Source organism: Lethenteron reissneri, chromosome 61 (assembly GCF_015708825.2).
Source record: "Lethenteron reissneri isolate LAM-NWPU_2019-01 chromosome 61, ASM1570882v1, whole genome shotgun sequence".
Taxonomy (NCBI): domain Eukaryota; kingdom Metazoa; phylum Chordata; class Hyperoartia; order Petromyzontiformes; family Petromyzontidae; genus Lethenteron; species Lethenteron reissneri.
Window position 1 is genome coordinate 2283930 of NC_083839.1, and position 121896 is coordinate 2405825.

Here is a 121896-nt window from a genome sequence, read left to right on the forward strand (position 1 = left end):
TTTCGGAGGCAACGCAAGCTTCCGTCTTCAGGTGGTACCGTCACAGCCACGACAGCTGTATCAAGTAAATGAGAGATTGCAAGAGCTACCACTCCGTTTATATAATGGTTGGAGAAGGTGGTGGGGCAAGGGCCGCATACTTTTTATTAATATGGTGACTTTACCGAAAAAACCTAAGAATATAAACATCATACAATTTTGCATCACTAATTTATAGCCCTTCTAGAACATCATTAGAATTCTCATATTCTAGCCCTTATAGAATATGAAAATTCACATCAGTCGCTCAAATGGCCCACGACCGGCTCAGATAAATCGCTACCCCCCCGGCGTTGATGAGCGTGAGTGGGAATCGAACTTGGCCCGCCCCGGGGTTCGGAGCGCAGCGTGAGTGCTCGCCGGCGCTCAAAACGCAACGGTGGCAACCAACAACCCTGCCACAGAAACAGCGTGAACTCGATTCACCTGCTGCCTAGAGGATTTCACCGTCGTACGGAGGAGGGGAGGGAGGGAGGGAGGGAGGAAGGGAGGGGAGGGAGGGAGGGAGGGAGAAGAGGGGAGGGAGGGAGGGAGGGGAGGGGAGGGGAGGGAGGGAGGGAGGGGAGGGAGGGAGGGAGGGAGGGAGGGAGGGGAGGGGAGGGGAGGGAGGGAGGGAGGGAGGGAGGTAGGGAGGGAGGGAGGGAGGGGAGGGAGGGAGGGAGGGAGGGAGGGAGGGAGGGAGGGAGGGAGGGAGGGAGGGAGGGAGGGAGGGAGGGAGGGAGGGAGGGAGGGAGGAAGGGAGGGAGGTGCCTTCGCCGCTATGGTGCTGGTAGTGCAGCAGCAGGGGATCTGGTGATGGTTTTTTTGAGGGTGATTTGTGTTTCTTGTTGGGGGTCTATGAACACAGTAGCACACAATGGGACTAATGTTACACGGGAAACCCGCGTTATGTCTTTGAAAAAAAACAAACAAACGACATGATGAACGAAGTAAAGTGCCGAAAGACTGAGCATCTTTCTCGTCTGATCGTTTAAAAAAATTAACCCGTAAAAACAAAGTTTTTCACTATAAATCCTTTATATGCGTGGCATCGGTTTTATTTTATTATTCATTTCTGTTTTTCTTGAGTAAGAGTTTCATTTTTATCACATTGGTATTTTAAATTAAATATGAAAATTTTTTTCCTAAATAGTGTAAAATTTTGGGAATTTTTTTCACGAAAATAAATTGTCACGCACAACGAGTCTGTGCGCAAAATGTCAGCCCGATTGGATCACTGGAAGTGGGTTAAAAAAACGACCGAAAGATTTGCACGGTCGTAAGCGCGCGCAAGCAAGCACGCAAGTGAACTTAATATAAAGGATTTTTAAAAAGGATGGAGGGAGGGGAGGGGAGGGTAGGGGCGCAGTTTTGTCCCGTGTGCGTGTTTCCCCTGTGCTCCTCTTATCGCTGGACACGCGATCTCTGGCGAGCGCGGCCCTTCAACATTTCGCGGAGCGCATTCCGGAGTGGGCTCCACGCGAGTTCCGACACGCAGAGGCGACATCGAGGAGAGGGCGGCGTGGGGGGTGTGGGGGGTGTGGGGGGTGTGGGGCTGGGGGGGGTGCAGCCTGTTCCGTGCGGCGGCGGACTAAACAAAGATCGAGTCGAAGTTTACCGCGCCTCTCGTCGCACTCTCGATGACTCGGGCAACACACTCACAAAATTCCTGTGGCTTGACGCTTTAAAGGACAACACTCTCCATCGCTCCCTCCCACCGCCCTCCAAATCCCCCTCCATCCCCCACCCCCCGCTCTTCACGAGAGAAGAGAGTGGAGGAGAGAGTGCGTGAGAGAGAGAGAGTGAGTGAGTGTGAGAGTGAGTGAGAGAGAGAGAGAGAGTGAGAGTGAGTGTGAGAGAGAGTGTGAGAGTGAGTGAGAGAGTGTGAGAGAGTGTGAGAGTGAGTGAGAGTGAGTGAGAGAGTGTGAGAGTGAGTGAGAGAGAGTGAGAGTGAGTGAGAGTGAATGAGAGTGAGTGAGAGAGTGTGAGAGTGAGTGAGAGAGTATGCGTGAGAGAGTGAGTGAGAGTGAATGAGAGTGAGTGAGGGTGAGTGTGAGAGTGAGTGAGTGAGGGTGAGTGAGAGAGTGTGCGAGAGAGTGAGTGAGAGTGAATGAGAGTGAGTGAGAGTGAGTGAGAGAGTGTGAGAGTGAGTGAGAGAGTATGCGTGAGAGAGTGAGTGAGAGTGAATGAGAGTGAGTGAGGGTGAGTGTGAGAGTGAGTGAGTGAGGGTGAGTGAGAGAGTGTGCGAGAGAGTGAGTGAGAGTGAATGAGAGTGAGTGAGAGTGAGTGAGAGAGTGTGAGAGTGAGTGAGAGAGTATGAGTGAGAGAGTGAGTGAGAGTGAATGAGAATGAGTGAGGGTGAGTGAGTGAGAGTGTTTGAGAGAGAGTGAGAGAGTGAATGAGAGTGAGGGTGAGTGAGAGAGTGTGAGAGTGAGTGAGAGAGTGTGAGAGTGAGTGAGAGAGTGAGAGTGTGAGAGTGAGTGAGAGAGTGTGCGAGAGAGTGAGTGAGAGAGAGTGAGAGAGTATGAGAGTGAGAGAGAGTGAGAGTGAGTGAGAGTGAATGAGAGTGAGTGAGAGAGTGTGAGAGTGAGTTAGAGAGTATGAGAGAGAGTGAATGAGAGTGAGTGAGGGTGAGTGAGTGAGAGTGTTTGAGAGAGAGAGAGTGAAAGAGCCACACAAATATTAAAACGCAACTCCCTCTATATTTTTATTTCCCCTCTCCCCACACTCTCCCCACTCTCTCATTTTTTCCCCGGAATCTGCCACAAACTGATACCGTTCTGTGAAATGTCGTGCGGAATGCGGCGTCCCACACGAACCCGCAGGGGTGTGCGCATTGCAGTGGGTTGGTCGGTGCCATCGCCAATTCATCACGAACGTGTTCGGAGAGCGAAGAACGACTCCGTGCCGTGAAGATGAACGGCGGCGTGGGATGTGGCACGGAACGCAAGTAACTCCCAGGGACGTCAGATCACACGGTGATATCGAAGCGCGGGTCCCCCCCCCCCAACCCCCCAAAGCGCGGGGCCCGGGGCGATCCCCCCACACACACCCCCCACTCTCCGTGTTACGCCAGAGTGGGGCTGTGATCTTTCTGCTTCTGCGTAGAATGTCTTGGTTGTATGTTCCGCTAACATGGCTCATGTTTTTACGAGCGGTGTTCAGATAGAGAACGTTTGAGAGAGAGAGAGAGAGAAGTTGAATGCGTTTGGTCACCAGGCGGTGTGGGACGTGGTGGCTGGGAGTGGATCTGCGGAGGACGTGAGACAGAGATCCCCTCAATGAGAGGGGGAGGGAGATCAGAGCGGGGGTGGCCACACACGCAGGTCACGTGGTTTACAGGAGACTTGAGCTGGTTACAGAGAGACAGAGATTCCTCAATGAGAGGGGGACGGGGTTCAGAGCGGGGGTGGACACACACGCAGGTCACGTGGTTTACAGGAGGCTTGAACTGGTTACAATGGGGACACAAAGATCCCTTCGATGAGAGGGGAAGGGGACGGTAACCACCGAGCCACCTGTTCCCCCAGATTCGGCGGTCGGGGCGATGGAACACCCCAACCCTGCCACCTTGCAGGTGTCTCGGAACGGGTTTCAGGTGTGTGTGAATTGGACGTGCGGTGACCCCCACCTGACACCCCCCCCCCCCCCCCGGCGGATTCGAAAGGGCACCGACTCACTGACAGCCAAGACTCCGATGGAGAAGATGCCCACGACCTGCCAGAGCCGCATGCCCCAGAACACCACCGTCTCGGATGTCACGGGTTCCTTCTTCTTGGGCGCGATTGTTGAGAATCCCTGGGCGCGCACACAGAGAGAAAGAGGTGTCACCCCGCACCCCCCGTGTAGCCTCAACAGACTAAAAATTAACCCGTAAAAACAAAGTTTTTCACTATAAATCCTTTATATGCGTGGCATCGGTTTTATTTTATTATTCATTTCTGTTTTTCTTGAGTAAGAGTTTCATTTTTATCACCTTGGTATTTTAAATTAATATAAAAAAATGTTTCCTAAAATTTTCTATGCGTGGCATCGGTTTTATTTCGTTATTCATTTCTGTTTTTCTTGAGTAAGAGTTTCATTTTTATCACCTTGGTATTTTAAATTAATATGAAAAAAATTCCTAAAATTTTCCAAATTTTTTTTGTCACAAAATAAATTGTCACGCACAACGAGTCTGTGTGCAAAATGTCAGCTCGATTGGATCACGGGAAGTGGGTTAAAAAAAAGACCGAAATATTTTCACGGTCGTAAGCGCGCAAGCAAGCAAGCAAGTGAACTTAATATAAATGATTTAATAAAAATAGGTTCTAGATTTGAAGCTTTCGTGACTGCAATGATTCATACTCTTAGTTTTTTCGGTAATGTCACGTAGGTAAAAAAAACGAAATTAAAATTAATAAAAATAAAATAATAAAAATCACGACGTTTCGGAGGCAACACAAGTCTCCGTCATCAGGTGGGACCGTCACAGCCAGATTTGCTGTATCAAACTAACAGTATAATAATAGTTTTTTTTTTGCCTTTTTTTTGGCAACAAAACTGACACCTTTTTTACAAGGAGTCATGTTTGCATTGACTACAATACCTGCGGTCAGAATGCAAACAAAAAACACAACTCTGATAATAGTAATAAATCAACTTCAAGGACAGTGCATTATAATTATCATCATCAGAGTTGTTTCTTTTTGTTTGCATTTTGACTGCTTGTGTTGTGGTTATTGCAAACATGATGCCTTGTATAAAGGTGTCAGTTTTTATACCAGTTGAAAGGGTAAAAACCTATTACTATATTTTGCCACTGGTAAAGGAGGTCTCATAGTGTAAACTCTGATAATGTTTGCATTGTCATTGAAATTGATTGATCCACACCAGAGACAGTTTTTCTTAGAGCCCAGTCTCACATGGTGTTGGACCAGATGACGCCAAAAGGCGCACAGCTCAAAGACAACGCACCATCAGAGTATGAGGGCTCGGGGTAAGCATTTACATCACAAGGCAAGTGCTGTGAGCGAGTAGCACCTATGAAGGCTGCTATGGCTGCAAAGTTTGGTCGTACATGTTACGTGCGTATCGTTTATTGTTAGATTTGTATCACAGTTCCTATGATCACCGTTACATTGTTTTTATAGCTTTATTTTGATGATTTCGAAAACGTTTTGGTTGAGCCATGTTTGTCTGTTGTAGTACAGAGTTAGCCTGATAACTTTAATCTACATTGTCTTGTGGTTGTTATTGTTTGACTTGCATCCCACTGGGATTTTTTGCACACAGCGTTGAAATGCGGTGGTCTTTTTTTGGAAGACTTTGCTGTTTTTTCCAGGATTTTTTCTGTTTGCGCGTAAGTCACTTTCAGATGTTTCTTGTTCACGTTTTTGTTTTGTTGCGGTTGCAACCGAGTCAAGAGCCGCATGGCTCACAGGGTCATCTCCATACGTACATATAAAAAGCAAAGTTGTGACTATGTGCCTGTTCAAAATGTTTCGCGTACTTTCCGACATGCAACAAACTGGAAATTTACCATGTGTGTACTTTCCAGACTGTACACCATGCAACAATTATAAAAATACACTTTTGTATATTTTTTAGGGGGGGGGAGCTCAATAATGCATATATTTTTTGCACAGCAAGTGAGCTGTGACGTCAAATCTGTCATGTGACCCGCGCATGTGGAAGCGTCACGCATTGTAGTGTAGCGGGTAGCGCGCTGCGCTACGAACCCGGCCACCCGAGTTCGATTCCCGCTCACGGCCAACACCGGTGACGATTATTTTAACCGGTCCTGGGCCTCCCCTAGGTCGACTCAGACTCAAAACGAGTAACTGCTGTGGTGTGTGAACATCGCCACTGGGGAGACAAAGGCGGCCGGGCGTGGTGGATCCAAGTTCCGAGCGTAGCCGGACAGTACAGCTAGTACCTAATGAATGAAACTGAAATGAAGGCCGGCACAGCATGCGAAAGGGGGGTGAGTAGGCAGCGTCATGCGCGGCCGCCTTTCTCTCTCCCCCCCCCCCCCCCCCCCAGTGACGATGTTTACTACACACTGCCCCGGGTGACTCATTTGAGGCCGAGTCGACCTAGGAGAGGGCCCAGCACCGGTTCAGATAATCGTAACCAGTGTTGGTGGCCGCGAGCGGGAATCGAACTCGCACACACAAAGACAAAGATCCCCCGTGTAGCCTTCACAGACTGTTAGGGAAAGTTCTATTAACGAGGAGCACCTACGAAGGCCGGCACGGTATATGAGGGTGGCCGGCACCACGCCCGGCCGCCTTTGTCTTCTCAACAGCGTTGTTTTACCCACCGCACCAGGTACTCATTTGAGGTCGAGTCGACCTAGGGGAGGCCCAGGTTCAGATAATCCTCGCCGGTGTTGGTGCCCGTCAGCGGCAATCGAAACGGGGTCGTCCGGGTTCGTAGCGCTAACCGCTGCGCCACCGCTCCCCATACACGCACGCACACACACACATTTTCGCGGAAACCCTCACAAAGAGCACGACGAAAGAGGTCCGTGTGAGGACAAAGAGACGACACGAAGATTAACCCCCCCTACCCCCCCCTCCCGTATAAGCCTTCCAACGGAGGAGGTCCTTCCGGTAGCAGTGGAAAATAAGCGAGGAAATTGCAGGGCTGCGCCTCTAACCGCCGTTCAACATTCGCGAACACCCGCGATTGAATCACTTTTCGAGGGCCATCGATGCGCTCAGGGGCAAAGCCTCGCGGCGACGATCAGATTTGGGGAGGCGAAACGGAATAATATGCTTTGCCGCGATATTTACTCGCATGGAATCGGTATCATGATTCACTCAAAGACAAAGATCACCCCCTCCCCACCCACACCCCGTATGTAGCCATTACCCACATTTGGGGCAAGTGCTGTTAGCGAGCAGCAATCCGCCGTCGCATCTGTCTCCCCACGGTGGCGATGTCTGGCTACGCACCGCGCCAGGTGCTCGTTTTTGTGGCTGAGTCGACCTAGGGGGAGGTGCGTGTTACGTTGGGCTTCTTTCGCACCGTACGTAGCCAACCGTGCTAATCGGAGGTGCGTGGGGAATGGACAAGAAACTGCACACGCAACAAAGAGCAGTTCTAAATAAATTAGTTCTCAATGTAATATAGTGTAGTGTGTAGTAGTGTAGTGTATAGTGTAGTGTGTAGTAGTGTAGTGTATAGTGTAATGTGTAGTAGTGTATAGTAGTGTAGTGTATAGTAGTGTAGTGTGTAGTAGTGTAGTTTGTAGTGTATAGTAGTGTAGTGTGTAGTGTATAGTGGTGTAGTGTGTAGTGTATAGTGGTGTAGTGTGTAGTAGTGTAGTGTGTAGTAGTGTAGTGTATAGTTTATAGTAGTGTAGTGTGTAGTATGGGTCTCTGCGTGAGTCTATGACTATCTGTGTAAGTCTATGGGTCTCTGTGTGAGTCTATGAATCTCTGTGTGAGTTTGCTGTTGTTGGTGTCATCCTCTCCCCTGCTGGACAAAGGCCTTCCCCATCCTCTTCCATCCTTTCACTCCCTGAGCTGCTCCCCTCCAGTCGAGGCCTCCGAGCTAACGCACGCACGCTGAACTTCTTTCGCACCGTACGTAGCCAACCGTGCTAACGCGTGGCACGACCGTGGGATTTTTTTTGGTGGGGGGGTGGAGGTTGAATTTTTTTTCCATTTCCCAGCATTGTGGCCATTTGCGGCGCATTCCTTCTCTCCCCGAGGGGACATCATCAGCGGTTCCTGACATTGGCGCACACATCATCTTTTTGAGTCAATAATAATAATATCTCAGACCTCCTCGCAACTTTGCCGGGAGGTATCAAAATATCACACCGCGGCACGAATCATTCTCGAAAAGTAAATAATGCGGGAAGAGAAGGGAGGGAAAATGTCTCGGGGAGAACCTCCGAGGGCGCCGGGTTTCACGAACTCCGGTTTCACTCGATCGCCACCACCACCAGCACCACCAGCACCACCACCAGCACCACCACCAGCACCACCACGACCACCACCACCAGCACCACCACCAGCACCACCACCAGCACCACCACCAGCACCACCAGCACCACCACGACCACCACCACCAGCACCACCACGTGCGTACCAGCTCAATTCCTCCCCGCCCGAATACAAAATGAACTGGTTGCACGCTGATAATTGGTTTTTTACCCTTCTATCTGGCAACAAAACTGACACCTTTTTTTAAAGGAGTCATGTTTGCATAGACCACAATACCTGCAGTCATAATGCGCCTTTTGGCGTCATCTGGTCCAACCCATGTGAGACTAGGCTCTAAGGAAAGCTGTCTCGGGTGTGGACCAAACAACTTCAAGGACAGTGCACATTATCAGAGTTATGTTTTTTTTTTGCATTATGACTGCAGGTATTGTGGTCTATGCAAACATGACTCCTTGTAAAAACGGTGTCAGTTTTGTTGCCAGATAGAAGGGTAAAAAAACAATTATCATACTTTTAACTGGCAAATGAGGTTCCAATGGTGGTTGCACGCTGTACGCGCCCGATGATTGTTAAACACCGTGCGACGTCTCCCACCAACCCACCCCATTCACTCAGCCCTGCCGTGTCGATCTCGGGGCGTTTTTTGTTCACGGAATTTCTGCCCCCCCCCTCTCTCCTCCCAGACCACCCCTCCCCCCCCCCCCTTCTTGTTCTCTGCTCGGGTGCTCTTTACCGGACTCGCGTTGATTTGAAATGTTAAAAAAGCAATAATTAAATGTGCGACGTGGCGCGCTAAAGCGATGGACGCCGCTCGCGTCACGTGGGACACGCACCACGTGCTGTGCACGCTCGCACACACGGGTACACGAGCGCACACGCGCCGAGATCTCGAACCTTCAATTGAATCGGAGCTACTAACGCCGGTGGGATAGGGGTGAGGGTGCAACGCTCTATCCCGGGGATTGACAACCTGCAACCCCAGAGCCGCATGCCGTGGTGGGGGCTTCTTCACGGGCTGCTTCGTGACGCAGTGTGTGTACGTGTGTGCACGTGTGTGCACGCGTGTACGTGCGTGTACGTGCGAGTACTTGTGTGTACGTGTGTGTACGTGCGTGTACGTGCGTGTACATGTATGTACGTGTGTGCACGTGCGTGTACGTGCGTGCACGTGCGTGTACGTGTGTGTACGTGGGTGTGCGTGTACGTGCGTGTACTTGTGTGTACGTGCCTGTACTTGTGTGTACGTGCGTGTACGTGCGTATACGTGCGTGCACGTGCGTGTACGTGCGTGTACGTGTGTGTACGTGCGTGTACGTGCGTGTACTTGTGTGTACGTGCGTGCACGTGTGTGTACATACGTGTACGTGCGTGTACGTGCGTGTACATGTGTGTACGTGCGTGCACGTGCGTGTACGTGCGTGCACGTGCGTGCACGTGTGTACGTGCGTGCACGTTCGTGTACGTGCGTGTACTTGTGTGTACGTGCGTGCACGTGCGTGTACGTGTGTGTACATGTGTGTACGTGTGTGCACGTGCGTGTACGTGCGTGTACGTGCGTGTACATGTGTGTACGTGCGTGTACGTGCGTGTACATGTGTGTACGTGCGTGTACGTGCGTGTACGTGTGTACGCGTGCGTGTACGTGCGTGTACATGTGTGTACGTGCGTGTACGTGCGTGTTCACGTATGTACGTACGTTGAACTTCTTTCGCACCGTACGTAGCCAACCGCGCTAATCAGAGGTGCGGGGGAAGGACAACAAAATAAAAAAAACTAAAAGCAGTTCCAAAGAAATCCACTTGATACGGTAAATTTAGCTGTGACGGTCCCACCTGATGACGGAGACTTGTGTTGCCTTCGAAACGTCGTGATTTATTATTTTATTTCTATTATTTGTAATTATTTATTTTTACCTACGTGACTTTACCGAAAAACACCTAAGAGTATGGTCAACAAGCCTCCACGGCGACCGACACGGCGTGGTGAACGCGCGCGCACACGGCAACGGGGAGCCGACAAAGAGCTGCACCATATATGTTTTAAATAAATGCATTCTATTATGTTTTGTTTACTTACTTTGTCGAAAGACGTGTTTGCCTCGCGAACCAAAAAATAATATCACAGGAATATGAAACAGAAGCAAAGCTGAGAGCGCACGAGGGAAGTAATAATTTCACGGCAGAATTGTTCCGCCGGAATTGTTCGGGTGTCGAAACAAAAAAGGGGGGGCGGTGGGGCGGAAAGGGTTGGGGGTCAGGGGGCAGGGATCCGGGGGGGGGGGCCGGACCCCCCCCCCCCCCCCAGTGGATTGCAAGCGTCACGTGACCGAGTCAACACACGGCAAGCGGCAGCGGCGGTGATGGCAAAACATATTTTAATCATCGGATGACATCCTCAGCGAGGCCTCGGGGCACGGCACACTTTTTGACCTTTCATTAATTGATGCCCTCCCAAAGGTCCGAGCCGGTTCATATTAGCCGCGACCTCAGGAATCGAACAAATGGCGAAAGCAGCCCCCGCCGCCCCCCCCCTACCGTAACCCCAATATCGTTCGAGGGAATTCTACGTGACCTTATGAAGGGATATGGCGGGGAGATGAACCGTCACTTCATAAGCTCCACGCTTTCTTTCACCTCCTGTACCCCAAAGCATAATTTTAAAAAAACACAAGTCTTTCTAAAAGTAAGAAGACGCGATTAGAATTTAGATCGGCTTTTTTTTGTTGTTTTGCAATTCATTGTGAGCGCTAAGGTCCCATTGAAAATGTGGCCCGGGTGAAAGTGAAAAGTGAAAAAGAAGACTAAAAATTCAAAACTTTCCGCGAGGAAAGAGAGGTTCGCACGGGCACGGCCTGGTCAGCTCCATCAGGGGGCTTCTCTCTTGAATCAATAGGAAGGTTTATAGCCGCAGAGTGGCCCAGTGCCGTTCACATCAGAAACACTTAACGGTGAATATTAACGATGGTCAGCACACTGGACTCAGGGCTCGCGGTCCCGGACTATCAGTCCAGGACTCACAGTCCAGGACTCGTAATCTCGGTCTCGCGGTCCAGGTTACTCAGTCCAGGTCTCTCAGTCAAGCACTCTCAGTCCATTATTCGTAGTCTCGGTCTCGCAGTCCAGGACTCACAGTCCCCCAGGAGTCCGTGTACCCCGGTTGAGAACCGCCGTTCTAGCGAGTCCCCCAAAGAGGGTATCTTGCCAACTCTTCCACACTGGCTAGACTCTCAGTCCAGGACTCAAAACATCTCCTCGACGTTGACATAAAGGGAGTTTTTTTGCAACGTTTCAGAATCATAATCCGACTTTTTTTTTTACTCACACTGGAGGAATCCGATGAGCTATGAAGCTCTTTTCAACAAACGTCCATCATTTCACCGGTGTCCAGCAAACCGCTGCACCACCGCCCCCCCCCTCCCTCCCGCCCTCACTCCCACCCCCGCCCTGCCTATCTCAATCACAAACATCTCATCCCTCTTCAAAGTACCCCCCCCCCCCCTCTGGCATTTCTTGCCTCACCTTAATCCTCGTCTCTTCGAAAAATCACCCCGGACGGCCCTCGGACGATCGTCCAGCCGATCTCCGCTTGACGGGAGGCGCTCATTTCCTCGCTGCCTCCTCTAACATCGCGGAGATAAAAACCGCAAGCCTCTTAGACATTTCTGCACATCCCGCCCCCCTCCCCCACCTGAGTAAATGAGGGGGCTTAGAATATCACACTGGCGAAGTCCACTCCGGGTTACAGGTGAGGGGGGCGTAACGGTGCAGCCCTGCAATGGCTCGCTCGTGCCGCCACCAGCAGAAGGGCTTCCAACAGAGGGAGTTTCTAGAGCAGACGCTTCTCAACCTTTTTATGTGATGGTCGCGGCAGCAGCATGTTGAGCAGTGGTGGTCCAGACCTCCCTTTCCCTGGTGACGGACTCTAACTCTTCCTGGGGGAATTCCCAGGCATTCGCAGGCTAAGCCAAGCGACGTCGTCCCGCCAGCAGCGTGTCCCAGAGGTCGCAAACGGGTTTTGATTCCTTACCCCCTGTACCCGTACCCGGCCGCACCAGGGTTGCAAACGGCTACCCGTACCCATACCCGGCCGGGTACGGGTACCCGTTCCCTACCAATACCCGTACCCTACCCGAAATGAGTGACAAACGGTTACTCACCAGTGACTCACGGCCTACCCGTACCCGGCCGGGTATGGGTAGCCGGGTATTGGGTAGGGTACGGGTATCGGGTACCCGGTTGCAACCTCTGGTGTGTCCTGGGCTGGTCCTGGGGTCTTCTCCCAGTGGGACGTGCTGCCCGGCAGAGTTCCAGGGTGAGTTTACCGGGGGGCATCCTTACCGGGTGCCCGAACCACCTCAACTGGCTCCTCTCGATCCGAAGGAGCAGCGGCTCGACCCTGAGGATCACCCAGATTACCGAACTCCTCGCCCAATCACGGAAAGTTGGGCCTGGCAACCCTGCGGAGAAACCTCATATCGGCCCCTGCGATCTCTTGCTTTTGGTCATTACCTAAAGCTTATGATCATAGGTGAGGGCAGGAACGTAGGCCGACCTGTAAACCGAGAGCTTTGTTCGAAAACTCCCGCTTCACTATCACGGAATGGGACAGCGCCCGCATTACTCCAGACGCCGCACCGATCTGCCGGCCGATCTGCTGCCTCCTACTTACCATCACTCACGGAAGAGATTCCGAGGTACTTAAACTCCTCCACCTCCTCCACTAAGGGCAGCGGTTCCCCCTCACCTGGAGAGCACAATCCACTGTCTCCCGGCAGTGAACCACGACCTCAGATTTAGAAGTGCTGATTCTTATCCCAGCCGCTTCACACTCGGCATCAAACCGTCCAGGTGCCCGCTGGAGATCACAGACCGACGAAGCAAAGAGGACAACGTCGTCTGAAAAAAGCTGCGACGCCACCTCCATGCCCCCTTACCGGAAACTCTCCGTACCTCGGCTGCCCCTTGATATCCTGTCCATGAAAATCACAAACAGGAGTGGACACAAGACGCACCCTTGGCAGAGTCCAACACCCACAGTGAACGACTTTGACTTAACACCAAGAATACGGACACAGACATCACTCTGGGAATAGAGGGACCGGGTAGCGCACAAAAGCGGCACCGGTACATCGTCCTCCCACAGCACCTCCCACAAGGCATTGTGGGGAACACGGTCACGTGCCTTCTCCGAGTCTACAAAGCAGAGGTAGACTTGAGAAGCACTCCCATGAACCCTCAAATATCTGTGAGAGGGAAAAGAACTGGCCACGACCATGATGGAATCCACATTGTTCCTCCTGGGACGCTGAAGAGTGTGATATCTATGCAGTTAGAGCACACCCTCTGGTTCCCTTTCTTAAAAATGGGAAACCACGGCCCGAATTTGGCAATCTAGAGGTACTGTACCCGCCTTCCATACAACGTACAAAATGGGACCTTTTTGGCAGCGGTCGGGCGTGTGGTTAATGCGAACTTGATGCATTGCAATAGGTTTCTATTTGGTGTTGGAACATCTTAACACCTTCTGTTTTATTGCCAGATAAGATAAAACCAATTCTTATTCTTGGTTCTTTCGGTAAAGTCACGTAGAAGGGAAATAATAAAATAATAAAAATAAAACATAATAAAATACAATTCTCACGACGTTTCGGCCACAACACAATCAGCCGTCCTCAGGTGAAGAACAGGTCTGTCGCTGTCTTTCCGACAGACCTGTTCTTCACCTGAGGACGGCTGCTTGCGTTGTGGCCGAAACGTCATGAGAATTATTTTATTTTATTATATTTTATTTTTATTATTTTATTATTTCCCTTCTACGTGACTTTACCGAAAGAGCCAAGAAGATGAAAGGGTATCTTGCCACACTGGTCATACGTCTTGTTAGTGGTTGGAGTTCCCACGTTCTACCCCACCACACGTGACCTGACAATCGTGAACGAACTGTGGTGTGCCCATCTAGGCGCCGCGGTGGCGAGGAGATGTTAACTACCTCGCCCGGTGTACAGGAGGTCGTGGGTTCGATCTGGACCGTGACGCCTGCTGCTGCTGTATATTTGGAGTCTGCGTGTCTCTCTCTCTCTCATCATCATCACGGTAGCTAGGAGATGTTAACTACCTCGCTCGGTATACAGGAGGTCGTGGGTTCGATCTGGACCATGACGCCTGCTGCTGCTGTATATTTGGAGTCTGCGTGTCTCACTCTCATCATCATCACCACGGTGGCTAGGAGATGTTAACTACCTCGCCCGGTATACAGGAGGTCGTGGGTTCGATCTGGACCATGACGCCTGCTGCTGCTGTATATTTGGAGTCTGCGTGTCTCACTCTCATCATCATCACCACGGTGGCTAGGAGATGTTAACTACCTCGCCCGGTATACAGGAGGTCGTGCGTTCGATCTGGACCGTGACGCCTGCTGTATTGTATATTTGGAGTCTGCGTGTCTCTCTCTCTCATCATCATCACGGTGGCGAGGAGATGTTCACTACCTCGCCTGGTCTACAGGAGGTCGTGGGTTCGATCTGGACCCTGACGCCTGCTGCTGTATATTTGGAGTCTGCGTGTCTCTCTCTCTCTCATCATCATCACGGTTGCTAGGAGATGTTAACTACCTCGCCTGGTGTACAGGAGGTCGTGCGTTCGATCTGGACCCTGACGCCTGCTGCTGTATATTTGAAGTTTGCGTCTGTCTCTCTCATCGTCATCATCACGGTGGCTAGGAGATGTTAACTACCTCGCCTGGTCTACAGGAGGTCGTGGGTTCGATCTGGACCCTGACGCTTGCTGCTGTATATTTGAAGTCGGCGTGTCTCTCTCCCGATGGTCGCGTGGATTTTTTTCTCCGGGTCCTCCGGTTTTTTTTTTATCCACATTTAGTATCAATGTCACGCGTTTAGAGCATTTTGGCTGCTGTAAATGTCTACGTGATGATGATGAGCCCACTTCGTTGAGCTGTCATTTGTGAAAGCCAGGTCGCTTTTGAAAAAGATCTGCATAAATCAGTGGGCTTTACCTGGTCAAATAAAAATAGCCGAGTTTAGTTGGTACTTTTTTTTCGTGATTTGCTTACCTTTCCTATACTTTGCACTCCAATCGCGTTTTTTTGATATTGTTTGTTGTGTTGTCGGTATCGTTCTGACCCTGCTCATCGGATTCCTCCAGCATAAATAAATATCCCGATATTCTGACCAACGTCCACTCATCGTCACCGAAATCTCCGCAACGCTTGTCTGCAGCACGATCGGTTGTATCGCCTCCGCCGCAGCAACTCTGCTCTTATTATTTAGTAACGAACCAACAACGACAACGACAACAACAATGGCCCGATTGCACGCGTGACCTTTCTCGGTTAAAATGACATTGCAGTGCGGTGACGCACGGATGACTAATTTGGGTGACTTATCACAGCGTTGGTGTAAGTCGGGCTGCATTACACTCACGTCATTACTCGCTCGTGTCGAAGCGGCCCAAGGATTCTTCACCACGGGGTCACGACAACTCGTGAAATATCAATGGGCAGAGAAAGGCCTGGAAGATGTTGCTTGCAAAGTGATGGAATATTTTTTTTATATTTTTGCAGCTTGTTTGCGCGGATCCTTTTAAGCGCTGTCCTACCGCCGCGTGAAGCCAAAGGAAAGCATTGAATCGTCGACGATTGGCCAAACATCCCAAAAAATGTGTGACTCTACCCACCACCACCCACCACCACAACCCCCAACTCCACCCGCTCCCAAAAAAAGTGCCTTCAAAAACTACAGTGAGGGAAAAAAGTATTTGACCCCCTGCTGATTTTGTACGTTTGCCCACTGACAAAGAAATGATCAGTCTATAATTTTAATGGTAGGTTTATTTGAACAGTGAGAGACAGAATAATCAAAAATGCAGAAAAACGCATGTCAAAATTTGTATAAATTGGTTTGCATTTTAATGAGGGAAATAAGTATTTGACCCCCTCTCAATCAGAAAGATTTCTGGCTCCCAGGTGTCTTTTATACAGGTAACGAGCTGAGATTAGGAGCACACTCTTAAAGAGTTTATAACATTTTTGACATGCGTTTTTCTGGATTCTTTTGTTGTTATTCTGTCTCTCACTGTTCAAATAAACATACCATTAAAATTACAGACTGATCATTTCTTTGTCAGTGGGCAAACGTACAAAATCAGCAGGGGATCAAAGACTTTATTCCCTCACTGTAGGTGAGGCGTCGCTCTCGGAGCAAAAAAAAAAGAGAGGTCAAATAATAATAATAATCCGCGTGCATAATTCACGGGACCAGCAGCTGAGATTTGCCAACTTTTCGAACACATTCTAAAACTAGGTCACAGCGAGCATCAACAAACCACCGCTGTAATTTGGCTACGCTCAAAGCGGCACACGTGGATACTCACAGCACGCGTTCCCCCATTATATTCTACTTTGCATTTAAAAAGCGCCTTTCACCAAGGCGCTTAACAATGCCTGCTGACTACATAAATAAATTAGCCTCTTGATGAACAAAAATAAGAATAGATTTTACCCTTTCTGTATCAAGATGTTCAAACACCAAATGTATACCCATTTTGCAAAGGCATCGAGTCTGCATTAACTACACGTACTCGTGGCGAAACATGCTATCAAACATGATCTGATAATATGTATACGTACTCTTTGGTTCTTTCGGTAAAGTCACGTAGGTATTATAATACCGCAGGGGTGTCAGGGGAAGGATTCCCTCCAATAGGAGGGTTGGTGGGACGGTGACAGGAGAAGTGGGAGGGATAATCGAGGAGATATAAGGTAGAGGTCGCAAACGGGTTTTGATTCCTTACCCTTACCCGTACCTGGCCGCACCAGGGTCGCAAACGGGTACCCGTACCCGGCTGTACCCGTACCCTACCCGTACCCGTACCCTACCCGTACCCGGCCGGGTACGGGTAGGGTACGGGTATCGGGTACCTGATTGCGACTTCTGGGATGAAGCCATGTTGCAGGCGCGGGTGGGTTGATTCTAGGAACTTGAATTGTGAGAAGAGACAAGACGTTGGGAAATGAGTGACAAACAGTAGCCGGGTATCGGGTAGGATACGGGTATCGGGTACCCGATTGCGACCTCTGATGTAGGGGAGAACTGGCAGGAAGAGGGGAGTTTTGGCGAGAACGAGATTGAGACGGCTGGGGACAGGTGTGGATGGGAGAAGAGGAATACACGACGAACCCCCTGCAACCTTGTGTCGGCTCTCCTTTACAATACCCACGTGACTTTACCGAAAGAACCAAAGAGTATGGATTCCTGCAGTCACGAAAACTTCGAATCTAGATTAATATGTATACGCATTGTCTAAAAGGTCCCATAGATGTAACTGGTCGACCCGAGCTGGAAGTGTTCTGATATTGCGTTGACTTTGCGCCATTCGCCTTTTTGCCATTCTCTGGTCTAACGCCGGCAGTGAGACAAGGCCATAATGAAGCCTGTCTTTGGTGTAGGGCAATCGGCTTCAAACGCAATGCGTGGATTTTTTCCCAGAGCGTTGTGAATATTTGCTGGTTTATCCAGGATTCATATTCTTGGTTCTTTCAGTAAATATTCTTGGTTAATTCGGTAAAGTCACGTAGAAGGGAAATAATAAAATAATAAAAATAAAACAATAAAATACAATTCTCACGACGTTTCGGCCACAACGCAAGCAGCCGTCCTCAGGTGAAGAACCAAGCTGTCGGAAAGACAGCGTCCTAATGAACACCGCTAAGCTTGGCAGCGTATGTTTAAGCTGGGTGGGAGGAGGAGAGAGCCTTGACAAAGGACGACTGCTTGCATTGTGGCCGAAACGACGTGAGAATTTTATCTTATTATGTAATTTTATTATTATTTCATTATTTCCCTTCTACGTGACTTTACCGAAAGAACCACGAATATGAATCCATGCAGTCACGAAAGCTTTAAATAAACATTTATCCAGGATGTTTTGTTGCGTGTCGTCGCTTTAAAATGTTCTCCGTTCACATTTTGTTTGTTGCGGTTGCACCCGAGTCAAGAGCCGCATGGCTCTATACCAAATAAATGAAACTTGAAAACTTGAAATGAAACTTGTTCGTTCGCATGTTGTGCCCCAAGTACGCGTGCTTAATGCGGGACTTGATGCCTCTCAAAATGGGGGCATCTATTCGGCGTCTGAACATCGCAACACAACTCCCGTGTTATTGCCAGGAAGGGTAAAACACCCATTCATATTCTTCTCGGTTCTTTCGGTAAAGTCACGTAGAAGGGAAATAATAAAATAATAAAAATAAAACATAATAAAATACAATTCTCACGACGTTTCGGCCACAACGCAAGCAGCCGTCCTCAGGTGAAGAACAGGTCTGTCGGAAAGACAACCCATATTTATTGTTTTCATCTTTCCGATACTGGCAAACAAAAAAGCAGTTCTGTAAATATACCGTCGCCTGTAATCGGGGTACAGGGACGGGATGGTTCCCCGTGGCTTCCCACTCCCCCCGTACAATTACCGCACCAGCGGGAGGCGGCGGGGGGGCATTGCAGGCCTGCCGAGGTGACTCGGATTTCCTCTCGCGATTACCATAAATTTGTCGGTTTAATGGGCAACCTTCCGCAGTCGAGCCACGGCAGGGCTTCCATCAAAGCAGAGGGTCCGGAAATGACCGCCTGCCGCAATAGCAGGCGCTCGACACGGCAGCAAGATGTGATTAATTTGGTGCGCACATTTGCACATTTGCGCGATGATACGGCACTTAATGAGGTGTCGCGGTGGCTATGAGATGTTAACTACCTCGCCTGGTCTACAGGAGTTCCTGGGTGCGATCCTGACCCCGGTGCCTGCTGTATATTTGGAGTTTGCGTGTCTCTCTCATCATCACGGTGGCTATGAGATGGTAACTACCTCGCCTGGTATGCAGGAGTTTGTGGGTGCGATCCTGACCCCGGTGCCTGCTGCTGTCTATTTGGAGTTTGCGTGTCTCTCTCTCTCATCACCATCATCACGGTGGCTATGAGATGTTAACTACCTCGCCTGGTATACAGGAGTTCGTGGGTTCGATCCTGACCCTGACGCCTGTTGTATATTTGGAGTTTGCGTGTCTCTATCATCATCATCACGGTGGCTATGAGATGTTAACTACCTCGCCTGGTCTACAGGAGTTCGTGTGTGCGATCCTGACCTTGACGCCTGCTGTATGTTTGGAGTTTGCGTGTCTCTCTCATCATTATCACGGTGGCTATGAGATGTTAACTACCTCGCCTGGTCTACAGGAGTTCGTGTGTTCAATCCTGACCCTGATGCCTGCTGTATGTTTGGAGTTTGCGTGTTCTCCCTCTGGTCGCGTGGATTTTTCTCCGGGTCCTCCGGTTTTCCCCTCCACATTAATAATTAACGTCACGCGTTTCTGAGCATTTGGCTGCTCTGAATTTCCACGCGATCAGCCACTTCGTGTGGGCTATCATTTGTCACTTCTGAAAAAGAGTTACGTAGCTCCGTGAGACGATGGCCGATAGGCAAGGAAAATGAGAGAGCGCTAGCCACAAGCGATAGAACCAGTAGTGTAACTAGGGAGTGCCTTGGGGTCCCATTGGCAACCACCACGATATGTTTTCAACGACAGTGTAAAAGAACAACAACAACAACAACAACTGGAGCGCCCCTACAGCGTTAAATGTTCGAGACCGTAAACGTAACGACGATGCAATTAGGGAAAGAGGAGTCCGCGATTGCCTCTGGGTGCGAAACAAATCACAATATTGGGGCTCCACCAGATGGATTGCCGCACCCCCTGAGCTGATAATGTAGTTACTACACCACTGATAATGTAGTTACTATGCTACTGATAATGTAGTTACTACGCCACTGATAATGTAGTTACTACGCCATTGATAATGTAGTTACTACGCCACTGATAATGTAGTTACTACGCCACTGATAATGTAGTTACTACGCCACTGATAATGTAGTTACTACACCACTGATAATGTAGTTACTACACCACTGATAATGTTGTTACTACGCCACTGATAATGTAGTTACTACGCCACTGATAATGTAGTTACTACGCCACTGGAGAACGCTCACCGAGTCAATGGAGCGAGTGAAATCATCTTGTGGCGCAGCTAGCCGGGTGTATCGTTGCACCAGAGTGACCGTGGCAGATGGCAGCGGCTCGGAGCGGCCTTCATCTAGCGGTGGATTGAACATGGATAATGATATAACAACAACAACAACGACGACAACTATGACCATTTAAATGTGTCAAAGCGGCACACTTCATCCGATGATCCTAATGTGTGCCCTGAATGGGAATCAGGGAATTAACAGAAACCTGCAGGGCACGCGTCCACAAACGAATTGGGGGCACGAAGGTCGATTCAGGGTGACGATAGGGCTTCAGTCGAACGATCCCGCACTCCGGTCGCAGCAACAGCGGATTTTGACCGACGATCGAACCGAGGTGTCCGTGGTCGCGCTGTACGTCTCCCCCCCCCCCCCCATCCGTCTTTTCTTGGCTGTGCCGCGCCCACCTTTGGCCTACTCTTTCACGTCTTGGGAAGAAGTGGCAGCGCTCACGCTTTACCTCGCCCGGCCACGCCGGAACGGCCGATCGAGGGACTGTGGCGTGCGAATTTGCACCGCTGTATGGACAGGCGAGCGAGGCATTGAAGAAAACTGCCGTGCCCGGAGATCGAATCGAGTGGGCGAACCTCTGGGTTGCAAGGTCAGGACGGTCACCGCATCATTCGCGCTTTCAGATGCGCTTCTGCGGCCGTCTGGAACGCTCTCTTCCTTCCGATGTTAGGAAGAAGCCATGGGCGCTAAGCACCTTTAAATCATCATCTACATTATGAGACATCTCCTTTACCAGTGGCAAAATATAGTAGTAGGTTTTTACCCTTTCAACTGGTACAAAAACTGACACCTTTATACAAGGCATCATGTTTGCAATAACCACAACACAAGCAGTCAAAATGCAAACAAAAAGAAACAACTCTGATGATGGTAATGATATGCACTGTCCTTCATCAGAGTTGTTTCTTTTTGTTTGCATTTTGACTGCTTGTGTTGTGGTTATTGCAAACATGATGCCTTGTATAAAGGTGTCAGTTTTTGTACCAGTTGAAAGGGTAAAAACCTACTACTATCATCTACATTGACGAACTCGTTTCTTTTGAGCTGATTTTGTACTTCGTTTGCTGTCTTTCTCCCGCACCTCAAAATGTCACGGTTGGCTTACGTACGGTGCGAAAGAAGTTCAATATACAGACATATCTCTAACGACTCCGATTATATTTTAGTTTAAAGCTTTCGTGACTGCAGGGATTCATATTCTTGGTTCTTTCGGTAAGGTCACGTAGAAGGGAAACAATAAAATAATAAAAATATAAAACAATAAAATTCTCACGACGTTTCTTATTATTTTATTGCTTCCCTTCTACGTGACTTTACCGAAAGAACCAAAAATATGACTCCGATTATCGTATTACCAACGGTATATAGAGATATCGCATTTCAAATGATAAACCAATTTCCTATAATCGCGTTACTGCCTCTGTACCTGACAATTCCATGGTCATGACGGGGGGGGGGGTAGGGGGGGGTCCATATACTGTCAGGGAATGATCCATTGGCCGTGGGCTGTGTGTTAGAAACGAGGCCGATAAAACCCAGAAGTGATTGCGTAACGAAAATAAACTCGAGACGACGCGGATGTGAGCCCTGAGCCGGATTTCCAAACACCGTGAGCGACGTTCACGACCTCTCAGCAAGCAGCAGCAGCAGCTACAACAGCAGCTACAGCAGCAGCAGCTACAGCAGCAGCTACAGCAGCAGCTGCAGCAGCTACAACAGCAGCTACAGCAGCTACAGCAGCAGCAGCAGCAGCTACAGCAGCTACAGCAGCAGCAGCAGCTACAGCAGGAGGCAGCAGCAGCAGCTACAGCAGCAGCTACAACAGCAGCTGGCAGCAGCTAGCAAGCAGCAGCAGCTACAGCAGCAGCTACAGCAGCAGCTACAGCAGCAGCTGGCAGCAGCTAGCAAGCAGCAAGCAGCAGCAGCTCGCAGCAGCAGAGGAAACTAGTAGTAGCAAGCGGTAGCAGTAAGCAACAGCAGCTAGCAGCAGCTAACAACAGCAGCCACAGCAGTAGCAAGCAGTTAATAGCAACAGCAGCTCGCACCAGCAAGCAGCAGCTAGCAGTAGCAGCACTTAGCAGCAGCAGCAGCAGCAGCTAGCAGCTGCTACTAATGTAGCAGCAGCAGCGAGCGACAGCAGCAAGAAGCAGCAGCAAGCAGCTAGTAGCTGCAGCTACAGCAGCAGCTAGCAGCAGCTAAAAAGCAGCAGCAGCAAGCAGCAGCTAACAATCAGCAGCTAACAAGCAGCAGCAAGCAGCCACAGCAGCAGCCACAGTAGCAAGGAGCAGCAGCAAGCAATTAGCTGCAGCAGCAGCAAGCTAGCACCAGCAAGCAGCAGTTAGCAGCAGCAGCAGCAGCTATCAGTAGCAGCAGTTAGCAGCAGCAGCAGAAGCTCCTAAGCCCTCTTGGGGGGAGTGCGAGTGCGAGAGAAAGAGACTTTCATCACCCAATGTCTTGGCCATGTCAAGTGCCGTTTACACATCACGAACGAGCAGACACACGTCAGCGTGCACGCGCATAGACGGGGGGGGGAGGCCTTGGTCGTGGGGCTGAATTATGCGGCGGCCGCATTGAGGAGAAATGTCAAACGGTCAGGCGACGCGGCGTGTGGCAGCAAGCAGCAGCAGTTAACAGCAGCAGTTAGCAGCAGCAGCAGTTAACAGCAGCAGTTAGCAGCAGCAGCAGTTAGCAGCAGCAGTTAGCAGCAGCTACAGCAGCTAGCAGCAGTTAACAGCAGCAGTTAGCAGCAGCAGCAGCTGCAGCAGCAACAGTTAGCAGAAGCTGCAGCAGTTAGCAGCAGCAGTTAGCAGAAGCTACAGCAGCTAGCAGCAGTTAACATCAGCAGTTACCATCAGCAGTTAGCAGCAGCTACAGCAGCAGTTATCAGCAGCAGTTATCAGCAGCAGTTAATAGCAGCAGTTAGCAGCAGCAGCAGCTGCAGAAGTTAGCAGCAGTTAGCAGAAGCTACAGCAGCTAGCAGCAGTTAACAGCAGCAGTTACCATCAGCAGTTAACAGCAGCTACAGCAGTAGTTATCAACAGCAGTTATCAGCAGCAGTTAACATCAGCAGCAGCAGTTAGCAGCAGAAATTAGCAGCAGTAGTTATCAACAGCAGTTAGCAGCAGCAGTTAACATCAGCAGCAGCAGTTAGCAGCAGCAATTAACAGCTGCAGCAGTTAGCAGTAGCAGTTAACAGCAGCAGTTAGCAGCAGTAGCTGCAGCAGCAGTTAACAGTATCAGTTAACAGCAGCAGTTAACAGCAGTAGCTGCAGCAGCAGTTAACAGCAGCAGTTAACAGTAGCAGTTAACAGCAGCAGTTAGCAGCAGTAGCTGCAGCAGCAGTTAACAGCAGCAGTTAACAGCAGCAGTTAACAGCAGCAGTTAGCAGCAGCTACAGCAGCTGCAGCAGCAGTTAACAGCAGCAGTTAACAGCAGCAGTTAACAGCAGCAGTTAGCAGCAGCTACAGCAGCTGCGGCTGCAGCAGTTAGCAGCAGCAGTTAACAGCAGCAGTTAACAGCAGCAGTTAACAGCAGCAGTTATCAGCAGCTACAGCAACTGCAGCAGCAGTTAGCAGCAGTTATCAGCAGCAGTTATCAGCAGCAGTTAACAGCAGCAGTTAGCAGCAGCTAGAGCTGCAGCAGCAGCAGTTAGCAGCAGTTATCAGCAGCAGTTAACAGCAGCAGTTAACAGCAGCAGTTAACAGCAGCTAGAGCTGCAGCAGCAGCAGTTAGCAGCAGCTAGAGCTGCAGCTGCAGCAGTTAGCAGCAGCTAGAGCTGCAGCTGCAGCAGTTAGCAGCAGCTACAGCAGCTGCAGCAGCAGTTAGCAGCAGCTAGAGCTGCAGCTGCAGCAGTTAGCAGCAGCTACAGCAGCTACAGCTGCAGTTAGCAGCAGCTAGAGCTGCAGCTGCAGCAGTTAGCAGCAGCTAGAGCTGCAGCTGCAGCAGTTAGCAGCAGCTACAGCAGCTACAGCTGCAGTTAGCAGCAGCTAGAGCTGCAGCTGCAGCAGTTAGCAGCAGCTAGAGCTGCAGCTGCAGCAGTTAGCAGCAGCTACAGCAGCTACAGCTGCAGCAGTTAGCAGCAGCTAGAGCTGCAGCAGCAGCAGTTAGCAGCAGTTATCAGCAGCAGTTATCAGCAGCAGTTAACAGCAGCAGTTAGCAGCAGCTAGAGCTGCAGCAGCAGCAGTTATCAGCAGCAGTTAACAGCAGCAGTTAACAGCAGCTCCAGCAGCTGCTGCAGCAGTTAGCAGCAGTTATCAGCAGCAGTTAACAGCAGCAGTTAACAGCAGCTACAGCAGCTGCAGCTGCAGCAGTTAGCAGCAGCTAGCGAGAGTGACATCGAGTGAGAGTGTCATTACACGTCCGTTGGAGGACGCAGCTCTATGAGAAATGATTCCTGGAATCAATTCCGCACACCGTGGGGGTTGATGGTCAATCCTCATCAATCGTTCTATTTGTATTTAAATGCCACATCACCCCGTTGTCTATTGCAGCATCACGAGTCAATGCGGTGTTGCTGCTGGCTTCATGTTTACACCCCTTTGTGCTACTTGTTCGAAATTCCACATTCCCATGGCGAGAGGGCGAGCCCCATATGACAATCACTGTTGGCTTCACCACAAAGTGGTACTCGTTGTATCGGCCCCCAGAGGGATGATGGATTGAAACAATTCATTCTGACCCGTCCATGTTGGACATATGTGAAAGATATCTCCATAGTTCATCGGATTCTTCCAGTTTAAACAACGCTTCTGATGCATGGCACCCGTCAAGCATCATAATGCAGAACCCCTCCTTAAAACAAAAACGTCTGAAGACTCCAAGGATTTAATAGGTAACACAAATGTGGCATTGTAGTTGGGTTGTATTCAAATCAGCATTGACTTGCGTGTAGTGCCGCATTATCTTAGTAGCACAAGTAGCTACAAATGCTACAGGCCCCGCACTTTCAAGGGCCCCGCGCTAAATGCTTTCAAGCTATCAATTCCGGTTCAGTGATTCTGCACTTGCTTTATCACTATAGTACTATACCGACTTCAACTTTTATGAACGACTGGGTGTTTAAGGTGAGCGATTTGTTGTATTATCTGGCTGTATGACAAACGGAAAAATACAGTTTCTTTGCTATGCAAGTAAAAAAATGTGTGTTTTAATATTTACGTGTATTTTTTTCTATTTCGGGCTTCTTGATAACATCATATGCTACAGGCCCTGCAACTAGTTTAATCCGGCATTCGAGCGCATCGCTTGAGGGAGGCTGCGAGGCTACAGAGGAGCAGAGGTCACAACCGGGTACCCGATACTCGTATCCTACCCGATACCCGGCCGGGTACGGGTACGGGTAGCCGTTTGCGACCCTGGTGCGGCCGGGTACGGGTACGGGTAGGCCGTGAGTCACTGGTGAGTAACCGTTTGTCACTCATTTCGGGTAGGGTACGGGTACCCATTTGCGACCCTGGTGCGGCCGGGTACGGGTACGGGTAAGGAATAAAAACCCGTTTGCGACCTCTGCAGAGGAGGCTTTGTGTTAGCTAGATTCGTAGCTTTCGTGACTGCGGGAATGACCCTTTGGTTCTTTTACGCGACTGTGTGAGGGCCTCGTGCGGATTGCGTTGTCAGTACCCTGGACAGCGCCGTCACTTCCGGATCGCACGGCATTCGCTCGCAATCAGCAACACAAATCTTCTTGGTTCTTTCGGTAAAGTCACGTAGCAGGGAAATGAAAAAATAATAAAAATAAAACATAATAAAATAATATAATAATAAAATAAAACATAATAAAATAATATAATAAGATATTATCTAATATAATAATATATAATTGTATTATGTTTTATTTGTATTATTTTATTATTTCCCTTCTACGTCACTTTACCGAAAGAACCAAGAAGATGAATCCCTGCAGTCACGAAAGCTCTAAATCGAAATTCAACAACACAAATACAACTGGACGCTTTCGTCAACAGCTCCGTAAATTATTGTACAAGGACACGCGCGGTAGTTAATAGGCAACGCCTCAAAGAAGGGCCGTTGCCCGAAACGTTGTCTACTATCGTTTTTTTTTTCTTTATGTGAATACGGGCCGTCGCTTGAAAAGTCCCCTAAGGCAAATGTGTTGTGGTTTATTATTGCAGATTGTTTATTTGTGAAAGAGCTTAGGTTCATTATTAGATTGTTTAGTTGTGAAAGTGCTTAGGTTTAATTTTCGATTTAAAGCTTTCGTGACTGCAGGGATTCATCTTCTTGGTTCTTTCGGTAAAGTCATGTAGAAGGGAAATAATAAAATAATAAAAATAAAACAATAAAATAATTCTCACGACGTTTCGGCCACAACGCAAGCAGCCGTCCTCAGGTGGAGAACAGGTCTGTCGAGACCTGTTCTCCAACGTCGTGAGAATAATTTTATTATGTTTGATTTTTATTATTTTATTATTTCCATTCTACGTGACTTTACCGAAAAAACCAAGAAGGTGCTTAGGTTTCTTATTACATTGTTAATTTGTGAAAGAGCTTAGGTTTATTATTAGATTGTTAATTTGTGAAAGAGCTTAGGTTTATTATTAGATTGTTTATTTTTGAATGTGCCGAAGTGAATTGTTACATTGTTTATTTGTGAACGTGCTTAGAATTATTCTGACATTATTTGTGAATGTGCTGAGTTTATTTTTACATTGTTCAATTGTGAAAGTGCTTACGTTTATTATTAGATTGTTTAATTGTGAATGTGCTTCAGATTATTATTACATTGTTTATTTGTGATCGTGGACCAATGCTAACTCAGCGGAAGGCAGCATCAACAAAATAATGTGCTCATTATGCAATAGATGTTCATGAGTTTGTTCCATCAGATGTATGTATGTGTGCGATCGATGTCTGTTTGTATATATACCTGTGTATGTATTTGTGTGTATGTATTTGTGGGGAACGGTAGTGTAGCGGTTAGCGCGCTGCGCGACGATTATCTTGAACCGGTCCTGGGCCTCACCTAGGTCATCTCAGCCTCAAATGAGTACCTGGTGTGGTGTGTAAACACCGCCACTGGGGAGACAAAGGCGGTCGGGCGTGGTGCTGGCCACCCACCCACCCACTTGTGCACCGTTCAGGCCTTCATAGGTGCTCGCTAACAACACTTTCCTCAACAGTCTGTTCAGGCTATACGGGGGATCTTTGCGTGTATGTGTGGAGCGCCGGGCGGCTAAAATGCAGCAAGTTTAGCGCGCTTGACTGCGTACGGTGCGAAAGAAGTCCAGCATACATACAGTACACACGCATGCATCCCATGCACACACAGAGCACAGCAAGGCTTGACAATATGGAACGATACGAATACAAAATCATCCGGCGCGCGCGCGATAATAACAACACCACCACCAACACCACCACACATCCGCGTGGGAAGGGGTGGAGTGGTGGATTATACAGATAATGTAGTGGCTCACAAAGGAGGGGGGAGGGAGGGTTGGTTATGATCATCAGCTCGTCCCACGCGCACAACGACAACGAGGGTGGGTGGGTGGCTCACCTCGTCAGCGACTTGGCAGTCGGCGTTGTAAGCCACGCAAATGAGCAGCAAGCAACCGAGGCAGCGATGGGCAAGACAATGAACCGCCATCGCTGCTGCTGCTGTTGTTGCGGCTATTGTTACAGCAGCCGCTACGCTCAGCACACAGCCCCGGCTAGCAAGCTCGCTCTCTCTGTCTCTCTCACGCACACACGCAGCGTACGTACACAACCACACACACACAACCACACACACCACACACACGCAGCGTACGTACACACACACAACCACACACACACACACACAGTGTACGTACACAACCACACACACACAACCACACACACACAACCACACACACGCAGCGTACACACAACCACAAAGATAGACAAAGATCCCCCGTATAGCCTGAACAGACTGTAGGGGCAAGTGCTGTTAGCGAGCACCTATGAAGGCCGGAACGGTACACGAGGGGGTGGGTGGCCAGCACCACGCCCGACCGCCTTTGTCTCCCTAGTGGCGATGTTTACACACCGCACCAGGTACTCATTTAAGGCTGAGTCGACCTAGGGGAGGCCCAGGACCGGTTCAGATAATCGTCACTGGTGTTAGCCGTGAGCGGGAATCGAACCCGGGTCGCCAGGTTCATAGCGCAGCGCGCTAACCGCTACACCACCGCTCCCCACACAACCACACACACCACACACACGCAGCGTGCGTACACAACCAGACACACCACCACACACACAGTGTACGTACACAACTACACACACACACCGCACACACAGACAGCGTACGTACACACACACAGCGTACGTACACAACCACACACACCACACACACGCAGCGTGCGTACACAACCAGACACACACCACACACACACACGCGCACGCTCGCACGCACGGCTTATAACACGACGACGGCTGTTACACGTTGCGGCTTATTGTTGTTGTTATTGTTGTTGTTATTGTTGTTGTTATTGTTGTTGTTATTGTTGTTGTCAATTTGAAGGCGCTGGATTCTAGGCCGAGACGATTTGGAGCGCCGTACGTCGAGCCACCGTCAGCCACCACCACCACCACCAACCAGGAAAACCACCACCACCAACCACCAAAACCACCACCACCAACCAGGAAAACCACCACCACCAACCACCAAAACCACCACCACCAACCAGGAAAACCACCACCACCAACCACCAAAACCACCACCACCAACCAGGAAAACCACCACCACCAACCACCAAAACCACCACCACCAACCAGGAAAACCACCACCACCAACCACCAAAACCACCACCACCAAAACCACCACCACCACCAACCACCAAAACCACCACCACCACCGCCGCTCGTGTTACAGAACGCGTATTTAACGAGCAGCGTAAGCAGCGTGGGGTGGTGGGGGGTGGTGGGGGGTGGTGGGAGCCCCCCCCCACCACCCCCCCCCGTGACGATCAGTGTCGTCTTTCAGCCGAGAGGGTGCACGACGGCTCCAGGGTGTTCCGGTTACAACGTTGATCACCCAACAACCACCTGGTGCACCCTCGTCGTCTGCTGCGGCTGCTCTCATTAAACCTCCTGGAAGCTTCGCTTGGCACACGAGATGCCCCCCCCCCTCCCCCACAATCAGCTTAATGAGCCCCCCCCCCTCACTCCACCCCCCCCCACTTTTAACATATTCCTGCGTAGGTGCTGGTAGGAACGTTGGGTTGCTCGGTCAATGGCCAGGGTCAACGGCGGCGTGGTGTATTCCGCAAATATGCCCGACTGTGAGGGCGGGCACAAGCCGGCGTGAGTAGGTTAAACGTTGAGTTTTATAAGGGCACCACGGGGTGACCAGCCCCTCCCCACCCAGCCCCACCCCACCCTCCCCTCCCCACCCAGCCCCTCCCCACCCTCCCATCTCCACTCAGCCCCTCCCCACCCTCCCCACCCTCCCCTCCCCACCCAGCCCCTCCCTCCCCTCCCCACCCATCCCCACCCTCCCCACCCAGCCCCTCCCCACCCTCCCCTCCCTCCCCACCCAGCTCCTCCCTGCACGACGGACGGACGGACACAATAATCCCCTGTGGGCTGGTGTAACCAGGAGGTTCCTACCAGTATAATATATTTCTTGGTTGGATTCCTGAATTTCGGGAATAGTTCAACGAACAAACAGTCACCCTTCCACGTCTTGAGCGTCTCGGGCATGCTCAAGGTCGACGGATAGTTCTAACGGAATTGGGACTGCTCACATGTATCTGTGAAAAAAGAGCTTTTGAGATCATCGGATTCCTCCAGTGTAAATACAGGGCGTGCTTGAAACAAAAATGTGAACACTTCTGAGAAATTGCTCTGATAATGTCCTTGAAGTTGATTGGTCCACGCTGTCTCGGGTGTGGACCAATCAAGTTCAAGGACAGTGCATATATTATCAGAGTTATGTTTTTTGTTTGCATTATGGCTACAGGTATTGTGGTCTATGCAAACATGACTCCTTGTAAAAAAGGTGTCAGTTTTGTTGCCAGATAGAAGGGTAAAAAAACAATTATCATATTTTTTACTGGCAAATGAGGTTCCAATGGTGAAGCCGTAGGATGTTTCGCACGTTAGACCAGGGCTCCGGTTAGACTCCATCTCCCGTCTCGTGGCAGCTGTAGCAAGGGGACAACATTCTATTCAAATCCCGTCCCATCTCCGCTACCCCCGTCCACCCAGCAATGTAAACGGGTTCACGGAAAACCTCTTCCAAGACTTGGAAGAGTAGGCCAAATACCCTCTGGAGTGTAAGGCCCCATGTGCCACTGGCGGCCCCCTTAGCGTGCGGCCCCCCATGATACACAAACAGTGACAACACCCCCCCCCCCCATCATCACCACCGTGCCGTCAAACCTCAACAATGGCTTCAAATATCGTCAGAAATTGACCCCTTCTCTTACAACTGAGCGAAGGGGGACTTGCTCTCGGGGTGAGGAACCTATTTTTTCTACCAAGGGCCATGTGGATATTTATGACATCATTTGCGGGCCATACAAAATTATCAAATTAGCCCGTTTTATTTGGTCAAACGCTTAATTAACTCACCCCTAATGCGATGGGCTGGAACTGCTTCTCTCTGGCGAGGCGTGTGATGTTGTTAGCTGGTATTGATGATGATGTTGCTGCTACTCGCAACTGCTTTTCCAGGTTTGCTCCTAGATTTATTGAATTTCGAATCCCGCCTGCGGTTGCCTCGGCAGGGCCAGAGACCAAATGATTTCGTGGGCCTTGTACGGCCCGCTGGCCGGACGTTCGCCAACCCCGCTCTAGAGAATCCTCCCCGCGTGGATGTTGAACTTCTTTCGCACCGTACGAAGCCGTCCGCGCCAACCGGAGGTTTCTCCGGAGCTCGCCTGCAGTGGAGGTCCTTCTGCCGGCAGCGGCGAGGGAGCAACGCAATTGCAGGGCTGCGCCTTTGCCTAACAAGCCCCCGTAACGTTTCTGTAGCACGTGGGACCCAACACCAGGTATCCCCCAATGGGATGAATGGAAGGCGTCCACTGCAGTGATGCATCACAGCTGACGGGTTTATTTTTAAGGATAATTCCTTGGGGATGTCGATATCCTCTTCGGTTTTCATTGTTTTTGGGAAACTGTTGCTATCAACACGGTCGCGTTTTGAATAGGAACCCCCCCCCCACCACCCCCCCACCTCGTTCCCCTATCCCCTCGTTCCCCCATCCCCTCGCCCCCCATCCCCTCGCTCCCCACCAGCCCCTCCTCCCCCGGCCCCCCTTCCCCCACCAACTCTTACCCCCATAAATTTGATTCGGTTCAAGTTCTACTTTCTCTAGTTACGGAAGAAAAAAAAGCTACTCCACACGTTCGTCAATAACATTGCGCGCGCGTGTGTGTGTGGCCTTAGCAGCAATATCTAGAATTCGCGACGTTTCGGGCAATTCACCTTTTTTTCAATAGCGATGAAGAAGGGTCATTTCCCGAAACGTCACCTATTGTATATTATTTTTTTGCATTTTAAGCACCCCCCCCCCCCCACACACACGCAGTGTTGTGTTGTTGTTGACGTTTGACGTCGTTGTTATTTGTGCTATCGTGCCACTGCCAACGCAGCGGCAGAAGCAGCAGCAGCAGCAGCACTAAAACTATTTTTTTGGGCGGGGGGGGGGGGGATGTTTCCTATGATGGCATTCGCATTATAAATTTGAATTGTTATCATCACCACCACCACCGCCACTACCAGAACATGTGTCGAATTATCCGGATCATGAAGACGCGCGATTTTTGACATGGACCCGTATTCGCTCGCGTTGAGAGCCTTTCTGCCGGCAGTGAGAGCGAGCCGAGCATTTGCAGGGCTGCACCTTTACAAATAACAAAACAATCCCCTTTTCTTAAACTCCCAGCTGAGATGAGGTGAGATTGGGGGGGGGGGTGGCAACTTCATTCTGATCTGGACAGTTGGAAGTCTGTAGGCCCCCGTGATTCTAACAGGAGGTAAGTTTGCGCTCGACTCGTATTAAGAATTAAAGTTTGAAGCCGAAAGTAAATCCGAGACGTCCATGCGACGTTGGACATTACGGCGGATCGGTTGCTGGTACGGAAATTCAAATTGGTAAAAAAAAAAAATGTTCGAGAAATAAAGTTTTAATGTCAGCACTGCAACGGCCGGTGTGTTAGTGTGCAGGGCTCCGTGGGGTTGTTACACAACAACGAGCGGAGCGCCGGGCGGATAAAACGCAGCAAGTTGGCACAGTAGGGGGCACAGGCGGTACATCGGCCGGTCATCTCAGTCAGTCGACCCGTGGCACCTGCTGGGTCTGTCCCGTGACCTCTTTCCTGCTGGCGGGCGTCCGACACTTCACGCGGCCGTAACGTGCACACAGCCTGGCACAAGCGCCGTGGTGGGGTTATCACCTCGTCGGGTTGTGATATGGCGGCTGACTGACCCGTGGCTGATGGTGACGATGATTAGAGCTGCAAGTAGGTTGAGAGTGGTGGGATGAGTGGTGACGCAGCGCCACCAGCGAACGTGACTTTGCGATCTGTCCACGACCGTCATCCGTGGCGCGTGATATCTTGACCGGTCTTAGGTCTCGTTTGCGATCGACGGCGAAGTACGGCCATACAACCGCCCCTTTGATCCGCACGGCGCTTGAGTGTAATCTGACGATGGGCTACACATCTTAAGGGGCCGTCCATAAATGACGTCACGCACCTGGAGGGGGGGTAGTCAGACATTTCTGACGATGTGTGACTAGGGGGGAGGGGGGGTGAGAAATGTGACGTCACGTGAAAATGCGCAACTTTAAATAAATATAGACAACACGTTCTACTTATTTGAATAGACTTTTTAATAAATGTTTTCTCCGACAGCATCAGAGTGCAGCGCCACATTGAATACGCACTACAATGACAATAGTTTAAAGCGATTTGAAGCATGTTTTATTTGGGGGGGGGGCAGAGCTTTGTGACGTCATACTTGAGGGGGGCTCTGACTTTTTGTGACGCCGTGTGACGAGGAGGGGTGGGGGGTCAAAAATCGTCCAAAATCGCGTGACGTCATTTATGGACGGCCCCTAAGCCGTAAGCGAAGGTAAAATGATCACAATTCGAGGATCGTTATTTTATTTAAAATTCCAGCCAACTGTTTATTTTTGTTTACCACCGTTAAGCAGTTACCACTTTTCGTTTCTACACGAGACGCGCATGTGTTGGTGTGTTTCGTGTTGTTGTTGTTTTGTTTGTCTGTATTGGTTGGGCTGGCTGGGTTGCATCTTCCGTTTAAGCCACCCACTCTACAAACCAAACTCGTGCAAAGTTGCCCGTCCCCCCCGTGAATTGACTCAGCTCACGCCGTGTTAAGCGAAGGCGCCTTTATTCAACGTCCCACCGGCAAAGTCTCCGTTCACGCGGGCCAGGTAACACGCCACGGGTCCGTACTGTGCATCCAGACGCACCCTCCCTCCCTGCCTCACCCTCCTCGCTCACACCCTGGTCCGGATATCCCCTTGCCAAGTCTGCTGCGTCTCACAGTACGGATTGCCTGGCCACTTCGCCGCCGCCGAATCTCCGACGCACGGCAGCTGAATGAGACTCAACTCCTCGTCGACTTAAATTTCGATTTAAAGCTTTCGTGACTGCAGGGATTCATCTTCTCGGTTCTTTCGGTAAAAGTCACGTAGAAGGGAAAGAATAAAATAATAAAAAATAAAACATAATTAAATAATTCTCACGACGTTTCGGCCACAACGCAAGCAGCCGTCCTCAGGTGAAGACCAGGTCTGTCGGGGAGACAGCGTCTGAATGAAACACCACCACGCTTGGAGCGTATATTTAAGCTGCTGGGTTGGAAGGGGGGAAGGGCGCCTTGTCGACTCCCGAAAATCGACGCGACGGATGGGCGTGCGTGCGTGCGCGTGCGTGTGCGTGCGTGTGCGTGCGTGCGTGCGTGCGCGTGCGTGTACGTGCGTGTGCGTGCGTGCGTGTGCGTGCGCGCGCGTGCGTGCGTGCGCGTGAGTGCGCGTGCGTGCGTGCGTGCGCGTGCGTGCGTGCGTGCGCGTGCGTGCGCGTGAGTGCGTGCGCGTGCGTGCGTGCGCGTGCGTGCGCGTGCGTGCGCGTGCGTGCGTGCGCGTGCGTGCGCGTGAGTGCGTGCGCGTGCGTGCGTGTGCGTGCGTGCGTGTGCGTGCGCGTGCGCACGCGTGAGTGCGCGCGCGTGCGTGCGTGCGCGTGCGTGCGCGTGCGTGCGCGTGAGTGCGTGCGCGTGCGTGTGCGTGCGTGCGTGTGCGTGCGCGCGCGTGCGTGCGTGCGCGTGCGTGCGCGTGAGTGCGTGCGCGTGCGTGCGTGTGCGTGCGTGCGTGCGCGTACGTGCGTGCGCGTGCGTGCGCGTGAGTGCGTGCGTGTGCGTGCGCGCGCGTGCGTGCGTGCGCGTGCGTGCGCGTGCGTGCGCGTGAGTGCGTGCGCGTGCGTGCGTGCGCGTGCGTGCGTGTGCGTGAGACGGGAGAGAGGACGAGAGAACGGCAAGGCCCTCTCTGCGAGATGGTCTCAGCCTCACTCCGGCACGCCAGATAGGCATCTCTCCTCATCCGCAACTGCCATCCCGGCGGACGTGATTGACGTGGTTGACGGGGGTGGTGGTGGTGGTGGTGTGGGGGTAACAACAGAGCCACTCGCTTAGCCTTCCCCCCTCCTCCTCCTCTGTACCGAAGGAGACTTTCAGGACGCTCCCCGGTGGCTGGAATAAAAAAAATGCTGCGAGAGGCACAAAGTCCGTGGCCTTCAAGTGACATTCAAAGAGCTGCAGGATTTTCCCCCGAAACAAAAAGAGAGAGAGATTGTTGTCGGAAAGAAACTAAATATACGGGAGCACGCGGTGAACCCATGGGCCAGAACCCAAGAGTCAAGGATGTGAATTATTCCGTCAAAAGAGTTTTGGAATATTTCCCTCCACTACCCCCCCACCCCCTCCCATCGACAACGGCTGGATGTGGCCGCAAAAAAATAAAAACGTCGTTTAAAAAAAAAAATGTGTTCACCCTTTTTGTGGAAATTGAAAAGTCACGAATTTATCTGCGAAATCAACAGCCCTTGCATATCCGCCGCTGGAAAAAGGCTGCCCCCTCCCCTCCCACCCCCTACGGTATCGTTATCCCCGACAGCCTCACGCTGCCACAATCGTTTCGACGTCATTTTTCTTTATACAAACCTCTAAATGCTGCCACAGGGCAGTGCCGGATTAAGCTAGATGCGGGGCCTGTAGCATATGATGTTATAAAGGGGCCCTAAATAAATAAAACATAAATATTAAAACAAACATTTTTTACTCGCAGAGTAAAGTAATTGTATGTTTTCATTTGTTATACAGCCAGATAATACGACAAATCGCTAACCTTAAACACCCGGTTGTTCATAAAAGTTGAAGGCGGTATAGTACTATAGTGATAGAGCAAGTGCAGAATCACTGAACCGGAATTGATAGCTTAATAGCATTTAGTGCGGGGCCCGTAGCATTTGCTCTTTTTGCTACAGGGGGATGGTGTAATGGTTAGCAGCGTGCCTGACCTGCAATCCAGAGGACGCCGGTTCAATACCATCTCCCGGCGTGGCAGTTGAAAGAACGGGGCTCTTTTCTGTGAAAATCCCCAAGTTTCTCAAATTTATTTTTGTATATGTATGTATATGCATGTGTGTAGAAGTCCGGCGAAAACAACCCCCTACCTCCTCGTGGTGCCGGACGGCAACGCTGTGGTGGGCAGTGCCATGGCGGGAGGACCAATTTAGATTGGCCATTCCCCTCATGGCATTTGTAACCACCACAGCGGCCAAATTGGGGCTTTTGGACGGGTGCGAGGGGCTAGTAACCCCTCCACCTTAAATTAATTACCACAAAACCACGTCTAAAATATCTAATGAATAAGCTTGTTCCGGAGGCCCCGGGGGGGCAGGCGTCTATGACGTATTCTGGCCAAACTCCATTTGGTGGAGCCAGGAGATTGAATCTTTACCTTCAAGGCTCCTCCAGAAACAACAAAAACCACTGAGGGTGGCCACGTGGAATGTTCGAACGCTCACTACGGAGGAGAGGTTGCCACTCCTCTGTTGGGAGCTGAACCGGTACCACCTGGATCTCTGTGGTATTCAGGAGGTCCGGTGGACTGGCTCTGGCTCCTGCCACCATGAGGGGTGGACAGTCCTCTACTCGGGGCAGGAGACTACCATACAACAGGTAGTGGCTCTTCTTCTGAACAAAAGAATGAAGGAGGCGTGGGAGCGTGGCGGTGAGGTGTGGGAAGCAGTAAGCCCCAGACTACTTTGGGCTCGCCTTTCCATCACCCGGAGGCGAGGAGTGGTGGTCGTGGTCACTTATGCCCCCACCGAAGTCGAACATCCGGGGAGGAATGCAGGCAAGGCCGATGAATCAGTTGGCTTCTATGACCTCCTGTCACAGGTACTGGCTAAAGTGGCCACTCGGGACAGAGTCATCCTGTTGGGCGACTTCAATGCCCGAGTTGGTCATGATGCTGGCACCTGGTCTGGAGTGATTGGAAGGCATGGGGCAGATCAGCTCAATAACAACGGTAGGAGGCTGCTAGATTTTTGTGCAGCCCGTGGGCTTGTAATTACCAACACGCTGTTCCGGAATCGGCGCATCCACACAACATCATGGATGCATGCCGGGTCCAAGCAAAAACATCTGCTGGACTACGTAGTGACGGAACAGCGGATATGGGTCCATGTCCTTGACACCAAGACCTACGGTGGAGCTGATCTGCCCACTGACCATCGACTTGTCATTTGTAAGATGCGCCTGCCATTCTTCCACTCTGGTGGTGGGTGTACACCCAGAACCCCATTCAAACCCAAGGTGGCCTGGTCTCAGCTAGCTGATGAAAGTTGGAAGCGAGAATTTAATCATTGCTTGCGGCTGGGGTTGGCATCGTCCCCCACTCCACCTCCACAACTCTCAATTGGTGATGGGGCAGGTGTGGAGAGAGTGTAGAGTTTCCCATACCTGGGCAGTGTGCCCGTGCCCGGCTCCGGTTTTACAGCAGAGGTCTCGCTCCGAATCAGTCCAGTGGCATTATATTTTCATCGGTTGCGTAACGCTGTGTGGAAGCTACCTGGTCTGTCTTTCCGCACAAAGCTTCAGGTCTTCTCAGCCACGGTCATTCCCTCCCTTCTCTACGCTTGCGAAACACGGGGGATTTCTGCTTTTGTCTTTGTACCTCTATATTGTATCCCTGCGCATGTACAGAGCGCGCGAAATGTCACAAACCGAACGCGCACAGAGGCGAGGCAAACCGCCGTCGATGCTAAGGCGACGGTGGAGTCGGGAAGATTTTGATGTGAACTCCGCCGTCTCGACCGGAGCCACCGCAGACACACCGTGAGGGTTCACCCGCGGGTCACGGGGCGCCCCCCCCCCCACGTGTTGGCGTCGTGGTCAGCATCAGCGGTGGCAGTGGCGGTGCCTCGGGCATCTATGCCCCCCCCCACCACCCTCGCTAGCAAATTAAAAAAACCCCCAAGGTTTGTTTCTCCACATATCTGAGCTGTGCGCTCACATTAAGGCTGAGTGGCGACACGGCCGGGGGGTAAGGGGTTGGGGTGGGGGGGATTGGGAGCTTGGCCAAGGGTTCCAAGGCGAGAGGTCACAAAAGGCCCCCGCTTTGCAATCAACGCGAGCGTCGCCCACAAAAGTTTCGCCGCAATTTTTTTTCATTCGTTCGGGTAAGCGGCAGGGTGAGCCGTCAAAATACATCGTGCCGTTGTTGGCGGAGAACGGCGAAGGCAGGCACCCCCCCCCCTCCCTCACCCCCCCCCACCGAGGGTGGCTTGCATTGACGACGACGCCGTGGCTCTCTGGACAGGCAGCGCCGACTATGGGATGTTAACTGTGGATTGCAAGTCAGGCACGCGGTCCGCTTGACCATCTCAGGACACGGGCTAAGAGCTGAGGGGAACGTCCATAAATGACGTCACGCACCTGGGGGAGAGGGTGGGTCAGACATTTGTGACGATGTGTGACGAGGGGGGGGGGGAGTTGAGAAATGTGACGTCACATCAAAATGCCCAATTTAAAATAAATATAGAATTGTTATAACAACACTAATTGTTATAACAACACTTCTACAACATCAGAGTGCAGCTTCACATTAAATACGCACTACAATGACAATAGTACCAGCCCACAGGGGATTATTGTGTCCGTCCGTCGTGCAGGGAGGGTCTGGGTGGGGAGGGAGGGGCTGGGTGGGGAGGGGAGGGTGGGGAGAGGCTGGGTGGGGAGGGGGCTGGTCACTCCGTGGTGCCCTTATAAAACTCAACGTTTAACCTACTCACGCCGGCTTGTGCCCGCCCTCACAGTCGGGCATATTTGCGGAATACACCACGCCGCCGTTGACCCTGGCCATTGACCGAGCAACCCAACGTTCCTACCAGCTCCCTCCGCAGGAATGTGTTAAAGCGATTTGAAGCATGTTTTATTTTCAAAATGGAAATATGGTTTTGGGGGGACAGAGCTTTGTGACGTCATATTTGAGGGGGGTCTGACTTTTTTGTGACGCCGTGTGACGAGGGGGGGGGGGGTCAAACATCGTCCAAAATCGCGTGACGTAATTTATGGACGGCCCCCATGGGTCTCTGTGTGAGTCTGTGGGTCTCTGCGTGAGTCTATGGGTCTCTGTGTGAGTCTATGGGTCTCTGTGTGAGTATGTGGGTCTCTGTGTGAGTCTGTGGGTCTCTGTGTGAGTCTATGTGTGAGTCTATGGGTCTCTGTGTGAGTCTATGGGTCTCTGTGTGAGTATGTGGGTTTCTGTGTGAGTCTGTGGGTCTCTGTGTGAGTCTGTGGGTCTCTGTGTGAGTCTATGTGCTAGTCTATGGGTCTCTGTGTGAGTCTATGGGTCTCTGTGTGAGTCTTTGGGTCTCTGTGTGAGTCTATGGGTCTCTGTGTGAGTCTGTGGGTCTCTGTGTGAGTCTATGGGTCTCTGTGTGAGTCTACGGGTCTCTGTGTGAGTCTATGGGTCTCTGTGTGAGTCTATGGGTCTCTGCGTGAGTCTATGGGTCTCTGTGTGAGTCTACGGGTCTCTGTGTGAGTCTATGGGTCTCTGTGTGAGTCTATGGGTCTCTGTGTGAGTCTATGGGTCTCTGTGTGAGTCTACGGGTCTCTGTGTGAGTCTATGGGTCTCTGTGTGAGTCTATGGGTCTCTGTGTGAGTCTATGGGTCTCTGTGTGAGTCTATGGGTCTCTGTGTGAGTCTACGGGTCTCTGCGTGAGTCTACGGGTCTCTGTGTGAGTCTACGGGTCTCTGTGTGAGTCTATGGGTCTCTGTGTGAGTCTATGGGTCTCTGTGTGAGTCTATGGGTCTCTGTGTGAGTCTATGGGTCTCTGTGTGAGTCTATGGGTCTCTGTGTGAGTCTACGGGTCTCTGTGTGAGTCTATGGGTCTCTGTGTGAGTCTATGGGTCTCTGTGTGAGTCTATGGGTCTCTGTGTGAGTCTATGGGTCTCTGTGTGAGTCTACGGGTCTCTGTGTGAGTCTATGGGTCTCTGTGTGAGTCTATGGGTCTCTGTGTGAGTCTACGGGTCTCTGTGTGAGTCTATGGGTCTCTGTGTGAGTCTATGGGTCTCTGTGTGAGTCTATGGGTCTCTGTGTGAGTCTATGGGTCTCTGTGTGAGTCTATGGGTCTCTGTGTGAGTGTATGGGTGTATGTTGAACTTCTTTCGCACCGTACGTAGCCAACCCTGCTAATCGTATGGGCGGGGGAAGTTCAATAAACTAAACACACAAAAATAAGTTCTAAAGAAACGAGGTTAAAAAGTGCATAGCTCCGAGTGGCTTCCTAATATCATAAGGAAGAGCGTTCCAGACGGCCGCAGAATCGCACGTGACAGCACCGCGCGGTGCGGTGACCGTATTTGTTCGATAGCTCGCCAAAAAAGTTGGAGACGTCTAAAAATAATTACAAAAATGGATTTAACACGTAAATACATTTTGTTTTATATATATGTGGGTTTATAGAACAACAATGCAACGCGCGTGTATGTGCCACGGTCACACTTCCACCGCCACGTCTCACGGAGACAAATTAAACACCCTTTGAAGGGCAAGAGGTCACCGTCGTCAGGACTGCAGATGCAGTGTGTGTGCAGCTATTGATTTCCGAATAAACAGAGGTGCCTAGGGAAAATTCAAATCGCCTGCTGTGTCAATGGCCAAAGGAGTTGGTTATACTTTTTTGCCGGTATCAAAGTATAGGTTTTGTACCCTTCATGGCAATAAAACAGGAGGTGTTAAGGTGTTCAAACACCACAACAAATGCACTTTTGCAAGAAATCAATTTTGCACTAAGCACACGTGTTCGTGGTGAACTTGCAAACAAACTCTGATGATAGCTGCATTGTCTTTGAAACTGACTGGTCGACACCAGTGACAGCCTTCCACGTGGCCTCGTCTTACCAGTGTCAGATCAGAGAATGCCAAAAGTTGAACGGTGCAACGACAATCTGTGATTTGAAGCTTTCGTGACTGCAGGAATCCATACTCTTTGGTTCTTACGGTAAAGTCACGTAGGTAGAAAAATAAAATTAAACAAAAATAATATATCACGACGTTTCGATCGCAACACAAGCTGTCATTCTCTCTCTCTCTCGTCTTCTTCGAGCGCTGGGGAGCCTAAAAAGCCCCTCTCTGTACCAGCGTGGACGTCACCCTCGTGGTGTTCACCTTCTGAAGCGCTCGCTCGTCACCGTGGCGTGCGCGATGACCACCACCACCACCACGTGACTTTCCTTTCGTGTTGTACGCGGTGTTTATAGCGCCAGAGTGCGTGGATTTGTAGCGTTTATTTTCATTTGTTTGCTGCTGACTTTGTGTATTTCATATAGAAATCGCCTCCAGTGCTGTTCCAGCAAATCGCTTAATTGTGGGGCAGGGGGGGGGGCGAGAGAAGGGGAGAGAAGAGAAAAAACCCCTATAGCGATCATCGCCCCTCTACGGTGACACAGCAACTTGAGCGGGGCCCTCTTGGACACGAGCGTTGAGACTCGGTGAGGCTGTTCTTGGGTAAATAAGTAAAATAATTCAATTGCTGGGGGGGGGGGGCAGTTGTTGATTCAAGAAGGGAGGAGGAACAAGTGTGGGCGACCTTCCCCCACCTCCCCCTCTCTTTAAGACGCAGAAAATGTAATTTTAAAAAAATGTTTTCAAGCAAAAATATATATATAATGACCCATTTTTAAAAAGCTTGACATTTCAGAACCCGTCACCACCACCACCACCACCACCCACCTCGCCCCCCACACTAACACCTTTGGAAGTTTATAGATCCGTCGCCTCTCGAGTCGAGATGATGGGAGAGAGAGAGAGAGAGAGGGGGGTGGGGGGTGGGCAGTCAAAGGTGAATCTCGAACGGGGTTGACGGAACCCGCGGAGAGAGACTCGTCGTGCAAAAACCGGCTCTGCCCGCGAATGGCACCGACCCAGCAGGCCAAGAGAGAGCCGACCGCCCAGGGAATCGCGGACCCATCGGCCGTGCTTTAACTGTCGGGCGGCAGATCGCCGATGACCGCGACCGACTGCACCGCAAGCCGAGCGAGAGAGAAGCGACTCAGGTGCACGTGGCTTGACCGGGAGAGACGCGCGTTCAATCGCTCGCTCGCTCGCACACACGAGCCAATTGATCGGAGCCAACTACACGTCTCCTGCAAATGTCAACTGGAAATAAAGTGGGAAAACTTGAGTATCGGAAGAAACGCGAGATGAGGGCATCGCCGTCGCCGCCGCCGCGACCGCCGCCTTTGCCTGCTCGCTGGCATCGACGGCCGGATCGTAAGCTGGGCGATCGGTTGCGTGCAACTTTGGTTGCGGGCTACTTTGTTGCGTGTGGAACAGGGGTCGGGAACCTTTTTGACTGGGAGAGCCATAAAAGGCAAATAATTCTAAATATATTTCATTGAGAGCCATATAGTATTTTTAACGTATAATAAATTAAATATGTCTTACTTTTAATGCGACTTCTGGTCACGGGACCTGTGACCCGTGAAATTTATCTTCAAAACTAATTTCTGTTTACTTTAAAATGACACACTATTATTAAGCAATATCACAAGTATTTTAAAATCAGTTCCAAACAGATTTTTATTTATTTTTTTCAACTCAAAATTGTCTGGGAGCCATATGCCGTCACCGGAAGAGCCATATATGGCTCGCGAGCCATAGGTTCCCGACCGCTGGTCTGGAATAAGGTCGGGCACTCCGATGCGCTCCACATTGCAGACTCACACCCTCATTGAAAGCGTGCATCCACGGCGCCACCTGCTGTTCGCCTGCAGAACTGCAGCCACTCGACCTTCATCTATGGGGCCGTCCATAAATGACGTCACGTGATTTTGGCCGATTTTTTTATCCCCCCCCCTCCACCCCCCAACCGTCACAAAAAGTCAGACACCCCCCCCCTCAAATATGACGTCACAAAGCTCTGCCCCCCCCCTAAAACCATATTTCCATGTTGAAAATAAAACATGCTTCAAATCGCTTTCAACTATTGTCATTGAAGTGCGTATTTAATGTGGCGCTGCACTCTGATGTTGTAGGCGAAAACATTTATTAAAAAGGTGGCGTTGGAAAGCTGAAATTTAGCATAAAATTCACTTGAACATATTCAACGTCTAGCTATAACTGCAGATGTTCAGAATGTTATATTGAAATTGTCATATAATTATAAAATATTAAAAGTAATTCTAACTATTAAAAAATACTTTAAACTTTGTAGTAGAACGAAGCAAAATGGAGAGTACAATTATAACAATCACATATTAATTCCAGCGAATGAAAAGCCCTGGTAGAATCATTAAAATATTTAATAACAATAATTCAAAAATTTACAAAATGTATGCTTCCAAGGCAAACTCTTAGGTTTTTTCGGTAAAGTCACGTAGGTAAAAATAAATAATAAAAATAATAAAAGTAAAAATAGAAATAAAATTATAAACCACGACGTTTCGGAGGCAAAACAAGTCTCCGTCATCAGGTGGGACCGTCACAGCTAAATTTACTGTATCAAGTGAAGCAAAATTCCAAGAGACAAGTCCTTAAATACAAGTTAAGGGGGAGGGGCTTATCTGAATGTGGTAGCCAATGAATGGAACGTGTTGGGGGGGTGGGCGGAGCTAAAAGAGAACAATAGTTGCACTTGTTGACGATCCCACCTGATGACGGAGACTTGTGTTGCCTCCGAAACGTCGTGATTTATTATTTTATTTCTATTATTATTTCTATAATTTTTATTTGTATTATGTATTTTTACCTACGTGACTTTACCGAAAAAACCTAAGAGTATGAATCCTTGCAGTCACGAAAGCTTCAAATCTAAAATTTCCAAGGCAAATTGTTTATTAGGGTTTTGAAATGGGCGGAGCTCAAATGTCAGCAGCCAATGATAATGCGAGTGGTGGGCAGCCAACCCGACAGTGGTTGGTTTTCCACCAATCAAAGGGCTGCCAGGTGAAAATTAGCATGTTAAAGAGAAATTTGCATACTCTTTGGTTCTTTCGGTAAAATTACGTCGGTTGAAAAATTAAATTGTTTTTCTTTTATTTTTCACCTACGTGACTTTACCGAAAAAAACCTAAGAGTATGGATCCTTGCAGTCACGAAAGCTTCAAATCTAGAATCAGAGTTCAATTCCCGCTCATAGGCCAATATCGTACGGGTCGTGGGTTTTCTCCCGGCTCTCCGTTTTCCTGACACGTAACATCGATGCTCTATGTCTCTACGTTGTGTGTGTGTGTGTGCGCGATGTGTGTTTATTGATGTGGTGTCTTCTTGGTTTTTTCGGTAAAAACACGTAGAAGGGAAATAAAAATAAAACAAAATTTTGTTATATTTTTCTTCTTGGTTCTTTCGGTAAAGTCACGTAGAAGGGAAGTAATAAAATAATACAAATAAAACACAATAAAATAATTCTCACGACGTTTCGGCCACAACGCAAGCAGCCGTCCTCAGGTGAAAACCAGGTCCGTCGAGGCGACAGAGTCTGAATGAAACAGCACACGAGCTTGGAGCATATATATAAGCTGGGCGCCTTGACAAATGAATTTGCATATCAAGAGGAATTTTGCATATTTATGGGAAATGCAGGAATGTGATTAGTACTACATATGCCTGTGCATTATGCAGGATTAACAGCATCAAAGGGAGCTGCAGTTGCTGCTGCAGTTGCTGCTGCAGTTGCTGCAGTCACGAAAGCTTTAAATCGAGATGTGGTGTGTGTTTGTGCAAAGATGGCCGGGCGTGGTGTTGACCACCCACCCCCTCGTGTGCCGTGCCGGCCTTCATAGGTGCTGCTCGCCGACAGCACTTGGCCCCAACAGTCCGCTAAGGCTATACGGGGGATCTTTGTCTTTTCTTGGTGGGGGAAGCGGTGGTGCAGCGGTTAGCGCGCTGTGCTCCGAAGCCAGCGACCCGAGTTCAATTCGCGCTCACGGGCCAACACCAGTGACAGCGATGATCGGAACCGGTTCTGGGCCTCCCCTAGGTCGACTCAGCCTCGCATGAGTACCTGGTGCGGTGTGCAGTAAACATCGCCACGCACACCCCTTGCAAAGTCATTTGGAATGGGGGGGGTGGAGGGAAAAAATGGGTGACTAATATTCGTGTTACTCTTCCACGGTCAAATAAATACTTTATTTCGTAAAACATTCACAAGATGGAGCAGGTTTAAACGAGTTTTTTTTTATATATATAAAAATCTTAAAATCGAGGTTATCTTTTTTTAAATACAAATCAAGGAGTTCAAAGAATAATGGCACAAAGTGTCCCGGCATAAAATGACATCCCGAAGGTTCACAATTGCAAACGTATCAACAAACATATCGCACCGTGTTTCGTTTGTTCGTTACACACGCGTAATAATGTTTCTGTAATCGTATAACTATACAAACATAGCATACAAAAAAAATAAAACGTTCCCCAACCTTTTTAGAAAACACGGCTAACAAAAAAAACCACACCACTCCATAAAACCCATACCGCATGCTCGAGAAGATATCGATTAAACTGCAAAGACATCCAAAAACACACGCAAATAAAAACAAAAGCCCGCTTTAATCTCGAACGCTGCGAGCTGCTTCAAGGCTTGCTCACATTGCCTCGAGCAGGCCATTCCTTGCAGAGAAGGTGGTGGCGAAGTTTGGCAGAGTGGCCGCTACAGCCGAAAGTTGACGGAGCAATAAAATTGGTCAAATGTGTCGCAAGTGCCGAGACGTATTGAGGGGGGGGGGGGGGGGTCAGACATCCGGAGGAGGCGCTCTGGTGAATCCGAACAATCTGAAAGGTTTCGATTTAAAGCTTTCGTGACTGCAGGGATTCATCTTCTTGGTTCTTTTGGTAAAGTCACGTAGAAGGGAAGTAATAAAATAATAAAAAAACATAATAAAACAATTCTCACGACGTTTCGGCCACAACGCAAGCAGCCGCTGTCGCCTCGACGGAAACCTGGTTTTCACCTGAGGACGGCTGCTTGCGTTGTGGCCGAAACGTCGTGAGAATTGTTTTAGTATGTTTTATTTTTATTATTTTATTACTTCCCTTCTACGTGACTTTACCGAACAAATCTGGCTTCGGTGCCGGAGGCAAGATCGGCCACTTGCGTTGAGCTATCAACTGTGGCCAGGTTAGCGTTTCTGAAAAAAAAGCTGCAGTTGGCTTTACCTGGAAATAATATTTTTTAAAGTTTAGTTTACATTTTTTTTATTTGCTTACTTTTCCTATACATTGCACCCCTATCATCGTGTTTGTTGTATCTTTCTGATCCCATGCCCCACGCTGGATATCTTGTACAACAAAGAGCTTCATAGCTTATCGGATTCCTCCTCCAGTATGAAGATTCTGATTCGACTCTGGCCCATGGATTTTTCACTTCGCCGGCACGACCCGAAATGCTGCTCGTGTTGGTTACAGCTGTGACAACACCACTTGAGACTTTCACAGCTCTCGCTGGGTTTCCAAAAGGAACTTTTAGTAGTTTTTCTCTCCAAACTGTGCGAACAAAAAATAAATATGTATATAGTACGCTTCAATATTTCGTTCTGAAAAATATGAATAGGTTGTTTTTTATTTCAAGCTTTCGTGACTGCACGAATCCATACCCTTTGGTTCTTTCGGTAAAGTCACGTAGGTAGAAAATTAATAGATCACGACGTTTCGATCGCAACACAGGCAGCCGTCATCGGTACTACTTCAGTTTTTTCTTGCTGTGGTTGTCCCACCTGATGACGATAGTCGTGACATATTTTTTGTCTACCACCGAAAGAACCAAAGAGTATAGGGTTGGTTTTTTTTACCCTTTTTCTGTCTTTGAAACTGTTTGACCTACACCAGAGACAACCTTCTTTAGTTTCAAAGGCAACGCGTCTGTTATCAGATGTTTCTTTGTTTGCATGTTGACAGTTTCAAAGAATGCACATATTAATAATTATCAGATCACGTTTGTTTTCATGCTCACCACAAGCACCGTTCGGTCCATGCACTACTTGAATCTTTGCAAAAGTGTACCCATCGTGGTGTTTGGCCATCTTAACACCTCCCATTTTTTTGCCAGCAAAGGGTAAATGTTGACTTAAAGCTTTCGTGACTGCAGGAATTCATACTCTTTGGGTCTTTCGGCAAAGTCACGTAGACAGGTTAAAAGAAAAGACCAAAAAAACCCGACGACGTTTCGAACGCTTGTGTTGCGATCGAAACGTCGTAGTTTTTTTTTAAATCATTTTTTATTTTCTTTGAACCTATCTACGTGACTTTACCGAAAGACTCAAAGAATAGCAAGGGTAAAACCTATCCTTAGTTTTCACACTTTTGACACTGGCAAGTAGGTCCCACTCAATATTTTACGTTACGCCTCCCGAAAAAAAATATATAAATTGTTCGACTCCAAAATTCACCGGGAAAAAAAACGCGTCGATAAAATCGCCGCACAACGATTCACTTCACCAGCCCGGCCCGGCCCAGCTTATCCCCAGGCCGGTTCAGCGAAATTCCCCACCGATTCTGAGACGCTATTGGGAGTTGTAGATCGACAGTCTGTCTCTCGTTTGTATCGTCTCTCCCCCTTGCGTTCGTGTTCTGTTTTTTTTTATTATACACGTCAAACACGCAAGAGGCTTTCGCGACCAAATATTACCCATAACGGAGGTTTTATTGGGATATAGCGCGTAAAAATGTGTCGTTAAACCCACCACCACCCGACACAGCCAACTGGTAAAGTTTGTCACGTAAACAGAACGTGGCCAATTCGTTACTAGTAAGTACATCACACCGGTGTGTTGAAGTGCAAATCCACAACATTTATAATCTGAGAAACGAATTGGCCACGTTGTGTTTACGTGACAACCCCTAACTAGTTAGGCTGTGTCGGGTGGTGGCGGGTTTAACGACACATTTATATTTTTACGCGATCTGACCCAAAAAATCCTGTATCGTGGACACTTCTACACGGTTGAGTTCACTCCATGAGCCTTTAACAGGTCGCGTTAAGAACGTCGTCTTCATACATCGGTGGTTGTTATCGCAAGGCCCCAGAGAGTGTAAGGCCCCGCGGGGGCCACTGGTGGGCCCCTGGTGGCCTTTAGCGCGGCCTGACGTGCGGGCCCCCTCCGTCAACACAGTGACAACCACAGGTCGCAAACGGGTTTTTATTCCTTACCCGTACCCGTACCCGGCCGCACCAGGGTCGCAAATGGGTACGGGTAGCCGTTCCCTACCCGTACCCTACCCGAAATGAGTGACAAACGGTTACTCACCAGTGACTCACGGCCTACCCGTACCCGGCCGCACCAGGGTTGCAAACGGCTACCCGTACCCGTACCCGGTCGGGTACGGGTAGCCGGGTATCGGGTAGGGTACGGGTATCGGGTACCTGGTTGCGACCTCTGGTGACAACACCCCACCACCCCATCATCATCATCGTCGTTCTGCTGTCAAACCCCAACAATTGTTGAAAACGCTGTGGCCCTTCAGCCAGCGGTGTCGTGCGCGGGTAACCGCAGGGCTGCCCCTTTGCCTCGTCAACGACAACTCCGGATTTGGGTGTCAGCGTGGGCCTCGTGTTGGTCATCGCAAGGCCCCCGTGGGGCCACTGACGGGCCCCTGGTGGCCTTAAAAATAATGCGTGGCGGGGGGCCCTCCTCACTCGCCACTTATTGAGGTCTCATCGCGGTGCAAGTGGCACCCCCCCCCCCCCCCACTTCTGAAAATTGGTGAAGAAACGCTTCCCTAAAAGACAAACAATTGGCACGCGTGTGATTCAATCCGTGCACGTCATAAGATTCGACTTTTAACCGACGGATCGTCAAAATTTCCAGCAAACAGACACACGTATACACGTCCTGCTATGCAGGAGAGCTCGTGGGTTCGATCCCACGCGCTGGCGATGTCTGTTGCTGTATATTTGGAGTCCACGTGTTCTCTCTCTTTTTTTTTTACGATCAGTGGAAACAAGAAGATGCTCGGTGTAGTCAGCACTTTGCTTCGTTCATCATTTCGTAAAAAATTTGTTTATTTAAACTTTGCTTTATGTAAACCCCCACCTCTCGCTCTCTCGCTCGCTCTCTCGCTCGCTCGCTCTCTCACTCGCTCTCTCTCGTTCTGCACGTGTTCTCTCTCTCTCCCGTGGTGGTCGTGTGGATAGTTCTCCAGCTTCCTCCGGTTTTGACCTCCTCCTCCCTCCTCTCTCCTCTCTCATGCCTCCTCCTTCAAATTTCGAATCAACTCGCGTTTTTGATTATTTTGGCTGCTACTAAAAAAAGAAACTTCCCCACGTGATGATGATGATGATGGCTATCATCATCATAATCACGTGGCTATCATCACGCGTGGGACAGGTCGCCACTAACAAACGAGTCGATAGCTTGGCTCGTTTCACCTGTTGAACAGAAGGGTTTTGGTTTTTATTTTGAGGGCGTGGGGGATTATTTTGATCGATGGATATATATTTTTGAAATTAAACTATTCTTTTAGAACGTTGCCACAACCCACTCATTGTACGCGACAAAACCGCCACTTATTTTAGCTCGGAAGGACCACAAAAAATATTGGAACCCCCCCACCCCCCCAGCACGGAGTCCCAATGATTTTCGTAGAAAAGCAAAAAATTCACGACAAAAATGTGCCGCCGAAACGTCGTGAAAACGGAGAGACGCCGTCGATTGCGAGATTTTCGCGGCGGGGGTGGGGGGGGGGGTGCGAATCGTGTGGAACAACGCACACGCTGTACCCCTGTCGATCATCGATAAACAACACGTGCAGTGCCTCCGTTCACCAACAACAACAACGCGCGTGCAGCGACTTTTTTGTTTCGTTTACCGGCGACTCGCCGGGAGTAACGACACCGGCGGTTCGTTCGCAACGTGAATTTGTTGTTGTCTTCATTCTTTCATTTTATTTAAACACAGAACACAGTTGCCGAGCACAGACCCACACACCACCCCACACCACATCCACACCTGCAGCCCCCCAAGAAAGTAAAGCGTGCCAGCAGCAAACATGAACGGCCGAGGTGACTACGAGCGTGACATTAAGGTGGGGGGGGGGCAGTCATCGCGTTCACGAGGTACCACGCCAACCAGCCCTCAATGCTCTGCTCTCTTACCCTCTGCAACCGCATAACCCGTCAACCACTTGTCAGTGGCCCCCCACATCATTACGGACCGATTCGAACCTCATTGGTCACCTCGAGATCCACCGTAACGCACCGACCCCGTGAAGACTCATGGTCGTAGGTTTTTTCGGTAAAGTCACGTAGGTAAAAAATAAAATTAAAAGTTAATGAAAGTAATAATGTAAATAAAGTAAAATAATAAATCACGACGTTTCGGAGGCAACACAAGTCTCCGTCATCAGGTGGGACCGTCACAGCTAAAATTATTTTATTTTATTTCCATTATTACTTTTATTAACTTAAAATTTTATTTTTTACCTACGTGACTTTACCGAAAAAACCTAAGAGTATTTAAAACTTGTCTATTCAACGTGCAGCTGAATCAGCAAACGGCTTGTAGTGTTAATTTTATCAGTGTAGATTAGAAGCTTTCGTGACTGCAAGGATTCATACTCTTAGGTTTTTTCGGTAAAGTCACGTAGGTAAAAAATAAAATTAAAAGTTAATAAAAGTAATAATGGAAATAAAATAAAATAATTTTTAACTTTCAATTTTATTTTTCACCTACGTGACTTTACCGAAAAACCTAAGACTATGAATCCTTGCAGTCACGAAAGCTTCAAATCTAGAACCCGTCAAGACTCGGCATGCGGCTTCGACGACCTGCCGCCGACCTCGCGCTGACCTCCGACCTCGCGTTGACCTCCGACCTCACGGAACAGCAAGGGGTCCCCGGTGTTCGCTCGGCGTGCCGTCACACCCCTCGGCTCCGCACGGTGCCAAAGAGACGCGCGCTCACCGGTCGCGTTCGCCACTGAACGCAGACGAAGGGCAGCGGTTTCTGTCCGTTCCGTCGTATCAAGTTTCACCGGCAAATCCCACGGAGCTAATGCCGGCGGAGCGGGGACGTTGCGGCTGTGACCATCGCCGATCCGTAACCACACACCACGTGCAGTAGCGCACACACCAACAACCGCTATTCGCCACTAAGTGGCAGTGACGTGACCACGGCTCTTGTGCCAGGCCATGTGCACGTTGAGGCCGCGTGAAAGTGTCGAACGCCCGCTGGCAGGAAGGTCACGGGACAGACCCATCAGGTGACCACGGGTCGACTGACTTGAGATGACTGAGATGACTGGCCGATGCACCACCTGTGCCCCTACTGTGCTCCTACCGCACGCACACCGCGCCCAGTACCGCACGCACACGGACGCCGGTCCCATCGGGGAAAACAGCGCTTCTCAAGACTTTATGGCTTAAAGTTTTTAGTTTTTTTTCCTGCATGTTGTCCGGAACCCTGAGTGTCAGAATGGAGTCGTAGTCTCTCCCCTGTCCCGAAGCAGACGCTGTAATGCCCATCAGCTGCAATGCCCACGAGTGTGAGCTGGTGGCCGTGTCGAGATGCGTGCGTGTGTGTGTACGTGTGTGTGTACGTGCGTGTGTGTACATGTGTGTGTACGTGTGTGTATGTGCGTGTGTGTGTACATGTGTGTGTGTGTGTGCGTGAGTGTACATGTGTGTGTGTGTGTACGTGCGTGTGTGTACATGTGTGTGTACGTGTGTGTACGTGCGTGTGTGTGTACATGTGTGTGTGTGTGTGTGCGTGAGTGTGTGTGTGCGTGTGTGGGCTGGTGGCCGTGTCGAGTTGCGTGTGTGTGTACGTGTGTGTGTGTACGTGCGTGCATGTATGTGTGCGTGTGTGTGTATGTACGTGTGTGTGTGTATGTACGTGTGTGTGTGTGCGTACATGTGTGTGTGTATGTACGTGTGTGTGTGTGCGTACATGTGTGTGTGTATGTACGTGTGTGTGTATGTACGTGTGTGTGTGTGCGTACGTGTGTGGGGAGCGGTGGTGTAGCGGTTAGCGCGCTGCGCTATGAACCTGGCGACCCGGGTTCGATTCCCGCTCACGGCTAACACCAGTGACGATTATCTGAACCGGTCCTGGGCCTCCCCTAGGTCGACTCAGCCTTAAATGAGTACCTGGTGCGGTGTGTAAACATCGCCACTAGGGAGACAAAGGCGGTCGGGCGTGGTGCTGGCCACCAACCCCCTCGTGTACCGTTCCGGCCTTCATAGGTGCTCGCTAACAGCACTTGCCCCTACAGTCTGTTCAGGCTATACGGGGGATCTTTGTCTTTGTGTGTGTGTGTACGTGTGTACATGTGTACGTGTGTGTGTAAGTGCGTGTGTGTGTACGTGTGTACGTGCGTGCGTATGTGCGTGTGTGTGTACGTGTGTGTGTAAGTGCGTGCGTGTGTACGTGCGAGTGTGCGTGTGTGCGTGGGGAAGTGGGGGTTCCCCTTGTGGCAGCTGCACCTCAGTGGCGTGCGCTGCACACAGCACCGCTTGCCCTTGCAGGCGAGTGAGGATGAAGGCCCACGCCGACAATGCTACGCCACTGCTTGTTAGTGGCCAGGAGTGCATCATCGCCGTCTTTGCGGCGAGTACAACGGCGCTACGCCTCTCTAAATAAAATTAACGCTGGACCGCTCGCGCGTTCCGAGATCCGGCGATGACCGGGACACCCACCGCCCTGCCAACGTGCAGACGTCTCGGAGCGAGAAAGGAACATGCTTCCACCCTCCACACGCGTATTGTACGGTGAACATCTTTCGCGCCGTGCGTAGCCAAAGCGTTGCTAATCGGAGGGTGCGATCGATCGTCCGCAGCCTACGCGACGTCAGACGGCCGCGGAGGGACGAGTCAATTAAATAAACCCCGCCGTCTGAACCCCGACGTTTTACGGCTTCCTACAAACGGGCAAAGTCCACCGGCGTGTGGGACCGCCACTCGGCACGCACCCTCGGTTGTACGTGCCGCCGTCTCAGCGCGAACGTGTGTGCGTAGAGCATCGTATCCCGCTCAAGCTTTATCTTCTTGATTCTTTCGGTAAAGTCACGTAGAAGGGAAGTAATAAAATAATAAAAATAAAACATAATAAAATAATTCTTCACCTGAGGACGGCTGCTTGCGTTGTGGCCGAAACGTCGTGAGAATTATTTTATTATGTTTTATTTTTATTATTTTATTACTTCCCTTCGACGTGACTTTACCGAAAGAATCAAGAAGATGAATCCCTGCAGTCACGAAAGCTTTAAATCGAAATTCAAGCTTTATCGTCGCATTGTTTTTTTGGGGTTGGGGAAATTGTCGTCGATTTAATGCCAAACTTTTTTCAGGAGCATCTACCGCGACCGCTAGGAGTGCCGAGCTCGGGGCGCCGCGGTGGCGTGATGTCAACTGCCTCGCCTGGTACGCGGGAGGTCGTGGGTTTGATCCCGATCCTGACGCCTGCTGTACGTGGAGTTGGCGTGTATCTCTCTCCCCGTGGATTTATTCTTCCCTGGGTCCTCCGGTTTTTACCCTCCACATTTAGAGCCAACATCACACGTTCAAGAGTATTTGGCAACTGCCATAAATTTGCACGTGACGATGACGACGATAAGCCACTTCGTTGCACTATCGTTTGTGACAGCCGGGCCGATTCTGACAAAAGAGCTATAGAGCAGCCTTACGCCGGGTGAACTAAAACCGTTGTTTTAGTTTTAATCTCCGCTTCATAACCCGCCACCGTTTCCACTCCATCTTCATATTCGCAATACACGGCTACCGCTCATTAACCGCCGTTAACGAGCCATGCCTACCACCGCCGTTCGTTCCGTGGGTCTCTGTGTGAGTCTATGGGTCTCTGTGTGAGTCTATGGGTCTCTGTTTGAGTCTGCGGGTTTCTGTGTGAGTCTATGGGTCTCTGTGTGAGTCTATTGTTATCTTATGAGTCTATGGTTATCTGTGCGAGTCTGTGGGTCTCCGTGTGAGTCTGTGGTTCTCTCTGTGAGTCTGTGGGTCTCTGTGTGAGTCTGCGGGTTTCTATGTGAGTCTATGGGTCTCTGTGTGAGTATGGGTCTCTGTGTGTCTATGGGTATCTGTGTGAGGCTATGGGTCTCTGTGTGAGGCTATGGGTTTCTGTGTGAGTCTGTGGGTCTCTGTGTGAGTATGGGTCTCTGTGTGTGTCTATGGGTATCTGTGTGAGTCTATGGTCCTCTGTGTGAGCCTATGGGTCTCTCTGTGAGTATGTGGGTCTCTGTGTGAGTCTGTGTGAGTCTGTGTGTCTGTGTGAGTCTGTGTGGGTCTCTGTGGGTCTCTGTGTAAGTCTGTGTGAGTCTGTGTGAGTCTGTGTGAGTATGTGGGTCTCTGTGTGAGTCTGTGTGAGTTTGTGTGAGTCTGTGTGAGTCTGTGTGAGTCTGTGTGTGTCTATGGGTCTCTGTGTGAGTCTGTGTGAGTCTGTGTGAGTCTATGGGTCTCTGTGTGAGTATGTGGGTCTCTGTGTGAGTATGTGGGTCTCTGTGTGAGTCTGTGTGAGTCTGTGTGAGTATGGGTCTCTGTGTGAGTCTATGACTCTCTGTGTGAGTCTGTGTGAGTATGGGTCTCTGTGTGAGTCTATGGGTCTCTGTGTTAGTCTGGGTCTCTGTGTGAGTCTGTGTGAGTCTGTGTAAGTCTGTGGGTCTCTGTGTGAGTCTGTGTGAGTCTGTGTAAGTCTGTGGGTCTCTGTGTGAGTCTGTGTGAGTCTGTGTGCATATGTTTGTTGAACTTCTTTCGTACCATACAAAGCCAACCGTGTTAATCGGAGGTACGGGCGGGGGGGGGATGACAACAAGCTAATGCACCAAAAAAATTAAACCCGTTTTAAAATAAATAAATACGCATCTCTTATCGATAAACAACAAAACCCACAGTTTAAAAATGAGAAACACACTCTTTTTAAAACGGACTCGTACGCGTCTGCGCGCTGTGCCCACGTTACGCTCGAGCGGCGTTAATTCTCCACGCCGAGGGTTTTTTGCGGCCTACCCCGAGCGAAGTCGCGTTTTTTTTTTGTTCCAACGCTCCGGCACGCGCACCTAGCGCGCAACCGGTGCGGCGATTTGCGTGGGAGGAGCGCGCTCCGGGAGGCGCGGGAAACGATGCCGTCGGACGCGCGATGAGCGAGCTGGGAGGGATGGGCGGGGGGGCAAACGCTCGCGGTGTTTGCATGAATCCCCGAAAGGATATCCAAAATTGGGGCCCAGATGTGAACATTGGGACGATCTCCGAAAGTGAAAACGTCGCGTGGAGGTGACGTCGTCACTTGTGCCGACTCCTGCCAAACGCGGTGTCAGTGGGCGCTCGTCACCGCCGGCAAGATGGCAAATTAAATGCGGCGCGTAAATGATTCTAAATAAATACAAATTGGGGAAAAAATACATGAAATTGTACTTAATTCTCCAAACTCTTTGAAGGTGCCATTCATCCCAAACACAAAACAAAGATCCCCCCCCGCCGCGTGGAGCCTTTGACTGCCGGTGCAAGTGCCATCAGCGAAGTAGCAGCACCGATGAAAGGCCGGCACGGCACACCAAGAGGGCGGGTGGCCACCTTTGCCGACAGATAGTGCCGATGTTTACACGACGCACGAGGTGCTCATCCGAGGCCGCTTCGAACTAGGAGGGGAAGGCGCGAGCGGGAATCGAACTCGGGTCACCAGGTTCGTAGCGCAACGTACTACCGCTCCCCAACACACGTGCGAGTACGTACATACATGCTCATGTATGTTCGTACGTTGAACTTCTTTCACGCCGTACGTAGCCAACAGCGCTAATCGGAGGTACGGGGGAAGCACAACAAACTAAACACGACAAAAAGCAGTTCTAAAGAAATGAGTTGTCAACTTAAGATTTTAAAAGTGCATAGCTCACCAGTGGCTTCCTAATATCGGACGGAAGAGCGGCGTTCCAGACGGCCCGGAGAAGCAGCGCCTGAAAGTGCCGCGTGACGCTGGTGACAACCGTCTTTGTTCGACGCTTCGCCGGAATCCCTCGCCGCCAGCCGCTGCTGCGAGGGCGCGCGGAGTTTGCGCGATGAAACAAGAGCTTCCCACCCTCACCCCCCTTGCCCTCCTCGAGTGTGCGCGCTGCCGACGCACATGCGTACGCTAAACTTCTTTTGCGCCGTACGTAGCCAACCGGTGCTGAATCGGAGAACGGCAGGACGCAGAAATGGCTCAAGTCCGAAGCCTAAACCCGCAGGCCCAATGCCCGTCACCGACCGATATGGCCCTATTTTCGCAACGACAACAACAAAAACGCGCAGAAAACAGTCCAGCTTCCGTAAAGTGCAATTTTCACGTGTGTGTGTAAAAAAAAAAATATCTATACGGAGCTGAAATTAAATGAACGTACTCGATAATTTACAACCACTGACCCTGCCCGCCCCCCCCTCCACCACCAATGACGTGTGGTCGGCATGCAACATCATCGGACATGCAAACAGAACCCCGGGGAGAGACCCGAGCGGGTGGCTGAGGCGCATGCAGTCTACGAGGGGACAACCGCCGGGCGACCCAGGGGCACAGAGGTCCCTCGCCGAGCCCCACCGAGAGGGAGGAGTGGCGGCAAAAGCCACGGCGGGAAAAACGAGAGGGGAAGCAACTGCACCGCGCGGGGATGAGCGCGTTCTGCACGTCCGTCGAGCAGCACTTTAAAAAAAATGCATCGACGTCACCGGTGTAAAAGCACGGGCCCCAAAACGCGATCGCGGGGTGGGAAAAGATTTTTTAAAAACAATTAAATGTATTCCCGGTTTGAACGTCGCTGCGGACGCCGATACACGTTGTGGTGTGACACGCGTGAAACGTGCAACCCGTATCCTACATAAAATACGTAACAACCTCAGGCCCCGGTTTGCAAATTGGTTGTGCGTCAACGGCGACTCGCAGAAGGGTGTCGCTCGGGGCTGGAGGGGGGGGGAGGAGAAATAAAAAAACGTATGCGAAGCGCAACCCGGCCGATCGTGACAGCTCGAACCGACAGCATCCGCGAGTCACCGCCGCCGCCGTAAACATTTTCGTTCGTTTTTTGTTGTTGACTCCACCGCACGTGACGGAGGAGCGCCCGCGGTCGCGCCGCGGGAGTGCTGAAAACTCAAGGGGGAACACATTCGGGAGAGGTGACGTTCATATCAAAATCTGGTGGTGTGTTGGGGGCGGTGAGGCGGGGGGGGAGCGAACCTCAGGTCCCCACCGAGCGTGTCAGTATCTGAGCTGAGTCCACGGCACACACACGGCCGTCGTGTAGTTGGCCCTGCAGCCGCCGGGCAGAGGGACGCCCGCGGAGTACGACGACGGGGGCGCGCCGCCGCCGCCGCCGACGGAGCCGGCGGTCCCCGGGCAGGCCTGCTGGAGGCCCGCCGAGCCCCGGGCTCCGCCGTGTCCCGGCACGGCCGCCGACGCCAGGCTGCAGAACAGCGGCATCGCGCGGCCCGCGTCGTCCGAGGAGCCGGGGTGGGGCCCGCCGTCTCTGGACGGGCCGCGCGGGGCGGGCGGCTGCTGGATGTGGTGCTGCTGCTGGTGCTGCTGCTGGTGCTGCTGGTGGTGGTGCTGGTGGTGGTGCTGGGAGTGCGAAGCGGCCTGAAGCTGGTAAGGGACCTTGGGCGAAAGGAAAAGCAGAACGGGGCAGGAGCGGAGAACGGGGGGCCAGGTCAGGCGCCGGCGAGGCTGCGACGCCGCGTTCGGCGTGAGTAGCAGCGTCCATCATCGGCCCCCGGCAGCCCAGCAGGGTACCCCCCCCCCCGTTCCTGGTTCACCCGCCCCCCCCAAGAGAGAGAGCTTCTTTGCAGCGGCTGTCAATCCGACGCGACCCAGAGGAGGCGCGCGTTCGGATTCATCGCTTAAAATCGACATTAATATTCATTGAATATCTGCATGACGGCAGACCGTTAACGCGGTGCCAGAGTTTATTTCTCACACCGCTGCCACCAAAGGTTTTTTGTTTATTTTTTTTCCCTTCCGCGACCGAGCTGCACGGCTCTCCGGCGAGCGCTCCCCGTTCGCGCCGCCCTTTCGCTCGGCACGACGCCTCACCCTGACGTGCCTCGGGCTCCCCCGCTGCCTTCGGAAACTCCCGCGTGGGAACGGCGGGCTCCGTAACATCTGGAGCGTCAGTACCTGGTACGATGGCATCGCCGCTGCCGGGTACTGGAGCAGCAAGCCCTGCAGCTGGGCGCCGTCGTTGCCGTGCTGGGCGCCCGCCGACTGTTGGTGGACGCTCATCACGCCTTGAAACTGCTGCTGGCTAGGAGGAGGAGGACCCTGGAAACCTGCCGGGCCACGAGGCAAAATACGGTTCCATAAAAAATGAATCGGCGGCAATGCGTCGCAAGAACATCGTTCTTTCCATTCGGGAATGCTTTTGGCACAACGCGGAACACGCAGCCGTTATAACGCAGAACGCTCAACCGTTATAATGCAGAACGCTCAACTGTTATAACGTTGAAAGTGCAACCGTTATAACGTTGAAAGTGCAACCGTTATAACGTTGAAAGTGCAACCGTTATAATGCAGAAGGCGCAATCATTATAACGCAGAACGCGCAATCATTACACCGATGAAAGTGCGACCGTTATAATGTTGAAAGTGCAACCGTTATAACGTTGAAAGTGCAACCGTTATAACGTTGAAAGTGCAACCGTTATAATGCAGAAGGCGCAATCATTATAACGCAGAACGCGCAATCATTACGTTGAAAGTGCAACCGTTATAACGATGAACGCGTAACCCTTACACCGGGGCTCCGGCGAACACCAATTTACACGCAACTTTTCGCCGGATCGCCACTGTGCCATAAGTTCTGTTTTTATTACCGCAGTTATTAGTCGTCAAAAATGTATACAGTGCAGTCATTTCATTGTTTAAGTCGTTGTATATAGCGTACTGTATATATATTATATTTGACACAAATCAAGCATAGCTACTGTGACGCACGCGGTACCGATCGCCGGACTGGGCTACAGCATTTGGAGCGGTTTCGCCGGTTTCGCTGGATCGGCCCGGGTCCGCCGGATAAAGTTGGAAGCAGCCGAATATTAGCGCCGGTGCCGGATAATCGGTGATCAACCGCGTGCCGCCGGTACAGCGGCGTCGTCGACGGGAGCGCCACCGCGGGGCGAGAGGCTACGACGGGACGTGGCGTGCGATCTTTTCCTTTTAGCGTCGGACGAGAGCGTGGTGCCGGGGAAAGAGACCGGTTCACTGTGAGAGGAAGCAACGCACACTCACAGACAGTGGCACGGCCCCCTGCCCCGGAGGCACGGTGATCCCTTGGGAGTTGGGGAGGATTTCATTGCGGACAGAAGAGGCTCGTGGTTAACACTCCACAACCGCCGGCCCTGGTTAATACCGCCGGGTCGAGTGAACCGGTAATACTGCTGGCCGCGTGGCAAGCTTTGCGCGTTGAAAGATTCCCGTGACGGTGGCTAGGAGATGTTAACTACCTCGCCTGGTATGCAGGAGGTCGTGGGTTCGATCCTGACCATGACGCCTGCTGCATATTTGGAGTTTGCGTGTCTCTCTCTCTCATCATCATCACGGTGGCGAGGAGATGTTGACTACCTCGCCTGGTGTACAGGAGGTCATGGGTTTGATCCCGACCATAACGCCTGCTGCATATTTGGAGTTTGCGTGTCTCTCTCTCTCTCATCATCATGGTGGCGAGGAGATGTTAACTACCTCGCCTGGTATACAGGAAGTCGTGGGTTTGATCCCGACCCTGACGCCTGCTGCTGCATATTTGGAGTTTACGTGTCTCTCTCTCCCCGTGTTCGTGTGGATTTTTCTCCGGGCCCTTCCGGAGAAAAATCAACGTACGTGTAGCGTAATGTCCACACGAAGACAAGCCACTTCGTTGGGCTATCATCATTTGTGATGGCCAGGTCGCTTCTGATAAAGAGCTACACAGCTCAGTGGGGCCTTACCTGGTGACATAAAAAACAAGTTAAATAGTCAAGTTGAATCGAGAAGATAAGGCCACGTGTGCCGACGTCACGGTCCACACTTGCCAAAGTTTGAAAAGTTACTCGCAAAGTATGTAACTGGAAAGCGCAAACTTGTTGTCCTCCCCTCCAAAACGAGGTAAAGCTTTTTTGTGTAAACAACTGTCATCATTGCAGCCCCCCCCCCCCCCTGTCCTTAACCTCCCCCTCCATTCCTTTCAGACGGCCGCAAGAAGGTGCATCTGAGAGCGTCTCTGTCCCCTAAAAGCAGCCGCTGCTGCAGCTGCAGCAGCTGCTGCTGCGAGGATGACCGCCGGAGTTCGCGTTGTGCGGACGTGTGGAAGCGTGCGCGCGGCGGGGGTATCTCGCCAGACCGTGTGTCTGCGACGGATGCTGCCCGTGCTGCCCGCGCTGCCCTCCGTACTGCGTGGGGGTCGCGGGGCGGCACGACTGCTGCCCCACGAGGCCGAGCTGCCCCGGGGCGTAGACGAAGACAGGAATCTGCAACGGCAGCGAGCGGCGGCGTTAGCGCGCTCCCCCCGTCCGCGACGCGAGCGATGGTGGCAAAGCCGCCGTTTGCTTTCATGAAGACGGGGCCACGTGCCCGTTGGGACGACACGTAACATACGCGCGTCATTATCGTCGTCGTCGCTGCTGCTGAACTTCTTTCGCACCGTACGTAGCCGACCGTGCTGATTGGAGGTGCGACAAGGTCCCTCCCCGTCTCTTTGACTGGAGACCGCCGTCACCGCGGCAAGCAGAGCCCACGCGTGATAAAAATGTGAACAGATTTGTCACGTGTACAACGCAAAACGCCCCCCGCCCCAACACCGTTAGCAACAGGGCATGGACTATGAAGGCTAAACCCCTCACGCCTTGATTTCCCTGGAACCTTTCCACACTTTCATGGTTACTCTCAAATGAGCTGTCTCTCTCTCTCTCTGAAAGACGTCAACGATCACGGCCTCACTTCCATTCGGCTCTGTCCGTGATACAGGGGGTGCTTCAAAAAAAATGTCAACACTTCTGAGAAATTGCAACGATACCACAAGAAATGTGACTTCAGGCTCTGGAGACCACCTGGAGAAGATTCCAGGCAATGTGTTGACAACGCTGGTGAACAAGTGGAAGACTTTTTGAAGCTATGAACATTACATTTGTTATCATGTTACAGTGTATTAGGCCTTTTTTCCATTACACACTATAGCCTCATATGAGTGTTAACATTTTTTTGAAGCACCCTGCACTCACTCGCCAATTTCGCAATTGCCTCCAATTGTTTCAGCTTGCTAACCCTTTCCCGTTCCGAGACGTCTGCAAGTCGCAGGGTAGGTGGTGTGCCGCCTCGCCGCTGAATCTCGGAAAGCGCGAGCGGTTCGCCGTTAATTTTATTTAGCGGCGCGTAGCCGCAGCGCCGTCGTTTTTTTAAAAACGTTGGTGCTCACCGCCGCACTCCACGATAGCCGGCGCCAACACCGTACCACACGCCTCTGCCGCATGGCCTTGTGGGAGCCTTGTGGTACCGATAAAGTTACTTGATTTTTTTTATCCTTTATATTAAGTTCACTTGCTTGCTTGCTTGCGCGCTTACGACCGTGAAAATCTTTCGGTCGTTTTTTAACCCACTTCCCGTGATCCAATCGAGCTGACACTTTGCACACAGACTCGTTGTGCGTGACAAATTATTTTCGTGAAATTTTTTTTCCAAAATTTTACACTTTTTAGGAAAAAATTTAATTATATTTAATTACCAATTGCTTAATGGTGGCAGGCAATCATCTGACCCATAGGTGGCAGCCATCTCAAGCCAGAGGACGAGAGGACTCTAGCCGCCACGCATATAAAGGATTTATAGTGAAAAACTTTGTTTTTACGGGTTAATTTTACGGTTTTGTCTTCACCGTGTACACCTACGTCCGTCATCGGAACGGAATTGGAAGAAAAGCCGATGACGCACGCACGCACGTCATCGTAACGGGTCAACTTGCCGTCTCTCCTGCCTTCGTCTGGGTGCCCCGTAGCGTTGCCCGTCAAAAAGCCGCTACGAGGAGTCGAGGGCTTTCGTCACACAGCCGGCGGTAGGCGCGTGTCTGCAAAACGAGAGGCGGCGTTCCTGAGCCGCGCCCGCCGGGGGCTCTCTCTCCGGAAGGCGCGAGGCCCTCACCTGCTGCTGCTGCTGGTGCTGCTGCTGGTGCTGCTGCTGGTGCTGCTGCTGCTGGTGCTGCTGCTGGTGCTGCTGGTGCTGCTGCAGCGTGTACACCTGCGGTTGCGCCACGGCCGGGTAGGACGACCCGGCGCCGCCGTAGCCGTTGGGGGTCATGGGCGGCCCTGCGGACGGCGACGCTCCGTAGCCCGTCGGGTGCTGCTGCTGCTGCTGGTGCATTATGGGAGGCGGGTAGGGGGCAGCCGTGGACTCTGGGATTTCGCCGGCAGCAGAGTGGTGGCTCAGGGCGACGTGGCCAAAGTGCAGGCCCAGTTCGTCCTAATTGAAGCAGAGCGATCGATTTAACGACTCGTTCCAGCGTATATGCGTACGGCACAATAGTACATCGCAGCGGTGCCACGGAGCCAAGATGTTAACTACCTCGCCTGGTATACAGGAGGTCGTGGGTTCGATCCCGACCCAAACAATGCTTGTATGTTTAGAGTTTGCGTGTTCTCACCGTGGTCACGCGTTTAGAGTATTTGGCTGCAATACATTTCCACGCGATTGTAAGCCAATTAGTTGGGCTATCATTTGTGATAGCCAGCTCAGTTCTGAAAAAGACCTAGACAGCTCAGTGGGCCTTACCTGGTAAAACGAAAATAGTACTTTTTTTTCGTAAGTTCGGTTTACAATAAGTTTCATCGTAACTCCGAGTAAGCAAGGCAGTTACGGCTCGTAAAGTGGCTACGAGAAATCTCACGAGTTGGTCAGCGCCGCTTCTCAGTGAACTGTAACCGGTGATAATTAGGAATGGACAAGAACAACACTAACATCACGCACACCGTCAGGAACGTTAATAACGTCAGCACCGGCAGAGGCCAAGGCATCAAAATCCATTGTTGGACTGCACTTCTGTGCTTCCACGCGCATCTAAACATTCAGCACCATCGCCAACACGCGCGTGGAGAAGTACTGCCAAATAACCCCCAATTGGTGCGAACGGAACTTGCCCCGACAGCCCGTCGAGGCTGTGCGGGGGACCTTTGTCTGCGTTGCAACGTGAGCGTGCGAGCGTGTCGTGTCGTACCACGCTGTACTGCTGCGGAGGGGAGAAGGACACCACGTGCTGAGAGTAAGGGTGCTGAGCCGACGTTGGAGAAGACGCTTGCCCGTGACTCTGCGAGGCAGACACACTTAGAGTTAATCAACGAGCAACAGTCATCACGAATCTGACTGCGACGATGAAAACGTTCCGCAGGGCGTCGCCGTTCATGAAAAATTGCACCTCAAGGCGCGGTAACGCTCAGACGTGCCCTCCGATTCTTTACAGCCCAGAGTTGTTCTCGTCTCCTATTAAGAAAGGCCATGGCGCCGAAAAAGTTGCTTAGTGTGTCGATTTATTACTGGTAGGAACCTCCTGGTTACACAACCTCCTGGTTCCACCAGCCCACAGGGGATTATTGTGTCCGTCCGTCCGTCCTGCAGGGAGGGGCTGGGTGGGGAGGGGAGGGTGGGAAGGGGCTGGGTGGGGAGAATGCGGCTGGGTGGGGAGGGGAGGGTGTGGAGGGGCTGGGTGGTGAGGGTGGGGAGGGGCTGGGTGGGGATGGTGCGGCTGGGTGGGGGGTGGGAGGGGTGGGGCTGGGTGGGGAGGGGCTGGTCACCCCGTGGTGCCCTTATAAAACTCAACGTTTAACCTACTCACGCCGGCTTGTGCCCGCCCTCATAGTCGGCCATATTTGCGGAATACACCACGCCGCCGTTGACCCTGCAGGCCATTGACCGAGCAACCCAACGTTCCTACCAGCTCCCTCCGCAGGAATGTGTTTTCTATTATCGTTTCCCTTCGGGGCGCTGCTGTGGACGAACGCGTTGAGTGTTACTGGCCAATCGCTCAGCAGGACGGACGCAGCGGCAGCTAGCAGGATGACTCACCAGTGACATGTGGTGGTGGTGGTGGTGGTTGCCCAGGGGCTGATGGTAATGGCATCCAGTAGAATGACCTCACCAGTGACATGTGGTGGTGGTGGTTGCCCAGGGGCTGATGGTAGTGGCATCCAGTAGGATGACCTCACCAGTGACATGTGGTGGTGGTGGTTGCCCAGGGGCTGATGGTAGTGGCATCCAATAGGATGAGCTCACCAGTGACATGTGGTGGTGGTGGTGGTTGCCCAGGGGTTGTTGGTGAGCTGTGGCGAGGATCAGCTGTGACGATTCAGACAGCTGACCCCTGGCTTGCTGCTGCACGGCCGGGGGATTGTAAACCGCTGGGGTACCGTCGGGGTTCAGGAACGGTTGGCCTGGGGGGAAGAGGGAGATGCGGTCGAGAAGTTAGCGACGCACAAAAGAGACAAAGATCCCCCGTATAGCCTGTAACAGACGGTTGGGGCAAGTGTTGTCAGCGAGCAGCACCAATGAAGGTCGGCACGGCACACGAGGGGGTGGGTGGCCAACACCACGCCCGGTCGCCTTTGTCTCCCTAGTGCCGATACCAGGTACCCATTTGAGGCTGATTCGACCTAGGGGAGGCCCTGAACCGATTCAGATAATCGTCACTGGGTGTTGGCCATGAGCGGGGATCGACCTCGGTTTGCCGAGTTCGTAGCGCAGCGCACTAACCACAACATGACTAGCGACGCACACACACATACACACATACACACACACATACACACACACGGGAGCGTTAATCCAGTCGAGCGCGACAATGGCGAAGACCGCCCAACACCGAGAAGACAAAGCCACCCCGTATAGCCTTAAGAGGCTGTTGGGGCAAGTGCTGTCATTGAGCACCTATTAAGGCAGGCACCGGCGTACGAGGGGTCGGTGGCCAACACCACGCCCGGCCGCCTTTGTCTCCCCAGCGGTGATGTCTACACACCGCACCAGGTACTCATTTTAGGCTGAGTCGACCTAGGGGAGGAGACCCAGGACTGGTTCAGATATTCGTCACTGGTGTTAGCAGCGTGCTAGCCGCTACACTACCGCTCCCCAACGATGCACACTCGCACACTCGCGCACACACACACATGCAACAGTTAATTTCGTCAGTCAAACCAGCCATAAATGTATTCGTCAACCCACCAATACTACAACCACCATCACCACTAGACTATGACTACCCACCAATACTATGACCACCATCGAAGTGGCTTATCATCAAGTTGAAACTTATAGCAGCCAAACACTCTAAACGCACGTTGTTGATTCTAAATGTGGAGGGAAAAACAGGAGGACCCAGAAAAAAATCCACGCAACCACGGAGAGAGACATGCTTCTCCAAATATACAGCAGGCGTCACAGGGTCAGGATCAAACCCACGACCTCCTGTATACCAGACGAGGTAGTTAACATCTCCTAGCCACCGTGATGATGATGATGAGAGAGACACGCAAACTCCAAATATAAAACAGGCGTCACAGGGTCAGGATCAAACCCACGACCTCCTGTATACCAGGCGAGGTAGTCAACATCTCCTAACCACCGTGATGATGATGAGAGAGAGAGGCATGCAAACTCCAAATATAAAACAGGCGTCAGGGTCAGGATCGAACCCACGACCTCCTCCATACCAGGCGAGGCAGTTAACATCTCCTAGGCTGCCCACGGCACCCAGCGCGGGCACGAGCGAGCGCGAGCAACGCCCACCTGTCTGCGGATTGACGAGGATGCTCCCAGGAGGGATGCCCATGCTCTCGAGTGGCAGCAGGCAGTAGCTGGGGCCCGCCGGGCAGACCTGCGCTGCTGCCGATGCTGCGGCGGTGACGGAGTACGAGGGCACGGCGGGAGCGGCGGGTGACCTACGCTGCTGCTGCTGCGGCTGCTGCTGCTGCTGCGGCTGCTGCTGCTGCCCGTGCCGAGTCCGAGCGGGGCACGCCGTGGGGGACGTCCCCACGCTGTTCGGCGAGTCCGAGCCTGGGCACAGCAGCGATGGGGGCGGGGGGGGTGCGGAAGGGCGAATCGAGAGAATTCGTGACTCTGCTGCCACGGTGTTAGGGGCTAATGCGGTCGCGCCCAACGGCTGTCCATCAACTCATCTTCTTGGTTCTTTCGGTAAAGTCACGTAGAAGGGAAATAATAAAATAATAAAAATAAAACATAATAAAATAAAATAATTCTCAGAGAATTATTTTATTTTATTATGTTTTATTTTTATTCTTATTTTATTATGTTTTATTTTTATTCTTTTATTATTTCCATTCTACGTGACTTTACCGAAAGAACCAAGAAAAAAAAACTGAACTATTTTTGTTTTAATCTTACCAAGCAAAGCCCACTGAGATATCAACTTATTTTTCAAAAGTGCCCACAAATGAATATCAGCTCAAAAAAAGTGCCCCATTACTTGGACATTCAAAGCATTGGGGTCGAGGGGAGGTCAAGGCGCGGGGCGCGGGGGGGGCCCTCTCTCACCCGCGTTGGCCAGACCCCCGTGGCTGTCTCCGCGCATCAGCACGGCCGAGATGCCGCTGAAGCTGCTGGCCTTGACGACGGCGGGCCGGCGGGCTGGCGCGGGCCCGGCGTGCGAGCTCTCCGAGTCGGTGCTGCTCCACGGCCGAGGCCCCCAGCGGCGTGGCGGGGTGCCGCCGCCGCCGCCGCCGCAGTCCGTCTCTGTGCTGCTCTGCCAGCTGCCCGAGCCGCCAAGTCCGCCGCCTTCGCCGCTGCTGCTGCCGCCGCCGCCGCTGCCGTCTCGGTGGCTCCTAAGGCCCGTGGTGGGGGGGAAGGGGGGGCGCCGTTGTCGTTGCGGCGTTAGAGAGAGCTAGAGAGCGTTAGAGAGCGATAGAGAGCGCTAGAGAGAGCGCTAGAGAGAACGCTAGAGAGAGCGCTAGAGAGAGCGCTAGAGAGAGCGCTAGAGAGAGCGCTAGAGAGAGGGATAGAGAGAGCGCTAGAGAGAGCGCTAGAGAGAGCGCCAGAGAGAGCGCCAACACAAGGGACCGCCAACACAAGGGACCGGCAACACACGGGACCGACAACACCAAGGCTCACCGGAACATCTGCCTCCGCTTCTGCGTGCTGGATAAAGGCGACGGCTCTTGGATCCTGGGCACAAAGGGCACGGGGGGGGGGGGGGAGACACGACGATCGCCCGTTCAGCTGACCGACCGACCGACCGACCGATCTCCACGTCGACTGCAAAACCCCCCGAGTGTTCTTTCGCGTAGTCAAGATCCAACCTTTTGTATGAACGCAACTCCTTCAAACGGCCGGGCGACGTCCCGCGTCGCTCGCAGCGCGAACCCTCAACGCTCGCGCGAATCAACGGCAACGATTGCAATCGATGGAGAACACTTGCTTTCACAGCGAGGCAAGGCGATCGTTGCTCACGTGCGGCAAAGGTGCCATTTTCGCAGCCTGCAGTAGTTTCGCAGGACGTTGTGGAGGGTGGGTGGGGTGGGAGGTGGGGGCGATGATTTCCTGCCGTGGGCAATCCCGACAGAGCGGATCGCGCCACGTCAATTTATCGAATTGGCTCTAAAACACGTGACGTTAATTCTAAATGTGGAGGGAAAAACTGGAGGACCCGGAGAAAAATCCACACAACCCCAGGAAGAGAGAGACATGCAAACTCGAAGTATACAGCAGGCGTCAGGGTCAGGATCGAACCCACGACCTCCTGTATCTCTATGGATTTCTGTAACTCTGTGGATCTCTACGAATCTCTACGTAACTCGCAGCCAAATGATCGAAAGCGTTCCTCGGAAACCAGAGAGTCTCCGCGACGACTAGCCCGTGCCCCTCACGTGCCCCCCGTGCCCCCCCCCCCCCCCGTGCCCCCCACCGGCTCTGCGACCACGGGAGGCACGGATTCGGCGCCGGCGGCACGAAAGCTCCAAAACGACCGACGGCGAGGCTCACCTGATCTCCGCGAGACGATATTCCGGAGCCGAGGGCTGCTGCGGCGACACACACACACACACATCCCAAGAAGAAGAAAAAAAATAACACGCGCGCATTGAGTCAACGCAACACATCACCCGGACACACCACGCCACGCTCACATTATGATACGGCCTGCATCAAGCAGTGGCTAGAACATGGCCGATGGAGATAAGCCCTTCATACAGTGGTGGCGAGACCATGGACGGTGATGATGACGATGATGATTATGACACAGCCTTCATCATGGCCTTCCATGGCTGATGATGACGATGACAATAATGATGATCATGATAACACCTTTATCTAGCAGTGGCTAGCCCATGGCTAAAAATGATATAGCCTTCATTTAGCAATTAACAGAGCATGGCTAATGAAGCCAAGCCCTTCGTCTGCTCATGGATGATGATGATGTTCACGGCCGTGATCATGATTATGACGAACAGTGGCTTGATGATTGATGATGACGTTCGTGACGACGACGACAATTTGCAGCGTGCTTGCGGCGGGGGGCGGAGGCCGCGCCGATGCTGCCGGCATTATCCACCGCTGTCCCCGCGGCACGGCAGAGGTCGCAAACGGGTTTTGATTCCTTACCCGTACCCGGTCGCACCAGGGTCGCAAACGGGTACCCGTACCCTACCCGATACCCGGCTACCCGTACCCGGCCAGGTACAAGTACGATACAGGTATCGGGTACCCGATTGCGACCTCTGGGATGAAGCCATGTTGCAGGCGCGGGTGGGTTGATTCTAGGAACTTGAATTGTGAGAAGAGACAAGACGTTGGGAAATGAGTGACAAACGGTGACTCACCAGTGACTCACGGCCTACCCGTACCCGTACCTGGCCGCACCAGGGTCGCAAACGGGTACCCGTACCCGGCCGGGTACGGGTAGCCGGGTATCGGGTAGGGTACGGGTATCCGGTTGCGACCTCTGCGCCGCGGCGGCTCACCTGCCTCTCCTCTTGCTCCGCGCCGTCTCCGTCGCGCTTCGGCGCCATCCGCTTGGGGACCTCCACGCTGGGGCCCTCCTCCGTGAAGTGCTCGTTAAACGCCTGCTCCGGACTGAGACGCACGGACGCGGCCACGCACGGACACGTGTTGCGATCGAAACGTCGTGATCTATTATTTTTCGATCTACGTGACTTTACCGAAAGCCCCAAAAAAACAGTTGAGTTTCGATTTAAAGCTTTCGTGACTGCAGCAGCAGCAGAAACTGCAGCAGCAGCAGTAACTGCAGCAGCAGCAGTAACTGCAGCTCCCTTTGATGCTGTTAATCCTGCATAATGCACATGCATATGCAGTACTAATTACATTCCTGCATTTCCCATAAATATGCTAAATTCCTTTTGATATGCAAATTCCTTTGTCAATGCGCCCAGCTTATATATATGCTCCAAGCTCGTGTGCTGTTTCATTCAGACTCTGTCGCCTCGACGGACCTGGTTTTCACCTGAGGACGGCTGCTTGCGTTGTGGCCGAAACGTCGTGAGAATTGTTTTATTATGTTTTATTTTTATTATTTTATTATTTCCCTTCTACGTGACTTTACCGAAAGAACCAAGAAGAAAAAACAGTTGAGGTTAAGCAGTTGCAGTAAAAAATTATAAAACAGCAAACGCCACCACCGCCGCCGCCACCCACCACCGTACCCGCCACGACTCCACTCCGCGTCACGACGCGTCAAGCTCACATGCGCGTGCCGGGCGTCTTGTTGACCACGACGGCCTTCCCCGTCTGGTCCACGTTGTGGTCCATGCCGAAGTACGCGGCCACGCGGTGCACCAGCATGCGGTGGTACGACGTCATCTGCGGGAACTTCTTGTACTGGCTGTTGGGTGGGTGGGGGGAGGGGGGGTGAGTTAGGGTGGGATGGGCGGAAGGGTGGGGGGTTAGGGTGGGGGGTTAGAGTGGGGGGTTAGGGCGGGGGTTTAGAGTGGGGGGCAGGGTGGGGGCCAGGGTGGGGGGTTAGGATGGGGGTTAGGGTGGGGGGCAGGGTGGGGGGTTAGAGTGGGGGGTTAGAGTGGGGGGTTAGGGTGGGGGGTTAGGGTGGGGGGTTAGGGTGGGGGGTTAGGGTGGAGGGTTAGGGTGGGGGGTTAGGGTGGGGGGTTAGGGTGGGGGCCAGGGTGGGGGTTAGGGTGGGGGGTTAGGGTGGGGGCCAGGGTGGGGGGGTTAGTGTGGGGAATAGAGTGGGGGGTTAGGGTGGGGGGTTAGGGTGGGGGGTTAGGGTGGGGGGTTAGGGTGGGGGTTAGGGTGGGGGGTTAGGGTGGGGAGTTAGGGTGCGGGGTTAGGGTGGGGGGTTAGGGTGGGGGGTTAGGGCGGGGGTTTAGAGTGGGGGGCAGGGTGGGGGCCAGGGTGGGGGGTTAGGATGGGGGTTAGGGTGGGGGGCAGGGTGGGGGGTTAGAGTGGGGGGTTAGAGTGGGGGGTTAGAGTGGGGGGTTAGAGTGGGGGGTTAGGGTGGGGGGTTAGGGTGGAGGGTTAGGGTGGGGGTTAGAGTGGGGGGGTTAGGGCGGGGGTTTAGAGTGGGGGGCAAGGTGGGGGCCAGGGTGGGGGGTTAGGATGGGGGTTAGGGTGGGGGGCAGGGTGGGGGGTTAGAGTGGGGGGTTAGGGTGGGGGGTTAGGGTGGGGGGTTAGGGTGGAGGGTTAGGGTGGGGGCCAGGGTGGGGGTTAGGGTGGGGGGTTAGGGTGGGGGCCAGGGTGGGGGGGTTAGTGTGGGGAATAGAGTGGGGGGTTAGGGTGGGGGGTTAGGGTGAGGGTTAGGGGGGGGTTAGGGTGGGGGTTAGGGTGGGGGCCAGGGTGGGGGTTAGGGTGGGGGGTTAGGGTGGGGGCCAGGGTGGGGGGGTTAGTGTGGGGAATAGAGTGGGGGGTTAGGGTGGGGGGTTAGGGTGGGGGGTTAGGGTGGGGGGTTAGGGTGGGGGGTTAGGGTGGGGAGTTAGGGTGGGGGGTTAGGGTGGGGGGTTAGGGTGGGGGTTTAGGGTGGGGGGTTAGGGTGGGGGGTTATGGTGGGGGGGGATAGGATGGGTGGCCAGGGTGGGGGGTTAGGGTGGGGGGCAGTTTGGTGGGGTTAGGGTGGGGGGCAGTGTGGTGGGGTTAGGGTGGGGGGCAGTGTGGTGGGGTTAGGGTGGGGGGCAGTTTGGTGGGGTTAGGATGGGGTTAGGGTGGGGGGTTAGGGTGGGGGGTTAGGGTGGGGGGTTAGGGTGGGGGGCCGTTTGGTGGGGTTAGGGTGGGGGTAGGGAGGGCGGACAGCAAGGTTGAGAGGGCACCATGATTGACGTGTTCGTACAGAGTCACAAACGACTTTCCCCAGCGCCAAGAGGTAACGACGGTCAAGGTACAGCCCTGCAACTGCTTTGCTCACGCCACTGCCGGCGGAAGGGCCTCCAGTGGAGTGAACGCGACCGGACGCGTTGGAAGAGGCGAGTGTGCGACCCGCACCTTGCTACACCACACGCAACGTGACGTGATGGACGCGGTCGGCTTGAATTTTGAAGGGCCCTGAGATTTGAACGGACCGCTAAACAGAGGTCGCAAACGGGTTTTGATTCCTTACCCGTACCCGGCCGCACCAGGGTCGCAAATGGGTACCCGTACCCGTACCCGGCCGGGTACGGGTACCCGTTCCCTACCCGTACCCTACCCGAAATGAGTGACAAACGGCTACTCACCAGTGACTCACGGCCTACCCATACCTGTACCCGGCCGCACCAGGGTCGCAAACGGGTACTCGTACCCGTACCCGGCTGGGTACGGGTAGCCGGGTATCGGGTAGGGTACGGGTATCGGGTACCCGGTTGCGACCTCTGCCACTAAAGTGCCCTTTGTCAGCGTAGCGGCACAGCGCCGGCTGCTGGCGGAAAAGGCTATTGCGGTGTACGTCAGCACTGACGTCAGCAGGCCACGATCGACGCGAGAGGGGGACAATCTAGGGGATTGGTCACAGAGGGGGGCCCATCGGGAAGCCTCGGAAACCCGCTAGGAGGTTCCAGAGAAGGGCACGTGGCCGACACTGGTGGAGCCAGTGGAGAGGGGTGGGGTGGCACGTGCCCCCACAATGATCCGATCGAAATCCCTCATTTCGATCGGATCATTGGGGTTTTTAGTAATACATCGCCATTTTGCGACCCCCACTGCCACTGTTACGTGCCAGAGACTCTATGAGATGATAGGACAATAGTCTGAGTCCATAATTGGCAATAAGTAACAGCAAAGCGGTTATAAGTGACTCACAGAATTGTGCGCAGTTGCATTATACAGTCAACACGACTTCCCTGAAGACATTCACCTTCAGCGAGCGCGATGGCGATCACACAACGCGGTTCGAATTCGACCCTCGATCGATGGCCGCGCCATCGCCGCACACGCGTCGAATAAAAAGCAAGGGACAAGTCCTTACTTACTAACAACTCCTCATTGCTGGAGGGGTTGCCACCCCCTACCTGAAAATCCTAGCTCCGCCATTGGTGACCAGGGTGGAGCGAGGCCACGCTGGGAGTATATGAGGGGCCCCAGCGAGCGATCTTGTCGCTCGTGCTGTTCAAGATCGTCGCCATCGTCTCTGGCGTCTGCGCTCGACACTGCGCTGCTCGATAGTTATTGGCGGTCTCCGCTCAGCGCCGTCGGTGTTAGACGGTTCGTGTGGTGTACAGGCTGGCGACAGGAATGGTGTGTGCCCACCGAGGGTGTGCTGTTATCCCGATGGCGCTCGTTAAATAAAAGTGCCTCCAAGTCTTACCGTCTCCGAGTTCAGCCACTACATTAGGATGACTCGCGCGTAGACTCCGATTCACATGTACGCGTATGTGTGTTAGTGCGGTCGGGCGTGGTGCTGGCCACCCACCCCCTCGTGTACCGTTGCGGCCTTCATAGGTGCTCGCTAACAGCACTTGCCCCTACAATCTGTTAAGGCTACATGGGGGATCTTTATCTTTGTGTGGTAGTGCAGTGGTTAGCGCGCTGCGCTACGAATCTGGAAACCCGGGTTCGATTACCGCTCACGGCCTACACCGGTGACGATTATCTGAACCGGTCCTGGGCCTCCCCTAGGTCGACTCAGCCTCAAAATGAGTACCTGGTGTGGTGTGTAAACATCGCCACTGGGGAGACAAAGGCGGCCGGGTGTGGTGTTGGCCAGCTACCCCCTTGCGTGCCGTGCCGGCCTTCATAGGTGCTGCTCGCTAACAGCACTTGCCCCTAACAGTCTGTCAAGGCTACACGGGGGACCTTTGTCTCTGTGTATCTTGCCGGCAGGGAAGAGTTTGCCACGAGGGCCAGGCATCGGGGAATGTGATAAGTCTCTTGTCTTTTCTAGAATCTGATCGATTACATGGGGCCCATGGTATCCGATACGGGCACCGATATTCACATTAATAATTGACGGGGACCGGCTCTCAACTTTTGCGTTCCCTCCACCGCCGTTCATGTCGACCCGTGCAGAAACACAACACGTTGAAGGGATTATTATTTTTGTCTTCTTCAACATTCCGTGTCTACACTCGCACGCTACGCCTCTACACGACAACGTCACGGTGTCGACACACCCCACCCCTCCGCGCTATTCTCATAGGCCATGCGTGCTATGTGGGGGGGGGGATTGAGTCATTTGTGTCATCAACTTTTCACAACTTTTCTAAATTTGGCCCGCAAAGGCGGCGCAAAACGGCTCGACTCTTGCGCGCCCCCATAGGTTAAGGGCGCCACGGTGGCTAGGAGATGTTAACTGCCTCGCCTGGTATGCAGGAGGTCGTGTGTCCGTTCCCGACCCTGATGCCTGTTGATGTATATTTGCAGTTTGCGTGTTCTTCACGTGGCCACGTGGATTTTTCTCTGAGTCCTCGAAAATGTTAACTGCCTCGCCCGATATGTAGGAGGTCGTGTGTTCGTTCCCGACCTTGACGCCTGCTGTATATTTGGAGTTGGGCGTGTCTCTCCTCCCGTGGTCTCGTGGATTTTTCTCCGGGTCCTCCGGCTTTCCCTCCACATTTAGAAACAAGCGTACAGAGTATTTAGCGGCCATACATTTCCAGGTAATAGGCCACTTCGTTGAGCTGTCATTTGTGATTGCCAGGTGGCTTCTGAAAAAAAGCTGCTGAGCTCAGTGGACCTTACCTGGTAAAATAAAAAAATTGTTGAGACGAGGCTCAAAAGAAAGCTGTCTCTGGTGTGTTTTTGTTTGCATTTTGACCATATATTGACAATGCCAATATATTATCAAAGTGTGTGTTTTTGTTTGCATTTTGACCACAAGCATTGTGGTTAATGCAGACATGATTCCTAGTTTCAGTTTTGTTGCCAGAAAAAAGGGGAAAAACCCTATTCTTATATTTTGGGACTGGCAAAGGAGGTCTAATGATGAAGATAAAAATAGTTATTTTTAATACACCGCGCAGTAATAACCGGGGCCACATCCCCGATTCTAACCGCGAACCTCTGCAACGATATCTTTTCCTTCCGATATTAGGAAGCCATGGGGAGCTACGCACTTATAAAGCTAGATTAAAAAAAAACTCAATTTCTTTAGAACTGCTTTTTGTGTGTTCATTTTGTTGTCCTTCCCCCGGCACCTCCGATCAGCGCGATTGGTTACGTGCGGTGCGAAAGAAGTTTAACATACATACATAGACTCACACAGAGACTCATAGACCCACACAGAGACCCATAGACTCACACAGAGACCCATAGACTCACACAGAGACCCATAGCCTCACACAGAAACCCGCAGACTCACACGGAGACCCACAGACTCGCACATATAACCATAGACTCACACAGATAACAATAGACTCACACAGAGAGGCATAGACTCACACGGAGACCCACAGACTCACACAGAGACCCACAGACTCACACAGAGACCCATATACTCAAACAGAGACCCATAGACTCACACAGAGACCCATAGACTCACACAGAGACCCATAGACTCACACAGAGACCCATAGACTCACACAGAGACCCATAGACTCACACAGAGACCCATAGACTCACACAGAGACCCATAGACTCACACAGAGACCCATAGACTCACACAGAGACCCATAGACTCACACAGAGACCCATAAACTCACACAGAGACCCATAGACTCACACATAGAACCACAGACTCACACAGAGACCCATAGACTCACACAGAGAGCCACAGACTCACACAGAGACGTACGTACATACAACGAGCTGAGCCAAGCCACGTCCTGAGTTCAGTGCCCCCCTGCAATCGGTACGAATGGGCCGAGATGCACCTGCCTCCGCACGGGTCTGTGTGTGTGTGTATGACGGTCCTCTTTCGCACCGTACCTAGCCGACCGTGCGAATCGGAGGTCTTGCGTGTCGCCGGAGTGGGGCTCTGTAAAAAGGGTGAAAAAAAAAGCAAAGTACCGCACGGACGGATTGCTCGCGCCGCGTGTCAGAACTCACGTCGCGTCGTGAATGAAGTCCATCAGCTCCTGCTCCAGCTTCAGCAACATGATTCTGTCCCTGGGGGCGGAGGAGAGATGGAGTGACAGCTGTGAGCTTCAACGGGTATGGAGTACAATCTTGATTTGAAGCTTTCGTGACTCCAGGAATCCATACTCTTTGGTTCTTTCGGTAAAGTCACGTAGCAAGAAAAAAAAAATTGCTGTGGTTTTCTCACCTGATGATGATGATTGCTTGTGTTGTAATCGAAACGTCGTGATTTGTTTTTATTTGATTTTATTTTTAACTACGTGACTTTACCGAAAGAACCAAAGAGTATGGATTCCTACCACAGCAATAAAATATTTTTTTCTGTGGTTTTCCCATCTGATGATGATTGCTTGTGTTGCAATCGAAACATCGTGATTTTTTAAAATTTTATTTCTAACTACGTGACTTTACCAAACGAACCAAAGAGTATGGGTATGGAGTATTTTTAGTTATTTTACCAGGTAAGGCCCATTAAGCTATGCAGCTCGTTTAACAGAGGTGGCCTGGCGACAAATGGCAGTGCAACATAGTGGCTGACACAGTGTGGAAATTCACAGCAGCCAAATCATCTAAAGCGCACATTGATTCTAAGGGTGGAGGGGAAAACCAGAGGACCCGGAGAAAAATCCACGTGACCATGGGGAGAGAGAGAGAACACGTCAACTCCAAATATAGAGCAGCAGGCGTCAGGGTCGGGATCGAACCCACGACCTCCTGCATACCAGGCGAGGTAGTTAACTCTTTCGTGACTGCAGGAATTCATATTCTTTGGGTCTTTCAGTAAAGCCACGAAGATAGAAAAAATGATAAACATATCACGACGTTTCGATCGCAACACAATCGTCATCAGGTGAAATGTCGTGATATTCTCATACTTTTTCTACCTACGTGGCTTTAGCGAATGACCCAAAGAATAAGAGGCAGTTAACATTTCGCCACCGCGGCGCCACCGTAACTCGAGTGCGGGGGCATCTGCACCGGCGGAAGGCGGGGGGGGGGGGGGTCGTGCGGTGGCTCTCACCTCGGGCTGCTCTTGAGCGTGTTCACCAGGAACTCGTGAACATCGATCCCCGTCGAGTCCGTGTAGTCCTGGCTCGAGTCTGCGGAGAGGAGAATGAAAACTCAAGACTTTGTTTCAGTCGGTGGAGGCCGCGTCGGCCTAAGCAGCTCCGTCACGAGGCCGTCAGCAGTGGCGGCAGTTATGTAGAGTTTCATCGAGATCCACAGAGTTACACAGAGACTCAAGAGACCACAGGCCAAGACAGTGGCGTTAGTTACGTAGATTCATAAAGATCCACAGGCCACGGTTTGCTCGTCTTGTCGATTGATTTAAACAATTTTTTTTATTTTACCAGTTAAGGCCCACTGAGCTAGACAGATCTTTTTTTCAGAAGCGACCTGGCTATAACACAAACGATTTGGAAATGTATAGCAGCCAAATACTCTAAACGCGTGACGTCGATTCGAAATGTGGAGGGAAAAACCGGAGGACCCGGAGAAAATCCATGCGACCACAGAGAGAGAGACAAGCAAACTCCAAATACACAGCAGGTGTCAGGGTCGTGATCGAACCCACGACCTCCTGCATACCAGGCGAGATAGTTAACATCTCCTCGCCACCGTGATGATGATGAGAGAGAGAGACACGCAATCTCCAAAGACACAACAGGTGTCAGGGTCGGGATCGAATCCACGACCTCCTGCATACCAGGCGAGATAGTTAAAATCTCCTCGCCACCGTGATGATGATGAGAGAGAGGAACCGCAAACTCCAAAGACACAACAGGTGTCAGGGTCGGGATCGAATCCACGACCTCCTGCATACCAGGTGAGATATTCAACATCTCCTAGCCACCGTGACGCCCCAAGTTATGCACTCCCAGAAGGCCGTGCGGCCGATGGGTTGTGACATAAATCGCTTCGTTGTTTTTGACTACGCAGAGAGAAAGACACGGGAAAGGAGATGTATTGCCCGCTTAATTATTTTGTCATTTTCCGAGGGAACCCGCCGGCCGTGAACGTTCAGGCCAAGCGCTCACCGCGGGAGAGCAACTTCGTCGCCTTGCCATCCAAACCCGGTTTTTCATTCTCAACGCTGGCCTCCTCCTCCTCCCTCACGGGCGTCGCCTCCTCCTCCTCCTCCTCGACGCTCAGCGAGCTGGCGACTCTCGCTTGAGGCTCCTCCTAAAGGGCACGCGAGCGCATAACAAAGACAGAGATGCCCCCCCCCGCCCCCCGTGTAGCCTCAACAGACTTTTGGGGCAAGTGCTGTTAGCGAGTAGCACCCATGAAGGTCGACACCATAATCACCAAAGACAAAAATCCCCCGTGTGGCCTTAACAGACTATTGGGCCAAGTGCTGTTAGCGAGCGCCGACAAAGGCCGCGTGGCACACGAGGGGGTGGGTGGCCAGCACCACGCACATCTGCTTCTGTTTCCTAAGTACTGATGATGTATGTTGAACTTCTTTCGCATCGTACGTAGCCAACCGTGCGAATCGGAGCCGAGGGAGAAGCACAACGAACTAACACACAAAAAGCAGTTCTAGATTTGAAGTTTTCGTGACTGCAAGGATCCATACTCTTGTTTTTTTTTCCGGTAAAGTCATGTAGGTTAAAAAAAGAAAACAAATAAATTAAATCACGACGTTTCGGAGGCAACACAAACTTCCGTCTTCAGGTGGAACCGTCACAGCAAAATTACTGTATCACCTTGAAGACAGAAGCTTGTGTTGCCTCCGAAACGTCGAGATTTAATTGATTCGTTTTCTTTTTTTACCTTCGTGACTTTACCGGAAAAAAACCAAGAGTACACAAAAAGCAGTTCGAAAGAAATGAGTTTGTCGATCTAAATGATTTAAAAGTTGCACAGCTCCCAGTGGCTTCCACACAACGGAAGGAAGAGCGTTCCAGACGGCCGCAGAAGCGCATCTGAATGTGCGATGCGGTGACCGCCGTCTTTGTTCGATGGCTAGCCAGAAGCCGCCGCTGCCACTGCTGCTGCGAGGAATGACCGGAGTTCGTGCGATGGTGGTTTATGCTCCTACACGCCGCACCAGGTAGTCAATTTAGCCAGGCTATCCTGCCCGTTCCACACGTGGTACCTGAGCGGGCCACTCATGAGCGGGTGGGGGTGGCGGAGGAGTGCGGGGGGGGCAGGGAGGATGGGGGGGTGGGCACGACGTCTTACGCTGCTCTCGTGAGGTCCGTCGCCGGGGCTGCAGGCCGGCGGGGACTCCTCGCACACCGCCATGCTCCGCACGAGCCTCATCTTCCCCGACGCCTGCGACGAGAGGTCAGAGGGGTCGCACGGGGTGGGGGGGGGGGAGATAAAGGTGCAGCCCCAGCAATGGCTTTGCTCGCAGCTGCCGTCGCCGGTGGGAACATCCACGAGCGGCAGCTGCCGAGCGACGGTTTCGTTGGCCCAACGGGGAGATTTCACGGCGGAAGAGGTGGAGTTCCCACACTTTACCCCACCGCACGAGACCTGTTGACTGACTAACTGCAGTGAACCCATTTACATAATCAACACGATCCCGAAGATCCTCTGGTCCCGGTCCTTTTGGTCGTCCAAAACGCCAGGGACCAAACCCGAGGGAGAAGCAGCCCTACCAGGGGATCTGAGGGCTTCAGAACCATTAAGCATTTTGCAAATAAATCTAAAAACGTACTTTTAAAAAAAACTTGCTTTTAATTAGGATGTTCTTAATGCGTTGTCAATTTTATTACGTCTTGGCCAGAAATTTGTCACAAGGTGATGTTATTTTGCCTACAATTTCACTTGCATTGTTCATGCCTGTAACGCACTATGATTTGCATTTTTTTTTGCACGAATATTGCTACAGAAATGAAGTTTGATTGACTGATTGACTGCTGGGTGGGCAGAAGCTGCGTGATAGGCAGTGGTGGGGGGTGGATTAAAGAAAAAATAACAATTATTTCATGCCCGTAGCAATATAATAATTATTCCAATTGTATCTTCTTGGTTCTTTCGGTAAAGTCACGTAGAAGGGAAGTAATAAAATAATAAAAATAAAACAAAATATTTTATTTTATTATGTTTTATTTTTATTATTTTATTACTTCCCTTCTACGTGACTTTACCGAAAGAACCAAGAAGATGAATCCCTGCAGTCACGAAAGCTTTAAATCGAAATATTCCAATTGTATTTTATATTCCTCTTCCACAAGGTCTTGTGGCGAGTGTGGAGAGGCAGGATAACATAACACGCAAGGTTCAGGAATAATGACGAAAGGGAGTTTTAGGGCATTGACGCTGCTGCTGCTGCTGCTGCTGCTGCTGCTGCACAGAGCGGAGTCTGTTTCCACAGCGGGCGGCGGGGAGAGGGTTCAAAGTGCGAGTGGCCACACGCAAAGGTCACGTGGTGTACGGGAGGCTTGAGCTGGTTTAGATGGAGGGACAGAGATCTATAGATGAGAGCAGAGAGGGTTCAGAGGGGGGGGTGGCCACACAGAGGTCACGTGGTGGACGGGAGGCTTGAATTGATTCAGAGCATTAGTGGGCGACGCTGTGGCTAGGAGATGTTAACTACCTCATCTGGTGTACAGGAGGTTGTGGGTTCGATCTCGACCCCGACGCCTGCTGAAAATTTGGAGTTTGCGTATTCTCGTTTTGGCCGTGTGGATTTTGCCCTCCACAATGAGAATCAACGTCACGCGTTTTAGAGTTATTTGGCTGCTATAAATTCCCACTAGATAAGCCCACCAAGTTGAGCTATCATTCGTGACAGCCAGGTGGCTTCTGAAAAAGCGCTACATAGCTCAGTGAAGCCCTTACCTGGTTAAAATAAAAATGTTCAGTTTATAATTTAGAAAGACGGTAGATTATTTGGCGACGCCGCTGCAATTGCACAAGCACACCGAACAATGAAGACGAAACACATTCGCCAGTAACACTGTGGGCCCTTGCACGATAGGAAGTGTGCGTAGTCAGCGATGTTTCAGCGAAGGTCGGGCCTTAGATATCGCTTATACATAACTCTTAGATATCTCTTCTCTCTTTCAGCGCGAGGGTAATTGACTCGGAGTGCACGTGCGACGGTTTAAATAGCTGTCACCTTGGACTTTTTCCTGCCCAATCCAGTCGCCTGGCTTCGATTCTGCAACAAAGGGGCAAATTGAAATAAATGCCGCGCACAATCGTCGTTACACACAACAACAGCAGCAGCAGCGGCGGCGGCGGCGACGGCAGCTGCCGCCAAGAGGCGGTGATGACACCAGAGTGCTGGTGCCAAGCTAGGTGCACTTAAAGGCTGTCGCGTGGAGTGTGGAAAGCTCGCTTCCTGGTAGGAGGTCACGGGACGGACCCCAGGTGTTACAGGTTGACTGACTGAGATGAGTGACAGATGCACCACCTGTGCTCCCCACTGTGTCATACATACATATACAAAGATCCCCCGTCTAGCCTTAACAGACTGTTGGGGCAAGTGCTGTTAGCGATTAGCACCGATAAAGGCCGACACGGCACACGAGGGGGTGGTTGGCCAGCACCACACTCAACCGCCTTGGTCTCCCCAGTGGCGATGTTTATTGCACACCGCTCCAGGTACTCAATCGAGACTGAGTCGACCTAGGGGAGACCCAGGACCGGTTCCGATCATCGCTATCACCGGTGTTGGCCGTGAGTGGGAATTGAACTCGGGTCGCCGGTTTCGTAGCGCAGCGCGCTAACCGCTGTACCACCGCTCCCCCCACCAAACAAAGATACAGATCCCCCATATAGCCTTTGCGGACTGTTGGGGCAAGTGCTGTTAGCTCCCCACCGCACAAACACAAACACACCACATCAATATACACACATCGCGCACAAACACCGTACACGCCAAAAGCGCGCGCGCGCACACACACCGTAGAGACATAGAGCATCGACGTCACGTGGCAGGAAACCGGAGAGGACGGAGAAGAGCCACGACGCGTACGAAGGGGGCGACGCCGAACAAGCACTGCCATCTTTGGAGCCTCCAGCCCACAACAGCCGGTAAGCCCCAGGTGGTACACCCATTGCAGTACCACGCAGACTAACACCGGCTTGGCTCACGTGACCAAAACAACGAGCGTGGGTTAGCGCTCACCACTGGCACAGCAGGCAATTAATCGCGTGAGTTTAACGCGTGGCAGGCTTTCGCGACCAATGTCATCCATAAGAGTTTTTTTGGGGGGGTTAGAGCGCGTGAATATATAAATGTGTCGTTGAAACCCGCCACCAGCCGACACGGCCAACTAGTAAGGAGTTGTCACGTAAACAGAACGTGGCCGTCACTAGCACAGCACTAATTCTAGATTTGAAGCTTTCGTGACTGCAAGGATTCATATTCTTAGGTTTTTTCGGTAAAGTCACGTAGGTAAAACATTAAAATTAATAAAAGTAACCGGTGTTGTTGGAGAGCCAAGCCACAACAGCGCAGAAGCGTGGTCACCACATCTAAGCCTCTATATAAGGAACGAAACAGGTGGACTTCTCCACAAATCTGGCTGTCGCCTGATGAAGCTGGTTGTAATTACTGGCGAAACGTTGTACTCAGATTGTGAATGTTGTGGCTTGGCTCTCCACCGGTGGTGCTGTACTAGTTTACTACACTATACACTACACCATACACTACAATATACACTACAATATACACTACACTAGTATACACTACACTACTATACACTACACTACTATACACTACACTACTATACACTACACAACTATACACTACACTACTATACACTACACTACTATACACTACACAATACACTACACCATACACTACAATATATACTACAATATACACTACACTAGTATACACTACACTACTATACACTACACTACTATACACTACACAATACACTACACTATACACTATACACACTAGTGCTGTACTAGTGACGAATTGGCCACGTTCTCTTTAGGTGACAACCCCTTACTCGTTGGCTGTGTCGGGGTGGTGGCGATCTAACCCCAAAAAAACCTTAATTATGAACGAATCACGTCTTTCAAAAACAACAAACGCTCCTACGATACACGGAAGATGTTTCCCTCTCTCGCCCCGTTCGTTTCAGCGAAATATTTCACCCGGACGATCCCTCGAGAGGAAACAGTTCGCGCTCGCTCGAGAGGGGGGGGGGGCTTGTCCAGCGTTGTCACGCGGCGGCCAGTCCACGGACGACGCATCGTGGAACTCGCTTGTTCGTTTCCGGCCTCTCCTCGTGATGTAACATTTAATAAACACAATTTTTGTCTTCTTGGTTCTTTCGGTAAAGTAACGTAGAAGGAAAATAATAAAATAATAAAAATAAAACACAATAAAATAAGATAATTCTCACGACGTTTCGGCCACAACGCAAGCAGCTGTCCTCAGGTATTATGTTTAATTTTTATTATTTTATTACTTCCCTTCTACGTGACTTTACCGAAAGAACCAAGAAGATGAATCCCTGCAGTCACGAAAGCTTTAAATCGAAATACATTTTTTGTCGTCCGATCGGATTACTCTGCAATTATTATTGTTGTTGTTGATCACGTTTTAGCACAGTTGCTTCATTTCATTGGGATTTCGAGAGGAGTCACCGACGCCGTTACTGCCGGCTTTCTATTTCGCTTAAGATTTTATCTGTACTTGCGAGTACAGTTATATATTTTTACGTTGCAGCGCTTAGAGATACTTCAACATGAAAGGCGCTTTACAAAGCAGAGGTTGTTGTTGTTGTTATTATTCTAATGCTTGCAACGACTGATATCGTTCTCATTAGGGCTTCAAAGCGAGGCTCATGTGCCGCTTACAGCCCTGAGCCAGTGGTAAAAAATTCCACGTTCCTATGGCAGGGGGTGGGTCAACCCACATGACAACCACTGTTGGCGTCCCCACGAAGCGGTGCTCATTTCATCAAGCCCAGCGGGATCATCGTGGTGGCGACGATGGCGACGCGTGTACGTGCGTTGAACTTCCTTCGCACCGTAAGTAACCAACCGTGCTAAAATCGGAGGCGCGGGGGGGGGGGGCGAAGGACAACAAACTAAACACGATGGTCCGACTCAAAACGCACCCAAGCGGTATTCGAACTCGCAACCTTCCGACCCGCGAGCCGCCCGCTCCACCGGCTAAGCCGCAGCGACACCGAACATTTCCACTTTCACTTCACCGCCCGCAGCGCGCCGTCGACCGCAAGTCACCTGCGGCTCCGCCGTGCCCGCCTCGGCCGCGCTCCCGTCCTGCTCCTTCCTCCTCCGCGCCTCCTCCTCCTTGTCCTCGGCGGGGCGGCCGTCCCGCTTGCGCGGCCACTCGGCGAGGACGGCCGCGGCGGGGTCCTCCTCGGGGACGGCTCCGTCGAGCTCCATCGCTCGTTCCCGTCGAGCGTCCGCCGGGTTCCGGCGCGGTGACGCGCGTGGCGACGGCGGCGGATCTGCGACGGGAAACCAGTGGCGGTGGCGGCGTCGGCCCGGTGAGCGCGTGGGGGGGGACGGGAAGGAGCCGGACGGCAGCCTCTGAGCCGGCGCTAACCGCGTGCCGTGGCCGCCAATTAAGCCGGCGATTGGCAAACCACGCCGCCACCCCTCTCCCCTCCCCCCGCCGCCCCAACACCGCCCGGCTCGATTCCAAGATGCGACGACGGAGAGCGGAGGATCCTCGGGGGCCCGCACGCGCGCCCGCGCGGCGTCAATAATAAAAACAACGAAAAATAGAGCGAGTGGAAAAAAACCAAGAGAGGCGAGCGGAGAAGGAGGAGAGGGAAGGCGGCCGATGGCGAAGTCGCGGCTGCCCGGCAGGCGCTCCTCGCCGCGAGCCCTAATTGTGCAGCGGAGGCGCGTGGGTGGATGCCGCGCACTTCAAAGTAGGCGGTTGGTGATACGAAAGGGGAAAAAACGACTAAGGAGCCCCTGATTGGGATGACTCACGCAAGCCATCATCCGCCGACGCACGCGCGTGCGTGCGCGTGTGTGCGTGCGTGCGCGCTGTGCTGCTTGTGTGCGCACGGAAGCTCAAAATAACTCGTCAGCTGCTGCTGCTGCCGCCCGTGGACGCGGGAACGGCGGTGCCAGGATCCTGCGCGGAAACCGAACGGGGGAGGGGGGTCTCTCTCTCTCTCTCTCAACCCCCCCCCCACACACACACCCCCCACCCAATGCGCTCGTTATTCAGTCGACGTAAAATCTCGGCGATTGGCGCCTCGAGGCGTTGCCAAATAAGCGCCCCCCCCCCATCCCTCCACCGTCAATGTTTATAAGCGAGCGAGCGAGTAAGTCCGAGTTCAATTTATGCGACGTTGACACGAGTGGCGTTGGTTCCCGTTCGGCCAGCGCCGTTTCACACGGGGGATTACGTGGTGCTGCGTGAGCCACAGCAAGCAGCCGCACCGGTAGCTGGCAGCAGCAGCAGCAAGCAGCAGCAAGCAGTAGCAGCAGTGGCAGCAGCAAGCTGGAGCAACCAGTAGCAAGCAGCAGAAATAGCAGCAGCTGCACCAGTAGCTGCAGCAGCAGCAAGCAAGCAGCAGCAAGTAGCAGCAGCAAGCAGCAGCAGAAGTAGCAGCAGTGGCAGCAGCAAGCTGGAGCAACCAGTAGCAAGCAGCAGAAATAGCAGCAGCTGCACCAGTAGCTGCAGCAGCAGCAAGCAAGCAGCAGCAAGCAGCAGCAGAAGTAGCAACAGTGGCAGCAGCAAGCTGGAGCAACCAGTAGCAAGCAGCAGAAATAGCAGCAGCTGCACCAGTAGCTACAGCAGCAACAAACAGCAGCAAAAGCTATCTGCAGCAGTAGCAAGCAGCAGCGGCAGCAGCAGCAGCATCAAGCAGCAGCTCGCTGCAGCAGTAGCAAGCAGCTAGCTGCAGCAGTAGCAAGCAGCAGCGGCAGCAGTAGCAAGCAGCAGCAAGCAGCAGCTCGCTGCAGCAGTAGCAAGCAGCAGCGGCAGCAGTAGCAAGCAGCAGGCAGCAAGCAGCGGCAATTAGCAGCAGCGACGGCAAAAACGTCGACATTGCAAAGAGAACGGAATACAGCAGCAGGGTCCTGAGGGAGGGATATCAACAAACGAGGTGTCGTCTAACGGTATGGGTGCGGAACATTTACAAGACAGGAAATAATGTGTTGGAGAATGGTTCGTTTTTATAGGGCAACACATTTTTTTTGTATGTAGGAATCACCGATCAATGGATTCGGAGATGAAGGCCGATTGCCAGACAGTCGCGACACACGGCACCAAATCGGCGCGTGGTCACCGCCGATTTGCATTCACCCCCCCCGGCCCCCCCCCCGCACCCATTAAACGAGGGCAAAACAAACGAGGTGGGAACGAACCAGGGGAGGAAACAATACGAACGAGACGGCCAAAAAAAAAGAAAAACGAGGCTAAAAAGAAAGAAACGATCGTCCGCATCGAATTGCACGACCACCCACCCAACCCAATCGTGACAAGCCACAAGGCAACACATCGTGGCGTTGAGAGGTGAGCACGAAGCGACGCAGGGGGTGGGGGTGCAGGTAAGGGGGGTGCAGGTGGAAGGTGCGGTGGTTGGCGCTACGCTGCGCGACGAATCCGGCGACGCGGGGTTCCATTCCCGCTCACGGCCAACGTCAGTGGCGGTTATCTGAACCGGTCCTGGGCCTCCCCTAGGTCCACTCAGCCTCGAATGAGTAACTGGTGCGGGTGTGTAAACATGGACACCGGGGAGACAAAGGCGGTCGGGCGTGGTGCTGACCCACCCCCCTCGTGTGCCGTGTCGGGCCTTCAAACGGTGCTCGCGAACAGCACTTGCCCCAACAGTCTGTCACAGGCTATATGGGGGATCTTTGTCTTCTTTGGGAGTGGGGTGTCAAGTGAATCGTTACAAGCTTGCCTCCAATGCCAGCTCACAAATCATCGTCATCCCGTACCACCGCTCCGACTCTTAGGCCTGACCGGTGCTTTTTTGTTCACCAACGACAAAGGCTGCCCCCCCCCCCCCCCGACGCCACCACCCCCAAAACACCCCCACAGCTCGCGCAGTTTTGTCGCCGACTGTTGCGCAAGAAAGCGGACACGTGGGTCAAGTGGGGCAAGCCCTGCAAGTGCCTTGCTTACACCTCCCGCCGCCCAGCGCCAAGATAAGCGAAGTGCGGGGCCTGGAGCATATGATCTTATAAAGGGGCCCTAAATAAAAAAAAACACGTAAATATTAAAACACACATTTTTTACTTGCATAGTAAAGTAATTGTATGTTTTCATTTGCTATACAGCCAGATAATACGACAGATCGCTAACCTTAAACACCCAGTCGTTCATAAAAGTCCAAGGCGGTATAGTACTATAGTAATAGAGCAAGTGCAGAATCACTGAACCGGAATTAATAGCTTGAAAGCATTTAGTACTACACATGTAGTAGTAGCTACTACTAGTAGTAGTACCTGCTACTACTAGACTCTAACCGGCGACCTCTAGAATCGCAAGTTTCCGCTGCGCTGACCATCAACACTCATGACAGCCCTCCTGGCAGCGGCAGTGCCGGATTATCGTAGTAGCAAAAGTAGCTACTACTACATGTGTAGTAGCTACTACTACATGTAGTAGTAGCTACTACACATGTAATCTCACGAGGATTCCAGCGGCAGATATTTTCAAGTGCCCGTCGACGCATCCCCAAGACCGAGTTCCGCCAGTGCCCTCGCTGGAGTCGCCGGGACGCGGAGCGAGCTTTACTCTCTCCGCCAAACGGGACGAGGCGGCCGCGAGTGATCCCGGCGCGCCGACGTAGGAACGCCCGCGACCGGCAACCGCTGCCGTACACGGCGAAGACAGCACGGGCCACCGTCAGGTGCGCTTCGCGTGGCATCGCGGGAAGGTGCTCTCGAAGAAGCCCTCTTCGGGGGCATTTTTTCTCCCGTCCAACTCCACCGTCTAGGAAGAGGGGAGGAGTTAACGAGCTAGATGCGTCGCGCGCTAGAGGACAACGCATGAATAAATAATGTCAATTTCAATCCCGTGTGCACGATAAAAAAAATCAGCCGGCGGCCTTGACGTCGCAGAACAAAGAATCGAGATGAGGGTACGCCGCCGCGTACCGCGTCACTCCGCGCGTGTACCCAGAATTCCCGCGCCGCTCAGCCCCACAGCTCGAGAAAGTCGTTTGCCGTCGAGCGCTCATTAATAACGAGGGGCGGAGGGGGGGAGCGATGGTGAGCACGAATTTCGCGTGAAAACGGTGCGCGGCGCGAACGCCACCGCGGCGTGTTAAGCGACGGCCCGCCGCGTTCGTGATATCAGCGTCGGAAGTCAACGAGAGGTCGCGTCGATTTGCGTCAATTGCCGCTACCAACCGTAGGAATCTGGGCCGCTCAACTGCACGCTTCCCGTCCACACGCGGTCAGTCGCGACGCTGCTCGGAGAACACGGCGCGCCGGGAGTTGCCTTGCCAGCGAGCCCGGAGCACGGATGAATTTACAGCGGTTTATTTGTATTTATTTTGTATTCACTTTCTTTTTTATTATTATTCTTTTTCTCTCGACGTGGCTTTACCGAAAGAAGCAAATAATATTTACATCCTGTAGCCATGACCACCAACTTGTTTGCACTTGCATCAGCAACCGCTGAAGCGCTTAAACCTCGGAGCGAGGCTTCGGCGCTCAGCGGTGTGTCCGACGCGCCCTGCACGGCGATTCCACGACAGTCGCCGCCTGCCCGGCTAAAGTTGTCGCGGACGACGTTATTTTTGTTGTTGCTGTCATTGTCGTTGCAGTCGATCAATCGGTGCCACGATCCTGCGGCAAAGAATCGGAAGCAGAATCTTTCTTTCCACTAGAGGAGGAATCCGATGCGCTATGAAGCTGTTTTTTGTCTACCGATGTCCAGTTAGAGACGAGTCAGCAAGCTCCGATAACAAACAGTACAAACGACAGGAGTGCGAAATAGAGAAAAGGAAAGCAAGTCAAATTACGATTTAAAGCTTTCGTGACTGCAGGGATTCATCTTCTTGGTTCGTTCGGTAAAGTCACGTAGAAGGGAAGTAATAAAATAATAAAAATAAAACATAATAAAATGAAACCCCCCGCCCACTTCCTACGCATTTCCCTACAACGCAAGCAGCCGTCTCCACCTGAAGACGGCTGCTTGCGTTGTAGCCGAAACGTCGTGAGAATTATTTGATTTTATTATGTTTTATTTTTATTATTTTATTATTTTATTACTTCCCTTCTACGTGACTTTAGCGAAAGAACCAAGAAGAAGAAAGCAAGTCACTGAACATACAAATACATAAATAAGGTGAGACTCCCCCCCCCACCCGCCCAAACTGAGTCAATAATAACACTGGTCAACAAAAAAAAACATTTTTTTCTGGCCTGGACTTTTGCAGCTGTTTTAGACTAATTTCAGGGTGCTGATTCCAAATCTGATCTCAGATTTGCTCTATCACATCTCATTTTTTATGCTATCGGCATACCCCATTTTCATTGATTTTACCCTAAATTAACTCTTTTTGTCACTTATGATTGCAAGTTGTTGCGAGTCAGTGACTGCTTTAGTGTTAAAATATGGTGCTGTATTTTTAGGATAGTGTGTTTATAATATCATTTTATGTAGATATCCACATTTATTTAATATCTTTCTTCTGCAGTTTTGATTGAAAATGCAATATTTGATATCTCAAAAACCTGATGTGATAGACAAAAACTGATGCCAGATTTGAAATCAGCACCCCAAAATTACCTTAATATCGTTGTAATACCTTATGCCAGAAAAAGTGTGTTGACCAGTATAAGTTACTTTGAACGATAATCCCAACTTGTACCGCCGCCACCGCACAGTATCCGCTCATCGCCCTCGCAGAGCGAGAGAGACAAAGGACGACTCAGAGGAGCCAGGAGCAGAGGTCGCAAACGGGTTTTGATTCCTTACCCGTACCCGTACCCAGCCGCACCAAGGTCTCAAACGGGTACCCGTACCCGTACCCGGCTGTACCCGTACCCTACGCGTACCCGGCCGGGTACGGGTACGGTAAGGGTATCGGGTACCTGATTGCGACCTCTGGGATGAAGCCATGTTGCAGGCGCGGGTGGGTTGATTCTAGGAACTTGAATTGTGAGAAGAGACAAGACGTTGGGAAATGAGTGACTAACGGTTACTCACCAGTGACTCACGGTCTACCCGTACCCGTACCCGGCCGCACCAGGGTCGCTAACGGGTACCTGTACCCGGCCGGGTACGGGTAGCCGGGTATCGGGTAGGGTACGGGTATCGGGTACCCGGTTGTGACCTCTGGCCAGGAGTGGCGGAAACCCGTCCCGAAAAGTTCCGTTCCGTACGGGATCATCTCCGCGAAAGTCGTCGTGCCCGCTGACTTTCGGACGGGCGGACGGACGGAGCCTTTACGTTCACACCGTCAAGCTCGCTCGCTTGCAATCACACGTTGGCATAGAGCCTCCTCGTCCGTTTGCACGTGAAGTGTAAGGGTAGACCTTACACCCGTAATACAGGTGTTCTGGGCGAGTTCGCCTGATGAAGCTAGTCGTAATTACTGGCCAAACGTCGTACTCGGATTGTAAATGTTGTGAATTTACTCTTCAACACACAACCGGTGGTGCTGTACTAGTTTACTACACTATACACTACACTATACACTACACTACTATACACTACACTACTATACACTATACTACTATACACTACACTACTATACACTACACTACTATACACTACACTATACACTACACACTAGTGATGTACTAGTGACGAATTGGCAACGTTCTGTTTACGCGACAACCCCTTACCAGTTGGCTGCTTCGGGTGGTGGCGGGTTGAACGACACATTTATATATTCACGCGATCGAACCCAAAAAAACATCTATGGTGGGTCACTCTTTCAATTGAGACTCATCTCGATCAACTTCGAGCTCTCTCTCTCACCCCCGCGCTCCCGCCAAGCAAAACAAACTAAAAACTCGCAACTCGAACTCTATTGGAGAAGCGTCCGCAAAATAATAAAAACAACAACAAAAACCGCCATGAATTTCGGAGGAGGCGGAAAAGCGGCCGTCCTGACCGACTAGGCCTCGGCATGGCAGACGCACGACGGAGGAGCCTACGACGGAGGAGCCTACGGCGGAGGAGCCCACGATGAAGGAGCCTACAACGGAGGAGCCTACGACGGAGCCGGATGACGAGGAGCTCTTCCGCGAGGCACCAGGCATCGTTGAACGACTTGACGACCGCCCTCTCTCGACGGTCCTTGTCGCCGACCCGTTCGCTCTAACGCGTTATTTGATTTTCCGCCGTCAATATTGACCGCTTTGCACACCTCCGTGTTGTCCCGTGTGGAACGAGTCATGGGGAGAGGGGGGGAGGGGGCGCTGCCGCGGTTGAATGGATCGCACTTGCGGCTCAATCTCCCGGGGAGGCAGGTTTCCGAAGTTCCACCCCTGCCCTCCCCATAGACTCACACAGAGAGACCCACAGACTCAAGCAGAGACCCAAAGACACACATAGAAACAGACTCACGCAGAGACCCACAGACACAGAGATAGACCCACCCACAGACACACATAGAGACCCACACACTCCCGCAGAGACCCACAGACACAGAGATAGACCCACCCACAGACACGCACAGAGACCCACAGACACGCAGAGACCCACAGACTAATGTAGAGACCCACAGACTAACGTAGAAACCCACAGACACACACAGAGACCCACAGACACACAGAGACCCACAGAAACCCACAGACACACGCACAGAGACCTACGACAGACTGCCTCCCTCTACACAAAACATTCTCCGCTGCTTCTGCAAAGCGTCTTGGGATGCAGCCGCATTGCAGCGGCACACGTGGTGTTGTTGTTGTTGTTGTTTTTGTGCGTCCGCAAAGCAATTGCCATTTCGAGAAACATTTGCCGCACGTTGCGGTGCCTGTGAGCGTTTTGCCGGCGTTCCACACACACACACACCAGATTGAACATTTCTCCTGCACGGTATCCACGCCGTAGCCTGCTCCCTCCCACCCCACCCACCATTCTCCCCGCAACGCAGGGATGAGAAGCACCGATTCAAGCATGACACCCCGTTTAATTGGAGTGGCATGTGATAGCTGCTGCGTCTACTGCGGCTGCAAACCTGCCTCCTCCTCCTCCTCGCAGTGGTTATTAATAAAGTGCTGCCGTGGTGCGATGGAGGGGCCGGGGTTGGCACTCGTAGCGAGAACACGGGGAGGGAGAGAGATGGGAGGGGGGGGAGAGAGGTGGGAGAGGGGAGAGAGGAGGGGGAAGAGGAGAAAGGAGGGGGGGAGGAGAGAGGAGGCAGCAGCCCGAACGAGGTCCCCAGCGTGCACCGCGCTTGGCGCGAGGAAACTAAAAATACCGCCGTGCAAGGGAGAAGCGCACAGCGGCGCTCCGCTCGGCCCTCCTTCTTCGTTTAACTCCGGCTCGCGAGCGGAGGGCCCGATGATCGTGGGGGAATTAAGTGTCTGCTCGAAGACAACGCTGCCGTGGTAATTAGCCGGCTAGGCACAGCAGACAATCGAGGGGGGGGGGGGGGGGTGGAAGGGGGGGCCACGGTGTGGGAGCGGCGGGGCAAGGGGGGGGGTCGGTGGAAACAGACCAGCGTAACAGAGCGATGGAGATCAAAAGGTCAAAGTGATGTCCGGGGTCAAAAATGGCCAGCAGCATTGCGACGTGCGTGCTGGTCTCTCCTAGTTATTGTACGGCCCTGCAGAGACACTGATAGAAATTCCACATTGCCATGGCGGTGGGGGTGGGGTGGGGTGAGTCGAGTCTATCTGCAGGACTACCGCGGTTGACATTCCCAGAAAGCGGTGCTCATTTTATGTACCCCCGGAGGGAGTGATGATGATGATGATGGGCGGCTTGAGATGTGAAGGGAGAGGCAGGAGAGTGCGTGGAGGGGAGTGGAGTGAGATGGAGGGGAGAGGCAGGAGAGTGCGTGGAGGGGAGTAGAGTGAGATGGGAGGGGAGAGGCAGGAGAGTGCGTGGAGGGGAGTGGAGTGAGATGAGAGGGGAGAGGCAGGAGAGTGCGTGGAGGGGAGTAGAGTGAGATGGGAGGGGAGAGGCAGGAGAGTGCGTGGAGGGGAGTGGAGTGAGATGAGAGGGGAGAGGCAGGAGAGTGCGTGGAGGGGAGTGGAGTGAGATGGGAGGGGAGAGGCAGGAGAGTGCGTGGAGGAATAGAATGAGATGAGATGGGAGAGGCAGGAGAGTGCGTGGTGGAGTCTGGACGTGGTGACAACGTGGATGTGGGTCTCAGCGGCTAACAGCTGTGGCAAGGAAAGGGCGCGGTGCAGGAGACGCTGTGAGGACGGAGGCACGGGGCCCTGTGGAGTTGAGATGCGTGGGAAGAGACTGAGAGTTTGGGATCAGCGAGACAACTCCAAGCAGGGCCGTCCATGGGGGGCGGGGTGGGGGGGGGGGGTTTGGGTCCCCAGAAGCATCACGTCTGACCACCATGACGTGTAAGCACAGACACCCCCCCCCCCAAAGCGGGGGGCCCGGGGCAGTCGCCCCCCGATTGGCCGTCCACACCTAGGGACGGCTCCGACTCTGTTTTCCATGCGCGAGGGGGGAGGAGGAGGAGGGGAGGGGGGCACGGGCATTGATAGATGGAGGCCTCCCTCAAGGTAAGGCTGTGGTGGTTGTATTCAGCCATACTTCACCACGGCGGGAAATGCGGGCCGGTTCAAGGGGGAGGAAATGAACTCGGGTCTCCAGGGCTCGGAGGGCAGCGTGCTAACCGCGGCGCCACCGCTCCAGGTTCGATGGCGTTTGCTGTGTGTGGGACGAATCCCATCGATGTCCGGATTCGGTTACTCGCACTCGCGCCTCCACTGGATTAAGCCGAGCCAATGAACGCGACGCTCGCCAATAATCAATTATCCGACACGCGCACACACACACAGACACACGCGCACAAGACGCTAAGCACCGAACGGGGAGCGTGGCAAGGTGATTGTATATTTACAAAGAACGGCGGTCACCGCATCGAGCGGCGCTTGCAGACGCGCTTCTGCGGCCGTCTGGAACGCTCTTCCGTCCGATAGTAGGAAGCCGCTGGAGCTGTGGACTTTTAAATCATTTAGATCAAGTGATTTGTGCGTGTTAATTTGTTGCCTCCCCACCCGCACCTCCGATTAGCACGGTTGGCTACGTACGGTTCGAAAGAAGTTCAACGTACAGTAAAACCTTGGATTGCGAGTAACTTGGTCTGCGAGTGTTTTGCAAGACGAGCAAAAATTTAAAATAAATATTAATTTGATAAACGAGCGAGGTCTTGCAATACGAGCAGTACGTGTATACGCTTTGTCTGCCGAGCGTCACGTGATCACAACTGATATACGAGTGCTTTGATATACGAGTGCTTTGGATTACAAACACGTTTTCCGGAACGAATTATGCTCGCGATCCAAGGTTTTTACTGGAAATACATTTATTATCTCTAGCACGCTTGTTCACCCGCCGAGTCTCTAAACTCTTTGCCAGGAGGCTCCTGCTAAGCGTCTGTAGAGGGGGGGGGGGGGGGTTCAAGGGGCGATGATGCTGCTACCGCTGTGCGAACGTTTGAGTGATGTCACCCGTCAAAGCTGTGAATGTTTTCCCCAACCCCGGTTGGCATAGGTTTTCGCAACTAAAATCTGGATATATATAAAAGGGAAATTTGTGAATATGCGTGTCTGTTCGAAATATTTAACATACTTCCCAACATGCAACAAACTTTCAATTTGGCATGTGGGTAGCTTCCACACAATGCAAAAAGTATGAAAAAAAAATAGACTTTTGTATTTTGGGGGGGGAGGGGGGGCACAATAATGGATATATTTTGCACGGCAAGTGAACGGTGACGTCACATCTGTGATGTCACCCGCATGCGGCAGCGTCACGCGGTGTACCTGCTGACGTCACGCAGTGTGCCAGATGACGTCACGCAGTGTGCCTGCTGACGTCACGCGGTGTGCCTGCTGACGTCACGCGGTGTGCCTGCTGACGTCACGCGGTGTGCCTGCTGACGTCACGCAGTGTGCCTGCTGACGTCACGCAGTGTGCCTGATGACGTCACGCAGTGTGCCTGATGATGTCACGCAGTGTGCCTGATGACGTCACGCAGTGTGCCTGATGACGTCACGCAGTGTGCCTGATGACGTCATGCAGTGTGCCTGCTGACGTCACCCCCCCCACCCTCCACGTAGGCCGTGTATTAATCCAAGACAAGAATCCAAGTCCCGGGCGAAGCCGGGTAGTAAAGCTAGTCATCCATAAGAGCTTTTTTGGGTTATATTGCGTAACCATTAATGTGTCGTCAAACCCGCCACCACCCGACACAGCCAATTAGTAAGCTTTGTCACGTGAACAGAACGTGCCAATTCGCGAGTAGTTCTGCGCACCGGTGTGTTGGAGAGTAAACCCCAAAATTGTAGATGCTGTGGGGTCACTCTCCAACACACAACCGGTGGCGCTGCACTAGTAAGGAGTCGGCACGTTGTGTGTACGTGACAAACCTTACTAATTGGCCGCGTCGGCATGGTGGCGGGCTTTAACGACACATCTACATTTACGCGATCTTCTTGGTTCTTTCGGTAAAGTCACGTAGAAGGGAAATAATAAAATAATAAAAATAATACAATTCTCACGACGTTTCGGCCACAATGCAAGCAGCCGTCCTCAGGTGAAGAACAGGTCTGTCGGAAAGACAGCGTCTGAATTCATTTTTATTATTTTATTATTTCCCTTCTACGTGACTTTACCGAAAGAACCAAGAAGATGAATCCGTGCAGTCACGAAAGCTTTAAATCGAAATCTATTGTGGAGATTAGCATGGTTGCCTACGTACGATGCAAAAGAAGTTCAACACACACACACACCTGCGCCCGTACATACGTACAGACAGAACGTAGCAAACTGCACACAGAAGGGTGCCCCCGATTCGGGGTGTCGAACCCCGGAACTTTCTTGCGAGCGAGGGGGGGGCGCGCGAGCCCGCAACCAAACCCCTGCCTCACCGTCGACCTCCAAAGCAGCCGTGACCTCACGCGCCAACCATCCCCGTTACCGACGTCGCGCGCTCTCGACCCCCCCCCCCCCCCCCCGTCAGGTGACTTAAACCCCATCACGTCGAACGCGGAAGTGCGCGCGCTCTCTGCATTATTCATCCGCGGCCCGCGAAGGCCGTTGCCAAGCAGCGCGGGCAAGACGCAGGGCCTCATTGTGTTGCTGGTGTCCGCGCCTTCATCTCGGCAGCGTTAAGAGGTGGTGGGGTGGGGGGGTACTGTTTTAATGGTACAATTACAATATTGTTATTATTCATCATCGTCGTCATCGTCGTCGTGATCCCGTGGGTGGATAGCAACCCCTGCGCATTTCCTCATTTGTTTCCACCGTTTTCCTCTCTGTCCCGCCAGTGCCAATACGCTGGAGTCGGTGCGCGTGTCTTTTCTGGCACCAATCCCTTCATGTCGTCGTCAAGCCGTTCTCTGTTAAGTATAATATCGATAATATATGGGGGTTGCCCCGTGAGTCTGGATAACGCTGGCAACGATAACGCTTTCATCTTCTTGGTTCTTTCGGTAAAGTCACGTAGAAGGGAAGTAATAAAATAATACAAATAAAACATAATAAAATTATTCTCACGACGTCTCGGCCACAACGCAAGCAGCCGCCTTTAGGTGAAGAACAGGTCTGTCGAGGCGTCGTGAGAATTATTGTATTATGTTTTATTTTTATTATTTTATTACTTCCCTTCTACGTGACTTTACCGAAAGAACCAAGAAGATGAATCCCTGCAGTCACGAAAGAAGCTTTAAATCGAAAGATAACGCTTTCATTAAGAACACGTGCTGCTCGACGTGTCCACCGTTGTTCCCGATACACAACTCCAGACGAGATAGCCAGCAAGCGCACGGTAAATGGTATCGGGGGGGGGGGGGGGGGGGGGCGTCGGTGTTACACGTGTCAATAAAGCGCCGCCGCAAATGTTCGACGCTCTGAATTTTCTCCGCGTTGGCCCAGCGCCGCCTTCCAGTGAGATTTTTTTTAAAAATCGTGGCGTGAGATCGGGGCTTCTCGCTGGCCATTCCGCAGGACATCCACGTCCTATCCAATGACCGAGGAAATATGAATGAGTTATTTTTCCCTGTGATTTCAGACTTATCGGACACCCTGTATACTAAAATAGTGTACTCACACACATTCACACTCAAGTAAGTCAGGAGCAGCCGACACGCTGCGGCAGAGTACGTAATTTCAGAAATACATAAAAAATATATATATATAGAGGCAAGGTGGTAAGGACTACATCACATTGCCAAATGGAGGGGGCGGAAGGGGGTCACATGGTGCTGCTCCATACACTAAAATGCAAACATCAATGGGCGTGACCACAATCAAGAAATTAATAACAATCAATAGAAAGCATACGAATGATAAAGCGCTGGTCTCCTTGCAGAGGTCTTCCTCTCTTTCCTCGTGATTATTATCCTGACGGTATCGATGGTTCATCGCTAGGGCGGAGAGTTGAGTCGAGCTCTCGGCTGTGTCTCCGCGTGGTCGTTAAGGAGAGGCGCCGTAACCGACGTTTCGCTCCACGTGCCACGACAGGGCGTCTGCCTTCGTCCGTGCGATGTGTCCTGGCCACGCTGCCTTTGCTCTCTTAACCGCCACGGCCTAGCGGTGTCTCTCCGTAGCTGCACGGGGAACAGCAGCAGCAGCGGCCGTCTGGAACTCTCTCTCCCACTGCTGCGCTTGCAGCGGCAGCAGCAAGGCACCATCGTCCACCTTCAAGCAGCAGCTCAAGGCTCTCACCTGCCCAGGCTCTCACCTGTTTCAGGCTCTCACCTGTTTCAGGCTCTCATCTGGTCCAGGCTCTCATCTGGTTCAGGCTCTCACCTGGTTCAGGCTCTCATCTGGTCCAAGCTTTCATCTGGTCCAGGCTCTCATGTGGTCCAGGCTCTCACCTGGTTCAGGCTCTCACCTGGTTCAGGCTCTCATCTGGTTCAGGCTCTCAACTGGTCCAGGCTCTCACCTGGTTCAGGCTCTCATCTGGTTCAGGCTCTCATCTGGTCAGGCTCTCACCTGGTTCAGGCTCTCACCTGGTTCAGGCTCTCATCTGGTTCAGGCTCTCATCTGGTCCAGGCTCTCATCTGGTTCAGGCTCTCATCTGGTCCAGGCTACTCATCTGGTCCAGGCTCTCACCTGTTTCAGGCTCTCACCTGGTTCAGGCTCTCATCTGGGTCAGGCTCTCATCTGGGTCAGGCTCTCACCAGTTCATGTGCCAGGTTCGCAGCGCAGCACGCTAACACCTACGCCGCCACTCCGCCATAAATAACACACACGCGGAGTAGCCGGTATTGACCAAACATCCCAATGCTGAAAAATCACCCGCAAATTACTCAATCGGGATTGACACGTCGCAACACCGCCCCCCCCCGCCCCAAGCGTGCGAAAGCTTGGCAGGGCCACTCCTGAAGACGAGTCTTGAGACTCACTGAAGCTTTGCCAGGTAAACAGGCGCGACACAAACGACACTGCGGCGAAAGCTCAATGACACCATGGCTCGGGACGCCGTGGCGTATTCGGACCTAACCACGGGTCAAAGTCACGTCCTCCCACACCTCCCGCCATGCCACCTCCGTTGGCCCGTGGGGCAGCAGCGCGGGCAGCAGCAGCGGGCAGCAGCAGCCCACCCCCCACGCCCCTCTCAACTCCCGCAACTCACACCCAGTCGGGCAAAGTGGGACGCGCAAAAACCGGCGCAGCGTACGGCAAACGCACGGTGACGTGCGGTGCCTGCGTACAATCCGGGGGGGATGCGGCGGGGGGGGACGCGGGGGGGGAGATGCGGGGGGGGGATTGCGGGGGGGGCGGTGGGGGGAGGGAGGGGGCAAGGTGAAACGGCGCGCGGCAGAAAAGTGAAGCCAACAAAACCACGGCTGGACCCCGGCGTCGGCTAAAAAACCGTTGCTATGGCAACTTCCTCCTTGCTACCACGGTGATGACATTTCCTGCTGCAAATTAGCACCGTGGTGGTGGTGTGTATGTGTGTGGGGGGGGGTGGTTTGTCGTGTTCATCATCGCAGTCAGCGTGTGCCGCTGCTCACACCGTGCTCCCCCGCCGCTACTTTTGCCAAGCTCCTAGACACCCCCCCCAAGAAAAAAAATAAAAACTTTGCTGCAGAGATTAAACGATGCGAGATTGGTCCTCCTCCTCCAACGACGACGACGATGCTGGCGCTGAAGCAGCGATACGCTGGTGGCGACGTTCGATTCGCGCGACGCGTTGAGAAAAAAATAAATAGGTTGGTTTTTTTGGGGGTTAGATCGCGAAAAAATATAAATGTGTCGTCAAACCCGCCACCACCCGACACAGGCCAACTAGTAAAGGTTTGTCACGTGAACAGAACGTGGCCAATTCGTCACTAGTACAGCACCACCGGTTGTGTGTTGGAGAGCAAATCCACAACATTTAATAATCCGAGTAAGACGTTTCGCCAGAGATTACAACTAGCATTATCAGGCGGATTTATGATAAACCTTATTAATCGGTTGTGTCGGGCGGTGGCGGGTTTAACGACACTTATATTCACACGATTTAACCCCGAAAAAACCTCTATTATGGATGATATTGGTTCGTGAAAGCCTAGTACGTGTTAAAGTGCCTTTAAAAAAAATTGGCTCCGTGCCGGGTGGGTGGTGGAGGGGTTTTACGACACGCGCTGACCAAACCCAAAAAGAAAGAAACATTACGAAACCGTGACAAAAATATCTTCGGTTATTCGCTATTTTTTTATATATGAATGTATAGAATGAAAACGCTTAACTAACAGCAGTTAAATAACCTCTTGAGACAACGACCGTGACTGACGCTGGCCCACACGAAGGCAAAACTGTGAGCACGTTCAGGGGAGGTAAAAAAATTAAACTAAAATTACAAACTAAACTATTTTTAAATCCTTTATATTAAGTTCGCTTGCTTGCTTAGGACCGTGCAAATCTTTTGGTCGTTTTTTAACCAAAATTTTACACTGTTTAGGGAAAAAAAAAAAATATTTAATTACCAATTGTTTAATGCTGCCAGACAATCATCTGACCCATAGGTGGCAGCCATCTCAAGCCAGAGGACGAGAGGACTCTAGCCGCCCCGATGCCACGCATATAAAGGATTTATAGTGAAAAACTTTGTTTTTACGGGTTAATTTTTTATTTTACCAGGTAAGGCCCACTGAGCTATGTAGCTCTTTTCTGCATGCACGCCGATTCTGAATGTGGACAGAAAAAACCGGAGGCATCTCGACAAACTCATCGGCATCTCCCGATTCCCGTACCTCCTAACAAGCACGGTTGGCCACGTAAGGTGCGAAAGAAGTTCAACGGACATACGCACACACGCGCGCACGCAACGTACGACGTCGCGGGCGTTAGTTGACGTTGTCACTTCAACCTCGATTTGAATCGCGGCGTTGCTATCCGTGCCCCGCCACGAGCATCAAACCTCGGGTCACGGTGCAGCGCTCCGCGTGCGGAGAGAACGAGGCGCGGAAGCGGCGGTCGAGGAGCTACCTCTTGAAACCGCTCGTCGCGATTTGCAAAACTGTCCCTGAAAATGCCAAACGTACGTACGGTACGCACGTACGTTGAATTTCCTTGGCACCGTACGTAGCCGAACGTGCAAAATCGGAGGTGCAAATTCTTTCAACTGCAACTCACCACCCCCACCCCGCCAACGCATCTAACACTAACAAGTATATAGTGGACACGTGGGCAGGACACGTGGAAGAGGAGCGCTGTGGTGGCTAGGAGATGTTAACTACCTCGCCTGGTATACAGGAGGTTGTGGATTCGATCCCGACCCTGCTGCTGTATATTTGGAGTTTGCGTGTTCTCTCCCGCGGTAGCGTGGATTTTTCTCCGGATCCTCCGGTTTTTCCCTCCAGTCGACCCTTCCACATCGCGGGGGTTAGGGGCGCAGGCAGCTTGGAAAGCTGCCACTTTGGCTCCTTCCCGGACTTACTTCACCGCGGCGTAAGCCGAGGTTATTTATCGCGACCGATACATCGGCGGGTTTAACGTGTACGCCAAAATGCCGGGGGGGGGGGGGGGGGGTGACGGTGCTACACGTTTACTGTACGCTCGGTCGTTTTCATCGATTCACTTCGCGCAGGGCAACGTGCGTTCATGAATCCTACGCTACGAGGTCTCACTTAACAACCTCCCGCATGCGCCGTCCTTCATTAAGCTGATTGGTGGCGGGGGGGGGGGGGGGGACGCGGGAAATACTGCAGCCGCTTCGCGAGCGTGGGCCCACGCCAGAGGTCGCAAACGGGTTTTGATTCCTTACCCGTACCCGGCCGCACCAAGGGTCGCAAATGGGTACCCGTACCCGTACCCGGCCGGGTACGGGTACCCGTTCCCTACCCGTACCCGTACCCTACCCGAAATGAGTGACAAACGGTGACTCACCAGTGACTCACGGCCTACCCGTACCCGTATCCGGCCGCACCAGGGTCGCAAACGGGTACCCGTACCCATACCCAGCCGGGTACGGGTAGCCGGGTATCGGGTAGGGTACGGGTATCGGGTACCCGGTTGCGACCTCTGGCCCACACGACCGACGTGTGTGCGGAGCGGTGGTGCAGCGGTTAGCGCTTCGCCGTGCTACGAACCTGGCGACCCGAGTTCGATTCCCGCTCACAGCCAACACCGCTGGCGATTATCTGAACCGGTCACTGGCCTCCCCTAGGTCGACTCAGCCTAAAATGAGTACCTGGTGCGATGTGTAAACATCGCCACTGGGGAGACAAAGGAGGCCGGGCGTGGTGCAGGCCGCCCACCGCCTCGTGTCCTGTGTCGGCCGTCATTGCTGCTCGATAACAGCACTTGCCCCAACAGTCTGTTACAGGCTATACAGGGGACCTTTGTCTTTGGCCGCTGTTACACTGCATTTACAATACATTTAAGGTTTGATTCAAATGGGTCGAAACGTCAACAGGTGAAAAGTGTGTTCCTCATTCAAATTGAGCATCGAGGCATGTGGTGGTCATCACTCTTTTTTTAACTGCCCTTGCAAGAACCCACAGTGGAAATTCCACATTCCTATGATGGGGGACCGAGGCTATCCAAATGATAATCACAGTTGAGTTGCCAAAACCAAGTGGCCACTCGTCTTATCGACTCCAGAGTGATCAGAATCAGACTTTTTTTTTTATTTAGCCTGGGAAAATCCGATGAGCTATGAAGCTCTTTGTCACACATGTCCAGTAAGAGGTCGGGTCAGAAAGTCTGAATGATGATGAGGCCGAGTCAACCCCGCCCCACCCAACGGAGGTGCGGTGTGTGTACGTGTGTTGAACTTCTTTCGCGCCGTACGTAGCCAACCGTAGCTAATTGGAGGTGCGAGGGAAGCGATGTATCTCTGTGCGTTGACCTCTGTGTTTACCGGCTCCTTCGGTTTTTCCCTCCACGTTTAGAAACGTACGTGCTGGGTATTTGGCTGCTATCAATTTTCGACGTGACGAAAAGCGACTTCGTTGGGCTATCGCTTGCGATGGCCGGAATTCTTTCTGGAAAAAAAAAAACCCGGCTATGTAGCTCAGTGGGCCTTAGCTGCTAACAATAAAAGTAGTTTCGTTTGTAGTTTTTAACCTCCCTTTAAACTTCCGCGCAAGTTTTGGCCTTCACTTCGGACCGGCGACAAGGTCGCTTTCTCCGAATCACTCGAGGAGATTGTGTAATAGCTCCTCACGAAATGCTTTCGTTCTACGCATTTATTCATTTCACAAATACTCGGGGTCCTCCGTTGTTGTTTTTTTCCCCCCCCTCCACATTTAAAATCAACGATGCGTTTGGATAATTGAGAGTGTTTGCCCGCTATGAATGTCCACGCGATGATAAGCCACCTCTCGTTGGGCTATCGTTTGCGATAGCCGGGTTCCTCTCTCTGAAAATAAACAAACCGACTCCACTCTTTGGTTCTTTCGGTAAAGTCACGTAGGTATAAAAGAAAATAAATCACGACGTTTCGGGCACAACACAAGCGTCCGTCATCAGGTGAGAAAGCATGATCTGGACCAGACCATGCTTTCCCAACTGGACCATGCTTTCCCACCTGATGACGGATGCTTGTGTTGCGCCTGAAACGTCGCGATTTATTTTCTTTTCTACCTACGTGACTTTACCGAAAGAATCAAAGAGTATGGATTCCTGTTGTCACGAAAGCTTCAAATCAAAACCCGACTATGTGGCTCAGTGGGCCCCGTTACCTGGTGGAATAAGAATATTTCGCAGGAGTCTTTATATGCACCATGAGTAGGGTTGGGCTGGGGAAAAAGTGGGGGTGGGTGGCGCAGAAACTGGTCATCTCGATTCGTGGTGGTGGTGGGGGGTATTAAACACCATAAAACCAGTGGTTCTTAATAAACTTCACTGCAGTCTTGCACCCCTTTGGTTCTCAATAAGTGAAAACAACACGTAGGTTTTCACGTAACAAAGCAAGTTGTAACTTAACGTGCCCGTACTTGCGTTCTCGATGATTTACCTTCGAAAAAAATCCGGCCACGTCTCGCTACCCTCCCCCTCCCCTCCTCCCAAAAAGGGGGCATCTCGTATCCCCCAGGGGGTGCGCCGTGCACCCCAGGTTAAGGAGAATCACCGCCGTAAAGGGTCAAGATCTGCTCTGTCCCAGGCCTCGGATTTCAAACCGAATTCTCAACGCGCCTCAACGTTTCCACCTTTGATTTAACACGGGGGGGGGGCCGGCCCACTCCCGCCCCCCCCCCCCCATTTGAGCCACTATTACACTGCCCTCTTATGTGCAACACAACACGTGTGTAATGGCTCCGGAGGAACAGAACGTAACATCCCGGCTGAAGGTGCAGCTGCAAGCGATTTGGAATCTTGGCATCGCGGCTTTGAATTACGCGTGCGAGCCGCCATTTTTTTTCCGCCACCCCCCCCCCCCCCACTCACCCCCATCTCATCCCAACGGCACCGCCGACGCCGATGATGACGATGGTGACGATGATGATGATGACGATGATGATGATGCGTCGCGTAGCGACGAGACGCCGCGTCCCGTTCGATCTCTCGCCGGGGCGGGGGGAAGCGCCGACTTCCTCCGCGTTTGGGCGAGAGAATTGGGCCGCGGGAAGGTGGATTTTGGATTTTTCCTCGGCGGAGCTGCACAACGCCTTCGAAACCAATTCAACGGACCGTCTGGTGAAAACCGCGGTGGGCCGGCGGCTCGGCCTGCCCACTCGGCGATCCTTTCGTTTTATTTTCCGTTTCGCGAAATGTGCGCGCGTTACAAATTGTTACGTTATAATAATTCCGATATTTGGGAGAAGGCACTGGCGCTTTGCTAAGAACTGCTTTTTGTGTTTAATCTGCTGTCCTTCCGCCCGCACCTCCAATGAGCGCGGTTGGTTTGCGTACAGGGTGCGAGAGAAGTTCAACACACACACAGACATCTTCGGATGTGCTCCGGAAAACACGACGCTTCTCCACGCGAGAGAAGCGTTCTTGGCAAGACTGTCAAAAGCTGTTAATTTAATTTTAAGAGTACGAAATTTAGCCAAATAAAGTGCAGATGGGATATTCCATGGCCCCAACTCTCCCGACCCACCACCCCCCCTCGTCCTCCCCTCCAAAGCCCTGGGTGAATCAGAGGAATTCCACGATCCCGAGTGGCGATTCCTTGCCACGTCTAACATCGTGGTGAACGGTAGCACCTCCAGTGGCTGCAGGGGCTGATGCAAGCCAATTAGTACATAAACAATGCATATTAATTACACCAAGAAACACGATTCCCACACGTGTGTTTCCGACACACGCATCTAAACCTAAGCTTGACGACCGTGGGCCTCTAGGAGGTGCCGGATATGTGGGCGCCACGGTGGCGAGATGTTAACTACCTCGCCTGGTATGGAGGAGGTCGTGGGTTTGATCCTGACCATGATGCAGAGGTCGCAACCGGGTACCCGATACCCATACCCTACCCGATACCCGGCTACCCGATACCCGGCCGGGTACGGGTACCCATTTGAGACCCTGGTGCGGCCGGGTACAGATACGGGTAAGCAATCAAAACCCGTTTGCGACCTCTGCCATGATGCCTCCAGTAAATTTGTAGCTTGTGTGTTCTTCCTGTGGTCGCGTGGATTTTTCTCCGGGCCCTTCCGGGTTTTTCCTTCCACATTTAGAATCAACATCACGCGTTTGGAGTATTTGGCTGCAACACATTTCCACGCGATGATGATAAGCCCACTTTGTTGAGCTATCATTTGTGGCCATGTCGCTTATGAAAAATAAGTGAATAGCTCAGTTAGGTCGCTTCTACAAAAAAAGCTACGATGCTCAGTGGGGGCCTTACCTGGTAAAATAAAAAATATATAGTTTCGTTTTATATCCAGGCTCGCCAGGAGAAGGCAGTACAGCAAGTGAACTACCCGCCATCTATTTCCATCTGTACGGGGATAGAGCGTTGCTCCCCCTCGCGCGAAGCGTCGTGGGTTATCTCCGGGTGCTCCAGTTTTCTCCCACACCTATTACATAAATAATAATGAAAAACACTCATCGTTCATCGGCCAAAAACATTTTAAAATAAAAACCCAATCGAGGACCCTACCTGGGAAAAGATAGTCCCCTCCTGGATGGCCATGTAAATAAATGTGCTGTACGGCCGCTAACTTAATTTATTTTTATTCCTCATTTTTGCTGCGTGGGAGAACTCAACGGGCTCCCCAGAGCCAGCGCGCGGTTTATAGCGAGTGCGGGGGTGGGGGGTGAATCACCAGCTCCCCCCCCAGCCCTCCACCCTGGGGGGCTCCTACCCACGGCTCTCTCATCTCTCTCTCTCTCTCCTCTCTCGCCTCTCTCTCCGCCTAACGAGCACACCTCCCATCGGCAGCCGCTACCACCACCACCGTTACCGCCACCGCTACCGCCAACACCACCGCCACCGCCACCACCACCACCGCTACCACCACTACCACCACGGCTACCGCCACCACCGCCACCGCTACCGCCACCACCACCACCGCTACCGCCACCACCGCCACCGCCACCGCCACCACCGCAACCACCGCCACCGCTACCACCACTACCACCACGGCTACCGCCACCACCGCCACCACCACCACCGCCACCGCTGCCACCACCACCACCACCGCTACCGCCACCGCCACCACCGCTACTGCCACCACCGTCATCGCCACCACCACCGCTACCACCACAACCACCAACGCTGTGGCCACCTCCCTCACCGCTACCACCACCACCGTCACCACCACCACCGCTACCGCCACCACCACCGTCATCTCCGCCGCTTAGTAGGCCGAGAGCGATTAGGAGGCGACTTGACCCGGTTACTTATACAAGTATCTCACATGGGGTTTCCTTCGCGTTCTCCAGCCTCATCCCGCGGTTAAAAACATACGTCAATGGTATCGGAGGTCCCATGATGTAGCTGCTAAGCCCCGAGCTATAAATGCTCTGCTACGTGTGGCATTGCCCTTGTACCGTTCGTCTTTAGGCGTTAGTCTCTGGTCTGACACTGCTGGTGAGACTGGTGTAGGTCAGTCAGTTTCAAAGACAATGCAGATATCATCCGAGTCGTATTTGTTTGCATGTTTTACAACAAGCACCGCGTGTGGTTAACGCAGTAACTTGACTCATTGCAAAATCGGTGTTTATTTGGTGTGTGAACATCTTAACACAACTCCTGTTTTATTGCCGGAAAGGCTAGAAACCTATTCTTGTTTTTCAAACTTCAATGCGAGTCACGTCGTATTTCCCGTATTCTCGAGGTGATGCGGAGGCGGTAAGGCGTCTCACCTTGGCGGATAGCTGCATAAGCAACGGGGGGCGGTCGTCTCGTTATGACTTTCGCTCGACCAGGCTGACCGGTACGTCTCGGCCACGCGGATGTTTCAGCCACCACACTTTTCTCATCTCCACCGCCACCACCACCGCCGCCACCACCAGCACCACAAACCACCGCGACCGCCACCGCCGCCACCCACGGCTGCCGTTACCTACGAACTACGAAGATTCCTCCTCCCGTTGGTCGAGGGCTCGGTTCGGTCGATCGGACACCGACCTCGCCGTCTCACCCACGCCGCGCTCAACCGGCGACACCGTGGAGCGCGATAACCCACTCGCTCACCCAAAGACACAGACACCCCCCCCCCCCCCCCACACACCGTATAGCCTAAACAGAACGTTGGGGCAAGTGCTGTTAGCGAGCAGCACCTATGAAGGAAGGTCGGCACGCGAGGGGGTGGGTCACCAGCACCACGCCCGGTCGCCGGGTGCTTCGCGCCGCACGCTCACCGCTGCACCGCCGCTCGCCCGCACGCTCGCCCCACCACGCGCTCGCCCCACACGCGCTGGCCACGCACTGCAGGCCAAGACGCCTTCTTCATCTTCCCTCGAACCCCTCGCTTTTGGCATTCCCTCCCAGCGTCCGTCTGTCTCTTCGTTTTCCAAGCTCTCACAGTAATCAACCTTGCGACAAACACGCGTCGACTCTAACCTATTACAACGGCCTTCAACAGGGCCGATTATTGCTGGCCGCTTGGCGTTTTGGATGTTTGGGGCCAGTGCTCAGCTTACCGTGATATATCAATAAAAATAATTGTACTCATCATGGCATCGTGTGCCGCACAGCCACTGCAGACTTGGGATTTGTTCTGCTGGCACTCCTTGGCACAGTCCTAATTCGATATGCACGCCGTGTGCGTGTACGTTTGTGTGCGCGTGTGAGTGCGTGCGTGTGTGCGTGTACGTTTGTGTGCGCGTGTGAGTGCGTGCGTGTGTGCGTGTACGTTTGTGTGCGCGTGTGAGTGCGTGCGTGTGTGCGTGCGTGTGCGCGCGCGCGCGTGCGTGCGTGTGTGTGCGTGTGCGCGCGTGTGGCGCATTAGACGCCAGCTCTGAATTTACGACTCCCATAAGTAGCGGATAGCGGGGAGCTGTAGCGTAGTGGTTAGCACTACGCTGCGCTACGAACCCGCCGACCCGAGTTCCATTCCCGCTCACGGCCAACACCGGTGACGATGATCTGAACCGGTCCTGTGCCTCCCCGAGGTCGACTCAGGCCTCAATACGAGTACCTGGTGCGGTATGTAAACATCGCCACTGGGGAGACAAAGGCGGCCGGGCGTGGTGCTGCCTACCCACCCCTCGCGTGCCGTGCCGGCCTTCACAGGTGCTCGCCAACAGCGCCTCCCCCATGCTACTGTCAGAGGCTACACGGGGGATCTTCGTCAACGTGTGTCTGCGAGTGGCGCATTCGACGCCGGCTCTGAATTTAAGACTCCCGTAAGTAATGCCAAAGAAGCCGCCCACCATCCACCGCCACCTCTCTACCGTGAAGAGCCACCACAACCCCCACCAGACGGAAGGGCACAGCAGTCGGGCGCGCCCAGGAAACGTCTCCTGTCAATCACGTCGGTGTGGCACGAGAGGATGGCAGTGAGCTCAGCTAACCACCCACCTCCTTCTCGGGAGCCCGGGAGCTGCTGATGCTGCTGCTGCTGCCTCCGTCTCTCTCGTTGCTGCTGTTGCTGCTGATGTTGCTACCGCTGCTGTTGCTTGCTTGCTCTACTCATGCTACTGCTGCTGATGATGTTGCTGCTGCTGATGTTGCTGCCGCTGCCTCCGTCTCTCTTGTTGCTGCTGTTGCTGCTGTTGCTGCTGTTGCTGCTGTTGCTACTGCTGCTGTTGCTACTGCTGCTGCTGCTGATGTTGCTGCCACTGCCTCCGTCTCTCTTGTTGCTGCTGTTGCTGCTGTTGCTACTGCTGCTGTTGCTACTGCTGCTGTTGCTTGCTCTAATCATGCTACTGCTGCTGATGTTGCTGCTGCTGCTGTTGCTGCTGCTGCCTGTGTCTCTCTTGTTGCTGCTGCTGTTGCCGATTCTTCTTCTACTCATTCTGCTGCTGGTACTGCTGCTGCTATTACTGCTGCTGTTGCCTGGATTTCTTGTTGCTGCTCATGCAGCTACCTCCGTTGACGCTTCTGTGGCTGTTGGTACTGCCGCTGCGTCACGATAACATTCTGGTTAAATGTGACTTCAAAATGTAGCCGCTTCAAGATGAAAACACCTGACCGGGGGGAGTCACGTCCAGGTATTGGTAGGGGTATTTGGTTGGAGTGAGCGTCTCTCACTTGAGAGTTTGCACGTTTAAATCCTGGTTGGTGGTGGGGGGGGGGTTCACTCGGTCCATCATCCCGGCACGAATGATAAAAAGAGTAGCGCTTTGTGGGGAAGTGAACAACAGCTGTCCCACGGATAAGACTCGTGTGGAGCGTTGATCTTCTTTCGCACCACACGGAGCCAACCGTGCTAATCGACTCATCCCCGTCATAGCAATGTGGAATTTCACCTCTTGTTTTTGGTCTACAAACTACACAACCTTGGGTTTGTCACGTGACATCTGTCCGTGATCCGATTGGCAGTCGTCATCCCAGTTTCCCACTATCCCAGCAGTGATTGGATTTGTCCGGATTTAGTCTGCGAGCCCTGGCCCAAGATATTTCACTTGTGTCGGTATCGTCCGACGTGGCGTTACTCGAGCGGTTGCAATTCACCTCCCGTGGCCAAAGGTGGTGAATTGTGCGACCACCGTTTGAAATGAATTCGCTCTCTCATCGGCCGTATAAAATACACGTCGCCGGCACTACTCAACGTTTTGCTCCCGAAGACGGTGGCGATGTTTTTCTGCCCTGGCCCACGGACAAAACTGGGGCACGTCGATTTTTCGCAACGGAGGGTGGCGCAGCAACAATGACCGGCTTCGACTGCCAGGGGGGCATTTTCCAAAAAAAAAAAACATCAAGTGATAACGACAGAGGGCCCGGGGGTTCAATATGCGGCCGCTTTAAACCTCGACAGTGACCGATCCGGCGCACCGACATCGGGATCCCCACGAAATATATTTCATGTAACCAGACACTGGTACAGGATACAACCCACTCACGAACTAGAGATGTACAGACACTGGCGTGCAACCAGGATTTCCAGGAATTCAGATGAAGGGGGAAGAGGGTGGCCCGCCAGGTGGCACAGAGGTCAGAGCACTGAACCATCGTCACTGACTCTAGCAGGACCCATAAAAGCCAGCATCGCTGAGACCCTGGGTTCAATATTTCATGTAACCAGACACTGGTGCAGGATATAATGGTGCGTAACCAGAAGCATTTCCAGGAATTCAGATGAAGAGGTAGGGGTGGCTGAAAGGTCAGAGCATTGAGCCAGCGTGTGGTTGAGAACCTGGGTTCAAGTCAAGGTTTCTCAAACTGCTGTGCGCATTCAGAACTTTCACAATTCAGATGATGAAGGGGAAGAGGCCGGAACAGAATCCGAATCGTTATTCAGGCTGGAGGAATCCTGATAAGCTACGCATCTCTTTCTCACGGATGTTCAGTAGGGTTTAGAGGTCACAGCGAAGACCCCCGGTTCACATCCGGGTCGCGGCCGCTTGTTATTAAACCAGGTTCCCAAGTGTCGTGGAGTCGATGTTTTCAGACCAGCTGGCAATGAATCACTGCGCACCAATATCTACATTTAAAAACGCTCCATTTTTAAATTGGGTTTTCACTTAATTCGGCGAATTCTAGCTCAAGCGAATGAAAAACGATCCGCGTGGCATTCGACGTTTTTATTTGCAGCAGGGCGGCGTGTGAATACGAGAGGTAACCCGGGGGGTATATCAGAAGTACTTCTCTGATATCTCCTTTCCTATCACGTAAGGATTTGAACGTGAAAAAAACATATTCTTTGGTTCTTTCGGTAAAGTCACTTATAAAGAGAAAATAATAAATAAAATAATAACATACGATGTTTCAATTGCAACACAAGCAATCATCATCAGGTATAAATGAAAGAGAAAACAAAACCTAGTAAACTCAGAAATAGAATGCAATACAACACAGAGAGTCAGCTAACATAACAGTCAACACCCTACCTGGTTGATTACGTTCTTCCAGAGAATGCTAAATTTTAGAGAGAGATAAAACACAGAACCGGAGACATATAGACAGACATATACGTGACTTCACCGAAAGAACCAAAGAGTAATTCCTGCAGTCACGTAAGCTCCAAATAAAAAAAAACCATATAATTGCTCTCCATCCCAGATTTGGACAAATGATTATGATCCTTATGATTCAGGCTTGTGATACAAATTCACTGGTCTTTTAATGTCTCACTTAAAATTTTCACAGCACGTCTAATTTGTACTGTTCGTTCACTCCGTGATTTGTAAAAAACAAAAAAACAACCCAGTAACAGCTATGTATTTCTGTGCATTGGACTTCTTTCGCACCCTACGTAGCCAACTGTGCTAATCGGAGGTGCGGGGGTGGGGAAGGACGACAAACCAAACAAACAAAAACCAATACAAATGAAGCCTGCCGCACACCTGCATTTATGCCCTTGTTTTTCCTGTCTTGTACAGAGCTATTTTTGTACGGGCGCAGTGGATTGATTTAAAAGCTTTTGGCTATTTCATTATTTAATAGCGCAAGAGCCAAGATGTACGGAGAGGCGGGGGGGGCGGTGCACCAAGATTTGTCTGGCAGCACGGAGCTCAGACCGGCTGCTGCACGGTGCGCGTACACAAAGACAAAGATCCCCCGTATAGCCTGTACAGACGGTTGGGGCAAGTGCTGTTCGCGGCACGGCACACGAGGGAGTGGGTGGCCAGCAAAACACCCGGCAGCGTCTGCACGCGCACGCACGCGCACACTGAACGAGCATAGGAGGGCGGCTGTAGGTGGGTGGATGAGTGGGAAGATGAGTGGGGTTGGGTGGATGGTGGGTGAGTTTGAGTAGAGGGGTGGATGAGTGGGTGGGTTTGGGTGGATGGATGGGTGGGGTGGGTTTCAGTGGATGGATGGGTGGATGGGTTTCGGTGGATGGGTGAGCGAGTGGGTTTGGGTGCGTGGGAGTGGGTGAGTGCGTGGGTTTGGCTGGGTGGATGGGTTTCGGTGGATGGGTGAGCGAGTGGGTTTGGGTGCGTGGGAGGGGGTGGATGAGTGGGTGAGTGCGTGGGTTTGGCTGGGTGGATGGGTTTCGGTGGATGGGTGAACGAGTGGGTTTGGGTGCATGGGAGTGGGTGGATGAGTGGGTGGGTTTGGGTGGATGAATGGGTTGGCGAGTGGCTTTGGCTAGGTGGATGGGTAGGTGGATTTGGGTGGATAAGTGGGTGGATGGATGGATGTGGAGGTGGGTTTGAGTGGGTGAATATGACGGCAGCGGAGACGGTGGGGGGGCGTTTGTGACAAATGGCTTTCATTTTACCTCTACCGAGCGCTGATCCAATTATCACCAGCCCTGTCCTGCCCTCCGTTCGCACAAATCCGGCAACTTAATGAGCAATTACAGGCAGCCAGGGGGCTGTTAGTCGCACAGAGTGAAGAAAATGGCAGCACGACTCGAGCTGTACACACCGCGCTCACGTGGCGTTCAAGGCCACGAGGCAGTCCTCGGCACTTGCCAATCCGCTGCTGGATGAGGGCCCATCCCCGCGCTGTGCGGTCACAGTCACGCGAATAAAATAGCACACGCATCATGCAACGTGTCGGCGTAACCGTCAGCCGCAACGGCACATCAACGGGCTGCGTCAATGGAAAATTGTTGATGCAAGCCCCAGGAGCACGATCGTGGCCATACAACCGAAACTGTAGGCCGTATCGTAAAACCCATAGAGACACAGAGACCAGAGGTCGCAACCGGGTACCCGATACCCGGCTACCCGTATCCAGCCGGGTACAGGTACCCGTTTGCGACCCTGGTGTGGCCGGGTATGGGTACGGGTAGGCCGTGAGTCACCGGTGAATAACCGTTTGTCACTCATTTCGGGTAGGGTACGGGTAGCGTACGGGTACCCGTACCCGGCCGGGTACGGGTACCTGGTGCGGCCGGGTACGGGAAAGGAATCAAAACCCGTTTGCGACCTCTGACAGAGACCCGAAGAGACCCATAGAGACTCAGAGATACATAGAGGCATGTAGAAGTACATAGAGGCCTATTGAGATAGGTAGACACCTTTTGAGATACATTAAAGACAGCAAAGCGACTGTAGCCATGAAAACCAAAATCTGGACCCAAAAAGCAGAGGTCGCAAACGGGTTTTGATTCCTTACCCGTACCCGGCCGCACCAGGGTCGCAAATGGGTACCCGTGCCCGTACCCGGCTGGGTACGGTTACCCGTTCCCTACCTGTACCCGTACCCTACCCGAAATGAGTGACAAACGGTGACTCACCAGTGACTCACGGCCTACCCGTACCCGTACCCTACCCGAAATGAGTGACAAACGGTGACTCACCAGTGACTCACGGCTTACCCGTACCCGTACCCGGTCGCACCAGGGTCGCAAACGGCTACCCGTACCCGTACCCGGCCGGGTACGGGTAGCCGGGTATCGGGTAGGGTACGGGTATCGGTTACCTGGTTGCGACCTCTGCCAAAAAGTAAACCCACTGTGTTCTGCACTCCGTCTACGGAGGAGGAGGAACAGCGACACCACACAAACTCTCTCTCTCTCTATCTGCTGAAGCTCTCTGGTCGTGGCCAGCAGACCTCAACATTGCCATTCAGCTCCTGAAGGGGCGCCACGGTGGTAAGATGTTAACAACCTCGCCTGGTATACAGGCGGTCGTGGGTTCGATCCCGACCATAACAATGCCTGTATATTTTTCTCCGGGTTCTCCGGTTTTTCCCTCCACATTAAGAATTAACATCATGCGAGTATTTGGCTGCTATACATTTCCACGCGATGATGATGAGCCAATTTGTTGACCTATCATGTCTGGCCCGGGTCGCTTCTGCAAAAGAGCTATGTAGCTCAATGGGCCTTACCTTACGTGGTAACATTTAAAAAACTTAGCAGTGTTAAAAAATATAGAGCCATATTGCTTTTGCCATCATGCGTAAGATGTGGAGTGGCAAACGAACACACGACAGCAAGGCAGGGGAAACAGAACTCCAGCCAACGAAGGTGGTCATTTGTGTCGCACGCGTGAATGCGCCCGAGATTTCACCTCGCACCGGATCGCGTGGGCCGCTCCGTACACACGCGGTGGCGCAGGGTGGCGCAGAGGACATTGAAACCGGTGGCATTTCCCACAAAAGTAGAAAATAAAAAATTGGGTCGGGGGAAAAAAACAATTGGAGAACGAGGTCTAGAATTCAGCGCAATCGGCTTCAGAGGTGCCCACTGTTGTCCTCCGTTTGCCACAAAGGACGGGCGATGAACGGCACACAAACCCCCCACATCTCTGTCCCAGGGCCTTGTCCAAACGTGCATCGTCGTTGAGCACAATTACTTTTTGTTTCGCGACTCGGAGACGGCCGGCAGTGGGGTCGTTTGATCGCCCGAGCAGTTAAAAGTGTCTCTGGCTCGGAGAGCGACAAGCGGTGGACTGGAGCAACGCTACGTGAGCCACCACTTCCACAAGCCCCAAGGCCACGCGCGTTTTGCAAGAGCCTAACGGCCGCGTCCATCTGAAGGGCAGTAGCAGCACCCCAGACGAATCGGTCACGGGAATGGTAGCGGTATCAGCGGTATCAGCGGTAGCGTAACTAGCGTGGGTGCAGGGGGTGCCTTGGCCACCCCCACCCCCCCCTGGTGGACAAAGCTATGAGTTGGGGCCCCCTTGACAACCACCATGAGAGCTGTAGTGGCTGCATTTTGCTAACACACAGCGCCCCCACAGCGTTAAATGTTCGAGACCGTGAGCGTAACGGTGTGATGAGAGGCAAGAGGAGCCATGATATGTGGCTGAGGTGCAACCGTGCGAGACAAATCAAATATTGGGGGCCCACCTGACCGATTTCCACACCTCCCTGAGCTGATAATGTCGTTACTATGCCACTCAGTAGTAGTGAGGGGTGGCGGCGCCTTAGGGGAGGCCTTTATCCAGCAGTGGATTGAGCATGGCTGATGATGATGATGACCATGATGGTGATGCATGAAACGTTAAGAGGCGGCATTTTTCGGAACAAGGCCCTCGCCAGTACCCGCCGGAAGTTTGAGGGAAAACCTACCGTGGCAGACCGCACGCGACTGCAGTTGAAACTCGCTAAATATTTGACTGCGATGAAATAAAAAACCGCATCGGGCCCCAGCGATAAATGTACCACGCCAGCGCGCTCAGCCACTTGCTCGCTCGCCGGCCACGAGCGCCATTTTAAGCGAGAAATACCGCAAGACGGTAACGTAAGATTGCCTGCAGCAGGATTTCTGTGCCAAATAGGCGCATCCCCTCATTTCGGCACTCCACCTGCACGGTGATATATATTTTTTAAACTGGGTTGCAAAGACGAACGGCAACCCCCAATAGCAAAACCCTGCACAAGGGAGCCGCTCATGCTCATTAGCTCCCTCTCCCTTAGAGAGGACGAAACCCCGAGCGCGGGAAAACGGAGTACCCGCGCTCCAGATTTGAAAAGGGTTAACGTTAGAGATCTCCCGAGATTGTTACAATCCATCGCGCAAACCTGTGACACGGTCTGGCGGTAGAGCGGAGGTTCACGTCGGTCCAACCGATTCAACCAACTTGCGTTGGCATGGGATTGAACCAGTGGGATCAACGTTGACATGTAGTTGAAAGGGTGGGACTAACGTTGGACCAACGTTAGCATGTGGATGTAACAGTGGGCCAATGTTGGCATGTGGCTGAAACAGTCGGGGCTAACGTTTTCGCTCCAAACTAAAAACTCAAGCAAATAACTTTCGATGTAAAGCTTTCGTGACTGCAGGGATTCATCTTCTTGGTTCTTTCGGTAAAGTCACGTAGAAGGGAAATAATAAAATAATAAAAATAGAACATAATAAAATACAATTCTCACGACGTTGCGTTGTGGCCGAAACGTCGTGGGAATTGTATTTTATGATGTTTTATTTTTATTATTTTCCTTCTACGTGACTTTACCGAAAGAACCAAGACGATCAAGCAAATAACGTTTCGTCCGAATGAGTTGTGTCCCAGCCTCAAGATAGGGCCAGGGGAGATGTCCCGGTGGGTGTGGAGGAAGGCATCGATTTTTGATGGGATTTTTTGTTGTTGCCATTTTCCCCAATGTAATCCCGATCGCGCTATTGGCGTTGTGTCACCACACGACGCGTCTATTGTGAATCGCCGCAGAGCGGCGTGCCGGGGGGGGCTAAAAGGTTGAACCGGCAACACCTTGCTGATCTCGTCAAGGAGAATAAATCATCACGCGAACTCCAGTCATCCTCGCAGCAGCAACAGCAACGGTGGTGGTGGCTTTTGGCTGGCCATCGAACAAAGACGGTCACAGCATCGTACGTGCACGCGTATTCAGATGCACTTCTGCGGCCGTCTGGAATGCTCTTCCTTCCGAGATATGGAAGCCACTGGAAGCTATGCACTTTTAAATCATCTACATTGGCCAACTCATTTCTTTAGAGCTGCTTTGTGTGTTTAGTTTGTTGTGCTTCCCCTGCACCTCCGATTAGCACGGTTTGTTACATACAGTGCGAAAGAAGTTCAACATACGTGGAAACAAGATGTACGTGAAAGTAAATTAACTACTTCTGATACCAAATAACCTTTTGTATCGACACACCAAGGGGGCACATTCACAGACTACAAACTAGATAAGCAGACGACACCTTTCAATCACATCTCTCTCTCTCGACGTAAAAATGTAACAAGGTAATTATAGTATCAAACCCATCGGCCGCACGGGATTTGGAAGTTAATAATTCTATTTCGATTTAAAGCTTTCGTGACTGCAGGGATTCATCTTCTTGGTTCTTTCGGTCATAAGTAGTACTAATCACATACCTGCATTTCCCATATCCCCTCCCTTTGATGCTGCTAATCCTGCATAATGCACGGGCATAAGTAGTACTAATCACATACCTGCATTTCCCATAAATATGCTAAATTCCTCTTGATACGCAAATTCCTTTGTCAAGGCACTTTTCCCCCTCCAACCCAGCTTAAATATACGCTGCCAACCTGGTGGTGTTTATTCAGACTGTCTTTCTGACAGACCTGTTCTTCACCTGAGGACGGCTGCTTGCGTTGTGGCCGAAACGTCGTGAGAATTATTTTATTATGTTTTATTTTTATTATTTTATTATTTCCATTCTACGTGACTTGACCGAAAGAACCAAGAAGATTAATAATTCTTCTCGACATCTGTTAACTACTGGAGGACACCTGTGAAAAAGAGCTGTATAGCCCAGCGAATTCCTCCAGTTTAAATACAGAATCTGACTCCAACCGAGCACCGAATCAAAACGCAGGCAAAACTGGGGACCGGTTTTCAACACACAAGCGTCTCATCAGCAGAGCAGAACCGCGTGGACGTCCAGAATGAACACCTCGGTTGGGACCCAAACGTCGCACACCTCCTTGGCTCTGACGTTCCTCGAAGATAAAAAATGAAATTAAAATTAATTACAATAAAATAAATCACGACGTTTCGGAGGTCTCATAGTGTAAATGCTTACCCCGAGCTCTCAATACTCTGATAGTGCGCTGTTTTTAAGTTGTACGCCTTTTGGCATCATCTGATCCAACACCAATGGAGACTAGGCTCTAAGAAAAGCTGTCTCGGTGTGGACCAATCAACTTCAAGGACAGTGCATATCATTATCATCATCAAGAGTTGTTTCTTTTTGTTTGCATTTTGACTGCTTGTGTTGTGGTTATTGCAAACATGATCCCTTGTATAAAGGTGTCAGTTTTAATACCAGTTGAAAGGGTAAAAACCTATTACTAAACCCACTGTGGTCTGCGCTGCTTCAACGGAGGAGGAACGGCGATACGACACAAACTCTCTCTCACTCTCTGCTGAAGCCCTCTCGTCGTATCCAGCAGCAGCAGAAGACCTCCACGTTGGAATTCATCTGCTGAACATGTGGCCAAACGCAATCCAGAGCTATCCATAGATCTACAGAGAAAAATTGAGATACAGACTCATAGATGTAGAGACATATAGAGATACATTATAGACAAGCCACAGGGGTGCGATTATGGCCATTCAAACCAAACTATGGACCCATAGAGATACACAGAGACTCACAGACCCATAGCGATACATTACATTCAAGCCAAGGTGGTGCGTTTGTGGCCAAACATCCCCAAACTATGGACCCATAGAGATACACAGAGACTCACAGACCCATAGCGATACATTACATTCAAGCCAAGGTGGTGCGTTTGTGGCCAAACAACCCCAAACTATGGACCCATAGAGATACACAGAGACTCACAGACCCATAGCGATACATTACATTCAAGCCAAGGTGGTGCGTTTGTGGCCAAACAACCCCAAACTATGGACCCATAGAGATACACAGAGACTCACAGACCCATAGCGATACATTACATTCAAGCCAAGGTGGTGCGTTTGTGGCCAAACAACCCCAAACTATGGACCCATAGAGATACACAGAGACTCACAGACCCATAGCGATACATTACATTCAAGCCAAGGTGGTGCGTTTGTGGCCAAACATCCCCAAACTATGGACCCATAGAGATACACAGAGACTCACAGACCCATAGCGATACATTACATTCAAGCCAAGGTGGTGCGTTTGTGGCCAAACAACCCCAAACTATGGACCCATAGAGATACACAGAGACTCACAGACCCATAGCGATACATTACATTCAAGCCAAGGTGGTGTGTTTGTGGCCAAACAACCCCAAACTATGGACCCATAGAGATACACAGAGACTCACAGACCCATAGCGATACATTACATTCAAGCCAAGGTGGTGCGTTTGTGGCCAAACAACCCCAAACTATGGACCCATAGAGATACACAGAGACTCACAGACCCATAGCGATACATTACATTCAAGCCAAGGTGGTGCGTTTGTGGCCAAACAACCCCAAACTATGGACCCATAGAGATACACAGAGACTCACAGACCCATAGCGATACATTACATTCAAGCCAAGGTGGTGCGTTTGTGGCCAAACAACCCCAAACTATGGACCCATAGAGATACACAGAGAATCACAGACCCATAGCGATACATTACATTCAAGCCAAGGTGGTGCGTTTGTGGCCAAACAACCCCAAACTATGGACCCATAGAGATACACAGAGACTCACAGACCCATAGCGATACATTACATTCAAGCCAAGGTGGTGCGTTTGTGGCCAAACAACCCCAAACTATGGACCCATAGAGATACAAAGAGACTCACAGACCCATAGCGATACATTACATTCAAGCCAAGGTGGTGCGTTTGTGGCCAAACATCCCCAAACTATGGACCCATAGAGATACACAGAGACTCACAGACCCATAGCGATACATTACATTCAAGCCAAGGTGGTGCGTTTGTGGCCAAACAACCCCAAACTATGGACCCATAGAGATACACAGAGACTCACAGACCCATAGCGATACATTACATTCAAGCCAAGGTGGTGCGTTTGTGGCCAAACAACCCCAAACTATGGACCCACGACACGAACTCTCTCTCTCTCTGCTGAAGCCCTCTCGTCGTATCCAGCAGCAGCAGAAGACCTCCACGTTTGCATTCATCTGCTGAACATGAGGCCATACGCAAGCCAGAGCTATACACAGATATACACAGGGACAAATTGAGATACGTAGAGCCTCAGAGACCCACCGAGATTCATTAAATTCAAGCCAAGGTGGTGTTCATCTTCTTGGTTCTTTCGGTAAAGTCACGTAGAAGGGAAATAATAAAAATAAAACATAATAAAATAATTCTCACGACGTTTCGGCCACAACGCAAGCAGCCATCCTGAGGACGTTTCGGCCACAACGCAAGCAGCCGTCCTCAGGACGATTATCTGAACCGGTCCTGGGCCTCCCCTGGGTCGTGAGAATTATGTGGCCGAATGGTCGTGAGAATTATTGTATTATTTTATTTTTATTATTTCCCTTCTACGTGACTTTACCAAAAGAACCAAGAAGATGAATCCCTGCAGTCACGAAAGCTTTAAATCAAGGTGGTGTGTTTGTGGCCATGTAACCCAAACTATAGACCGCACGGTAAACCCACTGTGATCTGCGCTGATTCAACGCAAGAGGAAGAACAGCGACACGACACGAACTCTCTCTTTGTCCGCTGAAGCCCTCTCGTCGTGAACAGTAAGCAGCAAAGACCTCGATATGGGTAGTCATCTGTGGAACATTTGGCCATACGCAAGTACAGAAGAGTTGGCCCTTTGCTTGACACCAATTCACGGGTAATGATTGATCTTCTCGTTAGGATACCGGTCCGAGTCGCTAACTAGGGCAGACATGTTCATCACAGAGCAAACTGATGTTTTAAATTTTTTTAATTCTCATTCGGAATTTAACCAAAATATTCCCTAGGCGACTCAAAAAACGCACAGACACATTTAACGCGACGTTTTTTGTGCAATCACTGGCGACCGGACTTAGACCATCACCTAACTAGTGTACCGTGTACGTGTGTGTACGTGTGTGTACGTGTATATATACACACATACAATGTTTACACGTGCGTGAGGAGCGGTGGTGCAGCGGTTAGCGCGCTGCGCTACGAACCCTGACACTTCGAGTTCGATTCCCGCTCACGGCCAACACCACAGTGACGATTATCTGAACCGGTCCTGGGCCTCCCCTGGGTTGACTCAGCCTCACATGAGTACCTGATGCAGTGGTGTGTAAACATCGCCACTGGGGAAACAAAGGCGGTCGGGCGTGGTGCTGGCCACCCACCCCCTCGTGTGCTTTGTCGGCCTTCATTGATGCTACTCGCGAACAGCACTTGCCCCTACAGCCTGTTAGAGGCTACACGGGGGATCTTTTGTTTTTTGTGTACACAATGCGATGTAATCTATTTACACGCGTGCATAGCGTGTGCGGCGACATCATGATGTGTGTGTGTATGGTACGTGTCTGTGTGTGTGTCTGTACACGTGTGTGTGTGTCTGTACACGTGTGTCTGTGTGTCTTACACGCGTGTGTGTGTGTACACGTGTGTGTGTCTGTACACGTGTGTGTGTGTGTGCATTGTACACGTGTGTGTGTGTGCATTGTACACGTGTGTGGTACACGTGTGTGTTGTACACGTGTGTGTTGTACACGTGTGTGTGTGTGTGTGTTGTACACGTGTGTGTTGTACACGTGTGTGTCTTGTACACGTGTGTGTCTTGTACACGTGTGTGTCTTGTACACGTGTGTGTGGTACACGTGTGTGTGTGTCTGTATTGTACACGTGTGTGTGTTGTACACGTGTGTGTGTGTCTGTATTGTACACGTGTGTGTGTGGTACACGTGTGTGTGTGTCTTGTACACACGTGTGTGTGTGTATTGTACACACGTGTGTGTGTGTACGCAATGCAATGATTTCCACGTATGCATACGTATATGTCCACGTGTTCACATACGTGTGCACACGTGTGCATGTGATTAATGTACATACTACGGGGGTATATTCGCGTGTGTGTGTATATTGTATCCGTGTGTATGCCTGTGTTTTGTATATAATGTGATTTAAACACGCTTCCACGAATAAAAAAACCGTGCGTATGCGTACACCGTGTATATTTGGTGAAGATGAGTACACGTGTGTATACTCACATGTAATGTCTACATACGTGTGTTTATGCACATACGTGTGCATGTGAGGCGATTCATACATGTGTGTACAATGCGATTCAAGTATACGTGTGTACACATTTATACTGTGCGTGTGTATAACGTCCACGTGTTTGCATAATATACACGTGTGGTGTACGCGTGTGCAGTGTCATGTTTGTGTAATGTACACGTCCGAATGCATGTGTACACGTGTGTGTACAGTGTGCACATGTGTTTGCATGTGTTTGCAATATACACGTGCGTACGTACGTGCAGTGTGTACGTAATGTACACATATGTACAACGTATGCGTGTGTATACAACGTATACGTGTGTGTGTGTATGTACAACGTATAGGTAGGTGTGTGCGTGTGTGTACAATATACACGTGTGTGTGTACAATGTGTACGTGTGTGTGTGTACGTGTGTGTGTGCAATATACACGTGTGTGCGTGTGTGTACAACGTGTACGTGTGTGTGCAATATACACGTATGTGTACAATGTATACGTGCGTGCACGTGTGTGTGTACGCATGTATGTACGTGTGTGTGTGTACGTGTGTGTGTACGCGTGCGTGTGTACGTGCGTACGTGTGTACATGTGTACGTGTGTACATGCATGCGTACGTGTGTACGCGTGTGTGTGTGTGTACGCGTGTGTGTATGTGTATACGTGTGTGTATGTGTGTACATGCATGCGTACGTGTGTGTACGCGTGTGTGTACGCGTGTGTGTGTACGTGTGTACGCGTGTGTGTACGCGTGTGTGTGTATACGTGTACGCGTGTGTGTGTGTACGCGTGTGTGTGTGTACGCGTGTGTGTGTGTGTACGCGTGTATGTGTGTGTACGCGTGTATGTGTGTGTGTGTGTACGCGTGTGTGTGTATACGTGTGTGTATGTATGTGTATGTGTGTGTACGCGTGTGTGTGTATACGTGTACGCGTGTGTGTGTACGCGTGTGTGTGTGTACGTGTGTGTGTACGCGTGTATGTGTGTGTACGCGTGTATGTGTGTGTACGCGTGTATGTGTGTGTGTGTACGCGTGTGTGTGTATACGTGTGTGTGTATGTATATGTATGTGTGTACGCGTGTGTGTGTGTATACATGTGCGCGTGTGTACACGTCACGTACATAAGGCGGCAGGAGCAGTGCTGATGCGCTTGCTCCCGGCCCCAGCTCACGTGTGAATGTATGGAGGCGTGACGTCACGACGGCAGGCACCCGCTGCGAACATGACGTCATCACCCCCCCCCCCCCGCCCAGGCTCCCACGCACCCCGAAGGCAAGCGCCGCAGTGACGTCATCCCGCAGGTGCGCGGCGATGACATCATGTCGCTGCACGAGGGGGCAATAATTTAATTTGTTTGTGTATGACGTCATTGTCAAGGTTCCCCCCCATCACC

At 51.9% G+C, this 121896-nt stretch overlaps 2 protein-coding genes across 3 annotated transcripts in view; both read right to left on the reverse strand.

Moving 5' to 3' along the window:
• The window catches only part of TMIE (transmembrane inner ear), a 49297-nt gene extending 21383 nt beyond the window's left edge, over positions 1-27914 (reverse strand). The window contains exons 1-2 of one of the 2 annotated variants that reach the window (XM_061576554.1): positions 27588-27914; positions 3699-3816 (exon numbers count right to left, since the gene is read on the reverse strand). In XM_061576554.1, the coding sequence (XP_061432538.1) occupies positions 3699-3816; positions 27588-27677 (208 nt within the window). In that variant the 5' untranslated portion in view covers positions 27678-27914. The remainder of the gene's footprint in view (positions 1-3698; positions 3817-27587) is intronic. The other variant, XM_061576555.1, reaches the window with a different exon arrangement.
• Positions 27915-50279: 22365 nt separating this feature from the next.
• LOC133358184 (cAMP-regulated phosphoprotein 21-like) lies at positions 50280-121662 on the reverse strand. The gene is made up of 19 exons (XM_061576391.1): positions 121625-121662; positions 83133-83362; positions 80038-80079; positions 78150-78242; positions 77000-77144; positions 75982-76060; positions 74931-74990; positions 69214-69351; positions 68474-68585; positions 67497-67534; positions 66627-66680; positions 66054-66340; positions 65289-65555; positions 63783-63940; positions 62731-62820; positions 61662-61979; positions 59872-59998; positions 57675-57826; positions 50280-57155 (listed from the first exon to the last, which is right to left on the reverse strand). The coding sequence occupies exons 2-19, from the start codon at positions 83295-83297 to the stop codon at positions 56760-56762; spliced, it is 2721 nt and encodes a 906-aa protein (XP_061432375.1). The 5' UTR covers positions 83298-83362; positions 121625-121662; the 3' UTR covers positions 50280-56759.
• Between the last annotated feature and the right edge of the window lie 234 nt (positions 121663-121896).

Excerpts from the sequence above, each read along its gene's own strand:
- LOC133358184 (XM_061576391.1), bottom strand. The coding sequence starts at position 83,297 with ATGGAGCTCGACGGAGCCGTCCCCGAGGAGGACCCCGCCGCGGCCGTC. Across the intron at positions 65,556-66,053 it reads CGGGGGTCTGGCCAACGCGG|GCTCGGACTCGCCGAACAGC; the intron begins GTGAGAGAGGGC and ends TGCTGTGCCCAG. Across the intron at positions 57,827-59,871 it reads GCATCCGTCGCAGACACACG|GTTTCCAGGGTCCTCCTCCT; the intron begins GTCTGGCGAGAT and ends GTGGCCCGGCAG.